The following is a 144,179-nucleotide window of genomic DNA, read 5'->3' on the forward strand; positions in this document are numbered from 1 at the left end:
GTCAACTGCTATCAAGCTACGCCAGTTTTGGATTCCTCACAATTTAATAATGGACATTTTTATACATCAAGTTCGCCAGGCTCAACCACCAGATCTGTCACCCAGTTTCTCGACCACATGGGTTCGAGCACACCCGATGACGATTCACCATCCAGGAATGTTGTACCACAACAATGTGACTGCCAGCAAGTTTCACCAGTGATTTATGGTCCCATCACATGGGGTGGGTTTCCAATGTGCACAGAAAACTCTCACTGTTGCCACATCAAGTGCCAAACCATAAACCCCTGTCTTCTCTTTCTGATGATTCATCACTGCAGTTCATAGATTTCCCAAGCATGTCGTCATCAACCCCATGCACAGGTTTTGATGACATTTCATCTACTGGAGAGACCTGTTCCCCAACTATCAACTTGTGCTGCAATGTACCACCTAACCACGTCAACGAAATGTCAATTGTCGCTTTCGATGACCGTGTGCTTGTGCTCCTTACAGACACTGTAGACTCAACACTCAATGAGGAACTAGATTTCAAGGTAGTGCATATCCTGTCCCTCCCCCAAGAGTGCAATCCATCAAGAGTTCATGCATTCATCTCCTCAGATGGCTCGATCTGCATAGGAGCAGGCACGCTTGCACGCCGCACCCTTCCCCACACCTGTACTTCCGGGCCGGCCGGCACATAATCAGCCCCCACTGGCTGTCTGATATGATGTGGACCTGCAGCCCATCACCGCACCTTCGTACGCCGCCCTGACTGAGATGGAGCTTCCAGTTGTGCGCTTGCCACCTCACACTACTCACTCCAATGCTGACACGACCTCCCCCCAGGCCTCATGGGCCATACTACAGGGAAGTGGAGGGGGGGCTGTGTGGTGTCGATAGGTCACATCGACCACATAAAGCAAGATGTTTGAACTCTAACTGCTCTGACGAGCCACCATGTTAATGTTCCAATCAGCCTTTGTACCTTGTACAGTGTATACGTGTCTCTTTCTTTGTGCTGAAATATTTGTATGTACAGACATTTCTGGGAACAGTTTGTGGTGTATACAGTTATACGTATTTCCATTTCCCATACTTTCTTTACATCAGATATGATATTAATTTACTACTTTAGCATTTTAATCCCTTTTGCTGTACATTATTTACACATTGTTCCACTCCTGTACCATGCTGTGCCATGACAGTTTGAGCCAGTAAGCAAATTAATCTTTTCAAGCCAATAATACTTCCATTTTAAAGATATCTTCTGTTCTTCACTTTTATCAATGTCTATTAAAACACCATTGTTCAGCATTAATCTTTTTTTCATCCCTATTTGTCAAATCTTGATTCTTACTTCTGTGCCCTTGATTTTTGTAACCATCTTTGCATAATAGTTTCCCTATCATAAATGCATAGTCATTTATTATTAGTTGTTCAAAAAACAAAAAGCTGCTGATTTTGGTCACTTTGCAATATTTTTGTTACATATAATTTCCATACTTCTAGTTTTTTTCATATGACATGAAATCCATATTAATGTAATGTATCAATGACTTCGTTTGTTCATATGGGCATCAAATGTAAAACACTGAAACACTGATGCAATATAAATCTTGTAAGATAGTATCAAAGAACATGAAAAAAAAAATTTAACACACATATTTAAATATAAATGTGATATGTTGCCTAAAATTAAGTAAAATTTGATAGTTACACAAGCCTGACAGAAAACGACACTTCACTTAAGTGTGTAAAAAAATAGCAAAGGTTGCACTTATCCAATACTGCCTCAGAACAACATACTACTCAGTCGCTCCAAAAACACAGGAAATTGATTTGAAATCATCTTTTTGTAAATGCCATGATTATTTCATTAAGGAAATATTAAACAATAAAATCAAAATCAGTAACATATTAGGTATGGAATCTATCCACCTTTACACAGTTATATTGCATCAAGTTTTATTAATATGATGGCATCACCACAATCGACACAAAAGAAACAAAGTAAACACCATATTTCTAATACAGTGCAAGATCACAATGTTTATCACACAGAGTGCCAAGCAATTATTGGAAACTGTAAAGTGATAAGGTCATCAAATGGATGTTCACAATTCTGTCGTGTAAGCTGTATGTGGATTCCAGGAATAAAGGAACAGAAGACCGTGTCATAGTTTTTGACAATTTTATTTAAAAATGAAAATATATATTGATATGACAAGAATTAAATCTCTGACCATATTACGTATAGTGACACACAAGCAATTAAGTAATAATTTTCAATGAAATACCTACATCTTCCACCTTAACTCAAACACTTTTCAGACAATATCATCATTCATGAAATGCTTAAGTTTTTACATTTAATCACCCATTTTTTAAAAATATAATAACACTGCAAATGAGACTTTCATTAACTTTCTTGCAGTTTCATTCATGTGACATGAAATAATGAACAACACTAAATTTTACAGAATATAAAGCTATCAGTGGGTAACATTCAATCCCACCATTAGTACCCGTATTAAGTGACAGTGAACTATCTGTGAAACATGTGTACACCACTCTCTCCTTGTATCCAGTTTCAAATGACAGCTGTTTTACAATAACAAAGAAACTATCACTTCAGCTAGGAAAGTTACTTATTCCAACTGCAAAATTTAAGCTATAATGAAGCAGAAGCTTAAACAACTTAGTCCCTGAATGACTGCATTAACAGAGAGAAGTTTGTTTTTTTGTATTTTGTTGTTATGTTTTCTAAAGTAACTGAAAGGGAAGATACATTAAAGCATTGTGCCTTCATTTATTGTGTTCTATTGTCATCAATCATATGTTAATCTGAAAAGTAATTGTTATTTGCCCTTCCTGAAACTATGCAATATGATGTAACAATAATTACAAATGCCTTCATGGTGAAACAATGTACAGCAAACTATTTTGTTTGGCACAACATATGGCACTCATAAAATCTATCCTGCAGTTAATTTCATAGCACCTTGATACTAGTGTTTTGTCACAACAACAGTAAATGTATATTCTTATATTTTTCAGGCATTCGGTTAGAAAATTATGACTTCAATAAGGAAGAAAACAAAACTTGACATCGTCTTCAAGAGATATTTGAGCATTAGGAATAACCTAATGGCCACAAATCAATCAAACACAACAGTAATTTCCATCACCAAATTGTCACAGAGAAATGAGAAAATCATCTGACAATGCCTCCAAAAAGATTATAATAAGTACATACTCACTTATTACATCTTAAAAAATGCTGTATAATCAATTCAAACAATTCAACTCACATATTAAGTATGTTTCTTGTAAGTGGTTCTCTAAGAAATCACATTTGTTCAGCCCAGTACTGACTTTGTTTTATTTTTTATTTATTAATCTGCTAGTTATCAGTTTATGAACTCCATCCAAAAATTATAGACCTGAGCATATTTTGCATGCAAACAAAAATTGACAAGCACTGTACAAACTGTGTCATGGGAGTTGAATATCCTGTGAGCCCTTATTAGTGCTATGTGCTCTTTTAACATATGATATAAGTACTACAGAAAATGGACATGTCTGACAAATGTTTTCATGCTACACCTATCAGTACCACTCATCTTATTTGATGGCTTCAGCACAGTGTGTGCGGTGGAGATAGAACTGCTATGTTTGGTCACTCCAATCTCGATCCACATACCTTAAAGAGTTTATCATGGAAATGTTTACACAAGTATTGATCCAAAAATAAGTATATGAAATGAGTATCGGAGGGATATCAAAATGGTCCATGCAGCCCTGCAGAGTGCTGCCTTATGCGTTCCGACTGTCCTTAAAACTGATAGCCTGCATTTTCAGCACCATTTGTAAACTGACACACTTTAAATCACAGAAGTTGGCATTACAGTGTGATATAGAAAGCTATTAAAAATATCTCACTGGAATTGCGTATTCATTATCTACATTTTCTCAGGTTACTAGACATGTCAGTAGTTAAGTTATTGTTCCTGACCACCTTACTATTTGTTTTTCTACAGTGAAGACATGAAGTGTAAATTTACTACTAGCCTAGACAACATAATAAACAATTTGACTGAGTGATTACTCTGGCAGGCAAGCATTGTCAGGAAACAGCCACCAGGTGGTGAGAGCATCACACTCTTACTTGTGGCATCAAACACAAGATGGCACTCTGTTCAGCGAAATTTGTGGCAACCTTGCCCAACTGCACGCAGTCCCAAGTTGCTTTCAACTAGTTGGCATCTGTACAACACAGCTGCTTCTGAGATACATGCTACTGCGGAACCGAGTCATCACCCCAAGTGCCTGTGAGTACAAATAGTCAACAGCCCATGTGACAGCATCTATCAGCAACCCCAGACACTTTGAAATACGAACTATTAGCAACAATAACTGTTTCAATAACATAGAATTTGTCATGAAAAGCTCCTAGGGAATCTTTATCAGAAGTGGTGCTTGCTACTGAGAACATAATTATAAATTTCTCCTAACAGCATAAGTGAATATTTGAAAATTTAAGCACAAAACTCAAATCACATTTTGTTTTTAACTTCATATGACAAGTTCATCCATAGCAGTGATTTTGAGAAAATAATGCAAAATAGATTATGAAAGGTAGAGGTAAACGTTGGAGAACTTGAAAGTTCATTTCCATCTCAATGAAACTGATCACCAGTAATGCAAACCAGAAGTAAAACCATGCATTGCTCAGCAAATGTACTGCTATTTTGTCTACACCAGTTTACAGTTTTACTTAGACACTTATGGCCCAAAACATGCATTCTTATATCTGCTGTTACTGATTACAGATACAAAGAAACCATTAGTATGGCTTAAAACTATTAAATATAGCTTTATAGACTCCAATGTTTATGGCACACTTACATGGCATGGTAACTAGAGATTTACAACTACTTAAATGTTCTTCCTGCTCTTTCATTGTGAAGCTCACCAACTCACATGAATCTGAACTAAAAATTAACTATCATATTATTACAAAAAGGGCTCATACTTAAATATGAATTTAATGCAGTTGTATACTTAGAAAGGCAATTATGCTCCACATAATAATCACACTGACATCATCATCATCATCATCATCATCACATAACATGAGACTTAGAGAGACGTTTCAGTCCTCTGACAGAGAGAAATTTATAGAGCCAAGGTGGTGTGCTGGATACAATTGATGCCTGCAAAATAAATGTTAAAAACCTGTAAGTAAAACATCTTAGATACATACAGTTTATTTTCACAATTCTCCAAAATTACAACTTGTTAAAAAAAACAAAAAAAAACAGTGAGATATCAGGTGTCCTGAATAGCAAACACCAAAGCAGGGGAATGTTAGGTACAATTGGGTACGATGTATGGATGGTGAACAAATCAGACTGAAATACATATTTTGTTAAAGCTGTTTTTCCCACAAAGATTGCAAACTAGTCATGGCAAGCTGTGTTTATTCTTACTGTAATACGAAGGGATCAGGACATTAAATTTTTAATAAAGAATCACCAATATAAATTTTTACGTCTCTCTCTCCCACCCTCCCTCCCCCTCCCTCCCTCTCTCTCTCTCTCTCACACACACACACACACACACACACACACACACACACACACACACGTTTCCAACCATGAACTGAGACCATACATTGGATACACACACACACACACACACACACACACACGCACACACACACACACACACACACACACGTTTCCAACCATGAAATGAGACCATACATTGGATACTACAATACTGAAACAGATCAGTTGTTGGATACTTGAAGAATTTTTTGCTGTGTTCATCGTATGTTTTGAAGTTCAGTTGTTGGAATATACATTATGTAAAATTCTCACACAAAGAAATAAACATCTACACTTATACGCTCATAACGATCAGCTTATATTGTTGTGAGTTTATAAAGGAACAAATTGTTTTTGATGAACTGCAATTACAAACTGTTTGGGAATATGAATAGACATACAAAAAACATTTTGGCAGTCAATTTAGCTGTGGCTTATACTTGATTTACTTCTGTGATGACTACATCATGTGTAATAAACTGAAAATCGGCCCAAATTATTGCAAAACACAAATCGATACATAATCTGATGAAAGATCTAGCTTGAAAAGTTACATAATTATATGTTATGATCTTTTGATAATTTATACCTATTACAAAACATAGAAAATGGTTTATACACAATGCATTTTGAATCATGCTGGAGGTATTGTGTTGGGTTATAACTAGGTTTATCATATTTTTTGGGCCCAACCCAGGATATATTACAATATTTTTTTGGCCAACCCACGTTTGAAATTACTTCAAAGTATTAACAGTTTACTGAAAGATTAAATTTTATTTACTCAGCTGTATTTTTCACTAGACATGACTTTTCAGAAATGGTTTGCGTACAATGTGGACTGAACAGTCAGTTTCTAAAATAGGTGTATCTATATCATTCTGCACCTTTATGAAGACATTTTCATGTCCCTTTCTCTTCACACCACCAAAATTACTGTTTGTGTTATCAGTAGTATAACAAATCAATTTTTCTTCCTTTTTGTTCATACTGCAAAAGACACCAAGTCAAGATTTGAGCAGTTTCACCTGTTACTCAATTGAAAATTTAAAAATTTAGCTTGAATTCCATACTCCAGACAGAAGTATCTTTAAAAAAATCTAAATAAGCTTTATTTCACTGCCTCTTGAGGTTCTGTTGAATCTGAATTTGTCTGGCAGTGTGTTGTGAAAAAGTATCCTCTTTAGTAGCACATTCCAGATCACAATTCCCATTTTTGGCTTTAAATAAATATCCTATGTTTGGTGAAGCTGTAGCAGTAACAGCACTCCTATGTTTAGCTGTTTTCACATGGTCTTTAGTGTCACTCTGTCCTTTACATTCAACAGAAAATTTTCCAGTACAAAGTGTGCAAAAAACTTGTTAATTGTTATTGTCATTACACAATCTCAAAAATTTATATTCCTGTTGCAAATTAACAACAAACACACACCATCTTTTGCCCATTGCTAAACAATGAGACACAAAGGAAATAGAGATAAAATGGTCCAAAAACATGCAGACAAGTTACTTTGCATACAAAAACAACATAAACACACTGCTCTAGTTGTGTTGCCAAATGACTAACAATAAGTGAAAAATTGTGGTGGAAATGGTAACTATGCCTCCCCATCAATGCCAGTACTTGCTCCAAGGTCGGCCGAGAGACGCTCGGCTGTAAGAGAATTTTTAAAAACATGATGTCGAACATAAAGGTCTAAAATTAAAAAAATCATTGCCAATCATAAAATTCTTAAAGCAACAACATTTTTGCAACCCTAGACATTACTCCAGACAGCACTAAACAACCGGACCATCCTGGCTAATCCCAAATGTACTGTAAGGCTGAAACTTCCTGGCAGATTAAAACTGTGTGCCCGAGAGAGACTTGAAGGTCCCGAGTTCGAGTCTCGGTCGGGCACACAGTTTTAATCTGCCAGGAAGTTTCATATCAGTGCACACTCAGCTGCAGAGTGAAAATCTCATTCTGTACTGTAAGGCTAGTTATAACCCAACTATTAAATACATAAATTGCATCTATCTCAAATCCAAATTTTAAAACACACACTGAAAATATAAAATCTGGAAAGTGACTTTCAAAGAAAAACAAATATTAAAGTGTTTCAAAACAACTGGCAACATCAGAACAGGAGGACTAAATTATATTTCCATAGTTATTGATCATTATGAAGAACTGGAGATATCATGTGAAAACTACTGATATATTTTCATAATTATCATAAAGCTGATCAATTATTAGTGATCTGTGAAAAGAGATTAAAATGTAATAGTTGTATTGATCTTCGACAAGTGCACCATGGTTAGCACTAAGAACCAGGAAGGATATAAGCTGATGTGATATGCTAGTAGACTGATTAGTTGTTTAAATGCCTCTTTCTTTAGTCATGCAATTGAACTAGCCACCTCATATGTAAATGGATTGACTACCCTTTCAGTTTCATATTCTTGTTCCATTTCAGTTTGAATGTCAGTACGTATCCCTAGGTCAGTATTTATGTCATCGTCAGGAAGATGTTTTGCAGCAAGAATTCTGCAGTACCCCTTCATCCTTTTGTCAGTGTACCACCACCTTGTGTCAGGGTAGCCAAAACCAATGGGCTTTTGACCTTTTCTGTCAAAATTTTATAAGAGGCTCCTCATGTATTGTCTTGTAACTGTCACTGTATATAGGTGTCCTATTGGCGTTTTTTGGTCTTGAGTATAGTAGTCCTACATAGTTATTTAGTCTCTCTGTATGTTTGCAGTCTAACCAGTCTTTCCCTAGCATTGTTTGCTTGCTGATAATATTTACATGTTTGTCGTGTTCTTTTCCTTAGTTCCGAAAGTTCATGAGTCCATTGCATTTTTGAAGTTTTGTTTATGTGTTGTATTGACCTTAATTGTGCATTTTGTATTAACTCTCTCAGTTTATGTATATTATAGTCTACACTACCAGTAATGTCTGATAGCAGGTAGTTCGAGATTATCTGTCACAGACTATCCCAGTCTGCTTTATTCAAGAGAAATCTATTATATGTTGTTGTCTCTTCTACATTACAAGTTTGGATGTTAATCGTGATGACATTGTGATCACTTTGAGTGTAATCTTCATGAACTGTCCAATCTATTGCAAATCTCAGTGTGTTATTCTTTACTACAGATATATCAATATTACTGTGATGTCCAGTATGTATACAACAATTCGATGGTTGTCCACCCATGTTTAGAATATGCTGGTTGTTTTCATATATTGTATCATTGACTATCCTACCTCTTTCATTTGTTTTGTTTGAGTGCCATAACACTGATCTAGAGTTTATGTCTGCACAAATGAGTAAGTTTTTGTGTATCAAATATTGTGCCACATTTGCAATCAGTTGCGTATAAGGATAAATGCCATCTGAATATTGGGCATACAGTGAGGATATGACCCATTTTGTATACCCCCATTTAAGTTCCACTGTGACTAAGTTCTTTTTACTGTATTGGCTTACTTTGGTTACAATGGTTTCTGTTTAGTACAATAAATGTCATCAGAGTGAAGTCGCCAGTCAGGGTGATGTTCCAGGTGGAAGGTCTATGAGCTACCCAGCTCTGGAGTATGGTTCCTGGAGACATTCAGTACTCACTAACATACTCCTACAGGCATTCAGCTGCATTACTCTCATAGTAAACATCTAGTAAAGATGTAGTCATTGAGGAAGGATTTGTTATGGTCAAAGTAAATTCTACCACGAGCACGAACTAAATCTTTATAAATTTTCTCTAAATTTAACTTCCAGAATGATTTATACACACCTTTTGTTAGCAACTCTTCTACTGCTTTCACATCAGTAGGTATATTTTCTGATCACAAAAGTATCCTATCTGTCTGTTCTGTTGCTGGGAAACAGATTTTATCACCCTGTAGATTGGTTAGCCTAACAAGCAGTCTCTGTGTTGTCTGTAGGTTCTCTTTAATCTCCATCCTAGTTAACTGCAGATTTTCCTCTAGTTTGTTGTAATCTATCATGGGGTAAGAAAGTGGCATTTCAACTTGTGTACTTTTACTTACACTTGATTTGGACTGGAATTGATATAACTCAGGTGTAGTTGAGGTCATTGTACACGTAGTTGTATCCTGTACTCTCACCTCCTCCACACTTGTCTGTAAGTAACCTCCTGAATCAAATTTTACTGGCTTAACACTATCCTTGCACCTAGTTGTATCATATTTGTATTTAACTTCTTTTTTAGATGGGTCTGCTACGGATTTATTTTCATTTACAGATGGCTTATGTATTAAGTGATCACTAAAGTTATTGGGTGTGCACTGTAATTGATTAGTCCATTCTGAACTTACAATGTCATCATAATCATGAACATAATTTACCCATAAAATTGTTCATGCACTCATAGGCAGATAGTTCCTCTGCTATAGTTTGAACTTTATTTATAATGCTTGACTCTGTCAATGTCTGCATGGTCATATCATCTATATAATCAGTAACTTCAGAAAATTTTGACTTAATTTCTTCTGTTGAAGATGTAAGTGAAGTGGTGTCCACTCTGTGTAATGATTTGTGTTCCTTTTGTTGTTTCCATGCAGTGACTCTTCACCATGCATGCATTCTTGTAGAGGGTGATTTGTATTTCTTTCTAAATTCTTGAGTTGTACTCTCTTTCAGATTGTTATGTATTTCGTCCTACTCATTCTTCAAATAGGTGTCCTTGGCGAAGCATCAACATGACAGTGATGTTCATTTTTTGTTCAATTTTGTGCATGTGCTTACATTTCCAACATCACACACATACATGCATGCATATTTGTGTATGTAATTTCTCTGAACTGGAGTGTGTGAATCATAGTGATGTTTATCAGAAGGCTGGCAGCTGGGACCCATGCATGTTGCATTCATTGTGCAATCTGCTGTGGTTATGCTTTAAGGTAATTTATGTGCAATAATGTCTGCTGACTCGAAAGAAAGTACGTTGAAATTTATAGATGATTACAGACAAAAAGATTGCTTGAATACAAAATTGATATGTGATGTCCTGAGCATTAAGTATTCTATAAAAAGTCTCTGACCACATTACTGTAAATAATAATTCTCAAAGTAAGAAAATGGAAGAGGAAGAAGAAAAAGAAGAAATAGTTTAAAAATTTATGAAAACTGCAGGCAAATATTCATATAATGCAACTTAATACCACAAGAACTGAGGAGCCTGATATCTGAAGAAAAAGTATGGGATATGTGAAGCTCCTATAAACTGCCAGAAACTGAAATTAAGGAGACTGATGATGCAGATAATACAAAACTGGGAAATACTAACTTCATTCTAGTGGATGCTGTGGTCTGTGAGATTCTGGAATTTGTTTAAGTCCGAGAGTGTTAATCTAGGTATAATCTTTTTTGAGTGAAGTTGTGTAACAGCTTTTATAAAATAAAATTCAAATCACGTATTGAAAGTCAATTAAATTTCACACAATGACTGAGAATGTCCTGTATTTCTCAGTTTCTGGAATAATCACTGACATGATTTGTTTCAAAATGTGAAATAAGCAGCTCAAACTGATATATAAGTTTGGTAAATAAATTGCCAGTAACCAGCTGACAACATATTATTGACAGCCTCTATCACTGCAGTTTCCCAAGCAGAAGATGTAAAATCTGGTTGTGATCTCTTGAAATCAAACAAAACATTGCAGTCACTTTGTATATCTCATATCTCTATTATTCACACATTTTTCACCCATATTCACCTTAGTGTTTTCTTTTACTGGCACCTTTCATCACAATAAATGCAGCATAAACTGCCAAGCAAAGGAGGGGATATGTAGCAGATTGCTTGAACAGTGAGGCTGTGTGTGGACACAAGAACACATGTGTACTTGCATTATTTCAACTAATTTTTGTGCATGCAGTTTTCTTCCTGTGCGTCAGCAATTGTGTACAAGGAAAGGGCCATCATGTAGACATACCTGTAGGGTCATGATCTCAACAACAGAGATCTAGATAGAGCCCTTAAAAGTGTCTACTTCAAACCCTCTTAGACCACTCCATAATGTTACGTATTTATGAGGAACCATTAGCATGAAACTGTTGCAGTTAAACTTAATGAACAGCACAATGGCAGCTACAGATATCAAAAGACTGTAGGAGGGACTGAGAGTGGACTCAATATGCCTCCAAGAACTTCACATCCATGCTAGACAATTGAAGTGTATTTGCTACGGTCATCACAGGGTAGCCTAAAGCCTTCACAGTAGTTGTAGTAAGCAATCTGAATTGGACTATCCTGAATGTTTCCAATCTTTGACCAATACACACAGTCACACTTGAAGTATCAGGGGGTCATGGTATGTTGACACTATCATTGGTGTATGCTCAGTTCTAACACGAAGTGTGAAATTATCTAGAGGATATTGGTAGAGCTGCTGGCAATGATATGAGGCACAATTTACTAATAATGTCAAATATAAATGCATGATCTGTGTCCTGGCATTGTGATCACAATGAAGAATATGGAAGATTGGTACAAGGTATGCTAGAAGACAATAATAATCCAATCTGGTCAAGCACCAGCCTATGAACTCAGGGCACGAGAGTAAAGCAACATCAATACTACTGTTTGGAAGTGTTGCATGAGATCAGCAATTGGTTGGCGTTACAAGGGCTTATTTCAACTAATTCTTGTGCATGTGCTTTTGTTTCCATGTGTCAGCAATTGTGCACAAGGAAAGAGTCATTGTGTGGACATACCTTTATGGACAGGATCTCAAGAATTGTATGGTATGTAATTCTAAATTAAGGCCACTAGGTACATTGTGTCAAAGACGTGAGGCACTAATGTGGAAGCTGAAAAAGGCTGATCAACTCTGAATGTGTCAGTTAACATCAGAAGGCAGTGTGGACTACAAAATTCATATCCTTATGCAAGAATTACTGGTGGAGCAGAGGAGGTTGATTCCACCAATAAAACAGCAAAATGAGAAGACTGCCACATGGACTCTGCAGCTAACAAAACTAACAAGATAAATGAGAACTGCTAGAACAGTGTACATATATGCCATTCTGGTGGTGGATGGACAACAGAGGCTAGAACAGTAAAGAATAATTAAGGACCACAACAAAACAGTGCTGTCCAAACAAGAAGAGACTCCCAGGAAAAGTATTTGCACATTCCATTTCAAGTAGATATCTGGGACAGACACTACAAACTCCTGGCTGAACTTGTCAAAACACCTATGGTATTGGCTATGCTATGGATAAATGACATCAGTTCCTCAAGGGGATGGTGGGATACAGCAAAATATCTGCTGTATGAACTCCTCTCAGATGATGACCCAGTTCTGATAAACAAGAATGAACACAATAAGGGCCATACTAGATCAGATTACAACACTGATACAGTAATTTACTTTTACATGCAAAAGTATATTGCAGCGGTTCTGATCAAATTAAAGAAGGAAAAACACATAGGCCTGAAAGTATCCACTTCCTTAACATTTAAACTAAATTAAATGTTGTAATGGGTGAAGGGGGGAGGGAGCTAGTATCTGAATGATAGAGGACCAAACATCAGTATCACCATCACCCCCCCCCCCAAAAAAAAAAAAAAAAAAAAAAAAAAAAAAAAAAAAAAAAAAAAAAAAAAAACAGAACCTCTCAGAATATAAGTCCTACTGGCCTACTAGCCTTGTAAATATCCTTGTTAAGGTCCAGGAACATCTGTGTGAGCAACTCCAAGCACACAGGAAGCTTCCTGGACTTAGCCAGTGTCAATTTGGTTTCAGACAGGATAGATTGATAGACATGAGGCACTCGACATAACAGACAAATATGCAATGGAAATTACGACCAACATTGAATGTGCCTTTGATAATTTTTGGGAACCTGTGCTGTTCATGTGACAGAGAGAGGTACAGGTACCTACTTCACTCCATAGCAGCTTTTTTTATTACTGCAAGTGGTGAGCGGTGGAGAGGCCTGAGGGAAACCAGGAAGTGATTAAAAGTATCACAAAGGGATGCTCACAGAGGTCCATCGGTAGACGTGTCTTCTAGGATCTCATGACAGAGCCTCTCCTCAGTTTTATGGACAGGGACACATTGAGGCAGACGGGACAGCGGAGTGTGCTGACAATCTTCTAGTAGCAGTTTCTATGAACACCAGAGTGGTTCTTGAGAATAAAGCCTGCAGTTTGATGGAGTAAGCAAGGAAGTGATGTGAAGGAAACAAACTAATGATTGCAGTACACAAAACTACCTACACTGACTTAGTACATGTCGTGGGATAGTGGGGCACAGACAGCACAGGTGTATTGTATGTACATCACATGCTCCCTGTATCCGATGCAGTTGTATAAGATACCTTCTGAGGACAAACTCCAATTAAAAAATTGGATGGTAACTAACCTCGCATAAGAAATGGGACAATACTGATAAGGGCCAATAAGTTTAATCTCTCTTCCTGAACATCTGGGGAAAGGCTGAAAATGTACCATAATCAATCCTAATTGGAACACAGTACATCTTTTGACAGGACATGATACTTATTACAATCATCTTGAATGACTCAAGCTCAGACAGAGATATCGGAAAATGGGGAGATGAAGGAACTTCATAACATGTTGCTTTCCACTGTACACTATTTAACACCTCTAGACAGAACATTGCTTTGCATGCGATCTATACATGACTGCAACAGACCTTGAAAACTGGCGCATAATTAATTACCTAGGGATAAAAATTTCAAACAGACTGCTAGTAAAATACAAGGAAATCTGTCATCGTGGTTTTCCCAGGGTGTGACAGGTGCAAAATAGGGAGTATGGTGCTATAGTGAGCACAAGTGAAGAGGGAGTGTCACACAGTATAAGTGAAGTGTTCAGTGATGACGTTTTGTGTGTATGGAGATCATACCTTGAAGTGTTGTTGGCACACCTGGCACAGGTCAAACATTTGGCTTTAGATAACTACTAACATTAGTGTTATAGTTGTAGTAACAGTAGCTGTAGGATAACTGCGATGGAAAATTCCACTCTAACTTTATAATGCAGCATAATATTTATCATTAGTTCAAACAACGGCTCTGTAGAGCAGCAAAGGCTCTACATCTTTAGAACTATATTCAAGTGAACAAAAACAGAATGTAGGCAACTTGCTATGGGGAGTAGACTAGACATATCTGCTTTACCAACGATTAATTTGATATGGTCATTCCATTTTAAATCACTCCTAATACCTACTCCCAGATAATTTATGGAATTAACTGCTTTCAGTTGCTGACCTGCTATAACGTAGCTAAATGATAAAGGATCTTTCTTTCTACGTATTCGCAGCACATTACACTTGTCTACATTGAGATTCAATTGCCATTCCCTGCACCATGCATCAATTTGTTGCAGATCCTCCTGCATTTCGGTACAATTTTCCATGGTTACACCCTCTCGATATACTACAGCATCATCGGCAAAAAGCCTCAGTGAACTTTCGATGTTATCCACAAGGTCATTTATATATATTGTGAATAGCAACGTCCCTATGACACTCCCCTGCAGCACACCTGAAATCGCTCTTACTTTGGAAGACTTCTCTCCATTGAGAATGACACGCTGCATTCTGTTATCTAGGAAATCTTCAATCCAATCACATAATTGGTCTGATAGTCCATATGCTCTTACTTTGTTCATTAAACGACTGTGGGGAACTGTATCAAACACCTTGTGGAAGTCAAGAAACACAGAATCTACCTGGGAACCCATGCCTATGGCCCTCTGAGTCTCGTGGACGAATAGCTCGAGCTGGGTTTCACACAATCGACTTTTTCAAAACCCATGCTGATTCCTACAGAGTAGATTTGTAGTCTCCAGAAAAGTCATTATACTCAAACATAATACATGTTCCAAAGTTCTACAACTGATCGATGTTAGAGATATAGATCTATAGTTCTGCACATCTGTTCGACGTCCCTTCTTGAAAATGAGGATGACCTGTGATCTTTTCCAATCTTTTGCTCTTCTAGAGACCTATGGCACACCGCTGCAAGAAGGGGGCAAGTTCCTATGCATATTCTGTAAAAAATCAAACTGGTTCCCATTATATGCAGTGGCCTTTCCTCTTTTGAGCGATTTTAATTGTTTTTCTGTCCCTCTGTCATCTATTTTGATATCTACCATTTTGCCATCTGTGCAACAATCTAGAGAAGGAGCTACAGTGCAGTCTTCCTCTGTGAAACAGCTTTGGAAAAAGACAATTAGTATTTCAGCCTTTAGTCTGTCATCCTCTGTTTCGGTACCATTTTGGTCACAGAGTGTCTGGACATTTTGTTTTGGTCCACCTACTGTTTTGACATAAGACCAAAATTTCTTAGGATTTTCTGTCAAGTCAGTACATAGAACTTTACTTTCGAATTCATTGAATGCCTCTCGCATAGCCCTCCTCAAACTACATTTTGCTTCGTGTAAGTTTTGTTTGTCTGCAAGGTTTGGCTATGTTTATGTTTGCTGTGAAGTTCACTTTGCTTCTGTAGCAGTTTTCTAGCTCGGTTGTTGTACCACGGTGGCTCTTTTCCATCTCTTACGATCTTGCTTGGCACATACTTATCTAATGCATACTGTACAATTGTTTTGCACTTTGTCCACTGATCCTCAACACTATATGTACTTGAGACAAAACTTTTGCGTTGAGCTGTCAAGTACTCTGAAATCTGCTTTTTATCACTTTTGCTAAACAGAAAAATCTTCCTACCTTTTTTTATATTTCTATTTACGGCTGAAATCATCAATGCAGTAACCACTTTATGATCGCTGATTCCCTGTTCTGTGTTAACTGTTTCAAATAATTCAGGTCTGCTTGTCACCAAAAGGTCTAATATGTTATCGCCATGAGTCAGTTCTCTGTTTAACTGCTCAAGGTAGTTTTCAGATAATGCACTCAAAAAAATTTCACTGTATTCTTTGTCCCTGCCACCCGTTATAAATGTTTGAGTCTCCCAGTCTATATCTGGTAAATTAAAATCTCCACCCAGAACTATAACATTGTTGGGAAACCTACTCGAAATATTTTCCAAATTTTCCTTCCAGTGCTCTGCCACAACAGCTGCTGAGCCAGGGGGCCTATAAGACATCCAATTACCATGTTTGAGCCTGCTTTAACCGTGACCTTCACCCAAATAATTTCACGTTTTGAATCTCCATCAATTTCCTTCGATACTATTTCACTTTTTATCACTATAAACACGCCTCCCTCTTCAGTGTCAAGCCTGTCTCTGTGGTATACATTCCAATCTGAGTTTAGAATTTCATTACTGTTGACATCTGGTTTCAGCCAACTTTCTGTCCCTAGTACTATGTGGGCATTGTGACCGTTTATTCATGAGAGCAGTTCTGTGACCTTTCTGTAGACATTCCTGCAGTTTATTATTACCACATTAATATTGTTATTCCCTGTTGTGTTTTGCCTACTACTACCTTGTCACGTCTCAGGAGGTGTCTTGCGTAGTGGTCAGGAATAGACACCAAGACAGAATGCCGAGATAGCACAACATAGCAGGTTGTATCCCCACAGCCCTCCTCAGCTTCGGCCAACCCTATCAGTCCAAGAGGCGCCTTGCAGCTTGGCTATGTGGGTCCATTCTCTACAAAAGGTGACTTATCAAGGCGAATAGGCCATCAAAGTTTCCTTTCGTCATCTGCAAGAAGTTTGGCAAGCCATAGGCCACAATCTTACAAGTGACACAGATGCTCATTATCAAAGGCCCTCCTTGCACTTCCAAGATCCAAACCTGGTAACAGTTTATGTCAAGCAAAATTTTGCAAAATCTGTCCCTAAAAGCAAGAGAGACCACATGAGACTAAGAATCTAATGGTGAATGAGAGAATGATATGGACATTAAAGGCATACATGCATACATTTTCCAAAATGTTAAATCAAACTAATTTTTATCTTTTGCTGTGGTACAAGGATCCATATTAGAAATTTCTCTAATTCTGTTTTTGAGTACACATAGAATGCTGTTAATCGGACACTTCAACCTGGTGGAAATCCTCCACCTGATTCAGACAGCACCTCAGGTTTTCAGTCAGTACTACCACACCTTATACAGTTCCAGACTGGGTCCGTACATTCAGGTGCACAACGGGATCTACACTCAAATCATGGTCCATCTTTCCAGCTGCCATACATTCATGATCTCCACTGAGAGAGGACAACTTCAGCAGTTGAAATAAAAGGTAACATTTCAACAACTGCCACATTCAACTACTCATTAACATGGGGAGACCAGACTCCACAGCCAACATCCTATACCTTCATACCTCTAGCAGCACCATAGGATGTGGTGTTGTCCACTTGGCTACAACAATCCATGCTCTGTACAAGACTCAGTCCCATTTCTGATGTCACAGGCTGCCATCAAGGAAGGTTACATAGAGATTCGCTCCTCAACTACTATAGCATCACCGACGCCCATGTACATTGTAAAATAACTTTGTCAAAGATCTTTTATAAAAAGATGTTTAATAAAATATTCAACAGTGTATAGGGAAGCTTTACGATATCTTTTATAAAATTTAGAGTGTGGTCTTCACTTTTATAAGACTATTATCACTGATCTTTGACAGTATAATACTGGCACAGGCAAGCTAAGCATTCCCCATAGCATATTATAAGCATTAAAGTCTCCTGCAAGTAGGAGTAGCTGACGGAGTTGTGAAGTAAAGTCTGAGTGAGCCTCTATTGAGAGCTTCATTGCATAACATTACTTGGAATGAGCAATTTTATGGCAACTGCTTCAACAACTATCAGGAGAGGGAAGGGACTGGAATTTTATGTGTAATTCAAATAGATGGGCACTGTCCATTTATCCATGTCTCCACTGAGGCATCCGTTCATTGGAGCTACATACAATGAGAATAGAAGCATTCTAACATTTAAAATGCTTCATGTGTAGGCTTAAGTACAGTAGCATGGACTGCACTAACAATTTCATTCCCTCCATATGTGCACTGATACTATGCACTTTCCACTGAAAGATTTCTTTTCTTAGATTTGGAAAATCCAGGTCAGATTATAGTATGCATTAGTCACCCTTAGTTCTTGGAATGTTGTTTGTGTCTCATAGCATGTGTGAATATACTACATCTCTCATGCTTTACCTGATCTTCACATCACACAGTGGTGTGCCCGAATTTCTGGCACTTTCAGTACTCAGTAGATCATGGAGATTGGAATTATGGTGATACTTTCAGTATGAGAAATAAAGCTTTTACATAATTTTCCTAACTGTTAAATCAAACTAATTTTTGTCTTCTGCTGTGAAGAATTTTGACAGAAAATTCATTGTGCAACTGTAAAGTAATGGAATACTGTGCCCCACATTGAATACAGTCAGTGATATTAATGCAGTCACAGAGTACATTGAATATTTCAGAGATTATACAACACCATATGGTGGTATCATCAACACCCAAACCATGGCATCTGTTGCCATGCTGCTGCAGATCACATGTCACTGTATCAGTGGTAGCACTAGTCATTCACTGAAGGTGTGTAAATTCTGCTTTCTGACTTTGTTGGTAGCGGAGTAAACTATATTGATTATTCATGCATTACACTATTTGTAGTACCTTCATTCACAAAAACACACATACAAAAAAATTCTTTGCATCAACGTCTGTTAAAATTGCCTAAAAAAGTAAGTCACTGTAACACACAGTGAACTCCAATGGGAACAAATTTTCCACTGCAAACAAAATATCATTGCCAAGTGGATCAGATCATATTGGATAATGAAGGTACACAATTAGAACTAATATATCTCATGCTAATACATTTGAATACTACTTAATAAGCTGTAGCTACAATAGTGACATATTTCAACACAGATGTGAGCAGCATCTAAAGTGTGATGACATTAATAGCACTGTCCACACCAAGTATAAACCAGATACAAAACACATAAGTAGTTACTATATGGACTATATTACTACTGATACCTTTATTATCCATATTTGATGCACCCACTTATAACAAATTGTTCTGTGTAATAGACTGCTTGTGAAAATGGGCAGAGCCCAAAACTAGTCAGCCAATAAATAATTAGCAGCTTTTCAGGAAACAGTCAAAATGTCTTTTTTTCAATATTTGAGAGCTGCAAGATGTAACTTCCTTAAAACCTTTATAAGTGTAATATAAATGCAAAGCTGACCTGTTCTGCAACATTGCAGGTGGTCATAGTTATGACCTATGGATCAAGCGAATAACTAACTTCACCTCATCACACGATGTTGAATGCCTTAAGAACATTTACACTACTGTAATAACCCTGGCAGTTATGTTAAAATCTCAGTTCTGTGAGGCACATAATGCTCATCATGCCAGACAGTGGTTACTGAAGCAAACCTAGATGTTACAGTAATAAGAGCACTTAAATCTCTCAGCTTCTTGTATCCAGGAGTAAGAGAAAGCATTACAAACTAGCACAATATGTATACCAAAATTTCCAAATGTAGGAATGCCCAGGGGATCTCATTGACTCAGTCCTGTAACTGTCTCATCATATAGGTATTGTACCATTGTGGTTAGAGTGATAGATGAGCAGTGATACTTGCTAGTTATGAACAGTCATAGAGAGAGAGAAAGAGAGAGAGAGAGAGAGAGAGAGAGAGAGAGAGAGAGAGGGAGAGAGAGGGAGAGGGAGGGAGGGAGGAGGGGGGGGGGGGATTGGAAAATACAATGTATATTATTTTGCAGAAACATGCACAAAATGTCTATCTAGTTTGTGCAAAGACTTTAGTTCTGAACTTATTTGTGTTTCACTGTAGTATGGAAGCCTCCTATCAGTGACACTATATCTTCCCTCCCCCCTCTTGCCCCCCCCCCCCCCCCCCCCCGTTTCAATCACTCTTTGTACTCAACTGATTACGTAAATTTATAATCAACTTGGTTGCTGACCATGACTGTACTCAGCAGGAAGCACAGGGCACAGCCACCCCACCCCCTCATAATAAATATTATCTTTGTAAACCAAACTCAGATACTGTTACACAATGAAGATAGATATATCAATTCTGTACCAGTTTGTAGAAAGGCAGAACTGACTACTAATATGTTTACCAAGAAACATTTATTATGACATATCGAAAGCATTTCACCATTCACTGGGCAACCATTATGTGGGCCCCCTCCCTAGCTGAGGTCCTGGGTACACTTTGTCACTGACTCTATAAAGTACAAATAGCTCTTGAATTGTAACATTCATAAGAGAGAAACGGTCACTGGAAGATGGCATGATCTGTATTGTGACACGATAAGTTAAGATGTACCTCATTATGAATTACGAGGCAATAAGGTATGTAAGAAGAGGATAAACATATATAATCTAATGGAGATAATGGGAGTCATTTCTAAGAACCTTCACTAATATCCTAGATTACCTGAAAGCCCGGGGGGCAGTGCAATTCTTCTGATTACAAGACAAAATGGATAACACAGATTTTTAGGTATCTGAAGACCATTACTGTACAGTTAATGAGCAGCTATTGATATCAGACTCGTGACAACACAATGATCAGTGCTGCTTGAGGGTAAGTGTTGGAAATCACAAAATATGAAACTTCCTGGCAGATTAAAACTGTGTGCCCGACCGAGACTCGAACTCGGGACCTTTGCCTTTCGCGGGCAAGTGCTCTACCAACTGAGCTACCGAAGCACGACTCACGACCGGTACTCACAGCTTTACTTCTGCCAGTATCCGTCTCCTACCTTCCAAACTTTACAGAAGCTCTTCTGCGAACCTTGCAGAACTAGCACTCCTGAAAGAAAGGATACTGCGGAGACATGGCTTAGCCACAGCCTGGGGGATGTTTCCAGAATGAGATTTTCACTCTGCAGCGGAGTGTGCGCTGATATGAAACTTCCTGGCAGATTAAAACTGTGTGCCCGACCGAGACTCGAACTCGGGACCTTTGCCTTTCGCGGGCAAGTGCTCTACCAACTGAGCTACTGTAAAGTTTGGAAGGTAGGAGACGGATACTGGCAGAAGTAAAGCTGTGAGTACCGGTCGTGAGTCGTGCTTCGGTAGCTCAGTTGGTAGAGCACTTGCCCGCGAAAGGCAAAGGTCCCGAGTTCGAGTCTCGGTCGGGCACACAGTTTTAATCTGCCAGGAAGTTTCATATCAGCGCACACTCCGCTGCAGAGTGAAAATCTCATTCTGGAATCACAAAATAATTCAGTCACTAGCTACATGTCATTATGGTGCATGACAGAGCAAGGTTAACACTGACAGTAATATGGATCCATACAGTCTACATCCTTAGTCTTAAAACAACAATACTATCAGCTCTTTAGATGGTGTCAATGAAGGCATGAGAGCATTTAGTTTTACAATACAGTTGACTTTTATCTGGCATCATTGTGTAGCAGCCCACACCAACTTATCAAATAAAAGACACAGGAAGCAGTATGGTTCAGTCACTTTTAACAATTTATCAAGTCATTGTATGGAGGTCTACTGTTTTGAGCCAGGTAGGTTATGGGTATTGCAGTCCCCCAACAGTAGAAACAGAGGAGGCAGCAGCTCCTCTAGGCCAACTATATCTTGGAATGTAATCTTCCTGTATCATGGTAAATAGATATGGCACACCTATACCTCACAAGGCATCAGCACCAGAGCTACAAGTGCTTCTAGTTCAATGTTTGGAAGCATTTTTCCAATTAAGGCAGCAGAGTCTGTGAGTGTGTGGACACCACTGTATGCTTCGTTAATATTCACTGTGTTCTTGGAGTATACATTATAGTTCCTTGTGGAACGTAGTTACTGGCAAAGCTCAGTCTACACCTACATCTACTTACATTCTCCGCAAGTCATGAGACATACTAGCAATTGATATACTTGCTGATCAGCTACCTCAAGGGCATGAAGTTCACTGGGACCCAGTCACACCCACAGATATAATAAATACTGTTAGAAAATTTTCAAACTCGAAAAGCATGGACTATTACTGGCTATCTAACTACACAATAAAAAGGACAATACACTTCATTTGCAATCAACTTGCTTTTATTATGAATAAATGCCTAGAAGTTGGAGTTTCCCCTGATCAGCTCAAAATTTCCAAAGTTATACCTATATACAAAAATCGGAAAAAACACCTCCCTGGAAACGATAGACCAGTGTCTATTGTACCAATCTTTCCCAAAATATTTGAAGCAATTTTCCACAAAGAGCTAAGAAAAACTATTTTGAAAAGTATGACCTTCTTTGTAATAGATAGCATGGTTTTCGACAAGGGAAAACTACCACCTCTGCAGTCCTTGAAATAGTTGATCAGAGATTAACAGCGTTCGAAAATAAACAAACAGTCTTACTTGAACTTTGTGATCTGAGTAAGGCATTCGACTGTATCCCCTTTGAGATCCTACTAGCCAAACTAAAGTAGTATGGTATAAATAATACAGAGTAAGAAATAATCAACTCTTATCAACACAACAGGAGACAATTTGTGTCAATTCAAAACATAAACTCTTCCATGAATAATGTCACATCTAGTGTACTTCAGGGCTCTGTCCTTGGTCCTTTCTTTTTCATTGTTGCAATTAATGATTTGCCATCTTATGTTGGGTCTGAGTCAGTTATCTGCTATCAGGATGATACAACCTTAATCAGCACAGATCGAGATTTATGAAAGCTACACCAGAAATCACAGGACACTCTCACCTTAGCACTGAACTGGTTCTTGGCTAACGAACTTCTATGTAATCAAGAGAAAACTCAGCATCTGCAGTTGGGACTGGCTAACGAGGTAGAACCAAAATCCGTCAAACTGCTTGGAATACACACTGATTCCAAACTTAGCTGTCAACCCTATATCAACTAGGTCTGCAAAAAATTATCGAGGGTGTCCTATCTCATACAAAAACTGTCTGACCTAGTGAGTAACAAATATCTCAGAACAGCTCACTTTAGACTTTTTCAGTCTCATATATCTTATGTGTTGTTACTATGGGGACACTCATGTCATGTCAGTGATGTACTACTGATGCAGAAAAAGGTGCTACAAATAATGTGCAAGGTTGGTCCACGGGAACACTGCCATCCATTTTTCATCAAAATGGAAATTATGACAGTGATAAACCTTTATATTTATGCATCACTGACATATGCTAAAAAGGACAGAATAAAATTTTAACACCAGAGCGAACATACACTTACATTACACCAGAAACAAAGAGGCTGACAAAAACAGGCAACTATCACAAAGTGAACTGTTTGAAATTATTTAACAAATTACTAAACACTGCACTCAATATACCTTTCAATAATTTTAAAAGTAAACTGCACAAATGATTGACAGGCAATCCATACTACAATCTTACAGAATTCTTGGATATTTTTAACATAGAAATTGAGTTTTAACTCTATTATTGCAGTACTGTACAATCAATTAATGTGGCATAAATAATTTTTACTTGTAATGTAAACACTAACTAATGTAGTAACTTCTTATGTATCTTGACATAATTGTAATGCCTATTTCACTGCATGTGGTCAACGGCAAATAAAGAATCAGAATATGTTTTACTACTAGTCATTTCCTTTCCTATGCCACATGAAAATGGAACAAGGAGAAAAACAATCCATATGCCCTTGTTCAAGCTTTATTTCTCTTATATTGTCTTTGCAGTCCGTACATGAAATATAAATTGGTGGCAGTAGAGTCACTCTGCAGTCAGCTCCAGGGATACCCATTTTAAGTTTGTAAAGCATCTCTGTAATACTTGCATGTTGATCCAATCTACCCAAAAGCAAATATAGTATCTAGCCTCTGAATCACTTTGATGTCTTCCTTTAATCCAGTCTGGTAGTGATCCCAAACACTTGAGCAGAACTCAAAAATTGGTTGCATCAGTGTTACACACAAGATCTCCTTCATCAATGAGCTACACTTTTCTAAAATTTCCCCAATAAACCAAAATTGACCATTCACCTTCCCTACTACCATCCGTAAATGTTTGATCTATTTCATATTACTTCCGAACTCTGTGTATTTTTCTAATTTAGAGCAAGCCGCCACTCATCACAACAAATACAGATTCTGTCAAGTCATCCTGTATCCCTCTTCAGTCACTCAGTGACAATACTTTCTCAAATACTACAATGTCATAAGCAGACAGTCACAGATTGGTGCTCATCCTATCCATCAGCTCATTTATGTATACAGGAACAGGAGTGACCCTGTCAAAACTTCCCTGGGGCTCTCCTAATGATACCCTTGTCTTTAATTAACACTCAATGTTGAGGACAACATACTGGGTTCCATCAATTAAGAAGTCTTCAAGCCAACGACAAATCAACAGGGTATAGTCTTTCAAATTTCTTCTTGAGCTCTTGAAATGCAATGAATATGCAAATATATGTTGCGAGTATTACAGACATACTTCGCAAGCTTAAATGGGTATCCCTGAAGCTGATTGCAGAGTGACTCTACTGCCGCCAATGTACATTTCATGCAAGGACTGCAAAGACAAGGTAAGAGAAATAAGGCTTGAACAGGGGCATACAGATTGTTTTTTCCCCTCGTTCCATGACTGCAATCATTTTCAAAATGTCATCACGTGATGATAACTACCACTCTATTTCCACTGCAACATAGCCTTAGAAACTGTTATCGAGTAGGCTTATGGAGAGGAATATGAAGAAAAAGAGACATGCTGGGACCATTTTACTCTCTTTCTTATACTACTCAACTCAGAGGTACCACGTTCACTTTCATTTCCTAACATTCAGGTAAGGTTAGATCAATTGTAGTAGGAACTGTGGAGAAAAGTTTCATCTTGAATCTTTTCCTTTTTTCCTGGTGTGACTTTGGTGATTCAGGAGCCTTATACTTCTCTGGCTGCACCAATAAGCTGATTTTCAACAGCTCAAAAATTTTGTGGATGATGGAGAAGATATCTTTTCTCTTAAGTGGGTGGTTTGTCTATAATCCATATGATTAGAAAAGATCCCTAACAGTTAAAGTGGTCCTGATGTGGCTGTTACATGCATACATGACAAACAATATTGAAACACAAATTTGTTTATATCTATATGACAATGTCTCAATACTGTTGCAGTTCTAGATGAGTATGGTTTGCATTCAGTATTGATGACAGTCATTTGCACATTGTGGCTGAAAGCTGGCCATAGTGCAGTCAGGCATCAGCTATTTTGTCTCTCCATTTGAAGTACATAATCAGACTAATGGTTGGTGTTGGAAGTGTAGATGACATTAGTGCAGTTGGGTCAGGTAAAAGTTCGTCACAGTACTAATAAAACTTGATGACATATCAGCAGGCTGGAATCTACCAATTTTTTCCTGATATTTTGGTATGATAAATAGTCAAGGGACTTTCATGCCTTCTCGTATTGTGGCATATCAGTGATGAAGAAGAGCAGAGCCTCTTGAAATTCATACATACAGGAGATAATACACAAAGCATTTTTTTGATGTGTTAACCATTCACAGTGCCTGGAGATGGCTCCTGAAAACAGCAGGAGGAGACATACCCACACATTGGACATTTGGAGCACCTCATATGTGAGGAATACATATGCTTTTATATCACACAGGAATATCATGACCTTGGCCTTCACTGGTAAAACATTCCTTCAAAGGAGACCATAAAGACTGACTGTCAACTTCATTACCTTCCAGCCCATGACAAATTCAGCAAATAAAGTGAATAAATTCAGCAGTTTAATTCAATGTGCAGTTTTCTGACAGTCTGTACCATTAAGTCCCGATATATATAGAGCCAGCTATTAAAATTGCAACACCATGAAGGCAGCATGCAACAAATATCAACTGGTAAGAAGTGTTCTACACACTTTGATATGCAAATATTTCAGCACAACTATACAGAGTATACGATCTACATTCTGCATGTAAGGAAAGATTACACAGCAAGTCTATAATTCAGAAATCACATTAAAATGTTAGTTGTTTCTGAGAAGGTCATATTATGCCTTGTGTAAGGAGAAATGTCTACTAGTATGTGTTGGAATTCAAATGAGACAGTATCGTGGCCTATCGAGACTACAGTTTATTGTTCTCATCTACATCTACATCTACATCTACATGACTACTCTGCAATTCACATTTAAGTGCTTGGCAGAGGGTTCATCGAACCACAATCATACTATCTCTCTACTATTCCACTCCCGAACAGCAAGCGGGAAAAACGAACACCTAAACCTTTCTGTTCGAGCTCTGATTTCTCTTATTTTATTTTGATGATCATTCCTACCTATGTAGGTTGGGCTCAACAAAATATTTTCGCATTCGGAAGAGAAAGTTGGTGACTGAAATTTCGTAAAAAGGTCTCGCCGCGACGAAAAAGTCTATGCTGTAATGACTTCCATCCCAACTCGTGTATCATATCTGCCACACTCTCTCCCCTATAACGCGATAATACATAACAGAGCTGCCCTTTTTTGCACCCTTTCGATGTCCTCCGTCAATCCCACCTGGTAAGGATCCCACACCGCGCAGCAATATTCTAACAGAGGACGAACGAGTGTAGTGTAAGCTGTCTCTTTAGTGGACTTGTTGCATCTTCTAAGTGTCCTGCCAATGAAACGCAACCTTTGGCTCGCCTTCCCGACAATATTATCTATGTGGTCCTTCCAACTGAAGTTGTTCGTAATTTTAACACCCAGGTACTTAGTTGAATTGACAACCTTGAGAATTGTACTATTTATCGAGTAATCGAATTCCAACGGATTTCTTTTGGAACTCATGTGGATCATCTCACACTTTTCGTTATTTAGCGTCAACTGCCACCTGACACACCATACAGTAATCTTTTCTAAATCGCTTTGCAGCTGATACTGGTCTTCGGATGACCTTACAAGACGGTAAATTACAGCATCATCTGCGAACAGTCTAAGAGAACTGCTCAGATTGTCACCCAGGTCATTTATATAGATCAGGAACAGTAGAGGTCCCAGGACGCTTCCCTGGGGAACACCTGATATCACTTCAGTTTTACTCGATGATTTGCCGTCTATTACTACGAACTGCGACCTTCCTGACAGGAAATCACGAATCCAGTCGCACAACTGAGACGATACCCCATAGCTTGCAGCTTGATTAGAAGTCGCTTGTGAGGAACGGTGTCAAAAGCTTTCCGGAAATCTAGAAATACGCAATCAACTTGAGATCCCCTGTGGATAGCGGCCATTACTTCGTGCGAATAAAGAGCTAGCTGCGTTGCACAAGAGCGATGTTTTCTGAAGCCATGCTGATTACGTGTCAATAGATCGTTCGCTTCGAGGTGGTTCATAATGTTTGAATACAGTATATGCTCCAAAACCCTACTGCAAACCGACGTCAATGATATAGGTCTGTAGTTAAATGGATTACTCCTACTACCCTTCTTGAACACTGGTGCGACCTGCGCAATTTTCCAATCTGTAGGTACAGATCTATCGGTGAACGAGCGGTTGTATATGAGTGCTAAGTAGGGAGCTATAGTATCAGCGTAATCTGAAAGGAACCTAATCGGTATACAATCTGGACCTGAAGACTTGCCCGTATTAAGCGATTTGAGTTGCTTCACAACCCCTAAGGTATCTACTTCTAAGAAACTCATGCTAGCAGATGTTCGTGTTTCAAATTCTGGAATATTCCATTCGTCTTCCCTGGTGAAGGAATTTCGGAAAACTGCGTTCAATAACTCCGCTTTAGCGGCACAGTCGTCGATAACAGTACCATTGGCACTGCGCAGCGAAGGTATTGACTGCGTCTTGCCACTTGTGTACTTTACATACGACCAGAATTTCTTCGGATTTTCTACCAAGTTTCGAGACAATGTTTCGTTATGGAACCTATTAAAGGCATCGCGCATCGAAGTACGTGCCAAATTTCGCGCGTCTGTAAATTTTAGCCCATCTTCGGGATTTCGCGTTCTTCTGAACTTTGCATGCTTTTTCCGTTGCCTCTGCAACAGCGTTCGGACCTTTTTTGTGTACCACGGGGGATCCGTTCCATCTCTTACCAATTTATGAGGTATGAATCTCTCAATTGCTGTTGCTACTATATCTTTGAATTTGAGCCACATCTCGTCTACATTCGCATAGTCAGTTCGGAAGGAATGGAAATTGTCTTTTAGGAAGGCTTCTAGTGGCACTTTATCCGCTTTTTTAAATAAAATTATTTTGCGTTTGTTTCTGATGGGTTTGGAAGAAATGGTATTGAGCCTAGCTACAATGACCTTGTGATCACTAATCCCTGTATCAGTCATGATGCTCTCTATCAGCTCTGGATTGTTTGTGGCCAAGAGGTCAAGTGTGTTTTCGCAACCATTTACAATTCGCGTGGGTTCGTGGACTAACTGCTCGAAATAATTTTCGGAGAATGCATTTAGGACAATCTCGGAAGACGTTTTATGCCTACCACCGGTTTTGAACAAGTATTTTTGCCAACATACCGAGGGTAGGTTGAAGTCCCCAACAACAATAACCATATGAGTGGGGTATTTATTTGTTACGAGACTCAAACTTTCTCTGAACTGTTCCGCAACTGTATCATCAGAGTCTGGGGGTCGGTAGAAGGAGCCAATTATTAACTTAATTCGGCTGTTAAGTATAACCTCCACCCACACCAATTCGCACGGAGTATCTACTTCGATTTCACTACAAGATAAACCACTACTGACAGACACAAACACTCCACCACCAATTCTGCCTAATCTATCTTTCCTGAACACCGTCTGAGACTTCGTAAAAATTTCTGCAGAACTTATTTCAGGCTTTAGCCAGCTTTCTGTACCTATAACGATATCAGCTTCTGTGCTTTCTATTAGCGATTGAAGCTCAGGGACTTTTCCAGCGCAACTACAACAATTTACAACTATAATTCCGACTGTTCCTTGATCCAAGCACGTCCTGTAATTGCCAAGCACCCTTTGACATTGGAGCCCATCTCGCACTTTCCCGAGGCCTTCTAACCTAAAAAACCGCCCAGTCCATGCCACACAGCCTCCGCTACCGGTGTAGCCGCCAGCTGAGTGTAGTGAACTCCTGACCTATTCAGCGGAACCCGAAACCCCACCACCCTATGGCGCAAGTCAAGGAATCTGCAGCCAATACGGTCGCAAAACCGTATGAGCCGCTGATTCAGACCCTCCACCCGGCTCTGCACCAAAGGTCCGCAGTCGGTTCTGTCAACAATGCTGCAGATGGTGAGCTCTGCCTTCATCTCGTAAGCAAGACCAGCAGCCTTCACCAAATCAGATAGCCGCTGGAATCCAGAGAGAATTTCCTCAGATCCAAAGCGACACACGTCATTAGTGCCGACATATGCCACCACCACATGCAGCTGGCTGCACCCTGTGCTCTTCATGGCATCCGGAAGGACCCTTTCCACATCAGGAATGACTCCTCCCGGAATGCACACGGAGTGCACACTGGATTTCTTCCCCTCCTTAGCCACCGTATCCCTAAGGGGCCCCATTACGCGCCTAACATTGGAGCTCCCAACTCCATGAATTTTCTGCTTCGGCTGGTCAGGTTTCCACAACTGTCATACAAATATCAAAAGAATGGATTAAGGAGAACCATCTTCAGTGCCTTACATGATCTCTAAGGCCCGAGATGGAGGACAGACCATATTGTTTGCGTGACCAAGTAGGATCCTACAGTCACGTCATGTACCTCAAACTAGGACTGACCTTTTTTGGACCAAGACAAGTATCCACATCAACACTGCAATAACATCTGGAGCATCACAGATTGCCAAGCATGGTAACCATCATTGTGGCTTCCCTTGACTTGGCATCAAAGGGAGGTGCAACAAACAACAACACTGGACACAGGATTGACACCAAATCATCAAGTCCCAAATCATCAAGTCCCAGTTCTGTATACATCTATATCTACATACATACTCTGAAAGACATAATATGGTGCGTGGTGGAGGGTACCCTGTACCACTACTAGTCATTTTCCTTCCTGTTCCTCTTGCAAATAGAGCTGTCTATATGCCTCTGCACAAGCCCTAAGCTCTCTAATCTGATCTTCATGGTCCTTACGTGAAATGTGTGTTAGTGACAGTAGGACTATTCTTGAGTCAGTCTCAAGTGCTGGTTCTCTAAATTTTCTCAATAGTGCTCCTCGAAAAGAATGTCACCTTCCCTTCGGTAATTCCTAGTTGACTATTTGAGTTCCCAAAGCACCTCCGTAATAAACACATGTTGTTTGAACCTACCAGTAACAAATCCAGCAGCTGGCCTCTGAATTACTTCAATGTCCGCCTTTAATCTGACATCATGCAGATTCCAAACACTCCAACAATGACCAATGATGAGTCATGCTAGTGTCCTGTTTACTGTCTCCTTTACAAAAGAACCACACTTTCCTAAAATTCTCCCAAAAACTGTAATCAATCATTCACCTTCCCTCATACAATCCTTACATGTTCATTTCATTTCAATTAGTTTGAAAAATTATGCCTAGATATACAATCAACATGTGCTGTACTCGAACATTATGGGTTTGTTTGTCCTACTCATCTGCACTAACTAACATTTTTCTACATTTAGAGCTAGCTACCATTCATCACATCAACTAGAAACTTTGTCCAAGTCATCTTGTGTCCTCCTACAGTCAGTCAACAAAGATACCTTCTCCTACATCACAGCATCAGCAAACAGCCACAGACTGCTGCTGTCCACCTGTACAACTTGTATCTACTTGTGGAGGCTCCAAGGAGAATGAACATTGCCAGACTGCATTTGTCATCGTAATACAAGCCCAGTACCTGTCACAATGGTATGGGCTGCCATTGGGTACACAACACAGTAACCTCTGGATCACACAGTTGGTAATTTGGACAGCAGGTGTAGTGTTTCTGATGTGTTAAGACTGGTGGCTGTGCCCTATCTTTAAGGTATCCCTGAGTTTACCTTCAACAAGATTACACATGACCACATGTTACCTGTGCTGTTCTGGCCTACCTTGATAGACAGGTGTTAGACAGTTGCCCTGTCCAGCATGTTCTTCAAATGTCTCACTCATTGCGAACATGCGATCATGGGTTGCCAAGAGACTGGCATGCTAACACTTGCCAGCAGCTATAACTGATGAAGTCTGGCACATAGATGAAGCAACAAGGAATGATGTTCTGTATTTCTCATTCAATCTCAGTTCAGCTTGATGCCCAGCTGGGTTAGGGATGTGGCACCTCTGTGCAGATAATTTCACATTCAAATTCGTACTACTATACTGTATACACAGAATAAGTAATCTTTAATCATTTGCTATACTCTGGATTTTGCAATTTTAATGATAAACAGTGTAGATGAGTCCCTGAATCTTGTGCATATATTTATGAGGAATAATCTCAACTGGTACACCTCGAAGACTGTTACTTATCTGACTGAGTACAATTCAACATTTTAATTAACACACATGTTTGTCAGATTTCAAAAACTGCTACTTCCCCATGCTTATCTAAAATCTATTCTTCTTAAGAGACTCTTATTCAGTTCTAGAGCATACCAAATACTGACACTCTGTTTTACTCCACTTCTCCTACCTGGTCTGCTTACTGTAGTTTTGTCAAGGATATGAACACTATGAGCTTATAACTCTCTGCATTGTAAGTTTTGTTACAATCCCGTAAGGCAACATGAAACTTGAGCTTCCCCTAGCATACTGAATATTCAAATAATTCATGGGAATGCAGCCAGGTAAGGGTATCTGACAACCAGCAGTAGGTCAACAAGTGAATACCCCATCATTTTCAAGGCAAAAATGAAACGAGAGATCACTGTGCAAGGCAATTTCAACATTCTGTGGGCAGGGCTAAGGAAATTGGGAAACAGAAAGATGAAGTAAGCAGAAAGACAACACATGCTGAGAACAACTAACATCACCACACAACAAAAGGTAAACAACATCAGACATCACTGATAGTGAAATATTAGCCAATGACAGGTGAATTAGTAGCACTAAGTCTGTTGCTCTTATATTTGACCAGGGAGAGAGCAGAATTCCAACTGAAATGTAAGCAAAAGCCTCCAACACTATTGTTGAGGTAACTTAATAAATTCCCCTCAATAATGGTGAGACCATCATTTCCACTGCTCCATGAAAGCTTGGTTCCCTTCACTGGAGATCGTCCATCCTGATGCCACTCAGTCTGTGAGATCTAACCCACTACGTCAAGTTGTTATCTGGCATGTTAACCAATGTCCTAATTTCCAATGCCTTTGACTAGACAGTGTACATGGGGAGCTCATTCCTCAGGTATCTGCGGAGGAATTTCTGCATTGTCAGGGAGCAACAACCATAAGCATTGCCAACATTCCGCCTCTTCCTAATATCTCCTGGTACACTGGCTAGCATGCTGGTTATCAGAAGTCAGAATTGAACCATTATGAGAAAGGGTAGTTGGGGAGTTGACACACAATGAATGGATTAAATTCCACATGTGGCAGGTGCTCCTCCCCAGAGAGCCCACAAAACTGTGAAATTTTGAAAACTAAGGGGTTATGACCATGTGACAGACCACAGATGTTTTTAACCAAAAGAGCCAAGTACTGTGTTATCCAGATCAAGCCTTAAGTCTGTCTTTTTCAGTGTTGTATCATCAACTTTGGGAGCTCTCCATGGATAAGACAATCCCTGCAATGGTCTTTAGTCACCTCTTACAGTAACCAAGGACTAACACGGTCCAATTCTAGCCCCTGTGGGGGATGTGAAGAGAATAATGGCAGTTAAAAATTTCCAAAAATATCTAGACTATGAGAAAGACATATGACTAATGCTATGTTCACTCTAATCACAGCAAAAAATTATATATTACTTCATAATACATTTATTTACCTCTCAACATGTACACTGAAGCACCAGGCAGAATACGGCACTGGAGTCGACAATGCCTATGTAAGACAAGTGTCTGGTGCAGTTGTTAGATCAGTTACTGCTGCTACAATGGCAAGTTATCAAGACGTAAGTGAGCTTGAACATTGTGTTATAGTCGGGGCATGAGCAATGGGACACAGCATCTCCGAGGTAGTGATGAAGTGGGGATTTTTCCGTATGACCATTTCACAAGTGTACTGTGAATATCAGGAATCTGGTAAAACATCAAATCTCTGACATTTCTGTGGCTGGAAAAAGATCCTGCAAGAACAGCACTAATGATGACTCAAGAGAATCATTCAACATGAGAAAAATGCAACCCTGCTGCAGATTGCAATGCAGAGCCACGAACAAATTCCAGTGTGTGAACCATTCAATGAAACATCACTAATATGGGCTTTCGGAGCTGAAGGCCCACTTGATGATTGCATGACACAAAGCTTTATGCCTCACCTGCATCTGTAAACACCGACACTGGACTGTTGATGGCTGAAAACATGTTGCCTGGTCAGACGAGTCTCATTTCAAACTGTATCGAGCAGATGGAGATAACCTCATGAATCTGTAGACCCTGCCTGTCAGCAGGGGTCTGTTTAAGCTGGTAGAGGCTCTATAATGATGAAGGTGTGTGCAGTTGGAGTGATATGGGACCCATTATATATCTAGATATGATTCTTACAGGTGACACATATGTAACCATCCTGTCTGATCATCTGCATCCATTCAAGTTCATTGTGCATTCTGACAGACTTGGGCAATTTCAGCAGCACAATGTGACACCCCACACGTCCATAATGACTCTAGGAACATTCTTCTGAGTGTAAACACTTCCACTGGCCACCAAATTCCTCAGACGTGAACATTACTGAGCATATCTGTGATGCCTTGCAATGTGCTGCTCAGAGAAGAGATCTCCATCCCCTCATTCTCTTACAAATTTATGGACAGCCTTGCAGGTTTCACAGTGTCGGTTCCTTCCGACACTACTTTATACATTAGTTGAGTCCATGCCATGTCATGTTGTGGCACTTCTGCATGCTCACAGGGGGGCTTACACGATATTAGGCAGGTGTAACAGTATCTTTGACTTTTCAGTGTATTTAACGTAACAATATGGGAGGAGGTTCCCAGTTGCAACATAATCTACAAGCAACTGTAATCATAGTATTTGTATAAGGCACAAAATCACTAATGGTATCATCACATAAAAAATTGATTATCAATTTTCATCTGAAAAATGTAGATGCTACAACCAAATTAGTGAACACAAATGACCTAGCATTTGTTCATATCCAGTATGGTGATATCTTCTTGTATCAGGATACAGAATACAAGTTACCACAAAATTCAAAGATTTAACATAAAATTTCATATTTTCTTCTATAAATTGATTTTTAGTCAACAGCTACACAATTCAGTCAGTTAAAGTTTATGCAGTATGCATACGATAGGGTCTATAATACATTATAGTGACTGCTTATTCCAACATTACAGCTACATTGTAGACCAAAAACAAATTAATAATGAAATAATGAACCAACAAAATTTCAAAACTCATACATGCTTCTTATGGAGAATGACGTGTTAACTGTACTGTCAGAATAAATGCAGTAATAACTGGTAACAAAATTTCAAATGCAACTGATAAAATTGATAATTTAATGAACTAGTTTCTTAAGTTATTCCACAGAAGAGCAGGATAATTTTGTAACTTACAATTATATCATGCAGCCAGTAACCAGTTGTGCGTTCAGCTATTCCCAAGGTCCTTACTGCGTGCCTTGCATATTTGTCAGCATTTGGTACAAACCATGAGTTTTGCAATTGTTTGCTGTATCCTACCATTTTTGTGTTCACAAACCAAGGTATTAAGGTCTGGACTGAAACATTATGGTCCTTGCATTCATACTGCAGTGCTTGAGAAAAGTAATCCATATAAACCTGCAAATTATCAACACTAAATTGGAAAAATCATTCACAACTTCTTAATTTTCTTTTAACTAAGTACCTAAAGTTATGAAAGAAATCAAAATATTACCTTAGTTGCTGAATAAACGGCAAACATTGGTGTAGGCTGCAGAGCAGCAGTAGAGGCTATGTTTACTATAGCTCCTTTTTTCCTTTCCATCATACGAGGTAATATAATCTTTGTTATCATACTGCATGGAATTATATTGACATTAATGTGGTTCTTTATCTCATCTTCTGTCATGTCAATAAAACACATTGGTTTTTCTAGTATAACACCAACATTGTTTACTGTAAAACATGTTTGAAAAACAAACCTTCAAATAAATGAATTTACATATCAAACAACATAGTGGAAATTTACATTATGCAACTGATCTCTTTTTGCAATTTCATAAATAGACAATAAATATAATATTAATCACATCACTTTAAAAATTCATAAGTTTTGAGAGATTCCTCTCCAGTAAGGAGGCATACATTGCCTGACAAAAATGTGGAGCACCCAGAAGAGAAGGAGATAAAATGAAATTTCATGGACTGAGAGGTTATGTGATGTTATTTCAGGTATTGCAAATCAGATTTACAAAGAATCTGGCAATCTGAGCCCACTTGTCAGTGCGATGTTGTACCCCACTCCCCAACCCCTTGGTCTAGATGCAGGCACTGAGCTGCTTCAAAAGGATGTCATAAATCCATTGTATCCTCTCCTGTATCAAGCTGGCCCACAACTGTTGTAATAGGATTTGTTAAATAGTTTGATTTTCAAAAAATGAGGGGGATGTCATAAAATTGCATTTTCATTAGCAATTAAAAATATAATATTTATAAGAAATGACAATTATACTGTTTTGCTTGGTAAACACTTCTTCCAAGAGGTGTTTATTTATTTGAACTCTATGTCTGCTCTAAGGGTAAAAACATACTATATAACCTGCAAACTTTTTTCATGTCACTCATAAAAGTTTTTACACTAGCAATACTCATTTACAGATGAGTGTCTTTTTGTTAATATCACACAAATAGTAACATTTTCTTGTCTTTCTTTTACCATGCATAAACAGTTTCTTCCACTTCCAAAATCGGAAAATTCGAAATCGTGGCTAGTAAAAGGAAACCAAGACTGGCAACTACCACACATATTTGACTTCACTGGAATAGTCTGAGAAATGGTGCCTTCTGAATTCCCAACTTTGAGTAATTTTCTATGATATGGGCTTCTGCTAAGAGAGCAGAGTGAAGAGAACGTCAGAAAATACCCAGCAACCACTCTTGCAAAGGATATTTATCCAAAAGTGCTTGAAAAGTGGGGGCTAGCAAACAAACTGGGAAGAGGCCAAAAACATAACACTTGGTAGAGGAAAACTGGAAGTGAAAGAGGATTTCATAGCAACATTATACAAGCTCTTTGACATCCTCAGCTGCAAATGTGAGATTAAACTACACTACATCTACATCTTCATGATTACTCTGCAATTCACATTTAAGTGCTTGGCAGAGGGTTCATCGAACCACAATCATACTACCTCTCTACCATTCCACTCCCGAACAGCGCATGGGAAAAACGAACGCCTAAACCTTTCTGTTCGAGCTCTGATTTCTCTTATTTTATTTTGATGATCATTCCTACCTATGTAGGTTGGGCTCAACAAAATATTTTCACATTCGGAAGAGAAAGTTGGTGACTGAAATTTTGTAAATAGATCTCGCCGCAACGAAAAACGTCTTTGCTTTAATGACTTCCATCCCAACTCGCGTATCATATCTGTCACACTCTCTCCCATACTACGTGGTAATACAGAACGAGCTCCCTTTTTTGCACCCTTTCGATGTCCTCTGTCAATCCCATCTGGTAAGGATCCCACACTGTGCAGCAATTTTCTAACAGAGGACAAACGAGTGTAGTGCAGCCATAGGGTGGTGGGGTTTCGGGTTCCGCTGGATAGTTCAGGAGTCCACTACACGCAACAAGTGGCTACACCGGTAGCAGGGATTGTGTGATGTGGGCTGGGCGATTTTTTAGGTTGGATGGCCTAGGCAAGTACAGAAAAGGCAACAGCCTCAACAGGTGTGGGGCAAAGTCAGGACATGCGGGGACCAAGCAGCAATCGGTATTGTAATTGTAAACTGTCGAAGCTGCATTGGTAAAGTACCGGAACTTCAAGCGCTGACAGAAAGCACTGAAGCTGAAATCGTTATAGGTACAGAAAGCTGGCTGAAGCCAGAGATAAATTCTGCCGAAAGTTTTACAAAGGTACAGACGATGTTTAGAAAGGATAGATTGCATGCAACCAGTGGTGGAGTGTTTGTCGCTGTTAGTAGTAGTTTATCCTGTAGTGAAGTAGAAGTGGATAGTTCCTGTGAATTATTATGGGTGGAGGTTACACTCAACAACCGAGCTAGGTTAATAATTGGCTCCTTTTACCGACCTCCTGATTCAGCAGCATTAGTGGCAGAACAACTGAGAGAAAATTTGGAATACATTTCACAAAAAATTTTCTCAGCATGTTATAGTCTTAGGTGGAGATTTCAATTTACCAGATATAGACTGGGACACTCAGATGTTTAGGACGGGTGGTAGGGACAGAGCATCGAGTGACATTATACTGAGTGCACTATCCGAAAATTACCTCGAGCAATTGAACAGAGAACTGACACATGGAGATAACATCTTGGACCTACTGATAACAAACAGACCAGAACTTTTTGACTCTGTATGTGCAGAACAGGGAATCAGTGATCATAAGGCCCTAGCAGCATCCCTGAATATGGAAGTTAATAGGAATAAAAAAAAAAAGGGAGGAAGGTTTATCTGTTTAGCAAGAGCAATAGAAGGCAGATTTCAGACTAGCTAACAGACCAAAATTAAAATTTCTGTTCCGACACTGACAATGTTAAGGGTTTATGGAAAAAGTTCAAGGCAATCGTAAAATGCGTTTTAGACAGGTACGTGCTGAGTAAAACTGTCAGGGACGGGAAAAAACCCACCGTGGTACAACAACAAAGTTAGGAAACTACTGCGAAAGCAAAGAGAGCTTCACTCCAAGTTTAAACACAGCCAAAACCTCTCAGACAAACAGAAGCTAAACGATGTCAAAGTTAGCGTAAGGAGGGCTATGCGTGAAGCGTTCTGTAAATTCGAAAGTAAAATTCTATGTACCGACTTGACAGAAAATCCTAGGAAGTTCTGGTCTTACGTTAAATCAGTAAGTGGCTCGAAACAGGATATCCAGACACTCCGGGATAATAATGGCATTGAAACAGAGGATGACACGCGTAAAGCTGAAATACTAAACACCTTTTTCCAAAGCTGTTTCACAGAGGAAGACCTCACGGCAGTTCCTTCTCTAAATCCTCGCACAGAGGAAAAAATGGCCGACATTGAAATAAGTGTCCAAGGAATAGAAAAGCAACTGGAATCACTCAACAGAGGAAAGTCCACTAGACCTGACGGGATACCAATTCGATTCTACACAGAGTACACGAAAGAACTTGCCCCCCTTCTAACAGCCGTGTACCGCAAGTCTCTAAAGGAACGGAAGGTTCCAAATGATTGGAAAAGAGCACAGGTAGTCCCAGTCTTCAAGAAGGGTCGTCGAGCAGATGTGCAAAACTATAGACCTATATCTCTGACGTCGATCTGTTGTAGAATTTTAGAACATGTTTTTTGCTCGAGTGTCATGTTGTTTTTGGAAACCCAGAATCTACTCTGTAGGAATTAGCATGGATTCCGGAAACAGCGATTGTGTGAGACCCAACTCGCTTTATTTGTTCATGAGACCCAGAAAATATTAGATACAGGTTCCCAGGTAGATGCTATTTTTCTTGACTTCCGGAAGGCGTTTTATGCAATTCCGCACTGTCGCCTGATAAAGTAAGAGCCTACGGAATATCAGACCAGCTGTGTGGCTGGATTGAAGAGTTTTTAGCAAACAGAACACAGCATGTTGTTCTCAATTGAGAGACTTCTACAGACGTTAAAGTAACATCTGGCGTGCCACAGGGGATTGTTATGGAACAATTGCTTTTCCCAATATATATAAATGACCTAGTAGATAGTGTCAGAAGTTCCATGCGGCTTTTCGCGGATGATGCTGTAGTATACAGAGAAGTTGCAGGATTAGAAAACTGTAGCGAAATGCAGGAAGATCTGCAGTGGATAGGCACTTGGTGCAGGGAGTGGCAACTGACCCTTAACATAGGCAAATGTAATGTATTGCGAATACATAGAAAGAGGGATCCTTTATTGTATGATTATATGATAGTGGAACAAACACGGGTAGCAGTTACTTCTGTAAAATATCTGGGAGCATGCGTGCAGAATGATTTGAAGTGGAAAGATCATATAAAATTAATTGTTGGTAAGGCGGGTACCAGGTTGAGATTCGTTGGGAGAGTCCTTAGAAAATGTAGTCCATCAACAAAGGAGGTGGCTTACAAAACACTCGTTCGACCTATTCTTGAGTATTGCTCATCAGTGTGGGATCCGTACCAGATCGGGTTGACGGAGGAGATAGAGAAGATCCAAAGAAGAGCGGCGCGTTTCTTCACAGGGTTATTTGGTAACCGTGATAGCGTTACGGAGATGTTTAACAAACTCAAGTGGCAGACTCTGCAAGAGAGGCACTCTGCATCTCGGTGTAGCTTGCTGTCCAGGTTTCGAGAGGGTGCGTTTCTGGGTGTGATATCGAATATATTGCTTCCCCCTACTTATACCTCCTGTGGAGATCACGAATGTAAAATTAGAGAGATTAGAGCGCACACGGAGGCTTTCAGACAGTCGTTCTTCCCGCGAACCATACGCGACTGGAACAGGAAAGGGAGGTAATGACAGTGGCACGTAAAGTGCCCTCTGCCACACACCGTTGGGTGACTTGCGGAGTATAAATGTAGATGTAGATGTCTGTTTAGTGGACTTGTTGCATCTTCTAAGTGTCCTGCCAATGAAATGCAACCTTTGGCTTACCTCCCCCACAATATTATGTATGTGGTCTTTCCAACTGAAGTTGTTCGTAATTTTAACACCCAGGTACTTACTTGAATTGACAACCTTGAGAATTGTACTATTTATCGAGTAATCGAATTCCAACGGATTTCTTTTGGAACTCATATGGATCACCTCACACTTTTCGTTATTTAGCGTCAACTGCCACCTGCCACACCATACAGCAATCTTTTCTAAATTGCTTTGCAATTGATACTGGTCTTCGGATGACCTTACTAGAAGGTAAATTACAGCATCATCTGCGAACAACCTAAGAGAACTGTTCAGATTTTCACCTAGGTCATTTATATAGATCAGGAACAGCAGAGGTCCCAGGACGCTTCCCTGGGGAACACCTGATATCACTTCAGTTTTACTCGATGATTTGCCGTCTATTACTACGAACTGTGACCTTCCTGACAGGAAATCCGAATCCAGTCGCACAACTGAGACAATACCCCATGGGCCTGCAGCTTGATTAGGAGTCGCCTGTGAGGAACGGTGTCAAAAGCTTTCTGGAAATCTAGAAATATGGAATCAACTTGAGATCCCCTGTCTATAGCGGCCATTACTTCATGCGAATAAATAGCTAGCTGCATTGCACAAGAACGATGTTTTCTGAAACTACACTGATTAAATATCAAAAGATCATACCCTTCAAGGTGATTCATAATGTTTGAATACAGTACGTGTTCCAAAACTCTACTGCAAACCGACGTCAATGATATAAGTCTGTAGTTCGATGGATTACTCCTACTACCCTTCTGAAACACTGGTGCGACCTGCACAATTTTCCAATCTGTAGGTACAGATCTATCGGTGAGCGAGCGGTTGTATATGATTGTTAAGTAGGGAGCTATTGTATCAGTGTAATCTGAAAGGAACCTAATCGGTATACAATCTGGACCTGAAGACTTGCCTGTAGAAAGTGATTTGAGTTGCTTCAGAACCCCTAAGGTATCTACTTCTAAGAAACTCATGCTAGCAACTGTTCATGTTTCAAATTCTGTAATATTCCTTTTGTCTTCCCTGGTGAAGGAATTTCAGAAAAGTGCGTCCAATAACTCCGCTTTAGTGGCACAGTCGTCAGTAACAGTACCATCGGCACTGTGCAGCCATTAAAACTGCTACACAAAGAAGAAATGCAGATTTTAAATGGGTATTCATTGGACAAATATATTATACTAGAACTGACATGTGATTACATTTTCACGCAATTTGGGTGCATAGATCCTGAGAAATCAGTACCCAGAACAACCACCTCTGGCCGTAATAACAGCCTTGTTATGCCTGGCCATTGAGTCCAACAGAGCTTGGATGGCGTGTACAGGTACAGCTGCCCATGCAGCTTCAACACGATACAACAGTTTATCAAGAGTAGTGACTGGCATATTGTGATGAGCCTGTTACTCGGGCACCATTAACCAGACGTTTTCAATTGGTGAGACATCTAGAGAATATGCTGGCCTGGGCAGCAGTTGAACATTTTCTGTATCCAGAAAGGCCCGTACAGGACCTGCAACATGCAGTCTTGCATTATCCTGCTGAAATGTAGGGTTTTGAGGGATCGAATGAAGGGTAGAGCCACGGGTCATAACACATCTGAAATGTAATGTCGACTGTTCACAGTGCCGTCAATGCAAACAAGAGGTGACCGAGACGTGTAACCAATGGCACCCAATACCATCACACCGGGTGATACGCCGGTATGGCGATGATGAAAACACGCTTCCAAAGTGCGTTCACCATGATGTCACCAACAATGGATGCGACCATCATGATGCTATAAACAGAACATGGATTCATTCAAAAACATGACTTTTTGCCATTCGTGCACCCAGATTCATCGTTGAGTACACCATCGCAGGCACTCCTGTCTGTGATGCAGTGTCAAGGGTAACCGCAGCCATGGTCTCCAAGCTGATAGTCCATGCTGCTGCCAATGTCATTGAACTGTTCGTGCAGATGGTTGTTGTCTTACAAACGTCCCCATCTGTTGACTCAGGGATCGAGACGTAGCTGCATGATCTGTTACAGCCATGCGGAAAAGATGCCTGTCATCTTGACTGCTCGTGATATGAAGCCGTTGGGATCCAGCATGGTGTTCTGTATTACCCTCCTGAACCCACCGAATCCATATTCTGCTAATGTGCCATGGTGGAGGTATTCTTGATCGATTCTCGATCGTTGGGCCTCTGAGTGGCGTTTCTTTCTCTGTTGCGGGGCACCTCCTGGCGGCAGGTGGCACTGTCTCTGCCCGGGGGCGTGTGCCCGGGCAGTCAAGTTTGGGCACGAGCATTGTCTTTTGCACCAGATGGTGGGTCCCTCTGCGCTATCGCTGGCCAGGGCTGGTGTTACTTGCTGCTGCCTAGGTCAGTGGTTGCAGTCGTCGCCTGATTACCAACTTTCCTACCCTGTCTGACTGCGCCTTGCTGAGGTCTGGGTGACGATACTTGTGCTGGATCATCTTTCTTGCGGCAATCTCCCTGGACCGCAGCTTGGCACGAGCTTGTGGCTGTGCTGCTCCCAGATTTAGTTTACAGGGGTGTACTTTTCCGTTTTCCCTCCTTACTCGTCTGCAGAGTGCCTTTGGATTCTGTGGCCTGTAATTTCACTTGTGCCAAGTTCCGGGGTTTTCGGGGATAATTGATTAAATTATGTTTTGGAATTGATGGGATTCTGTGTGTTTGTCTGGGGTTTTTGCTGGCCTGTGCCTGTACGATTTCCCATTTCCTCGCCCGGGCGTCGTATGTAAAGATTAAGGTGAGTGAATTTTGGTAGTCCCCATCCAGTGGTTCGGTGGGCCCCGAGACAAATTGCTTTTTTTGCACCCTGCCTGTCCTATCTCCCTGCCTTAAGGTTGGCTCCTCTGTGCCTGTGCCCGAGTGTGTATGTGGGCGACGGTGATCGTTTCCTGACTTGTTCACCGTTTCTTGCTGACTTCTCTGGATAGACTGCCGAATCTGTAATTTTGTCTATGCCATGTTATAGTTGCTTCAAGTTGGTTAGCACACTCCCCTTGGTAATGACATCTGCGCACCTATGAGATTGAATAATGTTTTGAACTATTGTAAGCTGGCGGTTGTCACCATGTGTGTTAAATTTTAACTTGTATTTGAGTTTTGGTGTAATTGTATTTTGTTAACTGAGCTAATTTTTCTTTCCCACTGCTGCGATGTCCGAAATGTTAAAATCTAGCATTGGGCTCCTTGTGAATTTTTATGTTGATAACTGATGCAGCATTTTAGTGTAATGATTTATCTTTTAGGTTTTGGGAAAATTTTATCTACGCAAATCCTTGGGGTTAAATTGTGCAACTTGTGTGTATGATCTATGGAAATATTGGGGTGGATTGCACTTTCTCATTAGGCCTATTACTTATTGTTTTACTAAAGACATTAAGGGATATTTGTTGAAAGGTTTTTTTGTTTTAATTAACAATCAAAAATTTAATCTTACCTGTGAAGCCATATTTGTGCAGAGTTGTTATTTAAATATCGTTGTCTCCCTAGCTTGCCCTTTGCTACTGTATTAAAAGTGTTTGTTGTTTTGATTAATCGCAGCTGCTTGCCTAAAAGAAATAAAGCTGATTTTGAAAGATTGAGAATTAGTATAACCTATCACTCCAATAAAGCCACCATGTTTAAAGAAAAATTTTGGTGCTACCATTTGTTTCCCCCATGTTCCCCTATCACGGCTCAGCTAACACTCATTCGATATTAACCAATGCGAGCAGCAATGTCACGATCTGATAAACCGCAATCGTGATAGGCTACAATGCAACCTTCATCAAAGTCGGAAATGTGATGGTACTCATTTCTCCTCCTTACATGAGGCATCACAACAACATTTCACCAGGCAACGCCGGTCAACTGCTGTTTGTGTATGAGAAATCGGTTGGAAACGTTCCTCATGTCAGCACGTTGTAGGTGTCACCACCTGCGCCAACCTTGTGTGAATGCTCTGAAAAGCTAATCATTTGCATATCACAGCATCTTCTTCCTTTCGGTTAAATTTCGCGTCTGTAGCACATCATCTTCGTGGTGTAGCAATTTTAATGGCCAGTAGTGTATATTCGGTATTTGAAGGTCCATGTCCAGCTGACTGTAAACTGAAGTGCACATTTCCTGCTCTTATTCTACGGACATGAAGAGCCTTGTCAAAGTACTAATGTCTATTTAAGGTCAAGAGACAAGGTTGGCTCTGTTGGACAGCATCGAACCATGTTATTCGATCTATCTGAGCACAGAAGACAAATTAAAAAGCAGAAGAAGCAATAAGATGAACTAAGAAGGATTTCTGAATACAAGCAGAAAAAAGAAGGAAGAGTTAACATTACAACCAAATGAAATTCGTTTCTCTGAAGAAGATGAGGAGACAGCTGATGTTAAAAATGAACATTCTGAAGATCCTTTGCAGACACAATGTGATGATTCTGATGTACCTTCTACTTCAAGTACAAGTCAGTATAATACATAACAATTGCACAATGTTACACTGCAAAGTACTAGATTTGGTGTCAGTTTATGTGCTACAGCTGCTGTTACAACAGCTCCAAACTTGGATGCTGGATTAATTACTGAAGGAGACAGGAGGCTTCTGGTTGATCACAATAAAGTAAAAATCACAAAGGAAGAAATCATGAAATAACTTGATGAAGAACATGCTTGATGTAGTGTAGGCAACACTGAATGTATCTTCTTTGATGGACGCCAAGATTCCACTAAAGTTCTGTTAGAAGTATATAACTACAGTCATCAGTTTCTAAGTATTGTGAAAGATGAGCATTACAGAATTTGCAGTGAGCCAGGTGGAAAGCATCTTTTCCATTTTACTCCAGAGAAAGACTTAACAAAAAGGAAACCTGCTCAAGTTTTTGCTAACCATCTTGTGGATTTTCTAAAGAAAAATAGCATTGATTAAAGTTTGCAGGCTACTGTAGGTGCCTCAACAAATTTTAACACTGACTGGGAAGGAGTAGTCAGGCATGGGGTTGAGACAAAGCTTAAACATAAACTCATCAGTTGGTCTGTGCTCTTCATACTAATGAGCTAACTTTGCAACACTTGATCAGACAGTTGGATAGGAAAACTTTGTCTAATAACAGGTGGAGTAGTAAGATTGGCGACATACTTAATAATGCAACAGAACTTGAAATCAATCCCTCATTTGTCATTCCAAAGTCTTTGGTTCCATTGAGTCACACAGAGTCTCTCTACAGATCAGGCTTATGGTTACAGGATAACTCAGGCTATAAGGACAGATGCAATTCTAACTGATCTGGCATTATTAGAAATTGGTCCTGTAAGCCACATTGGTGGTTAACAATTGCAAATAAGATTTGTCATGTATGAATTTCAAATCATGGCCTTAAAGACAACAACTTGGAGACATTAAAACTGCTTGTGGAATACATTGTGACCTTCACTCTCTCTGCTGGTTCATTATCAAATCGAAATTCTCTTTGATGAAAGAACCCCACCACATTGTTTATCAATTGAAGCTCCTAAAACTCCAGAAGGAGGCAATAGTAGAAATTGTTCTGCCTACAATCCAACACCATCATGGTTAGCAGTTAGTGAAATGGTGAATTGGACAATTTTATGTTCAGAAGAGCAAGAACAAAGGAAAGCAGTGGTCCAAAAGATAATAGACTTAACGGATGAAGATGACGATGATGATTATACACCAGTAGAACAATCTGTATGCTCTAGGAAAACACCTGCAGTAAATCCAAGTGCAACTTCACTTTTGGAGTGATAGACTGGTGAGAAAAAGTATGTGAACTTTCACCTACTTGTAAGGTTTTAGGCATTTCCCATTCTCAAGCATGTCTGAAAACATAACAACACACCATAGCAAAATGCAGCTAAACACAAATCATATAACTACACTGGATGCACCATTACACGAACATAACATTTACCTCTCATAACATATGTGGCTACATGATCATCATCATTAATTTAAAAATCATGTTCCATGCAAATCATCATCATCATCATTATAATCATCATCATGTAAAATATAAAGGTGCATGGAATGGAAGTGCTTATGAGAACAAAAATATTATCATGTTATTTAAATGTCACTTCCAATCAGAAGCACAAAGAAAACAAACCTGGCAATATTTCCAATGAAAAATGATTTGTGTTTTACTGCTTTCTGCTATGGTGTGTTGTTATCTCACACACTTGAGAATGGGCAGTGCCCAAAACCAGTAGCATGAAAAAGAAATAAAAATTTTTATACACAGTCCAGTGTAATAATGTTATTCTTCAAATCACACCAACAGTTCACGCAGACATGTGTGGATGAGCACTGTTCTGCTGAGGAATGGGACCATGATACTGTCTGAATATTTCAGTTCCTCAACAATAGAGATCTGCTCTTCAGTCATGGAGTCATTGGGGAACTGCTGTGTGGTGAACATCCTGTGCCATGAGAGTTCTCTCGGTCACTACCATCCATTACCTGAGGTCATACCCATTGGTTCCCCATACCATGATGCCATAGCACTGCTGTGCCTCTCCAAAATATTGGAATGCTTAGATCATTGGGCAACAAGAGCGGCACATTGTCAGAAGAGAGTCCATGTTCCACATTTCCTGCTGACAGTTCTGTTGCAGACTTCCAAGTGGAAGTATGTAGGACAATACATTTCTTGTGGACAAAACAAGTGTAGTGCAGCATTCAATAAAAGTTACTTGGCCTGTCACAATAACGTGTAACTTAATTTCTTAATGAAGGAATTAAAGACAATAGCTCTCATGGGCAATGATTTATAGCAATGGGACAAGTTGGAAATTTGTGCCACATCAGAATTCAAACCCAAGTCTCCTGCTTCCTAGGCAGATGTACTGACCACTAAACCATCTGGATACAGTGGTCACCACAAGCACATGAGCTACCCTTGCATGCCTCCTGTCAGACTCAAATTCTTAATTTATATCACACACTTCTGCTGCAATGCACCTGCTCATTTGCCTCATTACACATATTTGATTTTTCAACTAGCCCCACTGATAAAACAATGCCCACTTGCAGCTGATGTCTTTAATTCCTTTGTGCCTTGATTGATAGCAGTTGCAGGATCAAAATGGTGTCTGTTCCTTTGGATCTATCCACAAGAACAGATAAAATACATAAAACTTTCTTAATTCACCCTCATATTACAGCCCCTATCAGATTTCTGAAAGTTAACACAAAGGTGATGCCACATTGGCCAGGTCTTCAGTTGACTTTGTTGGATAATTGCTCCAAGATTTGATGTGATGATCATTGTACTTTTTACAATGCTATGATTGTAGTGGCTTGAGCCTTTGGAAAGTAAGTAATGTTCATAGGGGGTTACACATGATATGTAGTGAAGACAGGAAGATAGAGAAACAGAAGGGAGTGAGTTAGTTAGTTTCATGTTCCATGGATCATTTTGCATGATAAATCGTACTGATGTGGAACGAATCATTGTCCATTAACATTGTAAATATGTCTACATGATGAACATTTATAAATTTATTTTATTAGTATTATTATTAAAACATGCAGATTTGAGTTAGTAGTTCTTATACAACACCTTTTACACATTACAATAATAGAAATTCTTCTACAGAAAAAAAGGAGTTGTCAAGGATAAGCTTTTCCAGTTTATTTCCAAATTTTACATTGTTTTCTGTCAGACATTTTAAATCCTCAGGTAAATGATTGACAATTTTAGTTGCAACAATGTGCCATCCTTTTTGTGCTAAAGATAACCTTAATGTGGAGTAATGAATGTTCTTTTTCCTTCTGGTATAGTAATATGTACATCATTGTTCCTTTTGAACTGCAGTAGATCATTTACAACAAACTTCATGAGGGAATAAATATACTGTGAAGTGGTAGTCAGAAAGCCCAAATCCTTACACAACATCTACAAGATAATTGTGGGTGAGCAACACAAATTATCCTTGCAGCATGTTTTTGGGCTTTTAAGACTTTATTAAACATGAGTTACCCCAAAACATTTATACATATGGCATTATTGACTGAAAATATGCAAAATATATCAACTTACTGATCTGTCTCTCATCAAGATTTGCAGAGATTCTATGTGCAAATGTGACTGAACAAAGTTGTTTTACGAGTTCCAAAATCTGCTTTTTCCAGTTTAAATTCTTATCAATATGGACACCTAAAAATCTTGAAGTTACCACCCTATTTATTATTCCCTCACAATGTGTTGCACTTATCACTGGTGTAGTATCCCTATATATGCAGAACAGAATATGTTGTGTGTTTTTAAAAATTTAGAGTGAGACCATTTGTGGAAAACCAGTCACTGATACTTTTACGAACATTGTTTACCATGTCTTCTGTTTCTATATTTCAGCTTGGATAGATTACAATACTAGTGACATGTGTAAAAAGAACTAATTCTGCTTGTTGTATCTTAGACAGAAGACTATTTGCACACACGAGGAACAATAATGGCCATATGATTGAGCCTTGGGGAACCCCACATATGATTTCTCCCCCGTCAGAATACTGTCCCCGGATATACTGGTTGAATTACTAAGTACAACTTTTGCATTTATTGTTTAGATATGACATTATCCAGTGATTGGATATACTTTCAGTCCCACAAAGCTTCAATTTATATAAGAGAATACAGTGATTCACACAGTCAAATGCCTTAGATAGGCCACAGAAAATATCAAACAGTGCTATTTTATTATTTAATGCTTATAAAATTTGATGAGTGAACATGTAAATTACATTCTCAGTAGAGCAACTCTTCTGAAATCCAAACTGTGATTTGCTGAGGATATTACTGTTGCCCCAGTGAGATGCTATTCTAGAACACATCACCTTTTCAAAAATTTGAAAATGATGTCAGCAGTGAAACAGGTCAGTAATTATTGACATCTTCCCTACCAACTTTCTTAAATTGGAGTTTGACTATGGAAAATGCTTTGAGTTAGTGATGAATTACATATTTAAGATAGGACAGAGGTTACTGTATAAGAACAAATCTTTAGTACTCTAACGGAAACATCATCAAAACCAGACAAGCTGTTATTCTTGAGAGACTATGTAAGTTCCTTCATTTCATGAAAAGTCGTTGATAGATTCATACGACTGAATTTTATGAGAGCTGCTTTCTCAACATACTGCAGTGATTTTTCTCTTGAAGCATTTTTCCCCATACTTCCTACTACACTTAAAAAAATGATTATTAAATATATTTGCTACCTGTGACTCATCATTTATAGCCCTACCAATCAGAAAGATTTCTGACCTTCAGATAAAATTACATGAGGCTAAAAGAGATCTGGATAGCTTAAGTAGAAGAAGGGCAAGCAGAGATGGGAAGTGGCAACAGACAATAGAGGTAATAAGCACAAGACATTTTTAGACAACTTCGCAATAAATATATCAAATAAGTTGTGCTAGTTGCTTCAGTTAGAACTGAATTAGCTTCATGCACATGTAGGCACAGACATCATACAACGAACTTCCAATAAGTAATAAAAAGATGTATTGTAGGAAAGCCAGTAAACTAAAGGGAAATTTTGTTGTTAGGTAATTCTCCTGATACAAGAGTGAATCACATGTTCCAAGATTAACTATGCTTAGAATAACAGGTCACCAGTTTTTAAAACCTCATGGTGGAGGATATATGATTACTGTGCACGGATTTCAGAAAGAGTTGCACAATGGTTATAGGGAAATGCTGGGTAAGAGTATTGACAGTGATCTTAAGTTTTCTACACAGTATGACCAGCTAAAAATAGTCTCAGCACTGAGGGAATCCAAAGTGGTATTTACATTGGCTTTACGACACAGCTCACCTCATTTTAGCTCATTTGCAGTGAGAGTTAATTTGGAGTTATAATAGCTACTCATGTCTGAACTGAGGTCTCATACTGGTGTGTTTCCTGTTGAAGATGGAATATGCTATGAACAACCTTCACCTAAATAAGAAGGATAAAGGAAAACTAGCTAGACTAATTAAAAGAAACTTGGTGGTTGTATTGGGGGGGGGGGGGAGGGGGGGAGTGGAGACAGCACTGTCATGAGTGGCACAATACCAGTGCTCAAAGAGGTCACAGCAGCATCTTTTCCATGGTAAAGAAGGTAGAAAAAAACCATGCTTTAAGAGATGTTGTTGAAGACAATAACTAGACACCATAATTATGGTGCATATATTGCATCCATGCCAGGTGATACTAGCTAAAAAAAATTCAGCAGTCAATAGATTTAGTTATCTATTTCCTGCCCACATTTTAGCAAATATAAAATGTCATTACAACAACCAAGGAATGGGTAGTAAAATTAATGAATATTTGCGCTACTAAATTAATGGTCAAGGCCAGGTGACATAATTTGCCATTCTGAACAAGACATGACTGCTGGTAAAGGTATGGTGTCACACAGATTACTGTCTTATTACTGCAAAGAAAGGAGGAGCTGCCACATATATGAAATACTCACATACATTTAACAATATTTATATTAATAAATTTGCTCAGAACAGCATCTAGAATAATGAATGACAAAAATAGAATTTCATAACAAATCATTTATATTAGTAATTGTGTGTGAAGCACCTACAGTTAATATTCAGCCAGTCATAACTCAATTTGAAGTTCTATTGCCCTGCTTCAACGTAAAAACCAAAGGAATAGTGATTGCTGAAAATTTTAACCTGACTTTACTAAAATCCTTCAAGGAAGAATTTATTGGAACCAGTAAAATAAATTTCGTAACAAATAGGAAAATAAATTTAATTTCTAATGCACTGAGAGTCAAATCTAATAATGAAAATAATGCTGTACTCTATTACATGAAGAAAAACCACATTACTCACCCAAAATTCCAACATCCAATTCACTAAGCTTCTTCTTCACATCTTCATATGCTCCATAACCTTTACTGAAATCTGTGACTGCTATTTCAGTCTTTACTCCATACAGTCTCGCTGAAAAAAGGAAGTTAAAGCAATGAGTGACTAGGTTTTTTAAAGTACTTGTTTAATAGTTCAACATGTGGAACATCAACAACAGGCTAGGCTGGGACAAACTAGAAAATCTGCAGTAATTAAGTGTTACCTTGAGTACAAGCATCACGTAAATTATGATGAGATGAAAATCTTGGCTCAGGCTCCAGGGTGCAGGAAAGTATCATTGGAGAGGCAACTGACATCAAGCACAACCACACAGAGACTCTGCATACAAATACAGCAAATAGTATTTGGACTACTCTGGAAATGATGCAAACATTTCTTCAGTGCCTCTTCAAACAGCAGATGTGGTAAGAAAATGCCTATGGTCCAGCTGGGAGCAGATATGACACAGAGTGTCAATGCAGTGAGCATCATACGATCTATTAGAGAGCACACGGGTACCAGGTGATCACCATGAGAGTGGACAATGTACAGAAGACATCTGAATTGAGAGCAGCCATGAGGACTACACAACAGATGGATCATCACAAACAGAATCATAGGAACGACAGGGAACAGGGATAGAAGGCAGGAAGAGCAGCCCCCCTGCCAGTTCAATACAACAAGAGCACCTGATGATGATGATGATTATTATTATTATTAGGAGGATGGGGTATATCATTGAAATACTGCAGATGTAGGACATTAGCAGCTAGCTAAATTTCCTTGAGGATTTCAGTCAGCTGAGAAGCTACAGTAAAGTTGACGATGACATAATTTCGGTACTCAGCAACTATTTCTTTGTGTCAACGCTAAAATACACTCCTGGAAATGGAAAAAAGAACACATTGACACCGGTGTGTCAGACCCACCATACTTGCTCCGGACACTGCGAGAGGGCTGTACAAGCAATGATCACACGCACGGCACAGCGGACACACCAGGAACCGCGGTGTTGGCTGTCGAATGGCGCTAGCTGCGCAGCATTTGTGCACCGCCGCCGTCAGTGTCAGCCAGTTTGCCGTGGCATACGGAGCTCCATCGCAGTCTTTAACACTGGTAGCATGCCACGACAGCGTGGACGTGAACCGTATGTGCAGTTGACGGACTTTGAGCGAGGGCATATAGTGGGAATGCGGGAGGCCGGGTGGACGTACCGCTGAATTGCTCAACACGTGGGGCGTGAGGTCTCCACATTACATCGATGTTGTCGCCAGTGGTCGACGGAAGGTGCATGTGCCCGTCGACCTCGGACCGGACCGCAGCGATGCACGGATGCACGCCAAGACCGTAGGATCCTACGCAGTACCGTAGGGGACCGCACCGCCACTTCCCAGCAAATTAGGGACACTGTTGCTCCTGGAGTATCGGCGAGGACCATTCGCAACCGTCTCCATGAAGCTGGGCTACGGTCCCGCACACCGTTAGGCCGTCTTCCGCTCATGCCCCAACATCGTGCAGCCCGCCTCCAGTGGTGTCGTGACAGGCGTGAATGGAGGGACGAATGGAGACGTGTCGTCTTCAGCAATGAGAGTCGCTTCTGCCTTGGTGCCAATGATGGTCGTATGCGTGTTTGGCGCCGTGCAGGTGAGCGCCACAATTAGGACTGCATACGACCGAGGCACACAGGGCCAACACCCGGCATCATGGTGTGGGGAGCGATCTCCTACACTGGCCGTACACCTCTGGTGATCGTCGAGGGGACACTGAATAGTGCACGGTACATCCAAACCGTCATCAATCCCATTTTTCTACCATCCCTAGACCGGCAAGGGAACTTGCTGTTCCAACAGGACAATGCACGTCCGCATGTATCCCTTGCCACCCAACGTGCTCTAGAAGGTGTAAGTCAACTACCCTGGCCAGCAAGATCTCCGGATCTGTCCCCCATTGAGCATGTTTGGGACTGGATGAAGCGTCGTCTCACGCGGTCTGCACGTCCAGCACGAACCCTGGTCCAACTGAGGCTCCAGGTGTAAATGGCATGGCAAGCCATTCCACAGGACTACATCCAGCATCTCTACGATCGTCTCCATGGGAGAATAGCAGCCTGCATTGCTGCGAAAGGTGGATATATACTGTACTAGTGCCGACATTGTGCATGCTCTGTTGCCTGTGTCTATGTGCCTGTGGTTCTGTCAGTGTGATCATGTGATGTATCTGACCCCAGGAATGTGTCAATAAAGTTTCCCCTTCCTGGGACAATGAATTCACGGTGTTCTTATTTCAATTTCCAGGAGTGTATTATGAACTCACCAACCCCATTAAAGAGAATAGAAACAAAGATGGCGTATGTGTCTACAGTCAACCTAATTACTTCATGCTGAACTTGAACTATTATTTTCTGGTATGAAGACCTAGCTCTCATTTCCATAATTTGAAGTTAACAGATTTTAAGATATCTAATGTTTTTAGGGCACATGCATTCATATCCTTCACTTATTGCAACCATGTAATGTTATAATTGAACATCAGACTCCAAGACTATACTGTGCAGGCAGAACAGCGACCTTCAATCTCAATTCAGCACAGTTGAAAGAGTTAAAAATCAATATTTATCAGTCCAAAATTTGAAACTGGCATTCTTAAATGACTTATCCGCTCTCGTAAGTGTCTGTTGCAAATACTGAGTGGTCAGTTACAACTAGCAAATGGTTATTGTGCAATTGGAAGAAGAGCAAAGACTAGGAGCATCAAAAAACAAGAAATGTGAATTGGACCAGTTACTGAGGACTTTATATTATTGATATCTATTGCAAAATAGTCAACACTATTACCAGCCATACATCTTATACCTGGATAGCACAATTATTATGCATATCACTTGTGAAAAGCACAGTTCAGCACAGTTTAATCTACCAAAAGGGGTTAACACTACTTTGGGAAACACTAATCTCCTGTTCAAAAGGGTTAGACAGAATACCACTTACTCAATATGTACTAACATTTGTGAAAATTGCAACATCCACAAGAAATGGCCTGTATAAATCCAAACTCAAAAGATATGGAAAGTGGCATATCAGCAACAAATGTTTGCAATTGCATCGAGATAGTGTAAATACAAGCCCAACAATGTTAACCACCACTGTTCCTGAAATGGTCATTTTAACACCAAGTTTGTAGAGTGAGGAGCCATTAAATGAAGTAGAAACATCCCAATGACATCAAGACGAAGAATATCAAAACACGGATGAGTTCACACTGATCCAAATTATTGCTCTCCAGAAAAACAAAGCCGTCATACGATGTTTAGGGACACTGCTATGCACATTATGTATTTTGGAAAACAAAGGATAGAAGGAGATCACACCTAATGGCAAGTGAGTACTGGACCACACAATGTGACTATGGTACGGGATGACCTTTGCACAGCTTCATACAATTTTAGTTCAATCTGGAGCACTGTAATGAGTTTGAACATGTCTATGTTGAACACTCAGTGCTGTCTGCTGGGGGCTGAAACCATTGCACACAAGACAATGGTACAATTTTTACACACTGGAATCAATATGTCTGTCAATCTGTATGCAACTGCTGCACCATGGAGATATTAGAGCCCCAGATACTGCCCCTCCTTGAGCCAACTCCAAGTACAAGATTTCAGCATGATGATTCCTGGTCACATTTGATGAGGAATACGCAAGCCTTTATTGAGATATAATGGAAAACACTGCTTCGCAGGACTGTGTGTACCCTGATATGTTGTACATTCAACATGTCTAAGGTATGTTTGCTTGGCAGGTTGCTTGCCAAAGTCCTTCAAGCAACCATGTTGATGCTTCATTAACTTACATAAAAACTTTGTGAAGGAACATTCCCCATCGACATCTCCAAGCACACTTTGATTCCATCCATATGCCAATTGCAGCCTATGGGCAATTCATAACACACTAAAAAAATAAGAGATCATTCACAGTCCTGTAATCCTAATGATTTGTGGATATCATACTCTCAGTCTGTGGTGTAAAATTCATTTTAGTGACATGTATCCTCTTGGCATTTCAAGTTGTACAAATGGCAGGGCACAAAATAATTTACGGAGAAGCAGAATGAAATAAAAATATACAGATCCAGAAGCCCTGTGCATGGAGCCATCATACGATAATATGCTACCAAATAGTAGAGAAGATCTGCTTTAGAGGGGAAACTAATAACAGATGATGCCTGGGCATAGAAGCCTGTTAAACAACTGTCATCAACAGGATCAGGTTATGAATAGGCATATGAAGGTTTTTAATGTATCATGTATAAAATTTACATTGAAAAAAAAATAATAAACAACCAAAGTACTAAAATGTATATAACAGTATGCTATTCATGCTAGTTGGCTGATCAACATGAAAACATAAAGATAAACTACCCATTGTGATACACACTGATACATCTGGTGCCAGGCCTGTACCATATATGCTGGTTTACATAAAACTGACAACTGAAGTGACTTTCAAATAAGTACTAATGTTTAATTTGTTCACAGAGGTAGTATCTTCATCATATACTGATATGAGCACAAATGAGGAAACATCTGTTGCAACTGGGGATAATAATTCAAAGCATAACAATCAGTGCCACCAGAAGGACATCACATGGGATGATCATCTGATAAGTGTCCAGCATAAAGTTGAAATCTCACTAGTAGTTTCTGTGCAGTGTTTATGATAACTCTTTCACAATGGCACAGGCCTAGGCAAGATTGCTCAGCACCTGCAGCAATACACTGGCTCAGCACTGAGCCACAGCACTTGCTAGGTATTGCTGCCCACCAGCTGATCAGTGCCAGGCTAGTTACCAAAACCAGGGATACTCTGCAACGCAGTGTAAATGACATTTTCGGCAGCAACACCACAACAATACCACTTTGGCAGGTACTGTGTGGTTATAAGTAAACGTTCCCTATTTAAAATGTTATAACATGGAAACTAATTACAATATGAGTACCAAACTTGGTAGTTTTAACGTCCAGATTATGGGGTGCATGATTTCCAAGCATCACAGTGCCACTGTACTGCTCCAACTATGGGCACCTGGTGCTGTAATCAGTCATTGTGATTTACAGTCTCATACACCTGACCAGTCACTGTGTATTTGTAGATGTGTCAACATAAACTTGGACAAAAGGAGCAGGGAATTATTGGTGAAGCACTATTACCAAAACCACAGTAACAGCTACACTTCAAGAATATCGCCAGATGAAACGAATATGTAAGGGTCCTCTTTCTGCTCTTGCTGTGCAGAGCATGATGAAAAAGTTCGAATCAACTGGAGAACTGGGAGTCCCTCCAGGTAGAGGCCAACGACTGGTTGCCCCACAGATGGTTGATGAAATCACTATTGCTATGGAAAACAATGCTGCACACAATTCCCGATCATCAGGCAGGGCGTGTGCTGTGTCACGTCATTTGAACATCCCATGGTCTACTGTACGAAAGATGCTTCACACAATTCTCAAATGGTATCCATACAAGATCCATATCGTACAGCAGCATGCACCACAGGATGCATGACAACATGTTGGCTTCGCTTTCCACTTTCTCACAAGGATTTAAGTTAATGAGGGCTGGCCCTGGACTATCCTATGGACAGATGAAGCTCATTTTTCTCTGACAGGTCATGTGAACACACAGAATTGCTGAGTGTTGGGGTCTTAACCTCAAGTCAATGTGCATGAAGTTCCTCTGTATAATGAATGTGTCACCGAGTATGGTGTGGCTTCATGGCTATGTTCATCATTGGCCCGTTTTTTTTTTAACAGGAGGACCAAAGGTGTGCAGAGTGACTGGCCAGCATCACTGCAATTTGCTTCACCAGCATGTCATACCTGCCCGTACTGGAGATAGACACATTGGACTCAACAGTTTTCATGCAACTGGTGCACCACTGCACAATGTTTGTGAAGTTCACATGCTTCTCCAAAGCACACTTAGAACTCTCAATCTGCTATAACAGATTTGAGTCCACAAACACCTCTCTCCTACTTTCCAAACTTCAGAGAACATTCCTGCATACCCTCCTGGACTATCTCTCCTTGGAGACAGACTATCATGGAAAACTGGCCTTGCCACAAAGTAGAGGATGTTTTCAAAAGAAACATTTCAGTCCACAATGGAGTGTGCTTGTTCAAGACAGATGCCAATTAACTCATTTATTAATGTTCTTACTAAAACAGTTTGAGGCACCAGTAAAACATCTTAAAATGTAAAGTCAAACAAACAACTGAATATAGATGAGTGATCTTGTGTCTCAACAAAGAGGTGAGGGCATTTAGGAGATGGCACATTGTGCTACAGTATTTTCCAACTGAGCATTCTTAGATACTTAATTTCATCGGCGGTACCATTTCTCTGAGGTGCCTAGGTGGGGACTTCAGAAAGTAAGTGATACATCTTTTCCTAAGACCACTGTGCACAAAAATGGCGCATTGTCAGAAGAGAGTACATGTTCCAGGCTTCCTGAGCATACAACTCTGCCATGATATGGATGACAGGTGCATCAGAGTGTGTGAGTGAAATCATGAAGCAACTTAAAAGATACTAGTACCTGTCTCCTACTCCCAATCTTCACAGAAGTATGCAGGACACAATGATTAAATTGCAAACAGATTTACTATAAAATTCTGTTGGCATATGAACCAAATGAAATGACAAGTCCAGCCATAGCAAAATGATGCCAACAATTTGACCAAGGTTGCGCAGAAGAGGTTGATACTAATCAGGAAAGAATGCCATTGACATAAACCACAGACAACAATGTCAAGGCAATCAAGGAACTGACTCACAGCAACCAAAGAATTTTTTATAAGAACATTCACACAGCAATTTTCTAATGGCTCCATAACCAAGGAGCAGATTTCTGTAGTCAAGGAACTGAACGATTGATATAATGTTTTGATCATTGTTTACAGACGTCTGGTGACTGTGCTGAAAGATAGTGTAATGTATCTGTGTCATTTTGAAGTGTCTTGCAGCATTCAATTAAAGTTACTTGGCCTACCCTAATGATGTGTAACTCAACTTTTTTAAGTTTCCTCATGATGTCCTGGAACCCAACACACTGATACCTCTTTCCCCTGCCTCCATGTTTATTACCTTGAGATGTGCACTGTGTAGCTTTTTCTTAGTATTTCAGGAGGCAGACAATGCGGCATGATTGCATCATATCTCTCTCAGTGACTCCTTGATTACATACACCTCTACTTCACAAACTGTAGAATAAATCTTCATTTATAAAATAGAACAAAGCAGTCATGTAAATTCCACCACTTAGATCTGTGTGTATACAAAAAGACAGTTGCACTTATTTAAATGTTGAAAATGAAAATGAATTAATCAAAACATAAACTTAAAAATGTAGTCTGGGTACTGTTACTTCTGTATCCCAATGAATCCACACTAATTTTGGTTCTCTTGGTCTAACAAGGTTGGTGATGGCTCCACTTCTCATTATGAACAGTAACATGATCCACACCTATAAGATACCACTTTCACAAATATCCAATGTCTTATTTGTTAATGGAAGAGTTATGAAGTTTCATTCTAATGATGGGTGAGTAGGAAGAAGGTATGTTGGTGATAGATGTACAGATGTAACTTTATATGAGGTTTGATCAAAAAGTAATGGAAATTTTTGTTTTTCTTTAAGAATCTTCATTTATTCATCAACATCAACTTTGTTCTCTTGAAAATAATCCCCTTCAGACATAACACACTTGTGTCAGCACTTTTTACAATCTTAGAAGTACTTCTGGAAGTCACTTTCCCATATGGCATTCAGCTCCTTCAGCGATTCTGTTTTCACCTCATGAACGGCGGCAAAACTATGTCCATTCACGGTTCTCTTCAGCCTCAGGAATAGAAAGAAGTCAGGGCCATGTTCGGTGAATGTGGTGGCTGACACAACATAATGGTTTTGCTTTTTGCCAAAAAATCATTGACAAGCATTGAGGTGTGACCTGGAGCATTATAATGATGCAATTTCTACGAGCGGTTTTGCCACAGTCCTGGTCTTTTCTTCAGATTGCTTCATGCAAATGGGGTTTAACTTCCAAGTAGGATTCCTTATTGTCTGTACGAGATAAGGCAGGAACTCATGATGCACTAACCTATTGTAATTGAAGATAACAGTGATGAGATCCTTCACATGTGATCAAACTTCTTGAATTTTTTTTCAGTCTTGCTATTCAGGCAGTTTCATTGGGATGATTAGGCCTCAGTTTCAATGTTATACACATATACCTATGTTTCATCACCTGGTATAACATTCTTTAGAAGTTCTGGATTGTTGTTGATTTCATTCAGCAATCCCTGAGTGATGTCTATGCAATGTTATTTTTGGACAAAATTCAACAATTCCAGAACAAACTTTGCTGCTTCATGTTCCATGCCCAAAATATCTGAAAAAATTGCTTGGCATGAGCCAAATGATATGTTGATATCATCAGCAACCTCTCTGATGGTGATTCAGAAATTTTCCAGAACCATTTTCTCTACCTCTTCCACATTGTTGTCATTAACTGATGTGCAAGGGCATTCAGGGCAACCGTCATCTTCAACATATTCATGACCCTCCGTGAATTGTTTATACCACTTGTAAACTCTTGTCCTCCACATATTAAATTTGCCAAAAGCCACAGTTGACATTTTGAATGTGGCACTGCGTTTTATTCCATTTTTAAAGCAAAATTTAATGCAATTTTTTGATTAATCCTTTCCAAAAACAAAAATCTGCCAAGCACTCAAAAACTTGTATAACCTTTTTGACTGTCTACAATAAACCAAATAGTCAAAATCCAAATATACATCAGGAACATGTGTACCACCAAGACAAAAAAAATTTTTTTTGAGAATCCTGCCCATGAAATTCAAAAATTCCTGTTACTTTTTTATCACACCTTGTATTCATATCATTCCATTAGGAGTCACTGCAAGATGGTTTTTGGCAGCTCACCAGCATCAGTGGACAGAAAGGATATTGTGCCAGTTTTTAAAATGCTTATTGGCAGACGAATCCTCAGTGTATGCAAATTCCTTGCACCAAGCACCAATAATAAAGCGTAAAAAGACCTTAAAAATTGGAGTACTGGGTACCCTTGCTTTGTCTGCTCCCAGAGTAATGGCTGAGTCATTTCAAGAGAGTTAAAACTTAACATACTCTCACCTTTCACTCTCTTAGTGAGTGAAACCAAGTAAACTTGACATCAAACATAAGATTCAGAATCTTCACTGTAATTCTGAAAGCAAAGTATTGTTCCACATCTTCAAATCACATGTATTAAAACATGATGTGTACTACCACATATCTCTGAAATTAATCTGAATCCAAAGACTGCTGCTCACTTCTTCAGACTTTTAAGTGACAGTTGTAGGTAATAAGTCATTTCAGAAGGTCCAACAGAGGAGTAAAACATTGCAAAAATGTCCAAAATAAAAAGCATTATATAGGACTCAACTGCAAGTGTTATGCTACTGAATGACTACATAAAAATGGGGAGACTGATACAAAACCTCTCCTATAGTTGTACTTAATAAGAATAATGTATGTGACAGCTGGTACTATAGGCATTTTCAAGGTCAAAATATATGCCTACTAGATGATTTCTGCAAAGCAATTCCTGCAGTACAGTCACTTCCAGCAGAGTTACATTAGCAAATGTTCTAAGCAAATATTGTATAAACTATAATGAGCTGTCTTGATTTCAAAACCTGTTCACCAGAAAATCCACAATTCTACCTATGCAGCTGGATAGGTCTGCAGCCCAGTTGCTAATACTGTTGTGGTTGGCAAGAGAGCCAACACCTTTTTACTAAAGGAGGCCGAAATGCAATTGTTATTAGCTCACAAAGGCTGGCGTGAGGTCTGGAACATGACAAGGAAATTAGAATTTAGAAAAATGGACGTAGCTGGTGGAATACTTAACTTTAATCCATTAATGGTGAATGTCGCTTTTGACAATACATAATTCACAATATCAATAGTAACTGAACATGCCGCTTTGCTAGGTCATAGCAAATAACATGGCTGAAGGCTATGCTAAACTATCGTCTCGGCAAATGAGAGCGTATTTAGTCAGTGAACCATTGCTAGCAAAGTCGGCTGTACAACTGGGGCAAGTGCTAGGAAGTCTCTTTAGACCTGCCGTGTGGCGGCGCTCGGTCTGCAATCACTGATAGTGGCAACACGCAGGTCCGACATATACTAATGGACCACGGCTGATTTAAAGGCTACCACCTAGCAAGTGTGGTGTCTGGCGGTGACACCACAAATAGATGTTTAGTTCTTTCCTGGCTCCAAAAGATACATTAAAATGTGTCCTCCAGTGGTTTAGGAAAATGTAGTATCACTCAAATCTCACTGAAAATTCTGAAGGAGGCTCTCCTTATAGCTATGTTCAAGATGATGTAACGTACTACAATGCCTACATTCAGCATATGTTACCATATCTCATGTCTTGGGTAATGTCATTTTTACTACACACTGGCATACAGAAAATTATATACCTACTGTTGAGTAATTAGAAATCATAAACACTCTTCTTGTAATCCTGCTGGACATACTGATGGATCAATTGATATAATTAGGTATACGTCTAACAAGGTCGCTAGGCATGGTCTGGATTGATACATCTGCCAGCACTAAATAACATGGGCAGAAAACAGTGGCAGATATAAGGACTGCCATGGACTGATGGATTGTGTCCACTTCCTTGTCTTATCTTGACCCACTGATGTGTAACACCTGCTCTGGCTCAAATGGCTCTGAGCACTATGGGACTCAACTGCTGTGGTCATCAGTCCCCTAGAACTTAGAACTACTTAAACGGAACTAACCTAAGGACATCACACACATCCATGCCCGAGGCAGGATTCTAACCTGTGACCGTAGCAGTCGCACGGTTCCGGACTGCGCGCCTAGAACCGCGAGACCACCACGGCCGGCTAACACCTGCTCTCTCGTGGACCTTTTTACGATGACCTTACAGTACTTAGCTAGTTTCTGAACATTGATTTTGGACTCTGCAATACTAGGCCATCAATGTATGGTTTGCACATGTGGTGCTGTCTCCATTCTCCACTGGCCAACACTGTGTACCTACTGTGAATGCACTGCTGATGTGATGCATGCATTGATGGAATGGTTTGTATCAGTGTGGTTTCCAGAGTGGCAAGTTACAGTATTCTCCAGTACTAATGTTTGAGTCATTCAGTAGATCTCGAGTGTACTTTAATTGCCAAGAAATATCCAACTCCAGAAGTCCAGTTACCATATCTCATGTCTTGGATGATGTCATTTTTACTACACACTGGTGTACAGAGTGTGGTGTCACCGCCAGACACCACACTTGCTAGGTGGTAGCCTTTAAATCAGCTGCGGTCCAGTAGTATACGTTGGACCCGCGTGTCGCCACTATCAGTGATTGCAGACCGAGCGCTGGCACACGGCAGGTCTAGAGAGACTTCCTAGCACTCGCCCCAGTTGTACAGCAGACTTTGCTAGCGATGGTTCAGTGCCTACTTAGGTTCTCATTTGCCAAGAAGATAGTTTAGCATAGCCTTCAGCTACATCATTTGCTACAACCTTGCAAGGCGCCATTATCAGTTACTATTGATATTGTGAACTATGTACTGTCAAGAGCGACATTCATCATTTATGGATTAAAGTTAAGTATTCCACCAGCTATGTCCATTGTTTCTAAATTCTAATTTCCTTGTCCTGTTCCACACCTCACGCCAGCCTGTGTGAGCTAAATCGCGTGCCTTTCGGCCTCCTCTAGTAACATGGTGTTGGCTCTCCTGCCAACCACAAAACAGAGAATTATATACGTATTGTTGAGTTGAAGGAGAGTCAGGATCTATTATTTTCTGTGATTTATTAGTACTTAACTGGTGTTCAATGAAACCTGTGCTGTTAAAGATTTAGATTTACAACACTGGTGACGATGGGCTGTTTGGAACTAGAACACATCCCATGCCCGAATAGCACTTATGAGGCCACTTTGCTGTGTGTAACAACCAAAATGGATATGCTGTTTTTTGAGCTCTGGAAACAGCAGTTTGATGAACACCACAAGCTTGTACAGAAGTGATGGATCAGGAATGTCTGTTATTGCTTCTGGTAGACCTGGCTTTCCAACCAATTAATGAAGCTCAAGAAGACAGACAAGTATACCAGAAGCATTTAGCACTTCATTTCCAGGAAAAAGATATTAAGTGCCCCACGGGACAGTGAGACTTTTTATTATTTACAAATCCACTGCTCTATATTTTTGGTAGGAATATGTGCATTTGTGAAATAAGGTTATTCAATGAATGACACTGCAGTACCCCCCCCCCCCCCCCCCCCGCCCCCCTTCCCCAAAGTATACTGATTGGATTAATAACACAATATTCTAAACGATATTTTGTCTAATAATTAATTAGGGTTGTAAACAGTTTACAGCAGCACTGACACGTTGCCAGTGGTGTGAGGATTAGTATGAGTTAGTGTAACATTTGTACTGTGTTTGTAGGGAACTTATTAAACAAATGTACTCCTAAGACTATCCAACAGAAGTGCACCAATTCAAATAAACAACATACCAGATTCAAGGGCAGCATAATGCTGCCTTATGCTGTCAGAATTAATCATGGTATTCCTATTTTATCCCAGTGTTGATTATTAAACAGCCCATGTGTCTCCAGTTGTTGTCACTAATCTTAAAATTGTTAGCATCTAAGCTGTAGACTGATGTTCATCTTGAACCTGTGGTACTAGGACAAGTTGTTCTGGAAGTAACATAGAATCAGGTAACCAGCACCGTTCCTATCTTTCTATTGACAGAACCCTCAGTGAAAAATATTTTTGACCTCAATTTGTATATAGCACTTAGATTTTCTACCCAAAACTCGGTCCAAGCAATCCATAATGTAAAACATCTCCCACTCCATCTCACGGACTGGTACAGCAACTATATAAAGATTATTCTCGAATAAAACAGTTTTGGTCACGAAAATATTGCTTTAATGATTGGTTTTGCCTTATCATGGCACCTTCAGATTATCGACAAATAGAATAAATGGAAAATAATAGTTAAGATATGGTCCCACCATGCAAGGCTGTAATATAATATCCAACAATTTTTTTACGAACCCTGGAGTGAGAACTCTTATGCTCTGCAATAAGCATAAATTCAGAGGAAGTTGACTGGGGCATGTGCCTAGACAATCAACATGAAATGATAAGCAGACTTTAAAAAGAAGGAATATATTACACATTGGTAAATCAAATAAAGTGTTAAAATGCAAAACAATACCTCCCATACAGTCATGACAGCAGATGCAGTGGTGCAGTCATAGGACCACACTTACAAAACAGCACACATCTTTCTTTACTAAACACAGTGAAATGAAAACCAGCTATCACATTCAGTTAGGTATGGGAACACATGCACATGGTGTTCATAAATAGCTTTAACATGATAACTTAGATTTGTAATAAAAACTCCAAAATCAAGCTGCAGAAGCACTATGGATAGAGATCAATAAACAATAATGAAATAATAAGTGTAACAGGATACACATTAACAATTAAAAGTATTTAAAAGAAACAAATCTGTATAACACACCAACAGGCTGTATGCATAGCAGCACACAATAGCAAGCAATGCAGCCCCGAAAAGGAGAAAGTGGATTAAAATATGCATATTATCACTGTATAAACATTAATTACAGTGACAAAAACTCTGTTTGGCACTTCTAATGGAGCATTGGGGTCTACACAGCATGCCACACTGCACTCACCTCATCTTTCTGTGCACCAGCCAGGACTGTTCCAGCCTTATGAGACAACTCAAGGGGGGAGATATCTTGTTATCTCACTGGACATTTTGTTTTGATTGATCAGTTGATAAAATTATGTACATATCCAGCAAGGTCACTGTATGGCACAAAGTGAGACATCCAGTGGCACCAGGTCTTGTGGGTAGAAAACAGAGGCAGATATACGGACTGCTACAGGCTATGTTGGCCTCACTTGTCTCAGATTGCTGATGTGTACTTCCTACTCTGTAGTAGATTACTTTGCAATGGCCTTGTGATATCTGGCTAATTTCTGGTCATTGATTTGAACTCAGTAATTCCCAGCCACTGGAATTTGACTTCATCTACATCTACATCTACATGACTACTCTGCAATTCACATTTAAGTGCTTGGCAGAGGGTTCATCGAACCACAATCAAACTATCTCTCTACTATTCCACTCCCGAACAGCAAGCGGGAAAAACGAACACCTAAACCTTTCTGTTCGAGCTCTGATTTCTCTTATTTTATTTTGATGATCATTCCTACCTATGTAGGTTGGGCTCAACAAAATATTTTCGCATTCGGAAGAGAAAGTTGGTGACTGAAATTTCGTAAAAAGCTCTCGCCGCGACGAAAAACGTCTATGCTGTAATGACTTCCATCCCAACTCGTGTATCATATCTGCCACACTCTCTCCTCTATAACGCGATAATACAAAACGAGCTGCCCTTCTTTGCACCCTCTCGATGTCCTCCGTCAATCCCACCTGGTAAGGATCCCACACCGCGCAGCAATATTCTAACAGAGGACGAACGAGTGTAGTGTAAGCTGTCTCTTTAGTGGACTTGTTGCATCTTCTAAGTGTCCTGCCAATGAAACGCAACCTTTGGCTCGCCTTCCCGACAATATTATCTATGTGGTCCTTCCAACTGAAGTTGTTCGTAATTTTAACACCCAGGTACTTAGTTGAATTGACAGCCTTGAGAATTGTACTATTTATTGAGTAATCGAATTCCAACGGAGTTCTTTTGGAACTCATGTGGATCATCTCACACTTTTCGTTATTTAGCGTCAACTGCCACCTGACACACCATACAGCAATCTTTTCTAAATCGCTTTGCAGCTGATACTGGTCTTCGGATGACCTTACTAGACGGTAAATTACAGCATCATCTGCGAACAGTCTAAGAGAACTGCTCAGATTGTCACCCAGGTCATTTATATAGATCAGGAACAGTAGAGGTCCCAGGACGCTTCCCTGGGGAACACCTGATATCACTTCAGTTTTACTCGATGATTTGCCGTCTATTACTACGAACTGCGACCTTCCTGACAGGAAATCACGAATCCAGTCGCACAACTGAGACGATACCCCATAGCTCCGCAGCTTGATTAGAAGTCGCTTGTGAGGAACGGTGTCAAAAGCTTTCCGGAAATCTAGAAATACGGAATCAACTTGAGATCCCCTGTGGATAGCGGCCATTACTTCGTGCGAATAAAGAGCTAGCTGCGTTGCACAAGAGCGATGTTTTCTGAAGCCATGCTGATTACGTGTCAATAGATCATTCACATCAGACTTGCACATGGATAAGTCTATTTCCCTAATGTGGTACTGTCTCCATTCTCCATTTTACTGCATGTTATTCTCCAGCCAGTATACCAACCGCATGTGCATGCTCCAAGACAGAGTGGTTTGTACTAGAATGTTTTCCCTGCCTGGCAAGTTTCAGTGATCTCTAGCATTAATATTTTAGCCCAGAGTACTTTAACTGTTAATTGGTATTCATCTCTTAAAGTCTTTGTTTCTGGTTAGTTCAAGAAGAATCAAGATTTACTATTTTCTGTGATTTACCTGTACTGGGTTGGTGATCAGTGAAACCAGTTGCTCGAGTATCATGTCGTTCTTGGAAACCCATAATCTACTCTGTAGGAATCAACATGGATTCTGGAAACAGCGATCGTGTGAGACCCAACTAGCTTTATTTGTTCATAAGACCCAGAAAATATTAGATACAGGTTCCCAGGTAGATGCTATTTTCCTTGACTTCCGGAAGGCATTCGATACAGTTCCGCACTGTCGCCTGATAGACAAAGTAAGAGCCTACGGAATATCAGACCAGCTGTGTGGCTGGATTGAAGAATTTTTAGCAAACAGAACACAGCATGTTGTTATCAATGGAGATAGGTCTACAGATGTTAAAGTAACCTCTGGCGTGCCACAGGGGAGTGTTATGGGACCATTGCTTTTCACAATATATATAAATGACCTAGTAGATAGTGTCAGAAGTTCCATGCGGCTTTTCGCGGATGATGCTGTAGTATACAGAGAAGTTGCAGCAGTAGAAAATTGTAGCGAAATGCAGGAAGATCTGCAGCGGATAGGCACCTGGTGCAGGGAGTGGCAACTGACTCTTAACATAGACAAATGTAATGTATTGCAAATACATAGGAAGAAGGATCCTTTATTGTGTGATTATATGATAGCGGAACAAACACTGGTAGCAGTTACTTCTGTGAAATATCTGGGAGTATGCCTACGGAACGATTCGAAGTGGAATCATCATATAAAATTAATTGTTGGTAAGGTGGGTGCCAGGTTGAGATTCTTTGCGAGAGTCCTTAGAAAATGTAGTCCAGCAACAAAGAAGGTGGCTTACAAAACACTCGTTCGACCTATACTTGAGTATTGCTCATCAGTGTGGGATCCGTACCAGATCGGGTTGACGGAGGAGATAGAGAAGATCCAAAGAAGAGTGGCACGTTTCGTCACAGGGTTATTTGGCAACCGTGATAGCGTTACGGAGATGTTTAACAAACTCAAGTGGCAGACTCTGCAAGAGAGGCACTCTGCATCGTGGTGTAGCTTGCTCGCAAGGTTTCGAGAGGGTGCGTTTCTGGGTGAGGTATCGAATATATTGCTTCCCCCTACTTATACCTCCCGAGGAGATCACGAATGTAAAATTAGAGAGATTTGAGCACGCACGGAGGCTTTCGGACAGTTGTTCTTCCCGTGAACCATATGCGACTGAAACAGAAAAGGGAGGTAATGACAGTGGCAAATAAAGCGCCCTCCGCCACACACCGTTGGGTGGCTTGCGGAGTATAAATGTAGATGTAGATGAACCCAAAAGACCTTAACACTGCTGATAGGTTATCTATGGTGTAGGAGAAGATAGATTTAGTTAGGGAGGTGTGTAATAGGTGACATATTCTGTCCACTGAGGTGAGATGTTCCAGTTGTGGGTATTCAGAGCATGTCCAGAGGCAGTGCCATTAGCTAAAATGTGTGGTGGTTGTGATTGTAGGGATAGGGGTGGAATGGGCAGGGGCAGAATGTTCTGGTGTTAAAACACAAACAGGTTTCCGAAGTCCACCGGATGGCATTCCCATTAAATTTCAGTGCAGCAGAAATACATGCAGAGGCATAATGTGAGGTAGTAGGGGTCATAAGGGGTAAGAAGCACAAATTTATATTGGAGATAAGGTGCATGTGTCAGTGGCAAGTCTGGACCTCACAGGTATGAAACAATTAAACCCAAAATGCTATAGTTTGTGTGCAGTGGGAGATAGTGACAAGAAATGACTGCATTCAGCAATATTAAGTTTTCTTGTTGGGGTGGAACAATTTCAGGAGTACATGGAAGAGGTGCCTCACGTTAAGTAAATGTTACTGCACAATCCTGGGTACAAAATTTTTGTTCAAACATCATGCCAAAATTGACCTTCAACATAAAGAGGAACCCAAGGGGAAAATATTCCATCAGTGAAATACTGATGTAAGGTCCTTCTGCTTTAAGGGAGGAACCAGTTGAACTGCAGACAAAATCGCTACCGCGTAATTCACATAATATAGTGCCACAAGGCACTAGGAAGCTACTTTGAGTGAGTGTGGGACCAGAACGATCTGTTAATATGTTGTGTGTGATAGAACAGCTAGAAGAGAATGATGTGTTGGATGCAAAACAGTGCTTCATAGGAAGGAGTGTTGTACACCTACAGGAGATGGACAGTGAAAGAGTGGTACCCCTCAGTATAGATAATTTTGGCACTGACGATGGCAAGCTAACCAAAGGTTTGTTGGTAGCAAGTTTATCCATTTTGGACAACGTTGCTTGTGCAGAGGTAGAGCATCTGAAGGGAACAGAAAAGTGGAAACAGAAGAATCATTACTAGAATTTGAGGAGTTATTTAATCCTCAGGATCCACTGCCAGCAATGCCTGTAACACAACATAGAATTCCAAAGGGGTGTGAAGCACCTGTGTATAACAAACTGTACAGTACCTCTCAGCATTTACTGTCAGATTTGAAGGACTCCATTAACCAACAACTAAGCAATGGCATAATAGTGGAGAGCACTAACATTTGGCGAGTAGCCATCTTCATTGTGTCCAAAAAAGTTGGCAGATGGAACAAAGATGTATAGATTTTGTTGTGACTATCAGAACACAAACAGTAAAAAAATAACACATGCATACCCTATATCAAACATTTTGGAAACCCTCAACAACTTGGGGCAGTGCTAGTACTTCTCTAGGACAGACTTAAGGAGTGGGCATTACCAACTGGAGATAGCTCTAGAAGCCTGACCAATACTGTTGTTTCATCCACTGGGCCAATTACTAGTACCGGTGAATGCCATTTGGTTTAAAAAACATATCAGCCGCATTTCACTGGTTGCTGGACAGAGTACTAAGGGGTTTGAAACCTCTGCATTGTAGTGTGTACCTTAACAATATAACTGTGTTTTCAAGGAATATGAAGGAACGTACACAACCAATGAGGGAAGTGTTTAAGAGATCTGTGCAGTTCATCTAACACTGAGTATTGAAAAGTATAATTTTGCTCTGGAAGGAGTAAGTTATTTAGGAAATGTGATTACTTGGAAAGATGTAAAAACATACCCAAAATTACTGCATTCAGTGTGGGATTTTACAACTCCTCAGACAAATAAGGAATTATAATCATTCTTGAGATTGGACAATTACTGCAGAAAATTTGTGAGAGGGCTTGCAGGCATTACATGGTTGCTTACACAATTACAAAAAATGGGTTAAAAATTTTAGTGAGCAACAGAGTGTCAAGCAACATTTGAGAAGGTGAAAGAGACATTAACACTGAATCCAGTGTTGAACTTTCCGGATGATGATGAGTTTATACTGTCATCCAACACTTCCACCCACACACTGGGTTGTGTTTTGAGTCAGTTGATACATGGTGAGGAATATTTTGTGGCTTATGCCTCAAGACAGATGAACAAGGCTGTGAGAAATTACTCCATAATGGAAAAGGAGAGGATAAACTTGACATATAAGGGCACAAATTTTAAATGCCATTTGTATGGTACAAAATTCAAGTAGGGTTTCATGCAGCATTGAACTGGTTTTTGGCGTTGAAAAACCCTTCAAGCAAATTCATGATGTGAGTGTTGAAAATAAGTGAGTTTACCTTTGAGGTTGTCCATAAGCCAAGCCAGAAGTGTGGAAATGTGGATGGACTGAGCAGGAAGGTTACAGTAGTGTGGGCACTGGGTTAAAGTCTTGCAAAGTGGCAGGCAATGCAGTCTGTTGATGTGGACTGCAAGCTGTTTATGATGCAGCTGCAATTCATTGAACACAACAGGCTGTCATGTAGGTCAACAAGACTGAGACCACTCATAGCAGTACCTACTGAGCTACGAAAAGAAGTATTGAAGGAGGTCCTCATCACATAATATCTGGGCATGGAGGTCGTAGGACAATAGACTGAAGAATGACAGAGTATTACTGGTGATCGACACAGAAAAGAAATGCAGATAAGTACATACAAAACTGTGTGCTATGTACACAGCGAGCACATCTGAGTCATCAGCAGGTACCAATACAAAGGTTAGTTGAGGTAACCAAATCTTTTGAAATGACAGGAACTGATATCTTAGGGCAGATGCCCAGTGGGAAAATATTACATTATGACTATTACTGGTCATTCCTCGCCAAACATGGGAATGACTGCCATTCCAAATCAACAAGGAACTACAGTGATACACCCACCATAATGATCAGGATGTTAATTTACCGTTTGTTGTGGCGGCATCATATAACTTTAAGGTGCATACCGGTGTTGAACTTTCACCAAATGAGGTGATGTATGGGAGCAAGATGCATCCCCCGTTTGACATAGTCACACCAAAAATCAGCAAGAACAGAGAGTCAGTTCAGAATGTTGCAAACATACTAATGAAATTGTGGAAATGTACACAGATGGCAAACACCTGAATCGTGCAGCACCAGGAAGAGGTATAGAAACATGTGGGGACAATTTCTAGAGTATAGAGTAGGACAATGGGTGTTTTTATCAAGTCTGAATATCACAAGGGGTAGAGACCAAGACATATATTACATGGTACCAGAGGCAGTACCAAGTAATTGTGATGACATCACACATAAATGTCAAGCTACAATTGCCAACTTAAGAGGCTGTAGTTCACATGGGACCCCTACAATCATTTCAAGGTGCTCCAGATTCATTGCTGCGAGTTTCAGCACTGGCCATTCAGAAAAGAGTAAGGAAATATAGGGAGAGTGAGGAACAAAAAGATCTTGGAACATTTGTACACTGATCAGTCAGGACATTATGACCACTGATGTACTATCGATATAAATTCATCTAGGCGACAGCAACATCACCTGGCAAGGAATGACTGCTAGTCAGTCATGTGCATGGTGCATGTAATATCAGTGAGCGTTCTGTCAGTGTGTAGAGTGTGCGATCTATCCAAGTTTGACCAAGGGTAGAATGTGATGGCCGGGAGGCTCTGCACGAGCATTTTGGAAACTGTGCAACTTGTTGGGTGTTCGAAGAGTGTTGTGTGGAGTGTCTTCAACGTAAGGTGAAACCACTTCCAGACGTCACGGTGTTGGATTGCCAGCCCTCATTACAGTTGTTGGACGTCGTAGGCTGGGCAGACTGGTAAAACAGGACAGGTGGCAAACTGTGGAGGAAATAACACCAGACTTTAATACTGGGCAGAGTACAAGTGTGGGTGAACACACAGTGCATCAAACACTTGTAGCAACGGGCCTCTGCAGCCAATACCCATCGAAGTGCCAACATTAATACCACAAAATCGGCAACTATGACTGAAATGGGCATATAACCCTTGACATTGGGAGTTGGCACAGTGGTAGAGCATTGTACTGCCTGACTAACTCTGATACCTTCTTCATCATGCTGATGGGAGGGCACAAATCTGTTGTCTTCCAAGGGAACAGCTCCTTAACACCTGTACTGTAAGATGGAGACAAGATGGTGGTGGCTCAACTATACTCTTGAGGAATATTCACATGGACATCCATGGGTCCAGTGGAGCTCATGCAAGGCTCCAAGATGGCCAAGGAGTATTGTACATTGGTTGCAGATCACATACACCCCTTTTATGACAGTCATATTTCCCAATGATAGTGGCATTTTTCAACAAGACAATGCACCATATCATAAGACCAGAAGTGTGATGGAGTGGTTTGAGAACCACAGTGGCAAGTTCAAATTGATGTGCTGGCCCTCCAACTTGCCAGATCTGAACCCAATCGAACACATCTGGGATGTAATTGAACATGACATCACAACTCATCACTCCTCTCCCCATAATTTCTGGCAGTTAGGTGAGTTGAGTGTGCTGATGTGGTGCCAACTCCTTCCAGCAACCTATCAAAGCCTCAATGCTTCCATGCTATAATGTGTCATCACTGTTCTCCATGCCATAGGTGGACATACTGGCTATTAAATAGGTAGTCATAATGTTCTTGCTGATCAGTGTAAACATGATATCATATGGGCTGAGCTCCCAGAAGTAGCAAGGAAGGATGTGTATTACTAGGAAATTTTGTTTAGCACAAATAGTGTGGAGATTATTTTGCGAGGTTGTAACATAAATTATGGTGTTATTGTGTCAGTGGTAGGGAGGACAGCATGTAATTTCTGCACAGTGTAATTTCATAAGTAGAAACAAAAGGAGGAATACCCTTTCTTGCTGTAATTATTATAGTTATAAGTCATGGTTTTTGTGTTGAATGTTCACACGAGGAACTGTGTGAGGAGACATAGTGTCCTTTGAAAGAGGTAGGGGGAATAATTACATTTTCCTTTTCCCAGATTGCTGCATGTCTGAGGATGAGGGTCCTAAGTGTCCCAATCCTGGTGGTGCTACATCTCTTCAGTAAGGGTGAGTTAGCAGCATTGCAGGACCAGCACTGGGGAAGTTCAGTGCTGGTCACTAGGCATGAGGATGCTATAGGCCTGATTGACTGTGAGGGTGATGTATAACATGAGAAATACAGAATGAGGTGCAGAGGTTGGAAGGAACCTTTTCAAAACTGCGACAGGAAGCAGGGAGGTAAGGGATGTTCAGAGAAATATGGAGGCAATACCATGGATTGTCCATGTCCTATGAGTCATTATGGGGTCAAAATTGCAGCAAGCTGTTGAAGCAGTACCATGGACTTTGCAGAAACATAGTAGAGGATGGATGAATGTCAGTGGGAACAATAAAAACCATATTTGGAACTACAGATGACAGTGATATCAGAGGAATGGAATGGCACAATAGGAAGAATAAGGGAAGTGGTAGATGATGATAAAGCAGTACTAGAATGGCACACTACAAAACTGTCTAACATGAAATGAGATGTGCCATGTAACACCTGCACATTGTGAGGATTGACCATGAAGCTAATGGAGTATGCAAGGACAACAGTTGACTTAGTAAACTGGGACATGTGGGTTATACAGACCCAGTTGGTTTCCTTGGATATGAGGGTAATGTTTGTAAGGCTTTTATGAGTGCTATCCAATAGCATATGGGATGCTAGGATGGAAGTGGCAGAATTGCTGGAAGCCATACACCATGCCATAAATGGAAAGATGAAGCTGGCACTACTATCACCAGAGCAGTACCTGGTGTGCGTATAAAATGTTCAGAGGGAGTTACCTGTGGATTGTGCCTCATCTATAAGCCAAGTATACACAATCTACCTCTGTATTACAACATAGCTACAGTACAGGACTTGATGGTCCAAGAATGACTCTATGTGCTGGTATAGTTCCTGTAGTGGCAGGGGACAGCACCATGTTTAAGTGTTTTACCATCCACCCTTACCCAATGTTGTGGGGAATTCTCAGAAAGTACATGCAGATGTAGACCAGGCCCGGAGAAGTATGCTAGTCTCAGAAGATGGGTGAAGACACATGGTAATGTCAATGGAGGAATTCCATAACTATCAGAGGGAACGAGTGGACATATGACTGAACCAACTGATCCAGTCTGGCAAGAACACATGCTACCTTCAGTTGTTCTTAGGCAAGATGGACAGCCAGTGTGTGCACATAACATCCTGGAGACACAATCCTATTTCCAAGTGATGGGGCTACATTGGATCTACTCCATGTACAATGCTCTAGTAGTGGAACCAAATTGCTGCAAGCAAGGGAGACTTAGAGAGATTATGCTGTTAGATATGCATGGCAGCAGACTGCTCATCGACAGGACATCTTGTGACACAGTTGGTCTGACCTTCCCATCTACCAACCATTGTTAGAGGGATCACCAGGATGAACATAGTCACCATTGTACTGGCTGGATAAACTGTTTGAGGTACTCCCAGTGCAAAACCTGATCTATCTCAATAATACTCTGGGACCTGATCTCTTCCTCTCCCTGAACCTGCTCATAGCAACCAAGGAGAGGTGTATTTCTGAAGGACAGATACTGTGGTAACCAACTTCATATCGTGATGATGACGAGCATAACAATGTCCAGCACCTTGATATCTCTAACCGTTTTGTGCAGCCTTCATCCACCATATGGGCAGAGGGCCACCCACCCATATGCCATGTGACACATGACCCCCCCCCCCCCCCCCCCCAATATCTGTCAAGCAAAGGATATGATTAACTGATGAACAATGTGTTACAAGAATTTCTAAGGGAGAAAAATTTTTCCAGTGTTATATTTGTCTGTTCTACATTTATTGTGATTAATGGTAGGAATATGTGCACTTGTGAAATAAGGTTATTCAATGAATGACACTGCATCCCCTCCCCCCCCCCCCTCCCCCCCAAGTATACTGATTGGATTAATGACACAGTATTCTAAACAATATTTTGTGTAATAATTAATAAGGGTTGTAAACAGTTTACAGCAGCACTGAGGAGTAGCCGGTGGTGTTAGGATTAGTGTGAGTTAGTGTAACATTTGTATTGTGTTTGTAGGGGATCTATTAAACAAATATACTGCTAAGGCTATCCAACAGAAGCAGATAGTTTGGCAACATTATCCTGTTGGTTAATGAGAAGTCAAGGAAATTTCAGGTCATGTGTACATGAAAGCCAGTGAGCTTAAGTTGTGTGCTTAATATGCTGTTGACAAATCTTGTAACTTGAACTAAGTATACTTAAGATAATGTATGGTACACCATTGTAAAACTGTATTGCAGAGTTACCCACAGCTGAGATGCTGGGACTGGACCTAGTGGATGAGGGAAGTATTTGTAGCAACACCACAACTGTCCAGTGATACTATATGAAATAGCAGCATTGTAACAGCTGCCATAAGAAAGCCACAGACACCAGTGGGTAGTGAGTGGACCAAAACACCACTGCATCAGATGTAGCAATATTATCAGCTGGTTTTCACATTGAGGGCCAAGGACCAGGGCTCACAGTACTGATGATACAGTAGAATGGCAGGCCAACTGCAGCAGAGGTGGGCCAGTTACCACACCTTCTGGCCACCACCTTGGTTTGGTGAATGTGATTAGAAGCAGTGCCTCGACACAACAAGTGGGCACCAAACCTGTACAAATACCCATCATTTTCAGTAGAAGTATTCACAGTCTGACAACCCCTACTATGATGGGAGGTCTACACCGAGCGACAGGCTGATATAATTTTGCAAGCTGCCACCACAAGTCTTGGGCTTCAACATCGAGTAGCCATGTTATGGCCCTTACTTCACTCCCATGGACTCAGCATCTTCCAGCCAGTGGGCTATCTTGTGCTCCCTTCAGCCATAGCTCAACTTCTGCCTTGGAGGGCAGACACCTATCCGCCTATACTTGTGCAGGAAAACTGACACTGTATGCCTCCACTCACAAGGGCTGGCACCACTGCTGAGATCTGTCTACTGCAAAAAGAATCACAGCAGGATTCTGCATCTGCAGGTGTAGCAGAGTAATATCAAGAAGGTGCATGAACTGCCCCAAGCATCCCACATCAGCAGTCATGCTCCACTGCTGACATCAAGCTACCACTGGCTGCCCATTGCATCAACAACTGCTGAACCCACTGCTGTCAGCATATGCCAAGGAGGTGTAACTACTATGGAATGACACTATGAATTCTGTAGCTTGTTTCCTGATAAAATGTCCAACTATTAATTCTCTCTTCTTGAGCCAGCACCAGTCAGCATCCTGATGTCAACCCACTGCCTCAACTCAATTCTGCCACTGTAGAGGCCATACACTCCAGGCCTTCACACAATAATTAAAACTGCATACTAAGAGGTTAAGTCCCAAACTGAAGTCTGAGCCACTTGCCTATTCTCGCCACATTTGCTAATGCAATCAGCTATAATTTTACATGTGCACACATAAGCACTCAACAAATAGGTCTCACTCTACAGTCATTGCGTGAAATACAATTAAAAGTCAGTACACTCATTAAAGTAGCTAAACAGGTACCATGGCTGTTTAATCACTGTTGGGGGGAGGGGGAAGGGGGGACAAAAGGATGAGCTACTCACCCTGTACAAATATTAAATTTATCTGACGAACAACTCTGGTAGAAGGTTACACACAGAGAGAGGGGGGAAAAAAATCTGAAACTCATACCAAATCATCTCACCATCATAAAAATTGGGTGTGGACATGCTGGGAAATTGGTTACTGCCTTCTTGTCACGATGCAAAATGCATTCTGTTAAAATGTGACCTACAAGATATGTCCAGAAAGTAATGCAATTATATCTGTAAAAATAATGTATTCAAAATATTGCTACAAACATTTTAAAATTCTTTTGAGTAGTCCCCTTTGGCATCTATACATTTTTTTTACAACAACTCTGCTATACAAAATATGCATTTTGCCATGTTCTCAATTTTTGAAATTGTTCAAGTCATTTATGTAGAGCTGTGATAAAATGGATGATCAACCCAACATTGGATGGATATTAACCAGCAAATGTGATGAAAATGTGACACGTGGTCATGAACTTTTGACTGCTGATCATCAAATGAGGATGTAGATGATAGCAGCGATAATCAATTTTCCAAAAATCACAGTGCACGTCATTATTAGTGATAATCTGAATGTGAAGATAATGTGTGCCCTGCTGTGCTCTGACAACTACAACAACAATCCAGTGGTGACTGCAAATGGACTTTTGAAACTTATGAAAATTCAACATATTATTATTATTGTTATTTACCATTTCATACTGGCAACTAATCACATGCGTTTGAGTACAATCCTGAGAAGAATCATTAAAGTTCTGAATGGTATGCCCTGGGGGCCCTCACCCCAAGAAGGCAATAATGAGCAAGTCGAAATGAAAACCATGCTACTTATCCATATTGATATCAAGAAACAAGGCAAAAGAGAAAACCAGGCTGATTATTCCAACTGATACCAAGGATGACAAATAGGCATGGCTAGAGGACAAATGTAAGGATTTGGAAGCATATATCACCAGCAGAAGATAGATTTTGCCTGCAGAAAAATTGAAGAGGCCTCTGGAGAAGAGAGAAGCAGCTGATGACATTCAAGAGTTCAGTTAGAAAACTAATGCTAAGCAAAGAAGGGAAAGTTGAAAGGTGGAAGGAGTATTTAGAGGTTTATACAATGGAGATGAACTTGTAGGCAATATTATAAAATGGAAGAGGATGTAAATGAATATGAGATGGGAGGCATGATGCTGTGAGAAGAATTTGACAGAGCACTGAAAGACCTAAGTTGGAACGAGGTCCCAGGAACAGACGACATTTAGTCAGACCAACTGATAGCAAATGTCAGACCAATTGATAGCATTGGGAGAGCCAGCCATGACAAAACTCTTCCATCTGGCAGGCAAGATATACGAGACATGCAAAATACCCTCAGACTTTGAGAAGAGTGTAGTAATTCCAATTGCAAACAAAGACGGTGCTGACAGGTGTGAATATTACCCAACTTTTGGTTTATGAGTAATGATTGCAAAATACTAACACAAATTCTGTACAGAAGAGTGGGAAAACTGGTAGAAGCCAACCTCAGGGAAAATCAGTTTCAATTCCAGAGAAATGTGTGGCACATGCGACACAATACTGACCCTACAACTTATCTTAGAAGATAGGTTAAGTAAATGCAAACATATGTTAATAGGATCTGTAGACTTATAGAAAGCTTTTGACAGTACTGACTGGAATACTCTCTCTGAAATTCTGAAGGTAGCAGGGATAAAATACAGGGCATTAAAGGATATTGACAACTTGCACAGAAACCAGATGGCACATATAACAGTCAAAGGGTGTGAAAAGGAAGCAATGATTGAGAAGGGAGTGAAACACAGTTGTAGCCTATTCCCAATGTTATTCAATCTGTACACTGAGCAAACAGTAAAGGAAATCACAGAAGAACCTGTCGAAGAAATTAAAGTTTAGGGAGAAGAAATAAAAACTTCCAGGTTTGCTGATGATGATGTAATTTTGTTAGAGACAGCAAAGGACTTGGAACAGCAGTTGAAGGAATGGATGGTGTCTTGAAAGGAGGATATAATGAATACCAACAAAAGCAAAACAAGAAAAAGCAAAACAAGATTAATGGAATGTCATCAAATTAAATCAAGTGATGCTGAGGGAATTAGATTACTAAATTAGCCACTTAAAGTAGTAGATGAGTTTTGCTATTTAGGCAGTAAATAAAAAAAATAAAAATAAAATAATGATGATGGCCAAAGTAGAGAGAATATAAAATGTAAACTGACAATGACAAGAAAAGTGTTTCTGAAGAAGATAAATTTGTTAACGTCGAATATAGAGTTAAGTGTTAGGAAGCTTTTTCTGGAAGTATTTGTATGAAGAGTAGCCATGAATGGAGGTGAAACATGGATGATTAACGGTTTAGACAAGAAGAGAAATGTGGTGCTACAAAAGAATGCTGGAGATTATATGGGTAGATCACATAACTCATGAGGAGGTACTGAACAGAATTCAAAAGAAAATAAATCTGCAGCACAACCTGTCTAGAAGAAGGGATCAGTTGATAAGACACATTCAGGATCACCAATTTAATACTGGACAGAAGTGTGGGAGGTAAAAATCATAGAGGGAGACCAACAGATAAATACAGAAAGCAGATCCAGGAGGATGTTGGTTGCGGTAGTTATTCAAAGATGAAGATACTGGCACAGGATAGAGTAGCATGGGGAGCTGCATCAAACCAGTCTTTGGACTGAAGGCCACAACAAAAACAACCAATGATGAAGTTTACAAAGAATTCATACCTTAATGGCAAAATGTCAACACTGGCTATTATATGGACATGTTTGAGAGATTAACAAAAGGGTTCCATGAATTCAAAAGCAGATTGCTGATACCTTTACCACAGAGTCCGAAATTGATGAAGTAACCCCAATCTTGTGGAGTGTAGAGCCATCCTTGATGGAAGCCGAAAGTGCTACTGTCTTTGACAAAGGGAAAAAGATAACTTTAATTTCATGCTCAGTGTGTGTCTAACTTATTATTGACAACAAACTTCCCAATCATTACAGGAAGCCACAGACTTAAAATTCTCTACTTCATTTTCCTCATTCCTGAAGTCCACTTTAGAAGACCTAATCTCCTTTCTTATCTGCTGCATAGAATACCAATTTGCTACAAAAACTCTGTCTAATTTTAAAAACATATCCATCAGACTGCCCTCATCAGCAATGTGAAGTGCCATACGAACCAAATTTCTAAGAACACCCATCATCTGGGAAGGATAGTGGCAGCTATTTGGATGTGAATACAAGTCTATATGAGTTGACTTAGGATAAACTGCATGTCCCAAGCTGTCATCATCTTTGCAGCTGCCCCCCATTTCAATTTCAATTTTAAATGGAATATTTCCATGGATGTAATTCAGATGGTTTACAAATTCATATAATTCATCCTCACTATTTTGCCACATTACAAAGGTACAAGTTGGCATCCATTAAAGCTCGAATTTCCTGATTTTTCCCATAATTGTCATTTTGCAAGATGTATATGGGAGGAAGTAATACGTTATATGACTTTCTGGGAATGTGTACTTTACAAATTTTTACACCATACCTCTCCATGAACCACAATGCCACTTTTGTAGAATCTGCAAGGAGTTTAATGAATATTATGAGACAGAAACTTGCAGGTTTGTCTTAATCTGAGAGGTATCAACAAGTAGCATAGAAAGGCAATAAAAAAATAATAATAAAATAAAGAAGTGAAATAAAATATAACTTTGATACATAAGGCCGTGTCTTTTCATCTTACTGGTAATTATTATTAATGCAGTATTTTATTTTCTATTTTTGTTGTGTGCATTAGCATTAAGAAATTCACTGAAACACTATTTCTGAACTGTAAGAATACTGCAAACAAAAACAATATTTTTATACTTCTATGCAGTATTTGTATACTTCTATGACTGATGGGTACCTAATAATCCAATAAAAAAGATATGAGGTGGACGAGTTTTTATGGACAAAAGTGACTGAGGTATTTACACAAAGAGGACTACGAACTATAAGTTTTGTCTACTGTTATTATGTCACTCTCGCAACTTCAAAAATGTGTCACAGAGAATGATAATAGTGAGTAATGAATTTTTGTCCCAATGTGTATCAAACTAATTTCACTGTGCTAATTGGCATCAATGTCTATGGCACTTAACTATTTAAGAATAAATGTCCAATAGCTTGATTGCAATTCTACAATTAGCAGCTGTTTGTTTGAAGTTTAATGTGAATAAAGAACTAAAGTGCTGGACTTTTTTTTACTATTTGTGTGTATCAACTGAATTTTCTTTTGCCAAAATTTGACTGCCTGTGACAACATTCCTTCTCTTTTTTTATGGCATATTCCACCCAACATCTTAGAGCCCTTTACCAATTGTAAATTGACTCAAAGCCAATGCAGATTTATTAGCCTTTTTTCCCAATTACATCATCGAAAAATATTGTTCCTGAGAAAATAAGGTAACAAAGAATAATTTTGTGTAGTGAGTAAAGCAGTTGAAATTACATAAAATTTTATAGATGCAACACAACTGTACAACAGTTCCACATTAAAATGATTCTGAGAATATTTTATCTCATTTATATTGACATTCTTTATGTAGTGATTCTTAATGTGCTCACAATTGTTACATGATTGATATCAATTATCAATTTAATTTATTTACAAATGGATCTTTATCATCTCCAACAGGTGCTTCAACAGAAATCAAAAAAGTATGTGCAGGAAAAGGAAATTATATTGTATATGAACTGGAAAAGACAAACTGACAAGTAATGCAGGTTTCACATTACAAGAAATACTGTCTTAAGGAAAATAATTAAAAAGCAAAAATAATAATAATAATAATGTCTGAAATTAATAATTCAGACAATAAAGTGAATACATATGGGCAATAGTTAAAAGAGGAAGTGGGGAATCAATTACAGAATGTGAAGACTTTGTTATTAAAGATTTTTTTTTTTTTTTTTTTTTTTTTTTTTTTTTTTTTTTTTTTTTTTTTTCCTGTCTATCTGCAAGTGAACTGTTACTGAACTTCAATAAATCAAAATAAATTCCTTCTGTACCGTACAAGGCCTGACTACATGATTTGAAATAATGCATGACACTAAATTAGTAAATGAAGCATAATATTCTAAATTCTTAGTTGTTTCTACTGATAAGAACCTGAACTGGAAGTCACCTGTTAGATATTCTGAAATATCTAAGCTCCGCAACTTTTCCAATATGGATAATTGCACATTTGGAGCTGAAAATGTCAAAAACTACACTTCCTTTTCCTGTTGTCATTCAAAAGTGACTTATGGCATCACATTGTGTGGTAATGTGGCACTGAGTAAATACTGTTTGTGGCACAGATATATATGTAATAGGAATACTATGTGATGTTCACTCTAAAACCACTTGTTGAAAGCTCTTTGAGCAGTGAGGCACACTGGCAACAGCCTCATAGTACACTTACTCCCTAATGAAGATTAAAAATTACAATTTAAAAACAACAGTAACATCCATAAACACAATAGTAGATGGAGAAATGTTTTACACTATCAATCAGCCCCAAAGGGGCACAGAAGAGAGTGAGGTATTCAGCCATACAAGTCTTTCACCATCCGCACCTCGATGTAAGGAATATGTAATATACATATGTAGGAAAAGGGGGGGAGAGGGAGAAGGGGAGGGGATTGGGAGGTGGAGGGGAGGGGGGTGGGGGTGGGAGGGGGAGAAAAAGAGAGGGGGAGAAAAAGAGAGAGAGAGAGAGAGAGAGAGAGAGAGAGAGAGAGAGAGAGAGAGAGAGATATTAAACATAGATAATTGTAAATCATTGCATGATGTTAAATCATGTAATAGTCAAGAAACTCACTGCGGTCTCACATCATAGTGAAAGATTTCAGTTATGATTCATGGAACTTGCAAATAAGTGAGTGGGCGATGGACATTATTCTCTTGTTAATAATGACCTGAAAACACACCACTGACTCAATATTTACTACAATGTTGAGTGTGGAAGGATTAGGTATGCACAAGTGGTGGGCAGTACATATATGTAGTTGTCCGAGGATATTATGGGCCCATAACACAATTTTAGTTGTCCTCAAGATCAAAGTAAACATCCATTACATTATACTCGCCCTGCAAAGCTTTTTGTATTGTCACTCCCTGCAGAGTCATGTTGGACCACTTGCATCATCACTTAAAATAACAAATAAAAGTGCCTGAGTTCTATGATTCACATACGGCACCAGATGACCATGCATTCAATGTCTTTGCCACACAGTGAGCCATCATTACAATGTGCTACTTGGGTAATTATGATCCATTCCACATCTGATGAGAGGAATTAAAATAGCTTCTTTTAATGAATCAGGAAATTCTCTCTCTCTCTCATGTTAGGTTATAAAACTAAAGATGGTTTTTAGTGTTTGTAGTTAGCTGCCAAAATAAGCAATAATGGATTATTTTAGTATGTGGAAAAGTGCCTTGTACCACAGGTGATACAATGCGAACTTCCAATACAGAGAACTAGTGATTCTTAACTTTACCGCTGGTGGAACTGAAACCCTGACCACTCCTCGTGTGTGTGTGTGTGTGTGGTTTTCTTTGTTCCTTTTCCTTTTTACATGCAGGAGAGATATATAATTAAGTACAAAATAGTGTATGTACATTAAACAATCCTTAAGAAATCATGTAAATGATCAGCATCTTGCCATATTCCTCACTGATAAATCTTCCATGACTGTAAAAGTGACTTATTCCATATGATTCATGGAACATGGAAATAACTAAACAATTAGCTGGTTAAATGTCTCTTAGGCTGTTTATTACATCATTAATGGAACAAATATCACCTCCCCCTGAAATCTTATTGCTGGCCTCCAATACAAATGTTAATTTAGTTCAGTAATTAATTTGACTCAGGAACTATTGCCAAAATCTCACCTTGTTCTCCTTAATAACCTGACAGGACAACGTCCTCACCACCTGTGTGCCTCTCAGTAGTTAGTCTGCACTTCAAACTTCATAAAACAGGATGCCAGTGATTGATTCATTCCTTGTTGGTATTTCAATCTCAGGACATAGAAAATTGGGTGTATAGAATCCATTTACCCTTACCGAACGTCCATTTGACGATAATGAAATATCTACAGCACTGCAAACTCAAGACACATAAGTTTTATGCCAGTAAAAAGCTCTCTATTACTCAACCCCTGTGGTCACCGCTAGTTGATCCCTAGTGCATGACATGCATAAAAAATCTACAAAGGAGATGAAGTCGTAGAAGCTGTATGAGAAGTTCATTAAATACTCTGTGTTTGTAGCACTTAAGAGAGTATGTAGTAAACATTCTCAATATTTGCATGGGACAGTAACTGCTTCCATATCAACAGCAAGAGGTGGCAGAGCGGGGTGATACCTGTCATTAACAAAGGTAGGTACTCCACAAGTAATTGCCTGCAGGCACAGATTTTGGGGGGAGGGGGAGGGAGGCGGGAGGAGGGAGAGGGCAAACTGGGGTGTCTGCCCTGGGCAGCAATTTCAGGGGGTGCCAAATTCATATTCTTGAAGAAAAAAAACTTGTTTCACAAAGCACCTAGCATCCAGTGCACATTGGTCTATCGATTGTTCACATGATTTGGAAATGCATCCCTGTTGGTTTTTGAACATTTTGACCACATTCTAAGTGGATTTCTGAATGAATCACAAATCCATTCTTGAATGCGTGCATAGTATACATGACCTCTCTGCCAGGGTAATCCCCATCACACCTAGGAATAAGAAACTTTCCTGCAGACAAAAGGGGATGGGACTATACGAGCTGAGCAGAATAAACCTAAATGGGTGAATGCCTATTGCTGTTTGTTTACAAGGTTGATTGAGTGTGCTAATGATAAGCATTGTTATAATTATTAGCAGAATCCATAGATTCAGACTACCAGAGTGGAAATAAACAATTAGCAGGAATAACGGGTGAGAAACATTACATATTGACTTCTCAGTGTATCCAAGAAAATGAAATTTTGACAGAAAATTTTTGCCAGAACACTATACCATGAAGGGCCAGTTGTACGGACCCCAGTTAGCAGCTGTGTAAGTTCTATTCTCAGTGTGGAAAACGCGTTGTATGAACACTTAATAAGACCTAACCGAAGAATAAATGTCGAATAATTGAACCGGTGATTCTGGCAGGGTTAGTGAAGTTAGCCAGAGAATAGGTTCTTGACAATGGCAGGAATAGTTACAGAATTAGTAATGACTAGATTGCTTGCTAGATCGAGGAAGAAGAAGAAACAAGAACCTCACACAAATTACATGGAAGAATATGACACTTCCAAAGTTATATAAAATTTTGTACTACTACTACTACTACTACTACTACTACTACTACTTTTCGATCTCATGCTTGAGAAACTGGAGCATATGACTGAAATGTGAAACTATTTCCTAAGATAAAACTTTTTGCTTGTAGTAGGCTCAATAGACATTTGATATTGGTATTTCAATCATTATATTCTGTCACATTATTTATGTAAATGAGGTAAATAAAATGACCATCTGTGACAGAACAGTCTCGCTTATTTGGCATATGTTACAACTGCTGCAATATTAGCAAGGCCTATTTTGTTTTATGTAGCACTTAGTGACAAAGGAAATGTCATCAAATTCAGAAACCACACCAGTCTTGAGTACAATTCATATTAACAGTTTTTCCAGTATTAAACAATGACATTTTGATTTTTCATGTAGCAAAACATTTGACAAATTTTGATGAGGTAATAGATTCTTTCACTGAAAGGAAAGCACACCATGTGAAGCTGTAGCAAGATAAGAGAGAAAAAAATGCTGGGACCTAAGGATTGAAGAAATGTGTACTGTCTTGCTTGTCTCATCTTTATTGCTATTATGTTTCCTATATTTAATTTTATGTCACACAAAAGAGAAAGTTATTAGCTAATAGGCAATAAAGGGTGAAAATTTTCTGAGGTGCTCCCAGTCACAAATAATTCACCCAGTATTAATTATAAGTTTATTTTAAGAAGGGTAGGATGTCAAACTGGCTGACTGGGAGCAGGAGAGGCACCACAGCACATTTTAATTTTCACTGTCCTGAATATGAGTTTGATGGCTTCCATTACAAAATACACAGACTTGAATTCCACAGAGTGAAATACAGTGATGTGCGATAGAAGAATGCTGTGTGAAGAGGTGTGGCACTGCACTTTGGCACACTTAAGACCAAATAACATGTATTAGATATCAAACTCTTCAGAAAGTTGTGCACTACAAAATGAACATATTTTTGAAAAATTATTTTTTTTAATTTTTGATAACCTATCATCCTATCTCAAATGCTAGAGGGAGGGAGGGAGGAGGGAGGGGACCACTATCAAGTTTCTGCCCCAGATCAGAACTATCATAGATCCAGAACTCAGTGCCTATGCACTCTAGTCCTCCTTCCTGTAAAAATGAGTCCTTAGTGCAGGTGTGTATTATGTACTAAAAATCTCAGTTCCTACTTACATATGTGAACCCGCTACGTTCCTCTGCAAAATGGAGCCACCTTACCAGTAAAATCTTTCCATTGCTGTGATGGTCAGCCTGCTGCTCATGGGAGTAGCTTGTTGTCTTTGACAGATAACAGTATATACTAAATAAGTGTTTGGCTCTTCTTTATAGTTCCCACTATGCAGCCAATGCAGCATCTTTTTATAGCCTCAAAGTGTCTTTTTGTTGCTAGAGCTTAATCTGGTGTTTTACTTGCAGTAATGCATTGTAAGCCTTTACTAATATAAAATGTGATTTTTCTTGAGCAATTCCTCCTGCATTCACAATCTAGAACATTAAGTCAAAATCCCTTTACTGTGAAATGAACAATTTTCCTCTGATGACTTAGTAATGGTCATCAAAACAAATGCAAAGCTTAGGGCAACAGAAGATTGACAGAGCAGACCAGTCTTCTGTTTGGATATCAGAGGTTCATATACCTTAATCTGAACTGAGCTACTGCTGCTTTAGCTTCCAATGTGCACACATTTAACAACATCCAAAATAAATGGTCCAGTCACATTAATGTGAGCACTGCCTATGTTCAATGTCAATATGTAATAACCACTCACAGACTACGGGTGGAAACACTAGCAGTGGTGTGTATATCACGCTTGTTGGATGACATGGAAAATAGTGCAGTCATTGTTGTAATGTGGAAATGGAGCAATTTATATGACATCCAAAAGGGCACAATCATTGGCTTTTGGACCAAGAGTGGAAGCATTTCTGAGACAGTTAAGTTTGTAAACTCCTCACATGCTGTCATGGTTAAGGTATACCACGCATTGCAAAATGGCGCTATCCAAACCTGGCACCAACGCATCTGTGGTGCACCATGGGTTGTAGATTACAGGAGTGAACGACGGCTGTGGATATGTGTATGAGTGAATACATGTGCAACCATGAACAACTGACCAGCCAGATGAACCAAGGGGCTACCAACAGTGTCTCTTCAACAACTGTTCAGTGAACGTTGCTGTGTATGGGCCTCCACAGCATGCACCCATGCTGACTGCTGCTCATCGGCAACGAAGGCTTGAGTTTCATGACAATACTGTAACAACATGTCCACTGAGTGACGGCAGATGGCCTTTTCATACGAATCATGTTTCATGCATCTACAACATGAAACTTTGAAAAGCAAACACCCTGGAACAACTACCGGATGAGATCCGGTCGAAGGAGGGAGTGCTGTGGTCTGGGAATGTTTTTGTGGCATTCTCTGGGCGAGCTCATCATTCAGGAAGGCACGATGGATCAACACAAGTATGCACCTATCCTCAAGGACCATGTCCACCCCTACATGTATTTTGTTTTTCCTCAGCACAATGGCATCTGCCAGCAGAACCATGCAATGTATGTGTCCAATGTACGTGTGAGTTTACTGTACTCTCCAGGCCACCAGACTCCCCAGACTAAAACCCAATCAAGAATCTGTGGGACCACCTCAATCGGGCTGTTCGCACAATGGGTCCTCAACTGAGAAACCTTAGCACAACTGGCCACAGCACTGAAAATGACATGGCTCCACATCCCTGTTGGTATCTCCCGAACCTCACTGATTCTCTTCCCACTCTTCTCAAAGTGGTCTGTGTTGCAAAAGGTGGTTACTCAGGCTTCTAACAGATGGTCACATTAATGTGAGTGGACGGCGTATTTGAATAGAATTCAGAATGTCACAGATATAAAAAACATTTTCAATGGATTTGCTGTGCAATCTGAAGCATAAACATCACTCACAACACTACTCATGCTTTCCTATGCTTACAGCACCCATTGACATTTTCTGTGTTGTTTTTTTTTTCCCAATTTGACCAAGAACTTCACAGAAATGCATCATCCTACACATCTCCATTTTTTCCACTTACAAAATTTCCATAGCCATGAAATACAATGCCTCAGAACTGACTGAATAATGGAAACAAGCAGCTGATTGTCCTACAGAAAACTGAGGAGAATGAACCAAAAAGTTAAGTGATCTGTTTACCAGAATACTGACTTCCTATTTATGAAAAGAGAAATAGCAGGGGTGAGAAATAATGACAAAGCAAGCTATACATGAAAGTTTGACTTGTGATTTTACATAAAGAGAAGATTCAATGAATTAAATTTAAAATGGAGCCCTTCATAACTCAGATGCTAAAATGCCAAAAGAATAAGATTTAAAACTTCTTGACAGATTAAAACTGTGTGCCAGACCAGGACTTGAGCCTGGGATCTTTATTTGGATAGGAGTTGCCCACAAAAGGTGAGGGTCCCATATTTGAATCCTAGCTTGATAAACAGTTTTAATTTGTCAGGATATTTCAAGTTAGTGCACACACTGCTGCAGAACAAAAATTCATAAAATTCATTGTGAATAAGGTTTTTTTCCTTATTGTCAGCAATGGAAGTGAACCGCCAGGAGCACTGACTTGTCCATTACCAATCTATAAATGACTAGAACTGCAAGAAACAAAAAAATAGCTATTGACATTTATACAGAAATACCTCTGCACGTTAAGTGTTGAAGCAGGTGGGTATCCAGAACTGGAGGAGGAGGAGGAGGAGGATGAGATTAATGTTTAACATGCCATTACCAATGAGGTCATTAAAGACAGAGCACAAGCTCAGATTAGGGGAAGATGGAGAAGGAAATTGGCTGTGCCCTTTCAAAGGAACCATGCCAGAATTTGCCTTAAGCAACTTGGGGAAATCACAGAAAACCTAAATCTGGATGACCAGGTGTCATCCTTCCAAAAGCGAGTTGAGTGTACTAACCACTGCGCTACCTCACTCGGTTCCAGAACTGGAGGAATATAAGTAACCAATCATATGGTACCCCTGGAAGTGCTATTCTTTAATCTTCTTTACGAAGATATATCAAAGTCATGAACTCATAACATAAACAGCGATTTGAAATAATAAAAAAGGATATGAAAAAGAGATAATACATTTTAATTAAATTTATGATTTGCCCTAGTTAATAAGTAATGGGAGCAAGTACCCATTTCCCTGGATATAAAGCATCCACATGAATGAGAAAGTTGATTGTCAGCACGTGGCCGCATGCATTCAGTTTGATTTAAATATGTATAGACTTAGATAGGCAGTGCCCATGCAAAATACAAAATAACTAGTGATACCTATCAGCATGAGATGGAAAATCTCTCAAACAGAACATTTAAGAAAAATGTGAAACACACATAATGCTGGGAGAAATTTCTTTACACTTCAAACAGCCAAAAAAATGTGTGTTTTATGTAACAAACAAAAAAGTTCCCTGTGTCAAATAAAGTTGAATAATGTGCAATTTGTACAATTTATACAGTTCACTCCCAATGACAACCAAATACTTTATAACACTCACCTATTTCTTCTGAAACATTTTGCAGTTTACTTGCAGTACGGCTTATAAGAACAATGTTCATTCCGCGTTTTGCCAATTCAACTGCATAAGCACGTCCAATGCCATCACTAGCACCAGTAACCACTGAAAATATATATAAAAAAAAGAGTGTTCATGGTGCAACATAACACACAGCTTCTATTAAAATTTACATCATCATCAAACTCCAAAGAAATAACAATTATAGATATGACATATTCGACTAGTGCACTAAAGTCATGAGCAAACATAGATATACATGTATTACACTATCTGCCTAACTGATGAAACTGGTGTATTCTCTGATGAGCACAGTATATTCTGCTGGTGCCCATCCCATTTCTACATCTATATTCCACAAGACACCTTACAGCATGTGGTGGAAGGTACTTTGTGTGCCAGTGCCACTTCCCCTTTTTCTGTTCCAGTTGCAAACAGTTCACAGACGATTGCCAGTAAGCCTCCACATGGGCTCAAATCTCTCTCTAATTTTATCTTCATGGTCTTTTTGTGAGATACATGTACAAGCAAGCAATATATTGGATGACTCTTCTAGGAATGTACGCTCTCAGAACTTTAACAGTAAACACACCATGACACAGAAGATCTATCTTGCAGTGACTGTCACCGGATTTTTCTGGGCGTCTTTTGATGCTTTTACACTTCCTAAATGAACCTGTAACACAATATGCTGCTCTTATTTGTATCTTCTCTATTTCCTCAGTCAGTCCTAGCACATAATTTTTTGTGCAAGGAAACACATTGCAGTATAGTGCGAGCTGTTGTTTCATGCTGTCATCTTCCTTAGAAACATATTTACTGGTTCAGATTTCATGGCGAGGAAGAGTGCCTTTTGTACATTATAGTCCTGCAATTATAATAATCACCACAATAATGTTTGCTAGTTTTATTACCCTGGTCATGCTTTTCTATTGTCAATTACAACCTTTTTTCATATCTTGCTATGCCTTCCAAGGCAATTGTGATAGGTATGCCCATACCAGACCACTGGGAGTAAAGGAAATTGAGCACTATCAAAGAAGAGACTAATGAAAATGTGTAATTATTTTTTTTTCCTTTGGCATTAACACTGATTATCAATGTCTTTGTTTGAGTAATTTATGTTCAGCTGAGCTGTTGTACATACAGCAGCAAAACTCGCAACACTTTAAGACGACTGGCTTGGTCATTGAAATATTGTGCATTAAATAGGAACAACAGCTCAGCTGAACATTCAGAAGTTCTCCATTAATCAGTCACATGCCAAAACCTGAAAGATTTTTTTTTCAATGTAAAGCTTCTGTCTCCATTGCTGGTGAATCTTCAGGATTGTTGTGGCCATAGTACCTGAAACTTTTTTGTTCACGATGTTTCATCCAGAGATGTGTTGGACATCTTCTGAAGTGTCCCAGTTCTACTGAGTTGTGCCAACTGATGGCTTGGCTGTTGGAGAATGACATAAATACTGTGAAAATAGTGTGCAGTAGTTTATAGATGGCCAGCAGAGAATATCCTTGTCGGACATGAAACTCAATTATACAACTGTCATTGGATAAAAATAAAAACTTATCTGTCTATTCTGTACAGCAGTGGTTCACAACCTTCCTGAGGCCATTCGCTCACAAACAAGATCACACAAAAACCATTACCCAACAGAGTATATTACCTAATGTATTTTAGATTGGAAAAAAAACTGTGTAAAGAATCCCATTTATAAAATTACTGGAAGATACATGCTATTTCATTAATGTTGAACAAATACAATTCTCATGTCTTTGTAGGTGTTACATTAAACCAATAAATAATGAAATTGAAGGATAGTTGGTATTGCTAATTTCAAATAATGTTGTTAATGATGCAGAAACACTTCAAGAAAGAATATCATTTGATCGTGCAATATACATTACATGCAGACAGAGGGGTACACAGGTTCCTAACTGGGGGATTGGGGGGTGGGGTGGGGAGGAAAGGCGAGGGATGATGGCAGTAGCTATAAAATGCCTTTGGGAGTGGCAACCCCATCGTAATAATAGTCTATACTTCTTTGTCGTCATTTCTCCACAGAATCTGAGAACTACCATACTTGCCCCAACCTGGCATTGGCCAGATATGAGAGAGAAGTTGTTGGAACAAAGAGCTATATTTCGGAAAACTTCCTGACAAAAATAATCCTTTTGTAAATTTCATTCAACAGAGTATTACCAAGTTTATACCAAAAAATCATCTGTACTAGGAACTATTTGAAGGTTGGAATCATATTTGTAAGTTATAGTATATTGTGTTTCACACAGCATTGCTGGCATTAAAAAGGTAGGTGTGATGTCTACATAAGAAAACCTGTCATATGTAATAGAACTACGAGGTTTTCAAGTGTGGGGCAAAACATTGTAAATCCACACTGGAATTTACTAAGGAGCTTTCTGTATTCTAAAGCTATCCAATGCTGGTACAAGGTGACTTTCCAGATGCCACAACATGCAGTGCTGGTATTAACTTTGACAGAGGCAGTTTAAAAAGCATCAGGCAAAGCATAATCTAGCTGCCATCCAGTGAAAGGACAACTTTATTCCTTTTTTTAAAGGTCTTCAGTCTTCTGACTGGTCTGATGTGGCCTGCCATGAATTCCTCTCCTGTGCTAACCTCTTCATCATAGAGTAACACTTGCAACCTACGTCCTCTGGATGTATTCCAATCTCTGTCTTCTACAGCTCCCTCTAGTACCATGGAAATCATTCCCTCATGTCTTAACAGATGTCCTATTGTTCTTTCCCTTCTTATCAGTGTTTTCCACATATTCCTGTCCTCTCCGATTCTGCACATAACCTCCTCATTCCTTATCTTATCAGTCCTTCTAATTTTCAACATTTATCTGTAGCACCACATCTCAAATGCTTCAATTCTCTTCTGTTCCACTTTTCCCACAGTCCATGTTTCACTACCATACAATGCTGAACTCCAGACGTACATTCTAAGAAATTTCTCCCTCAAATTAAGGCTGATATTTGATATTAGTAGACTTCTCTTGGCCAGGAATGCCCTTTTTGCCATTGCTATTCTGCTTTTGATGTCCTCCTTGCTCCATCTATTACTCATTATTTTACTGCCTAGGTAGCAGAATTCCTTAAATTCATCTACTTTGATACCATCGAGCCTGGTATTAAGTTTCTCACTTTTCTCATTTCTACTATTTCCCGTTACCTTCATCTTTCTTCGATTTACTCTCAATCCATACTCTGTACTCATTAGACTGTTCATTCAAATCAGTATATCGTGTACTTCTTCTTCCCTTTCACTCAAAATGGCAATGACATCAGCGAATCGTATCATTGATATCCTTTCACCTTGAGTTTTAATTCCATTCCTCAGCCTTTATTTTCTTTCCATCATTGCTTCTTCGATGTACAGACTGAACAGTAGTTAATACGAGCACTTCGTTCTTAGTCGTCCACTCTTATTATTCCCTCTTGGCCATTTTACATATTGTATATGACCTGTCTCTCCCTATAGCTTATCCCTGCTTTTCTCAGAATTTCAAACATCTTGCACCATTGTTGAATGCTTTTTCCAGGTTGACAAATCCTATGAACATGTCTCAATTTTTCTTTAGTCTTGCTTCCATTATTAACTCCAACATCAGAATTGCCTCTCTTGTGCCTTTACCTTTCCTAAAGCCAAACTGACTGTCATCTAGCACATCCTCAATTTTCTTTTCCATTCTTCTATATATTATTCTTATCAACAAATTGGGTGCAAGAGCTGTTAAGCTGATTGTGCAATAATTATCACACTTGTCAACTCTTGCCATCTTCGGAATTGTGTGGATGATGTTTTTCCAAAAGTCAGATGGTATGTCGCCAACCTGACACCAATCTGAATAGTCATTTTGTTACCACTTCCCCCAACGATTTTAGAAATTCTAATGGAATGTTACCTATCCCTTATGCCTTATTTGATCTTAAGTCCTCCAAAGCTCTTTTAAATTCTGATTCTAATACCTGGTCCCCTACCTCTTCCTGTTTCTTCTTCTATCACATAAGACAAATCTTCCCCCTTATAGAGGCTTTCAATGTATTCTTTCCACCTACATGCACTCTCGTCTGCATTCAACACTGGAATTCCTGTTACACTCTTAATGTTCTCACCCTTGCTTTTAATGTCACCGGAGGTTGTTTTGACTTTCCTGTATGCTGAGTCAGTCATACCGACAATCATTTCTTTCTCAATTTCTTCACATTTTTTGTGCAGCCATTTCATCTTACCTTCCCTGTACTTCCTGTTTATTTCATTCCTCAGCAACTTGTAATTCTGTATTCCTGAGTCTCCCAGAACATTTTTGTACTTCCTCCTTTCATCAATCAATTGAAGTATTTCTTCTGTTACCCATGGTTTCTACGCAGTTACCTTCTTTGTACCTATGTTTTCCTCCTCAACTTCTGTTATCGCCCTTTTTAGGGATGTGCATTTCTATTCAACTGTACTGCCTACAGAGCTATTCCTTACTGCTGTATCTATAGCCTTAGTACTTCCGTATCCCACTTCTTTGTGTACTGATTACTCCTCACTAATGTCTTAAACTTCAGCCTACTCTTCATTACTACTATGTTGTGATCTGAGTCTATATCTGCTCCTGGGTACACCTTACAATCCAGTACCTGATTTCGGAATCTCTGTCTGACCATGATGATATCTAACTGAAATCTTCCTGTATCACCTGGCTTATTCCAAATATACCTCCTCCTCTTGTGATTCCTGAACAGAGTATTCACTATTACCAGCTGAAGTTTATCACAGGACTCAATTAATCTTTCTCCTCTCTCATTCCTTGTCCCAAGCCCATATTCTCCTGTAACCTTTTCTTTTACTCCTTCCCTACAACTGCATTCCAGTCCCCCATGACTATTAGATTTTCAGCTCCTTAACATACTTTATTACCCTTTCAATATCCTCATACACTTTCTCTCTCTCTATCATCATCTTCAGCTTGTGACATCGACATGTATACCTGAACTATCGTTGTCAGTGTTGGTTTGCTGTTGATTCTCATAAGAATAACCCTGTCACTGAACTGTACACAGTAACACACACACTGCCCTACCTTCCTATTCATAATGAATCCTACTCCCTTTATACCATTTTCTGCTGCTGTTGATATTACCCTACACTCATCTGACCAGAAATCCTTGTCTTCTTTACACTACACTTCACTGACCTCTATACTAAATCTAGATTGAGCCATTGCATTTCCATTTTCAGATTTTCTAGTTTCCCTACCACGTTCAAGCTCCCGATATTCTATGCCCCGACTCATAGAATGTTATTATTTTGTCAATTATTCAGTCTTTTTCTCATGGTAACCTACCTCTTGGCAGTCCCCTCCCAGAGATCCGAATAGGGGACTATTCCGGAATCTTTTGCTAAAGAAAAGATCATCATGACACTTAATCAATTATAGGTCACATGCCCTGTGGATACTACATGTTGTGTGTCTTTAATGCAGTGGTTTCCATTGCCTTCTGCATCCTCGTGCCATTGATCTTTGTTGAGACTTCCGCCTTCAGGGGCAGTTTCCCACTGTATGACAAGAGAGTACCCTGAACCTCCGTCCGCTCCTCCACACTCTTTGACAAGATGTTGGCAGAGTGGGGTGACTTCTTATGCTGGAAGCCGCCAATGCTGATTATTAATCAAAATTTAAGCAGCGGTGGGATTCGTACCCAGGACCGAAGACATTTTGATTATGAATCAAAGAAGCTAACCCAAGACCACCGGTCCAACTCCATATCATTACTATAACATGATTTCAAATGATCCCTCTTCTTTAACATCCAATGCTGGTGAAGTGCTAAAAACATTCCAACATTGTCCAAGTGATGCCTTGGAGCGTTGTTCAGAGATAATTGAGGAAGTAGTATTATATCAACTCTCTAAACACTTGCCATGCCATGGTCTCTCTCTCTCTCTCTCTCTCTCTGATTGTCCTTTTTACTTGTAACCTCACAGCCTAAAATTTTGCACAATTCTCTACATATTATCAACATCTGAAATTTCATAGTGTGTGTGTCTGCCCCAGATTGTGAAGTAAGAGTTGCTGATATGCTTCCAGACAGGTTGCATATTAAGCTGAACTGGAGATTTTTGGGACAGGCTTGGGTCATGTGTGTGATGCTATCTTGCCAGTCCCAGAAGCTGTCTTGATGGTCAAACAAATTAATTGGACAGCCAATTCTTAAACTGCTCTAATGAGAAACTATCTCTGTAGCTTCCTCTTGGCAACTCGTTTGTGTGGAAGGTAGATCCAGATGATCAAGTGGACAGATGTCAATCAACCACTTTTCACTGTGCTATGTCTGTCAGTGTAGGGGAGTGAAACAAGTGCCAGTGGGACAAAAAAGTGTCTGGTGGACACAGAATCCCATCACACATTGTGCTTCCACCCTCCTACATATAGGTAGTGTGGAGAAAGTCGCAGAATATAATCAGTGGAAGCTTTTTTCAAAAAAAGAAGAAAAAGCAGCCTGTCTGAGTGGTACTAAATGAAGGAAACAAGTTACTACCCTTATTGAAATGTGCAGTACTACAGCTACTGTTTGTATATTTCTTGCAAGCAGGATAACTGTTATGTATGTTGTTCACATATACAACTAGTGCTGGTTATTATTATTATTATATTCACATCAATGGCTACCCCTTATGCGTGTTTCCCAACAAAGACGTCAATTTGGCGGAGCATACAAGTTGTAGCAGCATCAAAATATGTCTTGTAAACAGAAGTACAAAGGGGCAGGAGACGGGTAGGGGGGTTATTACTTGTGCAGAGTTTCAGTTCATCCAAATGTGCTCTGCATTTATTCCATGTGGAATCAATTTCTCAGAGAGGCCTTTGTCTCTCTTTTTTTCCCTTAGCCAAATGTGTGGGAAGTGGTAATGAGGAGCCTGTTGGTTCCCTTGGTGTCTATGGTTTGTGTTGGAGGATAGTTACTACGCATGTAAAATAAAATACTGTTGCATTATCTGAAATATTCATCCTACTTTTCCTATATTTCCAATTATCCCCCCCCCCCCCCCCCACACACACACACGAGTCTTTCTTTTCAAGGATGATTGAATTGTCTGGGAGTTGATTTTTCACCATTGTTGTCATGTGTTTAAGTCAATAACAACTGTGAAAAGGCTAAGAGATGAACTCATATGCTTCAGCCACCAGTGATTTACAAGTTCTTTAGGCTTCTTCACTGTCTCCTCCATAACCTATTCACATTCCAAGCACCAATGACAACTTTTACTTGAATTATATCAAAAGCAAGTGAATAATTCAACAGAAAAGATGAATGCTTTTGTTTTGTTCAAATCTCCACTCCCTAATTATAACTTTACCATTAACTACACGTAAAACGGTGATAGAGAAAATGTGCAAATGTAACTTAAAAAGCTGTGAGTAAATTCTAATACACTGTATAAATATTTGCCATCAGTCAGTCATATTCCTTATATAAACTAGTGTTTAAAAAATTCAGGAATTCCCTTCAAAATATGTGTTTGGGAAACAGACTGATGTTCATGCGGGTGTGCAGCTGTTGTTTGTATTCTATTTTTACACTGGGTTCACACAAAGAGAGACGCAAAAGGGAGAGAGATGATGTTATAGGGTCTGTGGTGGTTGTACAACTTGGCACATTACGGCAAAGTTTCTGTCTCTGAATACCCGGCTGCTCTTACATGTGTAATGAATTTTATAAGAATGCTTCAGTTTATTTTAATTGGCATATAGTGAGTATAAAGTGAAATTCAGTTCAACAATCCTTGCAAACCCATAAACCTTTTGATATTTTTCCTTACCTTAGCAACAAGGTAACTTGAAAACACAAAAGCAAACAATAATATTAACAATCATGAAAGTAGCCATACTGGAGATCACATCAAAAACCACATCCATTGCATTTGTTGTATATCTTGTGGCTCAGATCTTGTTGCTGCTGATGATTATGGCTTTAAGAAGGCTAAACATCTAAGGTCATCCAGTCAGTGTACCCCAGCTGTCTTCATCTAGAGTGAATTCTGTGCACAGTTGTGACAAGGTGTTCTAAATTTTTGTGTAGCATGTATCTCGGGCAGGATGTGGGAACCAGTCTGATATTCACCTAATAATCTACTGGACATATTCAAACTGGGGCTGGAATGCCTCCCTGTGTCCCAGAAATGGGTGCTAACACAATCACTACAATCAACCATGTCACCAGTGCCTCACGGTGTAAGACTGACTGGTCCAATACCACTTGAGTCTTATACAGTAAATGACTATGCCATTAGTGATTGTGGAGTTATTCCATCACCCTAATAGATTATATTGAAAAATCTTGATTTATATAGCAACATAAAATAACACAGTAAGTCAAATGATCTAGCAAAAATAAAATCTAGAACCATCTCAAGATTTGCAGAACTTTTTGGGTCTGAGCAAAAGCAGTGAAACAATCTTGACAAAATCTTATTTCCTACCATTTCCCACAAATGAAAAATACGTGTAGTTTTAAACATATTCAATCAAATGGGATGCCTTGTCCTTATCAGAATCAGAAATTTCTTGCTTCTTTATCTATTTAAGAACAACCAGACTGCTTAGAAAGAAGATGGGTGATTAACAGTAATAATAGTTCTCTCTAAGTGAATCTTGAAATATTGGATAATGATACATTAAATGTCAGATTTCAGGATGATGCTTTTTGTAGGCACTTATATACTGTGAGCATATCATAAAATGATGTGTACATATTCTGAGACATACAGTCACCTATTCCCACAACTTATGAGACAATAGCAAGGTAACATCTATGACAACCAACAATATTTCAACAAGTGAACACTCCACCATTTTCGAGGCACAAATGTAACCAGAGAGCACCCTCAGTAAGCGGAGCTATGCAAGAACCATAATACAGCATGCACAGAAAGACAACAGACGGTAAAAAACTAGCACATCACACAACCACAAATGATCAACATCTTAGGTTAACAATAGTGAATAGTAATCATCAATGTGTGAACAAGTAGCATTAACTCTGTCCCTTTGTTGTTTGACCAGGCACAGAGGATTGCAGGCAAAACTTAAACTAAAACCACCATTTCTATTTATATGGTCACTTGTTAATTTAATCTCATCTTCTTGCTTAACAAAACTATCCTAAAAGCTGTACTCATCAGAATATCTGTGTTGTCATATTCCATAAAATATCAGGTAACAAGGTAATGTTTTGGAATAGCAAATTTGCTAGTCTACTGTAAGTGTGTGTGAAACTTACACTGTATATACCACTCCTTCAAGCTCTGACCAAAGTATGACATGCCACAACTGCATGGGATATGGCAGACAACCAGCTTACACTAATCGAGATCATTTACAGACCCTATAAGGCCCTTAATCTTAGATGGTGGTCAAAAAACACACTTTACACAATGTTTCTGCAGTATATGACTGATCTTGCTGGAAATGCTATGCACGTAAGGTAAAAGTGCGTCAGACTTAGTGCCACCTTGTTATTTTTATCACTCATCCAATTCACAGTTGACTGATCGTGATTTCTGTCTCTTATTTGTTTTTTAGTATAACCACCCTGGTGAAAGGTAATTTCTAGGTGGGCTAGTTCAGCTAACAAACTTTCAGTGTCTGAGATGATGTGGGCCTCATGACTCATAGTATAAAGCACCCTTCACACTGAGCTTGATTATGACAACTATCAGCCTGAAGATAATAATCAGTGTGTGTTGGCTCCTTATGAATGTCATGTCCCAATGTACCATCAACATTCCTCCTGGGCAACACATCAAGGAAGAGAAAACAGCCATCATTTTCCACCTCCTCAGTGAAGTGAATATTCAAGTGGATTGAATTCAGATATTCTACAACACTGTTATATTCCATATAGAGGTAGATTTGTATATCTAAAAAAACATGCAGGTTACAATTCCACCAACCCCATACCTTGTCTCTCAAGATCTTTCATAAACAGGTTGGCAACATTAGGTACCAAAGAGCCCCCCATTTCAACTCCACCTGTCTGTCCACAGAACTAGCCACTGAATAAAAAGTAAGTGGAAGTTAATATATGCCAAAATATGTATGTATATGGCCAGTGGGACACGTGTGTCCCACATACAAATTTATTTCCCAGAGTTCACAGGGAATGAAAGTGCCACATCTGTGTGATGCTGCAATCTGGCATGGAAAGTATCAAGTGTTTTGACCCAATAAGCTAGCTGTTTAGTACTTAAAGTGCGAGATATGATTTAATTGTTTCAGTTGTACATTGCGTGCCTCATGTTTTGCTGTTTACTTAATATTTTTCCTGTTCAAATGTGTGTGAATTCTTAAGGGACCAAAAACAGCTAACATCATTGGTCCATAGACTTACACACCACTTAAACTAACTTATGCTAAGAACACAATACACATCGCTGCCTGACGAAGGACTCTAACCTCTGGCGGGAGGGGCCGTGCAATCCGTGACATGGCGCCTCTAAATGCGCAGCCACTCTGAGCAGCTTTTTTTATCTGCAATATACAGATTTATGCACATGTTTATTAATATAATTACTTTCAGTTTGTTTAATGGTCTTGTCTTACAGTGAGTGTGTGCACAGCATTTCTATTTGTGCCTTGTGTTCAGATTTGTGTCTAGACTTTTAAATTTATATATTTTATTCAGTGCTGTAATCTTATTTTGCTTCCCTTGATTTGATATGAAATTGACAACTCCACAAACTCCTGGTTTGAATTCCTGTGATGAATGCTTGCTTTACCCTCCTCTCTCTATATTTCTCCCAGTTGAAAGCTGCCAGACAAGAGCAAGGTGAAACGAATGTTGGCCACATTTTCCTCCATTAGTACAGTTCCACATGATGAAACTGCTTAGTCAAAAGCAAAATAAAAATGACAATGCTATCATGTGACTGAATTTTCTCATGTTGAGAAGTTAGAAGGAGCAATCTGTTTTACTTGATAAAAAGTGTTCTATAGCCAAGATTACATAAATTGTTCTTTATTTTCAACATTAGGCTTTTTTCAGATTTTGTTGTCATCTTCTGGTCTTCAAAAATTTTTGTTACAAAACATGTTTATTGTTAAGTTACAACCACATGCCACATTGCCATAGTGCTAGATAACATGTAGCACATTATACAAGGGTTGGTCATAAATAAAACCTTTACAATTAAAAAGCACCTTGTGGACATTTTCATGTGTGTACGAGGGCTATCCACAAAGTACATTACGTTTTGGAATTAAAAATAAATAAAGTATTGAAATTTTTTTTATTATACACTCCATGAAATTGAAATAAGAACACCATGAATTCATTGTCCCAGGAAGGGGAAACTTTATTGACACATTCCTGGGGTCAGATACATCACATGATCACACTGACAGAACCACAGGCACGTAGGCACAGGCAACAGAGCATGCACAATGTCGGCACTAGTACAGTGTATATCCACCTTTCGCAGCAATGCAGAGTGCTATTCTCCCATGGAGACGATCGTAGAGATGCTGGATGTAGTCCTGTGGAACGGCTTGCCATGCCATTTCCACCTGGCGCCTCAGTTGGACCAGCGTTCGTGCTGGACGTGCAGACCGCGTGAGACGACGATTCATCCAGTCCCAAACATGCTCAATGGGGGACAGATCCGGAGATCTTGCTGGCCAGGGTAGTTGACTTACACCTTCTAGAGCACATTGGGTGGCACGGGATACATGCGGACGTGCATTGTCCTGTTGGAACAGAAAGTTCCCTTGCCGGTCTAGGAATGGTAGAACGATGGGTTTGATGACGGTTTGGATGTACCGTGCACTATTCAGTGTCCCCTCGACGATCACCAGAGGTGTACGGCCAGTGTAGGAGATCGCTCCCCACACCATGATGTCGGGTGTTGGCCCTGTGTGCCTCGGTCGTATGCAGTCCTGATTGTGGCGCTCACCTGCACGGCGCCAAACACGCATACGACCATCATTGGCACCAAGGCAGAAGCGACTCTCATCGCTGAAGACGACACGTCTCCATTCGTCCCTCCATTCACGCCTGTCGCGACACCACTGGAGGCGGGCTACACGATGTTGGGGCGTGAGCGGAAGACGGCCTAACGGTGTGCGGGACCGTAGCCCAGCTTCATGGAGACGGTTGCGAATGGTCCTCGCCGATACCCCAGGAGCAACAGTGTCCCTAATTTGCTGGGAAGTGGCGGTGCGGTCCCCTACGGCACTGCGTAGGATCCTACGGTCTTGGCGTGCATCCGTGCGTCGCTGCGGTCCGGTCCCAGGTCGACGGGCACGTGCACCTTCCGCCGACCACTGGCGACAACATCGATGTACTGTGGAGACCTCACGCCCCACGTGTTGAGCAATTCGGCGGTACGTCCACCCGGCCTCCCGCATGCCCACTATACGCCCTCGCTCAAAGTCCGTCAGCTGCACATACGGTTCACGTCCACGCTGTCGCGGCATGCTACCAGTGTTAAAGACTGCGATGGAGCTCCGTATGCCACGGCAAACTGGCTGACACTGACGGCGGCGGTGCACAAATGCTGCGCAGCTAGCGCCATTCGACGGCCAACACCGCGGTTCCTGGTGTGTCCGCTGTGCCGTGCGTGTGATCATTGCTTGTACAGCCCTCTCGCAGTGTCCGGAGCAAGTATGGTGGGTCTGACACACCGGGGTCAATGTGTTCTTTTTTCCATTTCCAGGAGTGTATACAGATGAAAGCCACACTTAAATACTACTTTTCTACACAGTTGCCATTTAAATTAAGGCACTTATCGCAGCGATGGACAAGCTTCGAAATTCCTTTGTCGTAAAATTCAGCCGCTTGCGCCTTCAACCACGTGGTTACCTCTTTTGGAACAGAAAAGGTGCGATTTTTGTGGATTTCCTGGAAAGAGGCACTACAATAAACTCTCAAAGGTATTGCCAAACTCTGCACAACCTCAAAAGAGCAATACAAAACAAGCACAGGGGAAAGTTGGGCTCAAAGATCTTGCTGATTCATGACAACGCCCAGGCCCACACGGAAATGCCACTCGTGAAGTTCTCGAATCTTTTAAGTGGGAGTTGTTTCCTCATCTGCCGTACAGTCCCGACCTGGCACCGAGCGACTTCCACTTATTCCCAGCAATGAAGAAGTGGTTGGCCATGCAGCGTTTTGATGACGACGCACAGCTTCAAGAAGAGGTAACCAATTGGTTGAAGTTGAAGGCGCAGGCGGCCGAATTTTACGACGTAGCAATTTCCAAGCTCATCCATCGCTATGATAAGTGCCTTAATTTAAATGGCAACTATGTAGAAAAGTAGTATTTAAGTGCGGCTTTAATCTGTATATAATAAAAAAAATTCCAATACTTACTTTATTTTTAATTCCAAAACGTAATGTACTTTGTGGATAGGCCTCGTATATGCAGTGCTGACAGATGATTGTTAAAGAGGATGTCCAATTTAACACCTTTCAGCTGTCAATGTTCAACCTTACTTTATTAGGCAACCAGTTTCAGCATTTTACTATGCCATCTTCAGGCCCCTGAGCGACATGTAGGAATAATCTACCTTGCTCTTGAATGAACCAGGGGCCAGCAATACTGGTATTTGTAGATATTTGCTACAGTGACTACTTCAACCATCAAGTTGATGGCTGAAAAGTGTTTAATTTGACATCCTCTATCAAACAGCCGAGTCCCACAACCATTGCTAAAAAGATGGGTGATTGCTGAGTCTTAAAAATCACAAGGTACAATAAACTGCACATATGTTTATGTTTGCTTGACATATTCCATTCATTGATGATCCACCTTACACTAGATACCTTGTCTAAGGTGGATCACCAATAAATGGAATACGTCAAGAAAACATAAGCAATGTGCAAATCTGCAGTTTACTGTACATTGTGATTTTTAAGAGTTAACAGTCATCAGTGAGTGCTACATATACAGGCACGGCCATGTGCATGAGGTGCTTTTTAATTGTAATGTTTTATTTCTGACAAGTCCTACATTTTATCCACTACTATGGCAACATGGCACGAGGTTCTAATTCACAATGAACTCATTTTGTAAAAAAAAATTCTGAAGACCACAGGATGACAGCCAAGTCTGCTGAAACCAGTTGTTGAAAACAGATAATAATTTATGAGATCTTGGCTACAGAAAGTTTTTTACCAAGCTGCCGTTTGAATGACTTACTGCAGTACCGTATCTTTCTCTCCACTGGCAGAAATAGTCTGCTCCCCTTACAGCTGTGTAATCTACTATTGCTGCAGGGCACGATATAGCTGAGGTTTTACCATCTCCATTTCTGTCTTGTCTCCTTCAGTAATATGGAAAATTTTAATTAATTCAGCCATGAATGAGCTAACTGTAACAAATCAAAGGATGCAAGTGACTAGAAAGACCACACCAAAACCATCAGTCATTTAAATACAATCCCACCAATCAATATAAGAAATCCACAGAGTTCTTAATTTGAAGTACAACTCAACAGAGTAACAAGGTGTCTTGCTGTGGCATATGCCAGAGCACTATTATTACTAACAACAGGATTAAATGGAATCCCTTCCTTGTGGATGTCGATGAAGTGACCGATGATGATTAAAACACTACAGTTGTTCCCAAATGACATTTACCTCTGAACAGATTTGAAATTCCAACACACAAATGCCTGAACAGAAATAAAGTTCTGACCTATAAAGCTGCCATGTCCTGAAGGTGACATGTAAATGATTATCATTTCAGCATAACCACACAATACAGGTAGTAGTAAAACCATCTAGATTCTGTACATAAGAAAAGATTATGCAGCAGGCTTCTCATTCATACATCTTATCTGAATGTTGTTTGTTTGTGAGATTGTGTTACACCTCATGTAAGAAAGAGAAAGATCTAACAGCAAACATCAGATTTTGACAGTGGCACAATCATGGGCTATCAGGACTGGTTTATTGTTTCTCAATACTGCTGCTCACATTGTTCGGGATCCCACAAATGTCATGCAAATATGGAATCAATGGGTTTTGTAGGGCCACATTTAACATAATGCAGTATCTCAACTGCCACGTGTGACTAGCACCTGAGAGGACAGACACACTGATCATTTGGCCATGCACACTCGTACAGAACTTGGCTCTACAAATGGGCTTCTTCCCAGCAAGACAAGTATCCACACGAACAGTGTAACATCAGTAGGAACACCACAGACAGCATCAACAGTAACCATCGTCACAGAAACAGAGAGAGGTGTGCTGAAAGTTGTGCACCCAGCAACAACACTGGACACAGGAGTGGTACCATATATTTTGGCAAAATAAGGCACGCTGTGTTGCCTGCTCTTCTCTGATCTCCCTCAATACAGAGGGTGTTCAACTTTTGTTCTGATCAGCATGTTCTGGAGATCTCTCACCTATTAAAAGCATTTGGTCATGGGCTGCTGAAAAACTGGCAAACCACCACTCACCAGCTCCTATGATTGATGAACTTCAGCACAGAGTTGAAGCTTCATGGGATGACATACCCATAGTCGTTATCCAAGTTCAGTTCAGTTCTATACCCATCTGTGTCAGAGTCACTGTTCCTGCTTGAACAGCAACTATGTGTACGAAACTTCACAAAAAAATCACCTACAGATTTAATAGTGTACTCTACTATAGGATATACACACAGTAAATAAAGCCTCAGTACTTGCTATCCTTCCTTGTGCTGTGATTTTAATGTCCAGCCCTACAGCTAAAATGTGTGAATTCATTTCCAGTAAGTGAAAGAGTGAGATGGTGATGTCAGAACTTGGTAGCAATTATTAGTTGATACAAAATAGAGTGGAAACAATTAAGTGCAAAATATAAATGCCTGTCAGTGAAACCTCAAAAACAGATATAATGCATGAATTAATCACCAACCACATTTAAACAGTTATTTTGTGGAGAAACATAATGTACAACATGATCTTATCATTTAAATGCACAAGGCCTGACTACCTCTTGCACAGTAATAGCAACAAGTGAGTAGTGACGGATAGTGCGGCAGAAACATGTGAGAATGCTTCAACAACCGACTGAGGTCCAAATATAGCACAGGTGGCAAAAATAAAATAAAATTTTTGGCAGATGAAGGTGCTCTAAAAAATTGTTTCACACAACTGAAGTGGTGAGCAATCACCTGCAAATACTGCCTATACAGTCTTGCAGCCCAATATGGTAAATATCAGCCTTTGTCATAAATAAATTGTTTACTGTGACAGTTTTACTCAAATCAATGCACTCATAGTCAACTCTTTACATAGTAATCTATCAAAAACGTAAAACATATGCTTGCACATCATCACGGACACTGTGTCCCCACATGCCTGATTCCACTGATCTGGCCACAATAAAATGTACTGATATCACATTTTACCCATATTGTGCTCGACTGTGATTCATACGGTCAATACTATTCATTTATTGCACATTATGCGGTTGTGTTCACCTATATGTGGAATGAGTCACAATTATGATTATATGTAATTCACTTACAATTTACTACCCAAGAGATCTACAAACAGATAAAGTATTACAAATAAAATAATAAATGACTCTTCTCTTCACATTTCAGTGGTGTCATATTCAGAACAGACTGGCAGATACAGTTGTTGTCATATTACTGAGCAGTCAGTTCAGCGATATATACACTACTGGACATTAAAATTACTACAACATGAAGATGACTTGCTTCAGACGCGAAATTTAACCAACAGGAAGAAGATTCTGTGATATACAAATGATTAGCTTTTCAGAGCATTCACACAAGGTTGGCGACGGCGGCGACACCTACAACATGCTGACATGAGGAACGTTTCCAACCAATTTCTAATACACAAACAGCAGTTGACTGTTGTTGCCTGGTGAAATGTTGTTGCAATGCCTCATGTAAGGGAGCTTCAAAACCATAAAAAAATCACACATAAATGTGTGAAATAAGAAATGGCAGATGACATACTTCTGCATACATTAAAAATATGGTTCGTTCCATTAACTATCATCATTGAGCTCACAGTTAACTGTACACAAGATATTCAGAGAAGCTAGGACTAAAGTGCACAACTGCACAGTCACCAAGAAGTGCACAAACAGGAGTGTGCCTTGGTGGAATAATAACTTGGAAAGTCAAAGAAAACAGGTACAAAGACTGTTTAACATTGTGAGACGTAAAGGACAATGGGCTAAATATCATGAGGCCCTTGTCAACTAAAATCTTGCAATCACACAAGCAAAGAAGAAATCCTGGAAGGCATTATATGAGGAAGTGGAGAGCATGGCTGCTCAAGCCCGACTTCACAGAATCCTGACTAGAGTACCAATCAGACCAGGAGGTATGTTGAGGCAGGAGGATGGGGAATATACAAAGACAGCATATGGGATGCTGGAACTGCTCCTCAAAACTCACTTTCCTCAACACAATCTGCCAGACAATACAGACCAGAATGTGATCCCGGAGAGACAATGGTTCTCAGGCACTTGAAGAGAGGACTGGGAATCGGCCAAGGAGTGTGTGAACTTTAATAAAATCCAATGGGTGGTGGGAACATTCCAACCGTTCAAGTCACCTGGCCCAGATGGAATTTTTACAGCTCTCCTACAACAGGCGGAAGAGAGTCTCATAAGAATCCTATGCAGGTTATTCAGGGTTAGCCTAGCAGTAGGAGTCATTCCCGATGCTTGGAGGGTAGTGAAGGTTTGTCTTCATTCCAAAGCCAGGGGGAATTGACCATACCAAGGCTAAGGATATGAGACCAATCAGTTTGTCCTCCTCCATTCTCAAAACATTGGAAAAGCTGGTTAATGTATACATTGGGGAGAGGAGGCTAATTAGGGCCCTCTACATTCAAATCAACACACACATCATCCAGGTAAATCACATGAGACAGCTCTCCACCAACTTGTTGGGAGGGTGGAGAAAGCACTCCACTTCCAAAAAATATCCCTCTACATCATCCTGAATATTGAGGGAGTCTTCAATAACACGACCTTCGATTCCATGGTAAGGGCAGCAGAGGTGCATGACATACGGGCCACTATATGTCGGTGGACCAGGGCCATGCTTAGTGGAAGGAAGGTAGAGGCTACGATGATGAATGAAAAGATGGTAACTAACACCACTAGAGGCTACTCACAAGGAGGAGTTCTGTCCCCTTTATTGCGGAATCTAGTGGTGAATGAACTCATTGAGGAACTAAATTCCAAACAATGCTTCTGCCATGGATACACAAATGACCTTGGTGTCATAGTAATACTTGGCAAATTTACTGACACAGTTAGAAATATGGCACAAGGAGGATTGGACATTGTGCAAAATTGGTGCTTTAAACAGGATCTGAGGGTTAATCCTAAGAAGACTGTTATTGTGCCATTTACAAACAGGCATATCCAACACTCAAGTTGAAATCTAAAGCTCTTCGATGAAACTCTATCTGTGAAGGGGATAGTGAAAAATCTAGGAGTAACATTAGATGAGAAACTAACATGGACTCCTCACATTAAGAGTATCTGCTGCAAGGCAAAAAGTACTCTAGTGAATACCAGAAAGGCTTGTGGTAAAAGCTGGGACCTAAGTCCCAGAAGTGTGCACTGGATATACACCACAGTGGTTAGACCTACAATTTCCTACGGGGCCACAGTGTGGTGGAAGAAGGTAGAACAGCGAGTTGCAGCTAAGGAACTTGGTAAGGTGCAGAGACTGGCCTGCTTAGCCATAATAGGCAGAATTAGCAGCACACCAATCGCTGGAATGGAAGCATGCTGGAGGGCAGTGAAGGTTTGTCTGCATTCCAAAGCCATGGAGAACTGATCATTCCAAGGCTAAGGATATGAGACCAGTCAGTCTTGTTCTACCTTCTTCCACACCTTTGGGTCAAGATGGAGGCAGCAGCTGGGGCATACAGACTTAAAACTGGCAAACACTGGATCTTATCGGAATATCCAGAATCACATACTAACATAGTGAGTGAGGTAAACATAGGAATGGCTGCGTAAATGCCTGCTGACTATATAACAATTCCCAACTGCTTCAACAACCCCTACAATATAATAATAGGAAGCAGGAAGCAGTGGGAAAAAACAGTTTGGCATCATACAGGGGACATTGTTTGGTTCACCAATGGGTCAAAATTAGACCAAGGTGTTGGGGCAGGGGTGTACGGGTTAAGCCAAGACTGGAGGGCATCATCTCTCTAGGAAAACTGGCCTCTATATTCCAAGCTGAAATTACTGCAATCAGGGCATGTGTGGAGGAGAATATGTGTAGGTGCTACAATGACCATGGCATCTACATCTATTCAGACAGCTAGGTAGGTCTGAAACCACTGGCAGCTCCCGCAATAAGATCTATGATTGTTGCAGAATGCCACAGGGCTCTGGTGGAGCTATAGGGAAGCAACAGGGTAAACCTAGTGTGGGTCCCTGGCCATTCGGGGATCTGTGGCAATGAACAGGCCAACAGATTGGCCAGGATGGGGACAACGACTCAATTTATTGGCCCAGAACCTGTCCTGACAATCACCAAGGCTATGATCAAACTACAACTACGGAACTGGCTCAGGAAACAGCACACAGAATATCAGACCAAGGTCCATAAATACAAACATGGTAAGGTAATGATGCCCAAGCCATGTTGTAAAAGAATCTCTGTAATCCTGGGACTGATGACCGGCCACAGGAATTTTAAAAAACACCTACACACAAAGAGTATAATGGAAGAAGACTCTAAATGTAGGATCTGTGATGAGGGTGAAGAAACTGCATCACACCTAATCTTCAAATGCATGGCATTGGAGAGCAAAAGATACAGAATCTTAGGGACAACTAAACCTGAAGAATTGTGTCTAACAAAAAACTGGTAAAGGAACTCCTTGCACTATTTAAGAGCATTGTTTGGCTTTTGTAGATATACAGGGAGGAATACCGCACAATAAACTCGGCTTCGGTGCAGGCAGTGGTGGGTTAGACCTAAGCTGTTTTAGCTTCACTGTCAAAATCAATCAGTCAATCAAAGTGCACTACCTGTGTCCATGACTCATTAGTTGCACGCTGCCATTTGCAATTCGGTGTTGTTAGTCATAGCCAGTTTAGTGTTAATATACAGTAGCCAATGAGAATCGCTCAGTCTAACCATGATTTTTCTGAATATGTCACAATTTCCGAGACTGTGATTAGGGTGGGACCTAATAGACATTTATAATCTTTGTTGACGCAAATAACTGCCTGTTTTTCATAATATTTGGTATTTTCCAAGGTTGTGGTTAGGGTGGGCCTTAATTGCACACCTTCAATTGCTGAGACTGAAACAAAATACCAGCTAACTTAATTTACAGAGCATACAAAATTATGAACTATAACATCCAATTAATAATTTTTGACTTTCCCTTCCTTTCACTCACCAGGGCAACCATCACCTACAGCAGCATGTAACGGAAAGTATGCAAACACTATAACAGCACTTCTATGAAAGCTAGTGTAGAGGTGAAGGATTTAGAGTTGTGAAACAGCCATTAAAATCAAGCACGCTGTGCCAAGCAGCATGTTCTGCCACTGGGTGCTTAACTCCACTCTTGGGCAAAGTTTGGCAGAGGCCATTCTTCCTAGTGGACTGCTGGCTGGCAGTCACATCCATATAAAACACTCTGGAGAAATTACAGCTGTGCTTGTACATGATATGACTGTTTTCAAACGCAATCCTAATTCAATAAGTTAGGATAACCCTCTGACATGATTGGAATAGTATGTGCTGGGGGAAGTATCGCACAGATCTCGCTCCTTAGCCTAGCGCTGGGGTGTGTCCCATGTGGTAAGGGGTTGGGAATAGGTGTGCAGTAAGAATGGACTATTGTATTATATAGATTGAACATGCAGTGGCATATCACACTGGGAATGCTGGAAGAGATTGTGGGTCAGATGTTCCTCATGATGATCAGTAGTCTCAATGCTGGTGAAGAATGTGGTTAAGTTATTCTATTCCAGTATACTAAAGATCTTACTAATGCCTTCACAGAGAATGTACAGTCAGACCATTCAATGTAGACATGCAGGCGTATGTGTAAATATATATCTGAAGAAGGATATGTCCACGAACCAGCAATATTCTTAATGTTGATCAAGTGTATCGACAACTCAGTTCCTTAACTGTTGGTCAGTTATTGCCTTTACTCCTTAAATCTTTAGACTGTGTGGCAAACACAATGTTTTATAAACATACTGGCAAAGAGTATGTCATCAGCATGTTATGCCCTAGGCTTCCTATCATCAGTGGGTAGCAGTCACTGCCTTGCAGTTACATACTATCTCTAAGTACACTCAAGTTTTACTTAAACGGCTGTCTTCTAGGGGTCAAAGCCACAAAACGCCCATTAGAATAATATCTAAAAATAGTAGTCAGCCTCATTGTAATGAAATATTTTTAAAAAAAGGGTATTCTTAATGTGCCAAGTAAATTCATTTATCAATCTGTTGTGCACATCAGGGGAAAAAAATCAATAGGTATGTCGCAAATAGGTGTATATGCGATCATGAAACAAGAGCCCATTTGGACTTACATTTATCATGGAAAAATAAACAAGCAACTCTAAACAGCATTTTCTATGAGTGACTCAGCTTCAGTTATTTACAATAAAATGTGCATCAACAGGTAAGAGCCAATATGATGCAACATTTTAAGTAAGCACAGGGGATACTATCATATGACTTTGTGATAACCGCACAAACATAAATGCAGCAAAGAGTAATTATGTACTGTCTGCAAAGCAACTATGTATTACTGACAATTTTTAGTTTACGAATCGGTAAACTACATTCGCTACCTTGCCCTGCCATATACTGTACCATGCACAGTAAAGGTGTAGATGTGGTATAAATTCACATGTTGGATAGCGATCACTCATAAAAAAGCAACTAATACCACTTACATGTAACATAACACTATAGCTGTGGGTTTAAAAATGTAAGAGAAAACTGACAAGCATGTCAAATACTTAATGTACGGTAGAGTATATCATTTTCCTGTCGCCCATAATCATTGCACAGCTTCATTGCTAATTACTGAGTCAGTAGCCATTAACAGGAAAGGTTGGAGGAAGGGAATACACAATACGCAGTTTCAAGACAGAGAACACAACCAAGGTGTAAATTAGCTTCACAGCACCCCTGACATATGATGGACTTTTACACAATAATTCCACATAAGTAACTTCCAGAAACTTGGCAATTAATTATTATTAATAAAAGTTAACTACTTAATATTTAAATCATTCATCTTTTTAATAACTCATATAACATCTGTTGAAAATAAAAATTCCTTTATGTAATTAAAGTATTATTTTTCTTCTGGATTACATGCCTTACAATGAACATATTATTTGCCCAAAATATCTCTGGAAGTACTGTAAAGTAAACTACAACCCTGGAGCTGAAGAGGCCTGGTTTATTGTTTTATTTACACATTGATTTGCATGGTGTTTTAAAGTTACAAATCAATATTTATGAAACACATTAAATACATAAAGATTCTATGACCGACAAGATGGAATAAATTACGCCAAACACAATTTGAGTTCGCACTCATTGTACAAAAAACATACAGCTGTGGAAATTTACACACCCATGCTTCAGTGTACAATTAACATTGTACATAACGTCATGAAAAATTTCTTGTGATCAAATTCAGCCTGTTATTTCATTCGCGATATTACCGGCTGTTAAACTAAACCAGTTACACATCAACGAAATTAGCATTAACTACTAAATCACACAGTACATTAATTAAGGTTTAGAGAACTTCGTATACTCTCTATGCCAAGGAAAGTGAGATTGCGAATTCTTCGTCGCAATACCCTTTTCATTGCTATTCATAAACAATTACACACGAGGTTCACACTTAGTCCTAGCGTTATTACCTGCATGATTTACTGAATATGCAAGGGCAAACACTTTCAAACGAATTTCGCACACCAAACAAGCATTACACATCGACAGCTTAAAATCTGACTTGTTACACTAATCAGAATGAGATAAAGCGGTAGATACCTGCCCATTCCCCGTATTGTTTCACCAAACTCCTAGTTCCATTTACACTATATTTTACATACAGTCGACAATATTTCACTGTTTTTACTAATAAGGAAAGCGCAATCTTTCCTATGTAAAGAGCGCCAACAACATTCACTATATCGCTGTACAGACCCATATCTTTTGAAATCATATCAATTAACACCCGAGCTGAATCAATATCCATACTTCCCTATAATTACTATCTGCCGTCAGTCTTAGTTTATCACAACAACACTTCGGTAATTAATCAATGCGCTATCTAAACACAATCATCACAGATACTACTACGCTTTTCGCCAAACATTTTGTAATATCTTTGGTTTTAATGGAAACACGGGAGACCTGAAAAGGATGTGGTCAGTTGACCAATAATTTGTGAAGAGCTGTAATAACAGAACACTAGTGCGGCAGAAACATGATCCTGAATCTTTATTTTACTTGGCTGTATTGTTTTATTGATCTTATTCATCAGTTTTGTACATAGAAACTTATGTGACATAAGTCACCTTGATCAGAAGATCAGATGAGACAACAGGACTTAATATATTCAGACTGTGATTAAACATAAAAAAACGTGCCTGGATATTCTTCATAAGAACACAAAAAAGCAATACGATGTTTACCATTCTTACCACAAAGTGTAATCATAGTTTACATCATCATCTTTTTTTTTTGCAAAAAAGACACAAATGTGCACTATGTCATCACACTCTCCTTATGAAAGTACTACAATCAGTCTAGTTAAAAATGTTTATAATTTGCAACAGAATCTTTGTGACCATAGTTTACATCTGCAACTTGTTGTATAAAAGCCACAACTCTGAAAATTAAAAGATATTAACAATTTACAAAGAGTGCTCTACGGCATTTGCCCCTTAGCTAGCTTGCATTTATCGTGAATCTCTCACCCATCAGAAAGTCCCAACGACTGGAAAAAAGCGCAGGTGACTCCAGTATATAAGAAAGGTAAAAGAACGGACCTACAAAAGTACTGCCCAAAACCGCTAACTTCTTTTGCTGCAGAATCCTTGAATATATTCTCAGTTAGAATATAATAAACTTTCCTAAGACTAAGAAGCTTATATCCACGGATCAGCATGGTTTTAGAAAGCATCGCTCATGCGAAACTCAGCTTCCCCTTTTCTCACACTATATACTGAGAAGTGCCGACGAAGGGCAACATGTAGATTCCATATTTCTAGGTTTCTGGAGAGCATTTGGAATAAGTTCACAGATATGTGACTGGCTCGAAGACTTATTAAATAACAGAACGCAGTATGTTGTCGTCGATGGTGAGTATTCATCAGAGAAAAGGTATCGTCAGGAGTGGCCTAGGGAAGTGTGATCTGGCTGCTTTTGCTATCTACATATATAAGTGATTTGGCGGACAGTGTGGGCAGCAATCTCTCGTTCTTAGCTGACGATTCCCTGGTGTACATTCAGGTGTCGAAGTTGAGTGACTGTAGGAAGATACAAGACGACTTATACAAAATTTCGAGTTTGTGTGATGAATGGCAGCGAGCCCCAAATGCGGAAAAATATAATTTAATGTGGATGAGCAGGAAGAATAAACCTATAATGTTCGGATATAGTATTAGTAGTGTCCCATTTGACGCAGTCAGGTCATTTAAATATCTGGATGGAACATTGCAAAGTGATATAAGAGGGAATGAGCAGGTGAAAACTGTGGTAGGGAAAGCAAATGATCGACTTCAGTTTATTGGGAGAATTTAGGAAAGAGTGGTTCACTTGTAGAGGAGACCAAATATAGGACGCTGGAATGTCTAATTTTTGAGTACTGCTCTAATGTTTGGGATCCATATCAGTTCTGACTGAAGTAAGATGTTGAAGCAATTCAGAAGTGGGCAGCTAGATTTGTTACCAGTAGGTTCGAAAAACATGTAATTGTTACAGAGATGCTTCGAGAACTCAAATGGAAATCCCTGGAGCGAAGACGACATTGTTTTCGAGAAATACTATTGAGAAAATTTAGAGAACCGGCATTTGAAGATGACAGACGAACTATTCTTGCCACCAACAAACATCGCACGTAAGAACCGTGAAGGTAAGACACGAGACATTAGGGCTCACGAGGAGGCATGCAGACAGTTGTTTTTCCCTGGCTCTATTTGCAAGTAGAACAGGAAAGGAAATGACAAAGTAGTGGTATAGGGTACCCTCCACCACCCGGCGTACAGTGGCTTGTGGAGTATTTATGTAAATGTAAGTGCGGATACATGACATCATGGCGAAAATGTGATGTGTGATGCTAACAAATATTTATTTGTTCTATAAAAATATTTACTGATGAGATAGTTCTGCACATATCCTAGAATTTTACAGGTGTTTAATTGTTTCACACTTTATGCAATCTATACAAATTTTCCACTATCATTATTTATTACAATAACAATGTACACATTTGGGTATTAATGTGATAGATACTCAGCAACAACACAATAACACATCTGCAGTCAGTAGCTATGAACAGCTGTTTTAAAAGTTGAAATATTTTCGATCATTTTGATGTCACAAGGTAGACTGTTGTTTATTTATTTATTTATTCTTACGTGGGACCAAATTAAGGAGATGTCTCCATGGTCATGGAACGAGTCAATACATGAAATTATAACACGATAGTAGAAACAGATAAAATGAAGTAAAGTAACATATTCAGGCAACAATTCGTAAGTTTAAATAAAGAAAATCAACAATGTAACACTGGAATTAACTTAATTTTTCAGCTCTTCCAGGTGCTCCTCAACAGAATAGAAGGAGTGAGCCATGAGGAAACTCTTCAGTTTAGACTTAAAAGTGTTTGGGCTACTGATAAGATTTTTGAGTTCTTGTGGTAGCTTATTGAAAATGGATGCAGCAGAATACTGCACTCATTTCTGCACAAGAGTCAAGGAAGTGCATTCCACATGTAGATTTGATTTCTGCCTAGCATTAACTGAGTGAAAACTGCTAACTCTTGGGAATAAGCTAATATTGCTAACAACAAACGACATTAAAGAAAATATATAGTGTGAAGGCAATGTCAGAATTCCCAGACTATTGAATAGGGGTCGACAAGAGGTTCTCGAATTCACACCACATATAGCTTGAACAGCCCGCTATTGAGCCAAAAATATCCTTTTTGAATCAGAAGAATTACCCCAAAAAATAATACCATATGACATAAGCGTATGAAAATATGCGAAGTAGACTACTTTCCACGTTGAACTGTCACTTATTTCAGATACTGTTCTAATGGTAAATAAAGCAGCATTTAGTTTCCGAACAAGATCCTGAACATGGGCTTTCCACAGTAGCTAACTATGTATCTGAACGCCTAGGAACTTGAACTGTTCCGTCTCGCTTATAATATGCCCATTCTGTCTGATCAAAATATCGGTTCTTGTTGAATTGTGAGTTACAAACTGTAAAAACTGAGTCTTACTGTGATTTAGCATCAAATTATTTTCCACAAGCCATGAACTTATATCATGAACTACATTATTTGATACTGTTTCAATATTACACACAAGATCCTTCACTATCAAGCTGTTGTCATCAGCAAACAGAAATATGTTTGAATCACCTGTAATACTAGAAGGCATATCATTTATATAGATAAGAAACAACAGTGGCCCCAGCACCGACCCTTGTATGGCTTGCTTCCTGCATGGAGTGGTCCACTTTGTTTCATTGTTGTATTTGAATATTGAACATGTATTTTCTACTTTCTTCTTGTGTTAGTTGAGTGAATGTCCTGGTTTCTAACTAGAAGTTGGTTATTATGTTCTAAGGTTTTCCTAACAAAAATAATGTCTTCCAAAATATATAACAAAGACTTGAAGTTCTTTTTAATAAAGTTTTGCAAGAGTTTCTGGGAGCTGCCCTTTCCATGGCTCATACAACTCTCTTTTGGGTTTTGAAACAACTTTTTATAGCACTGGAGGTGCATATTTTGATTTTATTTTGGAACTCCTTTTCAGTCATTTCTTTGACTTACTCATTTGTATCATCAGCAAATTTAATAAATTTATGATGTGGGCTGGCTTAGTCCAGGTCACTTATGTAGGGCAAAAACAAAACTAGTCCCAGAATTGAGTCTTGTGGTACACCACACTTAATACAAAGTTTTATGGCTGAGAGGTCTTTATGTCATTCCCTTGTTGGAATGCAAGTACAACTATTTGCTCTCTATTTTTTAGGTAAGTGTTTAAGCACTCACTAACTGGTCCCCTAATACCTACACAGTCTAGTTTCCTAAGGAAGATGTTGCAGCTTATGCCATCAAATGCCTCTGATACGTCTAGAAAAATTGCAGAAATATGGTCTTTATTCTCAACTTCATTTAAAGCTTCATTTACGAAAGCAAAGATGGCAGTCTAAATAGATCTGGATTTACGAAAACCATGCAAAGAGTCTGAGAAATAGTTATTTCTTTCTACAGAATTTATTAATCTCTTATATTAGATTTTCTCCATTTTTTTAGAAAACTGAGATAGGAATGATATGGTCCTACAGTTAGATACATATGTTTTTAATCCCTTTTGTAGGGGCCTTTACTTTGACCATTTCCAGTTGTTTTGGTAATGTACCCTGTGTGAGTAACACTTGCAGATGTCAGCTACTGGCTTGGCTACGAAGGGAGCACATTTCTTTATAATAAAGTCAGATATACTGTATATATCAAGGGAGTTTTTCTGATTGGAGTTCCTTAACCCTTTCAGGCGTCAATTTTTTCAGGGGGAGGATAATTTTTGTTTTTGTGGTAATGCTCTTAGGTGATATTTTAATGATTTTAGATGCAAGGTTTATACAAAAATGTGTATCCATTTTCAAAACAGACTTAGTACACTTGGCTTCATTTTATGGATAAAATAATTAAATACGAAATATTCTCTATTCTAACAAATAGGAAAATGGTCATTAAATAATTACTATGCAAAATCACAATAACAATATTGCATTATACAGAGGAATCTAGTGAACCAATAAAATCCATGTATTTTGGTGGTCACAAGTCTGCACACTGTTACATTGACTTGCTGATATTTTCATTGTGATGCCTCAGAGTTGCCAGCACTTGTGCATGATAAAATGTTTGAACATTCAGTAATATGTGCCTCAGGTTTCCATTGGGGAAAAAATACTTCTGTTGCAGCTAAGACACAGTAAAATGTACACACTTGTAGCGAGAGGGTCTGAAGGTGTTGATTGTGTCTCACATTTCTTTCTCACTAGTCTGATATAGGAAGAGAACCTTATCATTTGGCCTACATCGGAACTGATTCGTTACTGCACACTCAGAGTTTTGGTGTATGAGGTTTTCTGCTACCTGTGTGAAGTATGAATTAATTTTTTTACAATTTTTGTGAGGTCAGATAACACAACTAAGCTTTCTGAAAGGTTAATATTTTGGAATTGTAGATGTTCTGCTGCTGTACCCTTTCTTACAATATTCCACATGACTTTTTACTTTCAGTGTTTCTTTATGTATATGTCACTTGCTATTGTTTTAACTGTTTTATGACCCTGTCGAGGGTTTTATTGTAGAATTTGAAATACATGCAAAACACTGGAGATGTGTTCTGTTTGGACAATTTGGGTAGAAATCTTTTTATGTTTGTAGATATTTGAATTCCAGTGGAAATACATTTTTTTTACATTTCCCTTTTGCATTTTATTTGTTTTGAGGGAGAAACAGAGATAAAATTAATGAGTAAAGATGCTAATGAAGTTAACGAATTTTTCATCAGTATTTGAATATCTATATAATTCTTACTACTTATCTTAGCTCAAGCAGTGCTGAAAGTAATTTATATTCTCATCACTGTAGCACCTACAAGTGTTCTAAAATATTTTCTTCAGTCAACTTGACAGTCTAACTGAACAGTAAGTTTTTGTGCTAAGTGGCCCCCCAAAGCTATGTCCAGTGTTGCTGTTAGATAGTTCATTTTCTCATTAATAAATATCTGGTGAATTATTGAGGCTGATGGTTTCATGATACATGATGATGTTTCTATGGTAGCTTGTAAGTTCAAGGCTGAAAGTAAGGTTCAGTAAATCTGTTATTTGCTTTGATTCTGTCAAAAAGTCTCTATTGAAATGACCAAATAGAAATACTCTACTGCTTCTATGCATTAGCTTGTTGAGAAGTGATCCTAAAATTTTGTTAATATCACCAATTGGTGGTCTGTGTAAATACATCGCAACTAGTCTCAAATCTAATATTTCAACACCTGATATATCTGCATCTTTATCTTCAACTACTGCTTTAGGGGAATGTTTTGTTTCAAAATCCATATTTTTCTTACACAGATACAACTGCCCTCATATTTATACTTTTTCGGATAAAAATAACCACCTACCACATAAACTGGAAAACCATCCTCTGAATATTTTCCTCATCAAGCCAGTGTTCTGTTAGATATACACTCCTGGAAATGGAAAAAAGAACACACTGACACCGGTGTGTCAGACCCACCATACTTGCTCCGGACACTGCGAGAGGGCTGTACAAGCAATGATCACATGCACGGCACAGCGGACACACCAGGAACCGCGGTGTTGGCGTGAACCGTATGTGCAGTTGACGGACTTTGAGCGAGGGTGTATAGTGGGCATGCGGGAGGCCAGGTGGACGTACCGCCGAATTGCTCAACACGTGGGGCGTGAGGTCTCCACAGTACATCGATGTTGTCGCCAGTGGTCGGCGGAAGGTGCACGTGCCCGTCGACCTGGGACCGGACCCCAGCGACGAACGGATGCACGCCAAGACCGTAGGATCCTACGCAGTGCCGTAGGGGACCGCACCGCCACTTCCCAGCAAATTAGGGACACTGTTGCTCCTGGGGTATCGGCGAGGACCATTCGCAACCGTCTCCATGAAGCTGGGCTACAGTCCCGCACAGCGTTAGGCCGTCTTCCGCTCACGCCCCAACATCGTGCAGCCCGCCTCCAGTGGTGTTGCGACAGGCGTGAATGGAGGGACAAATGGAGACGTGTCATCTTCAGCGATGAGAGTCGCTTCTGCCTTGGTGCCAATGATGGTCGTATGCGTGTTTGGCGCCGTGCAGGTGAGCGTCACAATCAGGACTGCATACGACCGAGGCACACAGGGCCAACACCCAGCATCATGGTGTGGGGAGCGATCTCCTACACTGGCCGTACACCTCTGGGGACACTGAATAGTGCATGGTACATCCAAACCGTCATCGAACCCATCGTTCTACCATTCCTAGACCAGCAAGGGAACTTGCTGTTCCAACAGGACAATGCACGTCCGCATGTATCCCGTGCCACCCAACGTGCTCTAGGAGGTGTAAGTCAACTACCCTGGCCAGCAAGATCTCCGAATCTGTCCCCCATTGAGCATGTTTGGGACTGGATGAAGCGTCGTCCCACGAGGTCTGCACGTCCAGCACGAACGCTGGTCCAACTGAGGCGCCAGGTGGAAATGGTATGGCAAGCCGTTCCACAGGACTACATCCAGCATCTCTACGATCGTCTCCATGAGAGAATAGCAGCCTGCATTGGTGCGAAAGGTGGATATACACTGTACTAGTGCCGACATTGTGCATGCTCTGTTGCCTGTGTCTATGTGCCTGTGGTTCTGTCAGTGTGATCATGTGATGTATCTGACCCCAGGAATGTGTCAATAAAGTTTCCCCTTCCTGGGACAATGAATTCACGGTGTTGTTATTTCAATTTCCAGGAGTGTAATAATGATGTATTTTTTAAATGTATTTTCTGATAGTACTTGAAAGTCACTTTATACGATTACAATTGCACATTCTGATGAATCATAACCAAATTTAAATTTAATTTTAACTTTGATATTTACTTGTGCTTGTTTTGAGCCAAGAATTAGATTTTTTGATATTTTAACTGTTGGTTCTTGTCATCTGTCATAACCAAAAATCCTGGCTGCATGCTGCAGGTCTGTGTTTCCTGGTCAATGATCTCATAGTCTTGCAGATAAATGGAGTTTTTCTCTCATATGTAAGACAGTTTTTTGTTGCTGGAATAGTCGGCTTTTATTTATCTGAAGCTGCTGTTTGTGTTGTCAATAGTACTTCCGTAGTTGTCCTTAGATTTTGCTCCTGCTTTTTCTTCTGTACTCATGACAACTGTATCTTCCACTGGCGCTGTTGTGAATGACAGAGATATTTACAATGTTGATACTGATTTATCTGTCTCTGTAATATTTCTCCAGAATTTGACACTGCCATGTTTTTTTCTTATTTGATTTTTGCCAGTGAATTTCTTCACAGCAGTTCCATCGTCTATCTTCCTCAAGACTTATACAGACATTGCCTGTTCCTCTCTTACGTTTCTGTGGAGATTATGTCTTGTGAAATATTCCCTGAAACCTCTGTTTACTTCTATGTATGTTGCATTTGACATACTTCAATATATCTTCTCGGAATTTCTGTCAGCACTTTCCATCAGAACCATATTTATTAATTTCGCTTCATTGGGTCTGTCTCAGTTGGACCACCAGCGAAAGAGCCTGCCTTCCATTGCTGCTGCAGATAAAGCACGTACAGCATTTGTTTGCGAATTGCAATTACGAGTTTAAAACAGGAGCGACAAATTTTCAGTTATCTCTGTGAATAGTAGTTTACTTTCTTAATTTCTTGCGTGTTTGCGTGCTTACCAAGCACGGTCTAGCGTTCTAATAACTGTGTAGTGTAGAGTTTTGTCGTCTTTGACTTATATAGGGACTGTGACTGCTGAGTTCAGATATGAGCTGGATTGGTGACCCTTCATGCACACCTCCACACATTGTTGACTTCCCTCACACAGTATGAGGCTGTTCCCAATGGGCTTCACTATGGCGTACCAGACTTGGGGGTCTGTGGGACATCTGGCTCATCCCATCTATCCCCTGGTTGGTCCACTATTGTGGCCACTCCGGGTACTGTCTGCACTGGAGTTGACTCCTCACCCATGGTCTAGTGGGAGGTCGCTCCAAGGAGAGGCAGGCAGGGTAAGACTTTCTGGGGGCTGATCGGAGGTCCACCCCAGTTCATCTGACAAACAGGTTTTGGATGCTGTCTGCTGCTGACGAAGTTCCTTAGCCACACAAACTCACATTCCAGGTTCCAGAGGAAGCCCACAAGGTTAAGGTAATTCATAGAGGGTGGGTTTACTGGTAGTTGGAAGCTCCAGTGAATAGTGGGGCCCCTTGGGATGTGGCTGGCAAGTAGGAGAAGGAATGCAGTGTGCACTCTGTGTGCGTACCAGCAGGACTCATTCCATATGTGGAAAGGTACTTTCAGATACCATGAAGCGCATAGGATGCAGCCAACTGCAAGTAGTGGCTCATGTCAGAAGCAACAACATGCGTCGTTTTGGATCGAAAGAGATTCTCTCTGCTTTCTGATGGCTAGCTGAAGCACTAAAGACTGATGGCCTTCATAGCGAGATGAAGGCAGAGCTCGTCATCTGTAGCAATGTCGACAGAATCGACTGTAGTACTTTGGTATAAAGCTGAGTGGAGGATCTGAATCAGATGCTCAGGCAGTTCTATGACCCTGTGAAGGCTGCAGATTCCCCTACTTGCACCATAAGGTGGTGGGTTTCCAGGTTCTGTTTAGTAGGTCAGGGGTCCATTACACATAGGAAGTGGTTACATGTGTATTGGGTGAAGTGTGACGTGAAAAGGGCGACTTTTTAGGTTAGAGGGTCTCAGGAAACTATAGAAAGGGCGTCATGGTAAAAAGATGCAAATACAAACACAGGAAAGTAGACCTAAAAGCAATTGGTATTGCAGTCGTAAACTGTTGTAGATGTGTTGAAAAAGAATCACAGCTAGAAGTGCTAATAGAAAGAACTGAAGATCAAATCATTAGAGGCACAGAAAGCTGGCTATAGACAGAAATAAGTTCAGCCGAATTACAGATGACCTAACTGTTCAGAAAGGATAGATTAAATACAGTTGGCAGTGGAGTGTTTACTTGTGTCAGAAGTTGTTTACCCTGTAGTGAAACTGAAGCGGATAGTTCCTGTGATTTAATATGGGTAGAATTTATGCTTGACGACTGGACTGAATCAATAACTGGTTCCTTTTACCGAGCTCCCGACACAGATGATACAGTTACTAAATATTTTAAAGAAAACTTGACTCTAATTTAAAGTAGGTACCCTCACTCATACAGTAATAGTTGGTGGTTACTTCAATCTATCCTCACTACACTGGCAAAAATACATGTTTGAGATCGGTGGTAGGCGTAAAACACCATTCAAAATCGTTCTGAATACATTCACAGAAAATTATTTTGAAGAATTTGTTCAGGAGTCCACTCGAAATGTAAATGGATGCTACAACATACTTGGCCTTTTAGCAACAAATAATCCTGGGTAGGTAGGCAGCATTATGACAAACACAAGGATTAATGATCATAAGGTTGTTGTAGTGATACTGTATAGCTTAATATCCAAACCCACCAAAAATAAACACAAAATACATCTATTTCAAATATCAGCTAGAAATTCGCTTGAGGCCTTCCTAAGAGACAGATCCCAATCCTTCTAATCTGAATATGTAAGTGTATGCCAGATGTGGTTTAAATTCAAAGAAATAGTATCTACAGATAATGAGAGATATACAGCAAATAAATTCATAACAGATAGTACTAATCCCTCATGGTACACTAAACAGGTCAGAATACTGTTAACAGATGCTCGAAATCTAGCACGAACTTCAATGTGAGACGCTTTTACTACTTTCCACAACAAACTCTGTTTCTAAATCTGGCAGAATATCCAAAGGGATTATGATGGAAAGACACAATCAATACCATCATTTCGTAATAATAGTGGTGATGTTAGTGATGGCAGAGCCACTACAGCAGAGTTACTAAATTTAGTTTTTCGAAATTCCTTCACTGAAGAAGACAAAGTAAATATTCCTGAATTCGAACCAAGAACAACTGCCAACATGGGTAACTTAGAAGTAGATATCCTTGGTGTAGGAAAGCAGTTTAAATCGCTTAATAACGTCAACACCCCCAGTCCTGATTGTACACTAGTCAGGTTCCTCTCTCAGTATACTGATACAATAGTTTGATATTTAGCTATCATTGAAAGACTCATACCTAAGGAGTAGAAAGTTACACAAGTCACATTAATACCAAAAAAGGAAACAGAAGTGACCCACTGAATTACATACTCATATCATTAACGTCGATTTGCTGTAGCATTTTAGAACATATACTATGTTCGAAAATTATGAGTTATATAGAAGAAACGATTTATTGATAAACAGCCAACATGGTTTCAGAAAATTCTTGTGAAACACAAGTATCACTCTATTTTCACAAAGTAATGGGTACCACTGGCAGAAGACACACACCATACCTCACAAGCGACTTCTAATCAAATTGCATGCCTATGGGCTATCGTCTCAGCCGTGCAACCGGATTCGTGACTTCCTGTGAGGAAGGTCACAGTTCGAAGTAAATGATGGAAAGTCATCGACCAAAACACGACTAATATCTGGCATTCCCGAAGCAAGTGTTACTGCTCTACTGCTGTTCCTGATCACATAGACGATTTAGGTGATATTCTGAGCAGCACTATTAGATTTTTTGCAGATGATGCTGTCATTTGCCGTCTTATAAGTCATCAGACGATCAAAAATAATTATAAAACGATTTATACAGTGTACCTGTAAGGTGCAAAAAGTTGTGGTTGAATTAAATAATGAAAAGTGTGAAGTCACTCACATGAGTACCAAAAGGAATCCGTTAAATTTCGGTTACACAATAAACCACACAGATCTAAAGGCTGTAAATTAAACTAAATATTTACGGATTGAAATTACGAATAACTTAAGTTGAACCAATCACATAGATAATATAGTGGATAAAGCAAACCAAAGACAACAATCTATGGGCAAAACACTGAGAAAATGCAACAGGTCTACTAAAGAGACTGCCTACACTATGCTTGTGCATCCTCTTCTGGAGTACTGCTGTGTGGTGTGGGAATCGCATCAGATAGGTTCAACAGAGGGGATCGAAAAAGTTCAAAGAAGACCAGCTCGTTTTGTCTTTTCGTGAAATAGGGGAGAGAGCACCATGGATATGATATGTGAATTATGGAAATCATTAAAACAAAGGCGGTTTTCGTTATGGCAGGATCTTCTCATGAAATTTCAATCACCAGTTTTCTCCTCAGGTATGAAAATATTTTTTGTTAGCACCGTCTTCATAGGGAAGAATGGTTATCATAACAAAATAAGAGAAATCAGAGCTCTCACAGAAAGATTTAAACGTTTTTTCTGCTTGCCGTTAGATAGCAGAACTGTACAGCAATAGCTTGAAGGTGGTTTCAATGAACCCTATGCCAGACACTTAATTGTACAGTACAGAGTACTCATGAAAATCTAGATGTAGATGGATTAGTTCCATGTGTGAAGTGCACTTATAAATACTTCATGTTACTACAATTTTGTTCATATTTTTCACCTGACTGAATTTGCTCACATAACTGCTTATTGTACAACAATGAGTCGTAGAAGTCTGTATGAAATGCTTAGGTTACACTTGGTAATGATTGCATTGGAAATTTTATTGTTTAAATCATTCATTTAATCACATTTCCAATAATGATACGTTTTTGAAAACTGACATTCAGTGCCTCTATTCGACATCAGGATACACAGAAAAAGTTCTACAATTTTAGACTGTACTTATACTTTTATTCATTTTTCTGTTAACATTTCAAATTTTCCAATCTATCTATTATGCACTTCTTTCTTGATGAAATACATCAGTTCCTTCTTATGAGCGTTCAAGTAATTTACTTTTTCAGCTAAAATCGTTTCGACAATGCAGTATTCATCAAAATGTTCTGCACTATCAATTTCTACAATACTTTCTTTCTGAATCAATTCTTTTCCAAACGGATCCAACAAAGTTAATTACAATCTGCAAACTGCTTCCCCAATCAAACCAAGTATTCAAGTGCTACATTTTAGAATCATAAACGTAAGAATTAAGCCTAGTGTGAGCAACTTGACCACTGTCAAACAATTCCTTCAAGAGAGATTTAACCTAAAACTTGAAAAATTATTTTCTTTCCTATTTTTATTTTTGTTTGAGTAATTTATAAGAAGATATTGTGTCTGCAAGGCATACTTTTTGCTTTCTATTTCTCGAATGCTTATTTCAGAAAGACTGATCTGCCTGTGAACAAAATACTGCCACAATTCAGATTCAACATTGTCGAAAACTGATTGCAAAGACAAAGGACACCTGATTCAGAGAGGAGATATGTTTTTAGAGGAGGATATTAATTCAAAATTCTTTCAACAGCAGGAGGCAGTGCCAACCATCTTTTACCGCTGTAACACGGCAGTTGATGGTAACTGACAGTTACAAAATCACAGAACACTCTGATTCTTTCCGTCCTTACAGTATAAATACGAAAACACTTGTAAATCTTACAAATGATATTCTTTTTATCAAATGTCAGTTTCCCAATGACTGTTTCAACACTGTTGTGGGTGATATGTGCCATGCAACCCACACTTATATGATAATTCCTATCAAGACTTGCTTGTGAATCAGCAAAGACCTTTTCTCTGCCACTTCTGTTTACACCACCAAATATACTGTTTGTAATGTGAGTAGATAAACACACAAAATTTAATTCTAGACAGTGATCTTGTAGTATTGACATTACAACTCAAGTATTAGATTATAAATTTTAATTTCAATGGAAATGAATTGCAATATTTTTTGTTGCAGCCAACTTTGTGAAATGAAATATTTCAAGATCGTCATTAAGAAATTGTTTATAGCAAAAAGTTAATACATTATCAACAATAACTTCAGCTTTGGTTCATTTACAGCTAAATTTGATATCATATAGTTTCTTAATGACATTAGCCGTACAATCCATCTAACTGTAGCTATGATTATGACATACTATACAGAATGCAAAAGTTCCCTAGCCTGCAGTCAATGTAGTCTGTTCATTTCCTGGAATTTCACAAATTACACTTTCACCATTTAGCCATTCTATCTTGACACAAATTATAGCTAGTACATCTACAACTACATGATTACTCTGCTGTTCACAATTAAGTGCTTGGCAGAGGGTTCAATGAACCACCTTCAAGCTGTCTCTCTACCACTCCACTCTCAAACAGTGCGTGGTAAAAACGAGCACTTAATTTTTTCTGTACGAGCCCTGATTTCTCTTGTTTTATCGTGATGATCATTTATCCCTGTGTAGGTGGGTGCCAACAGAATGTTTTCGCATTTGGAGGAGAAGACTGATGATTGAAATTTCATGAGAAGATCCTGTCGCAACGAAAAACATGTGTGGTTCTCACTATATAGAGCTGACTTTAATGAAATGTTTGTACAATTATGATGAAGTAGCAGGTCCAATCTCAACAGCAACATCATACTTTTCGTTACTATAACTAATATGAAGGCTCTGTGATCCTCAATAACAAGGATCTGACATCATGATAGTCCTTTGCTATATCATTTTTATGCCAGAAGAAATGTTTTACATTTTTAAATGCATGTTTCATGGAAACAAAATAACTAGACTTTCTTTATGAAACAAACTTATCCATTATTTGTTTTGGTTAAGAAGTAATTGATTTTAGAATTTGTTACTACAACAATAGTAGAAGCTAGCTTATGTGTATCTGATTTATCAAGGAGAACAATGTCTGAGTCCCCACCAACTGCAATCGTAAATGTGGAATAGCAAGTTTTACAGTGAATTTGATAATTAAGCCTTGTCTCTTCGAAGAGAGGATGGTTTTCCTTTAAGCTGGAAGAAAAGGCGAGTTTTTATTTACGCATAATAGTTTAGTTCACGAAAATAACAACACACTACATCATCTTCCAACACTAAGCAAACTTTGTCTGTCATCATTGTCCACAGAACTCCCTAAAATGACAACAACAATGGAGATAAGCGCCCATCCAGCATTTTGCACAACAAGAAATGCAAATATTGTTAGGTTTTTAATTTAGGAAAATGATGTCAGGAAAATACGGAACCCATTTGTTTCAAAACAAAAATTCTGGGAATGCGAGACATTCAAGAAGAAAAAGGCAACTGTCCCGTTTTTTCAGGACGAATGGTAGCCTTACCCAATAACAAGATGCACTGAATGACGAGCTCAGAAACATTTGTACGTGCACCAGTCTTGTATTCTGCTGTCAAACCTGCCATGGATCACCGCCTGTCCTGGTCTACAGAGTGGACAAGCTTGTCACTTCCACGTTCTGTAATGAAGCGTATCCATCCAACGACCTGTTACCTACTCATGGCTTTACCATCATTCAACCACTTTCCACAGACACTTATGACACTAGCATAGGAATAGTCGACTAGCTTCGATGTGTCCAAGATTCTCATGCCCAGGCGCAATATCATAATAATGTGTGCTTTGTCAAAATCACTTACGCCAGTGGATTTACTTATTTGGTGTACATATCATCACTAGAATGATTCCCACTTTTTTTTACATTTTATTCCCAACTCTGAAGGACTTGGGCAGGCCACTGAGAGCTTCTGCTCCATTGAGCCTCAGGTTTACATTCACAATTTTATTTTACTTTTGGTCTCTTTTTTAAAATATTTGGCTTAGTTTCTAGCATACTTCTATTGTAATTACTAGAACGTAAGCTATGTTTACAGTCCATTAAGTTTTTAAAGTAATATACATTATTGTTCCTTCTTAATCACTAAAAAATAAAGCTAGGTTTACAAATGGATTTCTGATATCGTTTTTTTCTTTTGTAGTGTTTACTAACTAAAGTTCAGTTTACAAGTGATTTTCTATCAGAGGCTAGATAATGGCTTTTGATTTTACAATATTTTGATGTGTTACTAGATATTAACACTGGGATTCATAACACATAGTTCGGAACTTTCCTGACTTTTTGTGTTAGGGGAGTGATGATGGGTGCATTTTGCTAGCTGTGTTGGTTGGAAATTTGTTATTTAAGCTGCTTGTTGTTAATATTAGATTAGATTAGATTCAGTTAATTTCCATAGACCCAAAAATGAGATGATTCTCATGGCTGTGGAACATGTCAGAAAGTATAACATAAAGAACATAGAACATTTGAATATAATACTCACTTCCTTGATCAGTTGTCAGGAGAGCGTCAAAATATATGGATACACTGCGGTAAAATAAGTTCAGTTGAAATGTTTTCAAACGACCTAACAGTGTTCAGAAAGGATAGATTAAATACAGTTGGCGGTGGAGTATTTATTGCTGTTGGAAGTTGTTTACCTTGTAGTGATATTGAAGAAGATAGTTCCTGCGAAATGTTATGGGTAGAGGTTATACTTGACAATCGAACTAAACTATTAACTGTATCGTTTTACCGACACCCTGACTCAGAAGATATAGTTGTTGAACAGTTCAAAGAAAACTTGAGTCTCATTTTAAACACGTACCCCAGTCACACAAATATAGTTGGTGGTGACTTTTAATCTATCCTCGATATGCTGGAAAAATTATACATTAAAGCTGGTGGCTGGCATAAAACTTCATTCTAAATTGTACTGAATGCTTTTGCAGAAAATTATTTTGAACAAATAGTTCATGAGCCCACTCCAAGCGTAAATAGTTGCAAAAGCATACTTGACCTCTTAGCAACAAATACTACTTGACAAACAGGGAGTATTGTGACGAATACAGGGATTAGCGACCACAAGGCAGTTGCTGCCAGGCTGAATACCATAACACCTTAAACCATCAAAAAGAAACACAAAGTACATATATTTAAAAAAGCGGATAAAAACACTCTTAACGCCTTTTTAAGACACAGTCTCCACTCCTTCCGATCTGATCACGTGAAAGTAGAAAAGATGTGGAATGATTTCAAAGAGACAGTATCGACCGCAATTGAGAGATATATACCACATTAACAATCCCCTCCCTTCCCCCCTCCCCCTGTCCTGAACCATGGACCTTGTCGTTGGTGGGGAGGCTTGCGTGCCTCAGCAATACTGATAGCCGTACTGTAGGTGCAACCACAACAGAGGGGTATCTGTTGAGACACCAGGCAAAGGGGTGGTTCCTGAAGAGGGGCAGCAGCCTTTTTACTAGTTTCAGGGGCAACAGCCTGGATGATTGACTGATCCCCATAATTTTTCCCGAGGGCATGCAGCATTACTGTATGGGTAAAATATTCCAGAGGTAAAATAGTCTCCCATTAGGATATCCGGGCGGGGACTACTCAGGAGAACGTTGTTATTAGGTGAAAGAAAACTGGCGTTCTACGGGTCGGAGCGCGGAATGTCAGATCCTTTAATCGGGCAGGTTAGTTAGAAAATTTAAAAAGGGAAATGGATAGGTTAAAGTTTGATATAGTGGGAATTAGTGAAGGTCGTGACAGGAGGAACAAGACTTCTGGTCAGGTGAATACAGGGTTATAAATAAAAAATCAAATAGGGGTAATGCAGGAGTAGGTTTAATAATGAATAAAAAATTGGAATGCGGGTAAGCCGCTACAAACAGCATAGTGAACGCATTAGTGTGGCCAAGATAGATACGAAGCCCACACCTACCACAGTAGTACAAGTTTATAAGCTGGGTGACTGCAGTTCGATAGTAGGAAAAGGAAGAGAAGGAAACGTAGCAGGTGAATATGGAATGGGGGTAAGGAATGAAAGAGGAAGCCGCCTGGTAGAATTTTGCACAGAGCATAACATAATCATAGATAACATGTGGTTCAAGAATCATGAAAGAAGGCTGTATGCATGGAAGAAGTCTGGAGGTACTCGAAGATTTCAGATAGATAATATAATGGTAAGACAGAGATTTAGGAACCAGGCTTTAAATTGTAAGACATTTCCAGGAGTAAAAGTGGACTCTGACCACAATCTATTGGTTATGAAGTGTACATTAAAACTGAAGAAACTGCAAAACAGGTGCGAATTTAAGGAGATGGGACCTGGATAAACTGACAGAATCAGTGATTGTAGAGAGTTTCAGGGAGAGCATTAGGGGACGATTGAAAAGAATGAGGGAAAGAAATACAGCAGAAGAACAATGCGTAGCTTTGAGAGATGAAATAGTGAAAGCAGTAGAGGATCAAGTAGGTAACAAGACGAGGGCTAGTAGAAATCCTTGGGTAAATATTGAATTTAATTGATGAAAGGAGAAAATACAAAAATGCAGTAAATGAAGCAGGCAAAAAGGAATACAAACGTGTCAAAAATGTGATCGACAGGAAGTTGAAAATGGGTAAGCAGGGATGGCTAGAGGACAAATGTAAGGATGTAGAGGCATATATCACTAGGGGTAAGATAGATACCGCCTACAGGAAAATTAAAGAGACCTTTGGAGAAAAGAGAAGCACTTGCATGAATATAAAAGAGCTCAGATGGAAACCCAGTTCTAAGCAAAGAAGGGAATGCAGAAAGGTGGAAGGAGTATATTGAGGGCCTATACATGGGCGATGTTCTTGAGGACAAGATTATGGAAATGGAAGAGGGTGTAGATCAGGATGAAATGGGAGATTTGATGCTGCGTGAAGAGTTTGACAGAGCATTGTAAGACCTAAGTCGAAAGAAGGCTCTGGGAGTAGACAACATTCCATTAGAACTACTGATAGCCTTGGTAGAGCCAGCTCAGACAAGAATTTATCATCTTGTGAGCAAGATGTATGAGACAGGCGAAATACTCTCAGACTTCAGGAAGAATATTATAATTCCATTTCCAAAGAAAGCTGATGTTGACAGATGTGAAAATTACCGAACTATCAGTTTAGTAAATCACGGCTGTAAAACACTAACACGAATTCTTTACAGACGAATGGAAAAACTGGTAGAAGCCGACCTCGGTGAAGATCAGTTTGAATTCCGTAGAAATATTGGAACACGTGAGGCAATACTGACCCTACGACTTATCTTAGAAAATAGATTAAGGTTGGGCAAATCTACGTTTCTAGCATTTGTAGACTTAGAGAAAGCTTCTGACTGTCTTGACTGGAATACTCTCTTTCAAATTCTGAAGGTGGCAGGGGTAAAATACTGGGAGCGAAAGGCTATTGACAATTTGTACAGAAACCAGACTGCAGTTATAAGAGTCGAGGGGCATGAAAGGGAAGCGGTGGTTGGGAAGGGAGTGAGATAGGGTTGTGGCCTATCCCCGATGTTATTCAATATGTATATTGAGCAAGCAGTAAAGGAAACAAAAGAAAAATTCGGAGTGGGAATTAAAAGCCATGGAGAAGAAAGAAAACCTTTGAGGTTCGCCGGTGACATTGCAATTCTGTTAGAGACAGCAAAGGACCTGTACGAGCAGCTGAACGGAATGTACAGTGTCTTGAAAGGAGGATATAAGATGAAGACCAACAAAAGCAAAACGAGGATAATGCCAAATTTAAAGTAACGCGAAATCCCTAAGATTGACAAAGTTTTGCAGAAGTTCGAAATATAGCGCGTACTTCAATGCGAGATGCTTTTAAAAATTTTCACAACGAAACTCTGTCTCGGAATCTGGCAGAAAACCCAAATAGATTCTGGTCATACATAAAGCGCACCAGTGGCAAGATGCAATCAATACCTTCTCTGCGTGACAACAACGGTGATGTCACTGATAACAGTGCCACTAAATCTGAGTTATTAAACTCGGTTTTCCGAAACTACTTCACCAAAGAAGACGAAGTAAATATTCCTGAATTCCAATCAAGAACAATTGTAAAGATGAGAAACATAGAAGTAGATTTCCCTGGTGTAGCAAAGAAGCTTAAATCTCTTAATAAAGGCAAGGCCATCGGTCCAGATTGTACACCAGTCAGGTTCCTTTCAGAGTATACTGATACAATACCTCCATATTTAGCAATTATGTACAACAGCTCGCTCACAGAAAGTTCCGTACCTAAAGACTGGAAAATTGCTCAGGTCACACCAATACCCCAAAAGGTAAATATGAGTTATCCGCTGAATTACAGGCCCATTTCACTAACATCGATTTGCAGTGGGGTTTTGGAACATATACTGTGTTCGAACATTATGAATTACCTCGAAAATACGATTTATTGACACATAGTCAGCACGGATCTAGAAAACATCGTTCTTGCGAAACACAACTCGCTCTTTATACTCATAAAGTAATGAGTGCTATCGACAGGGGATGTCATATTGATTCCACATTTTTAGATTTCCAGAAGGCTTTTGACACCGTTCCTCACAAGCCTCTTCTAACCAAATTGCGTGCCTATGGAATATCGCCTCAGATGTGCGACTGGATTCGTGATTTCCAGTCAGAAAGGTCACAGTTCGTAGTAATAGACGGGAAGTCATCGAGTAAAACAGAATTAACATCCGTCTTTCCCCAAGGAACTGTTATAGGTCCTCTATTGTTCCTGATCTATATTAACGACATAGGAGACAATTCAAGTAGCCATCTTAGATTGTTAGCAGAAGATGCTGTCATTTACCGTCTGGTAAAGTCATCAGCTGACCAAAACGAATTGCAAAATGGTTTAGATAAGATATCTGTACAGTGCGAAAAGTGCCAGTTGACCCTGAATAAAGAAAAGTGTGAAGTTACACTCCTGGAAATGGAAAAAAGAACACATTGACACCGGTGTGTCAGACCCACCATACTTGCTCCGGACACTGCGAGAGGGCTGTACAAGCAATGATCACACGCACGGCACAGCGGACACACCAGGAACCGCGGTGTTGGCCGTCGAATGTCGCTAGCTGCGCAGCATTTGTGCACCGCCGCCGTCAGTGACAGCCAGTTTGCCGTGGCATACGGAGCTCCATCGCAGTCTTTAACACTGGTAGCATGCCGCGACAGCGTGGACGTGGACCGTATGTGCAGTTGACGGACTTTGAGCGAGGGCGTATAGTGGGCATGCGGGAGGCTGGGTGGACGTACCGCCGAATTGCTCAATAATATATTTTTAAGTGCTTTATCTGAAAACTACCTTGAGCAGTTAAACAGAAAACCGACTCGTGGCGATAACATATTAGACCTTCTGGTGACAAACAGACCCGAACTATTTGAATCAGTTAATGCAGAACAGGGAATCAGCGATCATAAAGCGGTTACTGCATCGATGATTTCAGCCGTAAATAGAAATATTAAAAAAGGTAGGAAGATTTTTCTGTTTAGCAAAAGTGACAAAAAGCAGATTTCAGAGTACTTGGTGGCTCAACACAAAAGTTTTGTCTCAAGTACAGACAGTGTTGAGGATCAGTGGACAAAGTTCAAAACCATGGTACAATATGCGTTAGATGAGTATGTGCCAAGCAAGATCGTAAGAGATGGGAAAGAGCCACCGTGGTACAACAACCGAGTTAGAAAACTGCTGCGGAAGCAAAGGGAACTTCACAGCAAACATAAACATAGCCAAAGCCTTGCAGACAAACAAAAATTACGCGAAGCGAAATGCAGTGTGAGGAGGGCTATGCGAGAGGCTTTCAATGAATTCGAAAGTAAAGTTCTATGTACTGACTTGGCAGAAAATCCTAAGAAATTTTGGTCCTATGTCAAAGCTGTAGGTGGATCAAAACAAAATGTCCAGACACTCTGTGACCAAAATGGTACTGAAACAGAGGATGACAGACTAAAGGCCGAATTACTAAATGTCTTCTTCCAAAGCTGTTTCACAGAGGAAGACTGCACTGTGCTTCCTTCTCTAGATTGTCGCACAGTTGACAAAATGGTAGATATCGAAGTAGACGACAGAGGGATAGAGAAACAATTAAAATCGCTCAAAAGAGGAAAGGCCGCTGGTCCTGATGGAATACCAGTTCGATTTTACACAGAGTACGCGAAGGAACTTGCCCCCCTTCTTGCAGCGGTGTACCGTAGGTCTCTAGAAGAGCGAAGCGTTCCAAAGGATTGGAAAAGGGCACAGGTCATCCCCGTTTTCAAGAAGGGACGTCGAACAGATGTGCAGAACTATAGACCTATATCTCTAACGTCGATCAGTTGTAGAATTTTGGAACACGTATTATGTTCGAGTATAATGTCTTTTCTGGAGACTAGAAATCTACTCTGTAGGAATCAGCATGGGTTTCGAAAAAGACGGTCGTGTGAAACCCAGCTCGCGCTATTCGTCCACGAGACTCAGAGGGCCTTAGACACGGGTTCACAGGTAGATGCCGTGTTTCTTGACTTCCGCAAGGCGTTTGACACAGTTCCCCACAGTCGTTTAATGAACAAAGTAAGAGCATACGGACTATCAGATCAATTGTGTGATTGGATTGAGGAGTTCCTAGATAACAGAACGCAGCATGTCATTCTCAATGGAGAGAAGTCTTCCGAAGTAAGAGTGATTTCAGGTGTGCCGCAGGGGAGTGTCATAGGACCGTTGCTATTCACAATATACATAAATGACCTGGTGGATGACATCGGAAGTTCACTGAGGCTTTTTGCAGATGATGCTGTGGTGTATCGAGAGGTTGCAACAATGGAAAATTGTACTGAAATGCAGGAGCATCTGCAGCGAATTGACGCATGGTGCACGGAATGGCAATTGAATCTCAATGTAGATAAGTGTAATGTGATGCGAATACATAGAAAGATAGGTCCCTTATCATTTAGCTACAAAATAGCAGGTCAGCAACTGGAAGCAGTTAATTCCATAAATTATCTGGGAGTACTCATTAGGAGTGATTTAAAATGGAATGATCATATAAAGATGATCGTCGGTAAAGCAGATGCCAGACTGAGATTCATTGGAAGAATCCTAAGGAAATGCAATCCTACAACAAAGGAAGTAGGTTACAGTACGCTTGTTCGCCCAATGCTTGAATACTGCTCAGCAGTGTGGGATCCGCACCAGGTAGGGTTGATAGAAGAGATAGAGAAGATCCAACGGAGAGCAGCGCGCTTCGTTACAGGATCATTTAGTAATTGCGAAAGCGTTACGGAGATGATAGATAAACTCCAGTGGAAGACTCTGCAGGAGAGACGCTCAGTAGCTCGGTACGGGCTTTTGTTAAAGTTTCGAGAACATACCTTCACCGAAGAGTCAAGCAGTATATTGCTCCCTCCTACGTATATCTCGCGAAGAGACCATGAGGATAAAATCAGAGAGATTAGAGCCCACGCAGAAGCATACCGACAATCCTTCTTTCCACGTACAATACGAGACTGGAATAGAAGGGAGAACCGATAGAGGTACTCAGGGTACCCTCCGCCACACACCGTCAGGTGGCTTGCGGAGTATGGATGTAGATGTAGATGTAGAACACGTGGGGCGTGAGGTCTCCACAGTACATGGATGTTGTCGCCAGTGGTCGGCGGAAGGTGCACGTGCCCGTCGACCTGGGACCGGACCGCAGCGACGCACGGATGCACGCCAAGACCGTAGGATCCTACGCAGTGCCCTAGGGGACCGCACCGCCACTTCCCAGCAAATTAGGGGCACTGTTGCTCCTGGGGTATCGGCGAGGACCATTCGCAACCGACTCCATGAAGCTGGGCTACGGTCCCGCACACCGTTAGGCCGTCTTCCGCTCACGCCCCAACATCGTGCAGCCCGCCTCCAGTGGTGTCGCGACAGGCGTGAATGGAGGGACGAATGGAGACGTGTCGTCTTCAGCAATGAGAGTCGCTTCTGCCTTGGTGCCAATGATGGTCGTATGCGTGTTTGGCGCCATGCAGGTGAGCGCCACAATCAGGACTGCATACGACCGAGGCACACAGGGCCAACACCCGGCATCATGGTGTGGGGAGCGATCTCCTACACTGGCCGTACACCTCTGGTGATCGTCGAGGGGACACTGAATAGTGCACGGTACATCCAAACTGTCATCGAACCCATCGTTCTACCATTCCTAGACCGGCAAGGGAACTTGCTGTTCCAACAGGACAATGCACGTCCGCATGTATCCCGTGCAACCCAACGTGCTCTAGAAGGTGTAAGTCAACTACCCTGGCCAGCAAGATCTCTGGATCTGTCCCCCATTGAACATGTTTGGGACTGGATGAAGCGTCGTCTCACGCGGTCTGCACGTCCAGCACGAACGCTGGTCCAACTGAGGCGCCAGGTGGAAATGGTATGGCAAGCCGTTCCACAGGACTACACCCAGCATCTCTACGATCGTCTCCATGGGAGAATAGCAGCCTGCATTGCTGCGAAATGTGGATATACACTGTATTAGTGCCGACATTGTGCATGCTCTGTTGCCTGTGTCTATGTGCCTGTGGTTCTGTAAGTGTGATCATGTGATGTATCTGACCCTAGGAATGTGTCAATAAAGTTTCCCCTTCCTGGGACAATGAATTCACGGTGTTCTTATTTCAATTTCCAGGAGTGTATTAACACGAGTACCAAAAGAAATCCGCTAAATTTCTATTATGCGGTAAGTCACACAAATCTTAAGGCTGCAAATTCAGCTAAATACTTAGGGATTACAATTACAAATAACCTAAATTGGAACGATCACATAGATAATGTTGTGGGTAGAGCAAACCGACTGCGACTCATTGGCAGAACACTTAGAAGGTGCAACAGGTCTACTAAAGAGACTGCTTACACCACGCTTGTGCGCCCTATTCTAGAGTATTTCTGTGCGGCATGGGATCCGCATCAGGTGGCACTGAGGGATGACGTCGAAAAAGTTCATAGAAGTGCGGATGGTTTTGTTCTTTCGCGAAATAGTGGAGATAGTGCCACAGACATGATACGTAAATTGGAGTGGCAATCATTAAAACAAAGGAGTTTTACGTTGCGACGGGATCTTCTCATGAAATTTCAATTACCTCTGATTGCGAGAACATTCTGCTGACACCCACCTACATAGGGAGAAATGATCATCACGATATAATAAGGGAAATCATTGATCGTACAGAAAAATTTAAGTGCTCGTTTTTTCCGCGCGCCGTTGGAGAGACAGCATGAAGGTGGTTCATTGAACTCTCTGCCAGGCATTTTATTGTGAATAGCAGAGTAATCACGTAGACGTAGATGTAGAAACTGGAACTGTTAATACTCACAGAATCAATACACGGTCAGAATGAAACATAGTAATGCACTTTTAATAAATTTGTCATACACAAAGTACCTAATCTTGACTGTGTGACCGAGTGCTGTCAAAACTGAAATGTAACAGACGTTTTTACTTAAGCTGGTCTAATGCTCCCTGTTAAGATACTCATCTATAGAGTAGAGAGGGTTGCCTACCAAAAAGTCTTACAAACTCTGATGAAATTGTGCCTTACCCACGCCAAGTTGCAGGCAATTGATTGAAAATGTCTGTTCCTGAATATTGGACCCCTTTTTGGACCAAGGTAAGTGGTTTTTAGTCTTTATGCAGATTGTTGTTATTCCTGGTGTTGATACTATGTATTGAGCTATTGGTTGGTAATTGAGAAATATTACATATTATTTGCAACTAATTTCATGAAAGAATAAATATACTGAGAAGCAGTGGTTAGAACACCCAGTTCCTCCAATAGGTTTCTACTTGACGTTCTTGAATTTAGGCCACAAATGAGTCTTATTAGACACTACTACATGCTAAAAACTCTTTCTTGGTTTGACGAATTACCCCAAAATATGATCCCATATAACATAGTAGAATGAAATTAAGCAAAGTATGCAAGTTTTTTTATATTTTTATCTCCTACATCTGACAACATTTGCATTGCAAATAAAGACTTGTTTAGGCACTTCAGCTGCAGCAGTTCTTTAGTATGCCCCTCCCAACTGAACTTAATATTGAATTGTAATCCCAGAAATTTAACACTGTCAACTTCTTCCATCTGCCTGTCTTCATGTGTAATAAACATGTCGGGAGGAAATCCCTTACGGATTCTGAACTGCATATATATACTTAGCGTCCGGAAATGTAACAGAGGAGAGGGCATTAATGTACACAAGAAAAAAAAAACAATGGAACCTAGATGGAACATTAAGGAACGACACATGTAATTAATTCCAAATCAGATGAAGACGGATTGATTACTCCGCAGGTATTTTGTAACAAAACCCTTTGTTGTCTGTTACTTAGGTAAGACTCAAACCATTTTGGAGCGCCGTCGGTGACACCATAGTATTCTAGTTTACTTAATAAAAAGCGGTGATTTACACAGTCAAAGAGAACTTCACTGTAAATTTAAATATACCAAACGCCTCGTAGATAAATAAAAGTTAAACGAAGCCAAAATTAGCGCAAGGAGAACTATACGTGAAGCGTTTAACGAATTTGAAAGTAAAATTCTCTCTACCGACTTGAGAGAAAAACCTAAGAAATGTTGGTCTTATGTTAAATCAGTAAACGGATTGATCTAGACCCGCTTTGACGATAGTCGCAGTGAAATGGAGGACGATACAGAAAAGGTGGAAATACTAAACGTCTTTTTCCAAAGATGTTTCACAGAGGAAGATAGCACTGTAGCGCCTCTTTTAAATCGTCCCAGGAACTACAAAATTATTGGTAACGAATTAAAAGACCATGGGATAGAAAAACAACTGAAATCCGTCAGCAAAGGAAAGGCCACTGAACCTAACTGGGTGTCAACATGATTCTACATAGAGTATGCGGGAGGACTTGCCCCTCTTCTAGCAACAGTCCATCGTAGGTCTCTAGAGCAGCGAAGAGTTCATAATGTTTGGAGAAAAGCGTAAGTCATTTCCGTTTTCAAGAAGGGTCGTCGAAGAGACGCACAAAACTACAGGCCTATCTCTGATGTCGGTCTGTTCCAGAATTTTGGAACATATTGTACACTCGTGTACAATGACATTTCTAGAAATGAAAATCTCCTCTGTAGGAACCAACATGGGTTTCGAAAACAACGATCGCGTGAAACCCATTTCGCTCTGTTCGTCCACGAGGCGCAGAAATCGGTAGATACAGGCGTCCAGACTGACGCCGTGTTCCTTGACTTCTGAAAGGAATTCGATACAGCTGCGCACTGTCCTGAATAAACTAAGGCGTACGGAATATCAAACCAACTGTGTGACTGGATTCAAGAGTTCCTATCAAACTGAACACAGCATGTAATTCTCAACAGAGAGCAGTCTTCAGACGTAAAAATAAATTCGCGTGTCCCAGGGAAGTGTTATAGTATTATTACTTTTAAACATATATGTGTAGTCTAGTAGAGAACGTCGGACGTACCATGATACTTTTCGCCGATGATGCTGTGGTATACAGAGAAATCGCAATGCTAGAGAATAGTACGAAAATGCTGGAGGACCAGCAGAGAATCGTCACTTGGTGTAGGGAGTGGCAATTGAACCTCGGTATAAACAAATATAACGTATTGCGATACATAGGCAAAACGACCCTTTATTGTATGATTATACTATTACAGAACAAGCACTGGAGGTTGTTACTTCCACAAAATGCGTGGGAGTATGAAACAGAGCGATCTGACGTGGAACGACCACATGAAATTAATCGCGAGTATAGCAAATGTCTAGCCTGCCCGCTTAGCCGTGCGGTCTAACTCACTGCTTCCCGGCAGGAAGGCATGCCGGGCCCTGGCACGAATCCGCCCGACGGATTAGTGTCGAGGTCCGGTGTGCCGGCCAGTCTGTGGATGGTTCTTAAGGCGGTTTTCCATCTGCCTCCGCGAATGCGGGCTGGTTCCCCTTATTCCGCCTCATTTACACTATGTCGACGATTGCTGTGCAAACACTGTCTCCACGTACGCATACACCATAATTACTCTACCACGCAAACATTGGGGTTACACTCGTCTGTGTGAGACGTTGATACGTTCCTGGGAGGGGGGGTGGGGGGGGGGGGGTAGTCTACTGTGGGCTGAATCGCACAATAACCCTGGGTTCGGTGTGGGGCGGCGGTGGGGTGAGTGGACTGCTGCAGCCTGTTGTGGGGTTCTGTACCACTGAGGGCTACTGCGAGGACGAAGCCTCTCCGTTGTTTCTACGTGCCCAGTTCCATACACTACAGTACAATACAAGGCAAATGGTTGGTTGAAATGGCTCTGAGCACTTTGGGACTTAACTTCTAAGGTCATCAGTCCCCTAGAACTTAGAACTACTTAAACCTAACTAACCCAAGGACATCACACACATCCATGCCCGAGGCAGGATTCGAGCCTGCGACCGTAGCGGTCGCGCGGCTCCAGACTGTAGCGCCTAGAACCGCTCGGCCACTTCGGCCGGCACAAGGCAAATGTCAGATTGAAATTCATTGGAAGAATCCTCAGGAATTGTAGACAATCAACAACGGAAGTAGCTTACAAAACACTCGTTCGACCAAGATTTGAATATTGCTCGACAGTATGGGATCTCTACGAGATAGAACTGACAGAGGAAATAGAGACAGGATCCATAGAAGAGCAGCACATTTCATTACAGATTCATTCAGTACGCACGAAAGAGGAACGGACGTGCTCAGCCAACTCCGGTGGCAGACGCTGCAAGAGAGGCCTTATGCACCACAATGTGGTTTACTGTTAAAGTTCTGAGAGCGTACGTTCCTAGAAGAGTCTGCCAGTATATTGCTTCCTCTTCCGTATATTTCATGAAAAGACCATGAAGATAAAATCAGAGAGACTCGAGACCACACGGAGGATTACTAGCTATCGTTCTTCACGCGAAATGTATGCGATTGGAATAGAAAAAGGGGAACACTGGTACATGAAATATCCTCCGCCACACACCGTAAGGTGGCTTGCAGAGTACAGATGTAGATGGGCCACTGCATCTGATCCACCAGGGCGGAGAGCTGTGTGCAGACTGCCAGCTCACTGCCAGCAGGCTGGAAGGTGGACTGGACGTTCGTATGTCATCACCAAATCCCCTGGTACTGTGATATCGGAATCCAGTTGTCACCTCGTCTTTTTGGACCTGGGCTTTGATTTGGAACTCCTATAATCTGCACTGTTGTTTAAGAATATTCTGGCTTTCCTTATTCATACAGACTTGAGCTCACGTCACTTAGGGTCGTGATGGTCACTCTGTGCTGTGTTTTCAGTCATCGACCTAGTATTAATTTTGGTTACCAGATGCTGGCAGTGACCTGCCTAGTTTGTGTCAGGCAAGGACATAAAACGCTCATATCTGGGTAATTGGGCGCAGATGTTATAAATAATACAGGCATCAAATGAAGATAAATTTTTAATGAGACTCTTATCAGATCATCCTTAATGTATCAACAAAAGCGTCCTTCAGGACAGCATCTTATGACCATTGTTGTACTTGGTATGGACCATGGCTTTCCAGATGTAAGGTTTGTCCAAGTAGTAAATATGACAGATTTAAGGATTTGTACATGTACGGTCAAGAAATATTTTGTGACTTTTGTGCTGTTGGAATATGAACTTCTGTCTTGTGCAATAAGGAGCGCAGCCTGTTGGCTGATCTCTTCGGAATATGTTCTTTGTGAAAAGCGACACTTGCTCATTAGTGCAGGGCACAGGTAGAACAAATGTCATTCATATAGACGTAATTGATTCCTGCAAGCAGTTTTTTTATTAGAACTGATCGGAAGGAGAGTGAAAATGCAAAGAAAAGTTCAATTTATTAAACCCCAGTTAAAAAATATGTAAAAAAGTCTAATCCTCTGAACCCGTCACACATTTGTTAGTAATATTATGCGATACGATTCAACGTTTCAGCCCTTGTCTTCATGCGATATTGGTTTACATTTGATCTACTGTATCTTCAGTTCTGTAACACTTAATTTAATAAAGTAACTTCTTAGGTAACTATCACAAAATGAAGAAACAGTTACACATATTGTTTTCTTGCAGATTCTCACAAATCCTAGGTATGAAAATGACTATATTGATGAGATTATTCGGACTACTTCTAGAGAAATTTTATCGCGAATATAAAGTTTATACGTGAAATGCAGAGGTTACAGGCATTATGAAATCCCATTACATATTTTCTAATATTATTATTGCAAACAAAATATAAGTTCACAATATACAAGGTGAAGCGAAATTCGCGCACCCGGGCTTCAAGGCGCAACTCCGCACATGCCAGCGTTTAAAAAAGTCTCTTACAAAACTTCGTCCGGCGAGTACATCCGGCAGAAATAGGACGTTAAAGAGTGGCAATCGGGCAACACTGTAGCCACATGTATGGTAACTACCTCTCTTAGCAACTAATTGTTATTCTGTAGAGTTGGTGCAGTGGACACAGTTTTGGGTTAGCATGAAGGAGGTCGAATGTTCGATCCTGGGTGGAGCGTATTTCTTTTATTTGCCAATTTAGTTCTGACATTTGATACTGTAATTACACCGTTTCTTAGGTCACATATATCCTTAATTTACTACATTTTGTAATCTGAACATGACAAATCGGTGGTTGGACAAATAACAAATAGACAGTTGAAGCAAATGACTGTCATAGACAGAATAACTACAAAAACAATATCAATTTCGAGATGCTACAGCTGACAGCACAGTAAAGTAGCACAAAATCTACTTGTCATTTATACTACATGTAATATGAGCGCTCAGGTGTCGCATATTAACAACAAGTTACAATAATAATGACCATATTAATGATCACACGACCTTCACAAGAGAATACGTTGTCCTCAGAACAACAGATGCTCAAAGTGTCAGCCCTGCATATCCCAACATTGCACAACCCGCCGGATCATACAGCTCTGAACCCTTCACAGCAAAGCTGCATCTTCAGTAACAAGAGCAGCATGAACACACACTACCAATTCGTCCACATTCGTCGGTGGTGTAGAGTACACGTGCTCCTTCAGGTGTCCCACAGGAAGAAGTCCAGGGGATTTAGGTCAGATGAAAGCGGTGGCCATACAACTGGACCTCCACATCAAAGCCATTTCCCCGGAAATGTTCAGTCCAAATACAGTGGCACATTAATTCCAGAGTGTGGAGGTACACCATCATGTTGGAACCATTTCCTCTGTCGAACATGTAGTGGAACATCTTCCTGCACATCGGGCAGATAGTTTGAGAGGAATGCATGATACCTTCGTGCAGTCAACCGGTCAGGCAACATGTGGGGGCCCAAACACCTGTAGCCCAATGTTCTGGCCCAGACGTTGATACCAAAGCAAACTTGATATTCAAGTTGCGGGTGACATGCGAGTAACGCCACACCAATGGTGGGCACTGTGAATATCGATGACACCCTCACGATGAAGGCTGCCTCATCCGACTATATTACGGTGTTCACAAGGTCATCATTGGCTTCCTGTTGTTGTTGGAACCATTCACAGAGTGGCATCCACTGATGGTGGTCTGCAGGATGCAAGTGTTGCATGAAAACATAATGGCCAGCCAGTGTGGCCGAGCGGTTCTAGGAGCTTCAGTCTGGAACCGCGCGACCGCTACGGTCGCAGGTTCGAATCCTG

At 39.9% G+C, this 144,179-nt stretch overlaps 1 protein-coding gene across 1 annotated transcript; it reads right to left on the reverse strand.

Moving 5' to 3' along the window:
* Nucleotides 1-2,162: 2,162 nt before the first annotated feature.
* Nucleotides 2,163-113,193, reverse strand: LOC126299547 (hydroxysteroid dehydrogenase-like protein 1). The gene is made up of 6 exons (XM_049991542.1): nt 112,869-113,193; nt 89,779-89,901; nt 51,277-51,387; nt 35,511-35,731; nt 35,189-35,413; nt 2,163-5,201 (listed from the first exon to the last, which is right to left on the reverse strand). The coding sequence occupies exons 1-6, from the start codon at nt 113,074-113,076 to the stop codon at nt 5,112-5,114; spliced, it is 978 nt and encodes a 325-aa protein (XP_049847499.1). The 5' UTR covers nt 113,077-113,193; the 3' UTR covers nt 2,163-5,111.
* Nucleotides 113,194-144,179: the final 30,986 nt, after the last annotated feature.

Source organism: Schistocerca gregaria, chromosome X (genome assembly GCF_023897955.1).
Source record: "Schistocerca gregaria isolate iqSchGreg1 chromosome X, iqSchGreg1.2, whole genome shotgun sequence".
NCBI lineage: Eukaryota > Metazoa > Arthropoda > Insecta > Orthoptera > Acrididae > Schistocerca > Schistocerca gregaria.

Bases quoted from the DNA above. Each gene is read 5' to 3' on its own strand.
- LOC126299547 (XM_049991542.1), bottom strand. From the start codon at position 113,076: ATGGATATTGATTCAGCTCGGGTGTTAATTGATATGATTTCAAAAGAT. The intron at 89,902-112,868 runs GTATCTACCGCT...ATATATTTTCAG, and splicing joins ACAATACGGGGAATGGGCAG to TGGTTACTGGTGCTAGTGAT. The intron at 5,202-35,188 runs GTAAGTTACAAA...TTTATTTTGCAG, and splicing joins ACTGGCTGCATGATATAATT to GCATCAATTGTATCCAGCAC.